The sequence below is a fragment of the Hakea prostrata genome, unplaced genomic scaffold, assembly GCF_041222555.1.
Source record: "Hakea prostrata isolate BN-2017 unplaced genomic scaffold, UWA_Hpros_2 contig_89, whole genome shotgun sequence".
In the NCBI taxonomy this organism is placed as follows: domain Eukaryota; kingdom Viridiplantae; phylum Streptophyta; class Magnoliopsida; order Proteales; family Proteaceae; genus Hakea; species Hakea prostrata.
The window spans coordinates 30,955-175,133 of NW_028291208.1; the positions used below are offsets into that span (position 1 = coordinate 30,955).

Below are 144,179 nucleotides of genomic sequence, written 5' to 3' on the forward strand. Positions count from 1 at the left end.
GAGTGAATGGAGATTCACTCACAACTATAGACATTGAAGAAGAGGTGTTTGCAAGAATATAAACCATCTTCATAATCAAAAAGATGAGAAGCAATCAATAGAAAAGTAGATCAATGAGTAATATGAGATATTACAATACATTAATGAAGATTAATCGCCGAAAAGCTTGAGGATTTGCAAAGGATCTTCCACAACTCGAAGGAATAGGCTTGAGAGAGGCTTCCCACGTTCTCCAAAGGCTTTAGAAACAAGTGTGGCTAAAAACCATATAATCTCATTAAATAAAGCATCAAAACCCTAAAATCAGAAATTCACAATTAAACGCCACTGTGATTGTGGGTCGATTGGCCCAGTCGACCCAAGCAGTCGACCCAGGCTGACAACAAACCCAGATCAAGGATTTGAAGCACCAAACCTCAAGATTTTCAATGGGACTTCTCCCAACTCATCAAGCAACTCACCTAGCATAGAGGGATCCCTTCAAACCATGTCCAACTAGGCTTCAAGTCCATCAACCAAGCACTTCTTCTCCAAGGTGCAGTTTCTTCTTTAACTCATACAAGGTTTCCAAGTATGGAACTCAATCATCAATCTCCATGGGTTCTGGGTCAAACACGATGTCCTCCATTGAGATGGTCCATAATTGTCTTCTACCTTCACTTCGGGTCTTTGGACCTACAAACAAATAGGTTTCCGGGTTAGGGTTAGGGTTAGGGTTGGATTTCACAGAGAGAGAGAGAGAGAGAGAGAGAGAGAGAGAGAGAGAGAGAGAGAGAGAGAGAGAGAGAGAGAGAGAGAGTCGCCTTTCAGAAAACTCACGTATGCGTAATTCAATCAATTACAGTAATGCGGTGGTCACCAAAATATTTAATCCTATATTTTTTAACCGCACAAAAGTGAATTTCCAAATTTTCTATTGGGCATATTATTATTAATAATTAATAAATGCCAACATGACCTAAATCCGCCCTTCGAGTTAAAAAAACCAAACCAAGTTCAAAACAAGTTTAGACCAATTCTGAGGCAACTAGATTATTTTATTTTTTTGGTAAAGCTGAAAGGATTTTACTAACAGCACTAAGGGATTTTTTGGTATCAATTCACATTCTCATTTTCTAACATTTTTTATTTTTTCAATGTATTTGATATCTATTTTAAATTCTAATTTATTTAAAGGAATAGAAAGATCTCAAAAATCCATAATAGACTTTGTGTCTTGATTATGAGTCCAAAACTCAATCTATTCGTCTTTACACAAGTCATTTAAAATTCAAAATACAAATAGAGAATATGATAGTAAATATACATTCTTCTTATAAAACCTCATTGTTTTCTCTTTTTCCTCGCTCTCAAACACTAGTGGTTTGTTCTTGAATATTGATTTTCATTTTTATTATTTTTAATTAATTTTTCATTTTAACATATCAAATTTATTTTCTGTTTCGTAATTTATTGCAGACAAAAGTTACCAAATCTTTTTAGTCAAAAATGAATTATACGCAAAATGGGGAGTGAGAATTGATTTGATACAAAGAATGCCCCAAGTATTGTCCATTCACAAACTTCTTTTGACCTGTCAGTGGTCACCGGTTTCATAATTAGTTCTGGTCAAATCTATTTGATGACAACTTATTCTTTTCATTTGATTAGTTCAAACCTGGTGGCATACCCTTATTTTATTTTATTGCTTTGGAATTAATTACATTTATTTATTCAAATAAAATTATTTAAGTTTGCGAATCGAAAAATAGTATTTCAAAATGTTCTAACGTGACGGAGACTAAGTAACCCTTCCTCTTATAAGAAGTCCACCCTCCAACCAGCTCATTGAAGATCATCAGTCTTTAGCAGTTATGGTGATCAAACGTCAAGCATTATCTTCTTTGCTCTCCCTCTTTGTTTTCATCCTTGCCCTTCCAACAAGTTCTCTTGCTGGAGGAATTGCAATCTACTGGGGTCAGAATGGAAATGAAGGCACCTTGAATCAAACCTGTGCAACTGGGAACTATTCCTATGTCAACTTATCCTTTCTCATCAAATTTGGTGGCGGCCAGACGCCGGTTCTCAATCTCGCCGGCCACTGTGATCCACCTTCCGGTGGCTGCACTACTCTGAGCAGTCAAATCAAATATTGCCAAAGTTTAGGCCTGAAGGTGATGCTCTCCATTGGAGGTGGTGTTGGAAACTACACTCTAACCTCCAAACATGATGCCAAGAATGTTTCAAACTACTTATGGAACAACTATCTTGGTGGTAACTCTTCATCGCGACCTCTAGGTGATGCGGTTCTCGACGGCATTGATTTCGATATCGAGATGGGATCAACAAATTACTGGGGTTATCTGGCGAAATACCTCTTCAAACACAATAAGCCCTGCAAGAAAGTTTACTTGACAGCAGCACCTCAATGTCCTTTTCCTGACAAGTATCTTGGCAGTGCTCTTAATTCAAGTCTTTTTGATTATGTTTGGGTTCAGTTCTATAACAATCCTCAATGTGAATACACTACTGGTAATGTCACAAACATTTTGAATTCATGGAAGGTATGGACGACCAAGGTTCCAGCCAGGAAGTTCTTCTTAGGGCTACCGGCCTCTCCTGACGCAGCAGGTAGTGGATACATCCCTGCAAGTGTGTTAACTTCTGAAATCCTCCCAGTGATCAAGACTTCCTTCAATTATGGAGGTGTGATGCTCTGGTCCAGATATTATGATCTTCTAAGTGGATATAGTTCTTCTATTAAAAGCTTTGTATAAACTGTTAATTATCCGTCACTTTTTCTGATTCTGCTGCCTTTGTGCACGTGTTTGCTTATTAATAAACTAATCTCGTTTCAGTAGTCACATTCCAGTATCTCCTTCGATCCCCTCTGAATGATCGACAACCCATAAAAGGATCAATTAGAAGTTTGACAACTGTTCTTCTAGCCGAGAATACATTTTATTGAAGGAAGCAGCTGCACAAGATTTACTACCAACTTACGATTTGATTGATATCACGACACTAGAGTCATGGGGTTTTGATTTAATTTTACCACTTGAGAATTCGAATCAATCTTCGTGGGTGTAATCCTTCCACCAATCTTGAGATCCTGAGGATTTGACTCAATCCTGCCAGCATGAATTCACTTAGCTTTTCCAACAATAATTGACTCTTTTTTGTATAACCTTGTAATTGGAAAATGATGTAATTAAAATGAGAGAGAGAGAGAGAGAGAGAGAGAGTACTTAATTGGCGGAATTTGATAATGTTTTTGCTGACTTTTTGTCTAAGGGAGGTTCTACTCTCTCTTTAGTGCGGTCCTGGTGGGCTATTCCACATTTGTTCATGGTTGATGGGTTGATACGTCTTTGCTTGTTTCTAGGCCTCTTGGCCTTAACTCTTTCATATGATTAAAGTTTTCATATAAAAAAAAATTGGTGATATTCCCAAAAAACTAGATACCCCCCTCCCCATAATTCAACCACCCATGTTTGGTCATATTCAATATCCAGTCAATTAATTACCTACAGATACAACAACAAAATGATATGTTTTGGATCTGTTACGGGAGATACTCACGTACAATTGATCGGGTCGGATCCTTGTTCAGAACATACACCCAGCTTAGACACTCTACTATGTGGTCAGGACACATCCCGATCACACCAGACGAATACATAATGATCAATTTATGCACAGGCAAAGAAGGTAATGACAACATAAGCGGCATGTCTATCCCCAAAGACAACTAGGCAGGCCTGTAATCGGGATCTTGTCGGGTCTAAGTAAGGTAACTCATGCACTACTTAACGAGGACTCACCCCTTAGGTAAGGCACAAGCACTTTCTAGTGAATCCCTGAGCAGCACTCGCTTGGGACCTTAATCTGATCCCCAACTGACTTAGCCATCGGAGGCGATTGCTCAGCATTCTAGCCGACTTGCATCTAACCTCTTTTGCAGGTTTCACCATCTTCTTACTCGAGCGATAGTTAGGGAGTTAATCCAACTAGGTCGGGATCAAGATTAGATCCAAGACGCAATAGTCTTTGGCGCTTGTCGTGGGAACCTGAAAAACAAGCCATGACAAGACGAACAAAAAATACCGAACGAGCTACCCGACAAAATACTGCAACTGGGGATAAAAACCTAGATGCTCGAAACCTCCAGGACGATGGACGGCAACAGTCCCCCTGGGAGGCTGATCGAGATGACACACGGGTTGTGCCAAACCCTTTCAGGGAAGGTACGTTAGTAGAGCCCCAGGGACCTACTACAATCGCAGATTTGAACGAGATCCAGAAAGGCATGCTCAAAGTTACAAGGGGTATTGCGAGGGCTGGTATAAACAGGTAGGAATCGAACAGGGGCCTCCACCCAACACCCAGGCCCCCAGGTAGGGGCGGGCTACCTGAGTAGCAAAGAGTACCCGGCCGCTAGGTGCTAACAAGAATGCTGATGGGGCTAACAGTCGACAGGAGACATGACCCAGGACCCAGGCAAATAAAAGACCCAAAGACGAAACTAGAGTCAACGCCTTCAATCAGCTCTCAAGACCTAGACAAACCCAAGATCTCCCCCAAATAAGTCGCCTGGTCAAAAATGACCAAGAAGCAGATAGTCTGTCACATCCACCCAGCCGGTACCATATCTAGCATATCCGAGTGTGTGATCCACAGCCCCAAAGATCAATATTGAAGTCAACTTCCCACATTTACAATAATATAATCAAGAACAAGACTAAATCAATGTTAACTACATTAAGTGAAAGATCAAGGTAAGCAAGAGAATATACAATATAATCGAGTACCAGAAAATGATACCAATAGAATAATCAAATGTAGAGTATAGCGGAAAAATCACTCTACAGTAACAGCGGAAAAGTATACTGAAAGTAAAAAGAAGATTACAATCGATTTCCAAAATGGAAAGAAAGAAGTAAACTAATCTAAACAAATGTTTCCTCAAATCTGAAAATAGTATGTCTATAAGAAAAAGAGATGATGTCCCATCGTTGGCACACAAGCGCTAGAGTCGGACTTGTGAAATCCCACCTAACCCTAACCTGGACACCCTATTTGTTTTGGTTGAAGAAGAGCTCAATTGTTGTTTGACCTTGAAGTTGGACCTTGAGTGTTGTTATCTTTTGAAGGTCCTAGGAAGTCAGGTCAGACCTCTCCCTTAGTGTAGATCTGAAGTCCCGAAGTGAAGGAGGAAGACTTTGTGGGCCATCTCATTTGAAGACATGATGTTTGACCCAAAACCCATGGAGTTTGATGATGGAGTTCCCTACTTGGAAACCTTATCTGATTTGGAGTTGGACTGCATCCTAGTGTTGAAGAGCTTGGTTGATGGACTTGAGGCCTAGTTGGACATGTTTTGGAAGGTCTCTCAATGCTAGGTGAGTTGCTTGTTGAGTTGGGAGAAGTCCCTTTGAAAATTTTGAGGTTTAGAGCTTGAAATCCTTGAGTTTGGGCTTCCTTGTCGCCTGGGTCGACTAGCTGGGTCGATTGGGCCAAGCTACCCCAACCAGGTTACCCAATGACAGGGGCTTATGTGTAATTTCCGGATTCATAGGGTTTTTGAAGCTCTATTTATTAGAATTTCGTGGTGATTAGCCCCATTATGTTTCTAGGCCTCTGGAGAACGTGGGAAGAACCTTATAACCTCCTCTTCGAAGACAAGGAAGATCCCCAGCATCCGTTAGAGTTTATCCGTCGAATCTTCTTCTTCAAGGTTAGTAATTGATTTATTTCTCTCTAGATCTACTCTCTCTTCTATTTCTTCTAATTGTTTTGATTGTGAGGAAGGTATTACATTACTGTAATGGCCTATTCTTTGATCCTCATAGTCTTAGAGTGAATGGGGATTCACTTTATGTTTCCTTGAAGCCATATGGTGAGTTTCATATATTTTGAAATTCCATGAGACCATGAGTTACTCTCTCTTTGTCTTCTATCTACCTTTGTGATTGTGAGGAAGGTCTCATGACATTGCTTTTGACCTCTCCTTATATCCCCATAATTTTTGGGTGATTCACTTTTCCCTTTTCCTTTTCCCCTTTGTGAATCTACTTTGGGTTTATTATTTTGAAGGAAATTTTAGGGTAACCTTCAAGAAGGGGTATCCATTCAAAGACCTTGTTTTCTTTTTCTTGTTTGACCCTTCCCAATGCCAATTCTTGATTTTGAAATAATATTCTTTCCTTCCTAGAGTGAAACTCCTTTCTCTCTAGTCTTCCTGTGAGATACACACACTCTCTTTGGTAAAACCCTAATTGTTATGGTTCGATTGGAATTCCATTGACCTTTTTTGATGCTTAGACCTTCATAGATAGTCTTAGTATGTTTCTGGGAAACTCCCCTTCAAATTTCGGAGTAATCGGACTTCAAACGAAGAAGTTATGACAGATTTAGGGTTTTTTGTTCCGTACTGTTCACTAGGTCGACTGCCTGGGTCGACTGGGCCAGGCTGCCCAGCCAATCGACCCACAGAGTTAGTGACCTCAATTTTGCTTTGTTTTGCTTCCATTTCGTCTCCGACCATTAGGGTTTGTTCCTTATGTTCAATACATGTTTGTTTAGGGTTATTTTGATGATCTTGGACTTTCCCATTGATGTCTTTCTCGAAGTTTACGAAGTTGAATTCAAGGTGAGTACTCCACTCACAATATGCATATTTACATACCTTGTTATGATATGGTTCAAATGCATGAGTTAGCTACTGTTGTTTTACTTTCTTTACATTATATTACTTTTATAACTACAGTAGCATGTTCATATTGAGATTTATATATTAGAATTGATTATGGAGTAATATGAATGTGATTTGGACTATGATGTGAATGTGAATGTGAATGTGATATATATGGAATCATGATATGATGTGAATGCTTAGGTTGTAGTTGTAGAATGGGGAATGTCCTCTTGGCATTTCTGTTTTTGGACACTAGTGGAGGTGGTATGGGACGCTTTCCTATGGTGCCCTTTGGCGCTTTCCCTGACTACTGATTGACATACCTAGGGCATGTCTAGAAGTGTTTGGCTAGGAAACCCTTGTCATATCTGACCCTATCGGAAGGGGAATTGAGACCGAGTGACTCGTGGCAATAGTGGGGATTTGTGGGGGCTCAAGACCGGTAAACAACCCGTGAGAGGACATGAATCACATTGTGGGGGCCATTCATTGGTAGGGTTGCATGTGGTAGACTTGGGCTCATGGGCGCTCAAGACTGGTAGCCAACCCTGAGAGGACATGAGAGCTTCCCGTTTACTATGTGTGGATGACCAATAGGGTTAAGAGTCTACGTAGCCGGGAAGGAGACGGTGACTCTAGTGGAAAGGTATTGAAAAGGATTGCAGGAAGCAAGGAATGGACGTATCTAACCCTGAGTAGATGTGACTCAGTAGATGACTTGCATTGGGCTAATATTAAACATGTACACGCGCTACTCAAACCAATGGTGATGTGAGAGAGTGTTGACCTAAACCCCAGCCAAGGTATGTCCGGGAAGGTTTCAGGACCCAATTACCAAACAGAGAACCCAAGATGCCGGGAAGGATGAGGGAGAGTGATTTGAGATCCACCCAAAGGAGTATGGTGCTATGACTTAAAGCGTGTCTAACAATAGAGACCAGCATACATATATATAGGGTTAGAAGAATACTTGCATTTATTGTTTCATATCATTGCATTTATGATTGCCTTGGATTGTGTGTGAAGATGTTTATTATGATTGTACAACTTGCTAAGTTCTTTTTGAGCTTACCCTTCGGGGGACATGTTTTTAGATGCTTTTGCAGGATCCGAAGAGAACCCGTGCTACGGTACGGAGGACATTTCCTTAATTGGTGCATCTACGGAAATCAATGAAGAATGTCATGACCAATGTTGTGCCCAACACACAGGTTTGGACTACATTGAAAGCTCCTACTGATGGCAGCCGGCAGCATCTTGTTTTGCCAATGGGATCGTGAGCTAAAAGCTGACCCGAAGTTACAAGAGCACAACTTTGCAGTGAAGAAGATGAAGACTAAAGAAGAAGGGAAGCCGACAAAAGATTTTGACTAGTTTACCTTGTTCTTCTACACTTATATTTTAATTGTGATAGCTTTAGACTTTGCTTAGGTTTTCAATCTACCTTCCACGTTTGTTAGTCGGGTATATTTCCGCTATACTCTACAGTTATCTTTTGATTAGTACCTTGTTATCCACACTCTGATGTTATTTTGTGATCCTTCTGAGATCCTTTCTTGACTTTCATTATTAAATTACTTGAATACAATGATTTGTTCTTGCTTTTGATTATGTTATTGTGCTAAGTGGATATGATCATTCTTAAACTTGATCTTCGGGGCTGTGGATCACACCTCCGGGTATTCCAGATAGGGTACCGGCTGGAGGGATGTGACAGGACTAATCCTGATAAGCTCTAGCTTTGTATTGGTAGTCTTCATCGTCGTAGTCACTGTGAAATCCAGCCCTAACCTTGACCGAGAAACCCTGTTGTTTGTAGGTTCAAAGACCTGAAGTGAAGGAAGAAGTCAACTATGGGCCATCTCAGTGGAAGACATGGTGTTTGACCCAAAACCCATGGAAGTTGATGATGGTGTTCCATACTTGGAAGCTTTGGTAGATTTGGAAATGAAACTACACCTTGATGAAGATGAGCTTAGTTGATGGACCTAAAGCCTAGTTGGACATAATTTGAAGGCATTCCTCTATACTAGGTAAGTCATATGTTGAGTTGGGAGAAGCCCATTGGATTTGGTATAGGTTTGGACCTTGATGTCCGTAGTTTGGCCTTGCTGTCATGCTTGGTCGACTGGGCAGGTCGACCAGCCAATCAACCAACATGGACAAAATCTGAGAAGATCCTCTGTTTAGGTCTTTTGGTGCTTTATATATTAGAACTACATGTTTCTTAGCCTCTTTTGCTTCTAAAACCCCTAGAGAATGTGGAGAACCGCTCTCAAAGCCTCTCTTGGTGTTGTGGAAGATCTACCAGCAAGTTTTCAAGCTTTCATCTATTGTTCCTCAATTAAGGTAAGTAATCTCTCATACTTGTTATTGAATTTACTCTTGCCATGATCTAAAACTTGTACTGTGATTATGAAGAAGCTATTGTATCCTTGCAAACACCTCTTCTACAGTCTCCAAGGTTGGGAATGAATCTCCATTCATTCCAATGATCTTCATACTTGATTTTAACCATGATTCTTATGTTTTCTTCATGAAGCCATGATCATTCCTTTGATTTGATTTCTCTAGCATGTTAGATCTGTTTTCATGTTAGATTCATGAATGATCTACTGTTGATATTCATCTAGAATGAATCCTTGTTTTCTCCTTTGAATCCATGGTTGTTTTTCATTGAAAACCATGTTCTGATCAAATAGAAACTCATGATTTTGATCATTGTTTGGTGTCTAATCTATGCTAGTTAGACTTAGATTACTGTTCCTAATGTTCCTTTGAATTTTGGGAGTGTTTTGAATCCCGGAAGATGAGTTTTGGATCAAAATTTGAATTCTGCTGCGTACTGTTCATCTGGTCGATTGCTTGGTCGATTGGACCAAGCTACCATCCAATCGACCAAGGCTGACAGCTTTGGTTTTCTTCGTCCATATTGATCTGTTTGACTTCTAATCTTCTAGGTCTTTTTCCTAATGATGTATTTATGCTTGTTTAGGGTTTATTTGCCAACTTTGGAACCATTCCCTTTGATCTCCAAATTTTCATAGAAGCTAATTAAGGTAAGGATGGTTGTTTTCATAATAACCTAGATTGCATGATCTTAGTTTCTAATTTGGGAATTTCATGAAAATACTGTTGTTCTTATAGTTTCTTATCATGATGCTACTGCTGTAAGTATCTTAAGTATAGTAGGATCTTAATCATGTATTTCTCATATTGCTTTAATCATGTATGGATACTTATTCATGCGATGTTACTTATTCATCTGATCATGTTCTATGTATCTTACTATATGATGGAATATCAATTGCATATGTTATGACTAAATTGGGATTGTGATTGATTAGGTATGATTTGGGATTGGGGAATGTCCTTTTGACGTTTCTATCATTGGACATCAGTGGGAATGGTATGGGACATTTCCTATAGTGCCCTTTGACGCTTTCCCGAATTATTAGTTGTCATACCTAGGACTTGTTTAGCGGTGTTTGGCTAGGATGTCCCTATTATATCAGACCCGATTCGGAAGGGTATTGAGACCGAGTAACCCATGGCAGCAATGTGGGTTTGTGGGTGCTCAAGACCGGTAACCAACCCGTGAGAGGACATGGATCACATTGTGGGGGTCATTCATTGGTAGGGTCGCAATTAGTAGACTTGGGCTCATGGGCACTTGAGACCGGTGAGTTATATCTGTGAGAGGACATCGGAGCTTCCCATCTATTATTTGTGGATGACCAATAGGGTTGATGAGTCTGTAGTCCAAGTTGGTTGTAGCATAGGATATGCTGACTCTAGTGAGAAGGATACCGGAAAGGATCCCGAGAGGGGAGGAATGGAAGTATCTAACTTTAAGTTGATATAACTAAGTAGATGACTTGCATTGGGCTAGGCTTGACCTTGACATCCGCCAGTACTCATACCAAACGGTGGCGTGAGAGAGCGGTAACCTAAACCCTAGCCATGGAATGTCCGAGAGGGATGCAGGACCCATTACCAACCGGAGAACCCAAGATACCGAGATGGTTGAGGGAGAGTTATTTGGACCTTACTCAGAGGAGTATGGTGCTATGAATTAAAGCATGTCTGCCAATAGAGACCAGCATACATAGAGTTAGATTCATACATGCATTGTCTATCTTATTTCGCTTTGCATCATGTTATGTTGTGTTATCATGTTTTACTAAGTTGCTATGGGATAACTTGCCTTACTAAGATCTTTTGAACTCACTCATTTTTGCAAATATCTTTGTTAGACTATCTTGCAGGTACTAACGAATATGTCGGCTAGTACTAAGAAGCACAAGCCGATGATGATGCATACTACTCCCAAGGTGCTAGCTGTTATAAAGATTACCGTGAAGATTCCTTGTGTGATCATGTTGCATACCAAGATTTGCCCTGTCTTGGAGTGGAAGCGGCCGTGTTTGATTTCTGAAGTCTATATTTATGAAGACGTTCTTTAGTAGTCAGAAGAGACCTTAGTTTAGTTGATAGAACAATCTTCCTCTTTCTTTTAGCTTTTGTTTCCCTGATGTAATAGCTTAGTTTTGACTTTCGATCTACTATTCCGCTGTAGTTGTAGAGTGACTTTTCCGCACACTCTACATTTTGATTATTATATTGGTATCATTCCTTCCGCACTTTGATTATGTTGTTCGTCTCTTGAATCTTATCTTGATATTTTGATAATGTATTATAACGTTGATTATGTCTTGTTCATGATTATATTATTGTAAATGTGGGAGGATGATTTCCTCGATACCTTGATCTTGGGGCTGTGGATCACACACTTGGGTATGCCAGGTAGGGTACCGGCTGGGTGGATGTGATAGTCACCGTAGCCAGTACCTTGGGTACCATATGAGTCATCCGCTTGGGCTTCATAGTACTGGCCCTCATAGTCATCTGTTCCTGCAGATAAGTCTAACAAAGATGTTGCAAAAAGGAGTGAGTTCAAAAGAACTCAGCAAGGGAATTTATTCCACAATAACACAATAAAGCATGATAGCAAAACATAAAGGATACAAGATGATATGAAACAAATATGAATGTATGATTTTAACTCTATGTATGCTTGTCTCTATTGGCAGACATACTTTAAATCATAGCACCACACTCCTCTGGGTAGATCTTAAATCACTCTCCCTCAACCATCTCGGTATCTTGGGTTATCTCATGGTAATTGGGTCCTACATCCCTCTCGGATATTCCATGGCTGGGGTTTAAGTCATCGCTCTCTCACATCACCATTGGTCATAGTATTGGCACATGTCAAGGTTAAACTTAGCCCAATGCAAGTCCTCTACTTAGTTATATCAACTCAAATTTAGATAATTCCATTCCTCGCCTCTTACGATCCTTTCTAGTATCCTTCTCACTAGAGTCAGCGTATCCTATGGCTACAACCAACTTGGACTACGAACTCATCAACCCTATTGGTCATCCACAAATAGTAAACGAGAAGCTCTCATGTCCTCTCACGGGTTGGTTATCGGTCTTGAGCGCCCATGAGCCCAAGTCTACTACTGCAACCCTACCAATGAATGGCCCCCACAATGTGATTCATGTCCTCTCACGGGTTGGTTCCAGGTCTTGAGCGCCCATAAATCTCCATCCCCATTGCTGCCACGGGTTACTTGGTCTCAATTCCCTTCAGAACCGGGTCTGATATAATTAGGTAATCCTAGCCAAACATTGCTAAACAACCCGGTATATTAACCAATAATTAGGGAAAGAGTCAAGGGGCAACATAGGAAAGCATCCCATATCACTTCCACTGATGTCCAAAGACAAAAATGTCAAAAGGACATTCCCCATTCCCCAATTATACTTAAGCAATCACATTCCCAAATTAGTCATTCACATGAACAACTGACAACACAATACATAGGGAAATAATCATTCATACATGATAAAATTAATAAAAGAATTACATGAACAAGACCTACTGTACTTATAGCAGTAATAAAATTTAAATAGAATTATAAGAATGGTAGTAAGCTCATGCAAATCCGAATCATAAACAAGTAATCATGCATTTTAGGTTATTAGAGAATCAACCATCCTTACCTTAATTAACTTCGAAGAATTTCGGAGGAACAAAGAGGATAGGTCCAAGGTTAGCAAATAAACCCTAAACAAACATAGTTCAATCATTAGGAACAAACTTACAAAGATTAGAAGTCAAACGAATCAAGACAAACAAGAAAAACAGCTACTGTCAACTTGGGCTGATTGGCTCGGTCTATTGGGCAATCGACCCAGTGAACAATAACGGAACGAAACTTGAATTTTGATCCGAAACTCAACTTCCAGGATTCAAAACACTCCAAAATTTGAAGGGAAACTCTAAAACAGTAGTCTAAGACTATCTAGCATAGTTTAGACATCAACATTGATCAAAAGGATAGAATTCTAAATAAATCAAAAACTAGGTTTTCAGAGAAAACAGTCCGTGAATTCTACCGAGAGGCTAGAGAGAATGAGAATTCACTCTAGAAGAATAATAACAGTAGATCATAGTTAGAAACTAACATAGAAATGAATCTAGCATACTTTAGAAATCAAAAACATTGAAAGATCATACATTGATGAAGATCTCACCCTAAATTCAGGTTAGGTGGATCATAGAAGCATTGGAGTGAATGGAGATTCACTCAAAACAACAGAGATTGAAAAAGAGATGTTTGCAAGGATACAAAACCATCTTCACAATCACAGAGATGAAAGTGAATCAATTAGAATAATAGATCAATAGAATAGTAAGAGTGATTAGTACCTTAATGAAGAATGAATGCCAAAGAACTTGAGAATTTGCAAAGGATCTTCCACAACTAGAAAGAATAGGCTTGAGAGATGCTTCCCACATTCTCCAGAGGCTTTAGAAACAAGTGTGGCTGAAAACCACCTGTTGTGAAAAAGTACAATGCAAGTGTACACTGTCGTAACAAGTAATATAATGATAAAAGATCGATCCCTCGAAGACTATAGATTAAGTACCAAAGTAATTATACCAATTTTATTTGAACAAATAATAAGGAAGATAATTATTCTAGACTATATTGCAAATTGAAAGTTAAATTGAGATTATTAATTGCTAAAGACCTAGGGGTCAGATTTCACCATAACTAAGCATTCCCACCCTTTTCTCCCTCTTTATAATTTGAGAAATATTTTACTGATTGATAGTCGAGATTCCCTTTCCTATCTATTAGTCTCTCTCGAGTACTAATAGAAATTCCCTCAATTGCTAACCCACATATTTCTATGTGGGTTACAACAACTGAGAAATCATTAAATTCTGTGGATTCCCATGTAACAACTACACAAACCATGTAAGTATATCTCTATCCTACATGTAATTCATGACTTTTACTCCAATGAACTAGACACATAAATCCCCTCTCAGATCATTATGATTAACAAATCGATTGATTAGTGGCCAATTAATCAAAAGCATGAAGAATAGAAGTAAAAACTCAATCAAGGGAAACAATATTCAAAATTATATTGATGAAGTCAAGAGTGGGAGTTCAAAGATAGGCTACATCTGATCCCTAGAAAAACTAAATTAGTTCATACTAGAAACTAAAAACATTACAGAGGAGTTCAAGAACATTGGAAGAAGATGAAGAAAAACTTATTCCCAAGCTTCAGATCTCCAAAGCCATCCAACGTCTTCTGGTTCAACCTCCACGCTCTTCCAAAGCTCCCAAAAACGTCATCTCCCTCTTCCTTGGCTTTGCTATCCTTTTATAGATTAATTAAACTCAGAGTTTGAATCAAACTCAGAGTTCTTATCTGACTTAACCAAGGATTGTTTTGATGTATAAATCGGACTAATTTAGAGTTCTCCAATGCATAATCCCACCGTTGGATTTGAAGACCAAGACGTCGTGAAGCTCTCCTCCAAAAATCAGCTCGATCGGACACCATATGACCATCCGATGAAGATCTTGATCAAAACTGGACAGAGACACTCAAAATTGGGATTCTTCTATCCTTCTTATTTGAATTGGATTCTTCTTCCTCTTTTCCCTTCTTTGATCAAATCCTAAATAGGACATAAAACGTAGAAGCATGCAAGGACTCATTCTCTTTATGTTTTTGACTTGAGGTAGGACTCTTGCAATGATACCAAGATTTGATTGATAATTTCCTACATGTAAAAGTAATAAATCTTTATTAGAATTTGTTAGGAAATATATAAAATCACCAAAATTATAGAAATTAAAGGAAAGGGTGCAACATATTCATTTTCATATCATATTAGGGTAAATTGATATAAAACAATTGTAAATAAATGGAAATATAGTTAATTAATCATATAAAATAATATGCATGAAATCAACTTATCACCCAGTCCCATTAAATAGAGCATCAAAAACCTTAAAATCAGAAATTTCACGAATAAGCCCCTATGACTGTGGGTCGATTGGCCGAGTCGACCTAGGCTAACAGCAAGCCCAAGTCAGGCAATTGGAGCTCCAAACCTCAAAATTTTCAATGGGGTTTCTCCCAACTCAACAAGCAACTCACCTAGCCTTGAGGGATCCCTTCAAACCATGTCCAACTAGGCTTTAAGTCCATTAACAAGGCTCTTCTTCTTCAAGGTGCAGTTTCTTCTCCAACTCTGACAAGGTTTCCAAGTATGAGACTCCATCATCAATCTCCATGGGTTCTGGGTCAAACACCATGTCTTCCATTGAGATGGCCCACAATTGCCTTCTTCCTTCACTTCGGGTCTTCAGACCTACAAACAAATGGGTTTCCGGGTTAGGGTTAGGGATGGATTTCACATAGTCACCCTCAAAGATCCCTATCTAGAATATCGGTGCCTCGATACAATTAGTCTGGGCAAGTACCATGTCGTCCGGGAGGATTCAATTGGGACAAAATTGACTACAAAGGAGGGTAGCTGTGAAATCCAGCATGAACCCTAACCTGGAAATCCATTTGTTTGTAGGTCTGAAGACCCGCAGTGAAGGTAAAAGGAAATTGGGGGCCATCTTAGTGGAAGACATGGTGTTTGACTCAAAACCCATGGAGATTGATAATGGAGTTCCCTACTTGGAAACCTTGTCTGATTTGGGGAAGAAACTGCATCTTGGTGTCGAAGAGCTTCGTTGATGGACTTGATGTGAAATCCAGCCCAAACCCTAACCTAGACACCCTATTTGTTTTGGATGAAGTAGTGCTTGTTTGATGTTTGACCTTGAAGTTGGACCTTGAGTACAGTGTGGATATCTTTGGAAGGTCCTAGGAAATCAAGTCAAACCTCTCCCTTAGTGTAGATTCAAAGATCCGAAGTAAAGGAAGAAGTCATTGTGGGCCATCTCAGTTGAAGACATGGTGTTTGACCCAAAACCCATGGAGACTGATGATGGAGTTGCCTATTTGGAAGCTTTTCTATTTTGGAGATGAACTGCACCTTGGTGTTGAAGAGCTCGGTTGATGGACTTGAAGCCTAGTTGGACATGGTCTGAAGGTACCCCCTCTATGCTAGGTAAGTTGCTTGTTGAGTTGGGAGAAGCCCCCATCGAAAATTTTGAGGTTTAGAGCTTGAAATCCCTATTTCTGGGGCTTGTTGTCAGCCTTGGTCGATTGGGCCAGTAGACCAAGCAACCAGCCCAGCAATCGACCCAAGAGGACAAAATCTGTGTAATATCTTCTTTTTTTTAGGTTTTTTGATGCTCTATATAGTAGGACTACGTGATTTTCAGCCACTCTTGTTTCTAAAACCTCTGGAGAACGTGAGAAGCCTCTCTAAAGCCCTCTCTTGGTGTTGTGGAAAGCCCACCATTGTTGCTTATTGTTTTGATTGTGAGGAAGGTATTACACTACTATAATGACCCAACCTCTGATCTCCTTTGTCTTAGAGTGAAACCTCATTCACTCTATGCTTTCCCTGAAGCTATATGGCTGAAAAGATGACATAACCTTCCTTCACCCTCATACCTCATAAAATCCTAAGATCGGGACTCTATTGGCCGACCATGTAGTAGGACACCCTCGAGTAAGTCCACAAGTGTGAACAATGTCAGAAGCACGCCATTGTCTTGAGAGGACCTGCCGTGCCATTCTCCCCGATCTTATGCCCAACCCCTTTTGTTATGTGGGAGATGGACTTAGTCGGGAAATTGCCCAAAGCTACAGGGGTTCGGGAATATCTTGTCATAGCTATTGACTACTTTATAGAGTGGGTCGAAGCAGAACCTTTGGCCTCCATCACAGAGAAGCAAGTGGAGAAATTTTTCGAAGAAAAGGTCATCTACTGGTTCGGAATACCTCAAATCTTGGTGACCAACAATGGCAAACAATTCAAAGGCTCTGGGTTCTGGGCATTCTGTCAAAGGTACCATATTGAACACCGATACTCCTCGGTAGCATACCCACAAAGTAATGGGCAGGTAGAAGTTACGAACTGAACATTATTGGACAGGATAAGGAAGTGGTTGGAAGACAGCCAGGCCATGTGGGTAGAGGAGCTCCCGAGCATCTTGTGGTCATACCGAACGACCATCTAGACTCCCAGGGGCGAAACACCATTCTGCCTGACTTACGGAACAGAAGCCTTGGCCCCGATCGAGGACTTGGTCAGGTCAGTGAGGTATCAAACCTATGCGGAGGAAGAAAATGAACAAGGACTCATGACCAACCTTGATTTCTTACAACAAATTCATGAAATGGCTAACTACAGGAATCAACGATACCAAAAAAGAGTGACACAGTATTACAACTCCCAGGTAAAGACCCGAAGATATAGGTCAAGAGCCCTTGTGCTACGAAGGACCGGGGCTTCAGACCCGAGGAACCAAGGGAAACTGAGCCCAACTTAGGAAGGGACCTATATTGTTGACAAAGAAATGAAGCCAAGAGCATATCGCCTAAAGGAACCCGAAACAAGAAAGTCGATCTATCGATTGTGGAACTCCACCAATTTGAGGAAATTATACCAATAATTGCAAGTTTTGCATTCAAGAATAAAAACACTTTGTCCCGACCAAAAGTCTCGATCAAACTCCCGTTTCACATCTTTTGCACCTATCTTGAGGACTTAACGTACCTTAATGTACAATGTTCCAGGTCAACTCCCATTCACATCTTTTTCCACCTTTCTTGAGGACTTAAAGTACCTTAACGTGCAATATCCCGGTCACATCTTTTTCCACCTTTCTTGAGGACTTAAAGTACCTTAACGTACAATATCCCGGTCACATCTTTTTGCACCTCTCTTGAGGACTTAACGTACCTTAATGTACAATGTACCGAGTAATATCCCGGTCACCCGGTCACATCTTTTTGCACCTGTTGAGGACTTAACGTACCTTAATGTACAATGTCCTAGGTATTATCCCGGTCACATCCTTTTGCACCTCTCTTGAGGACCTAACATACTTTAATATAAAATGCCTCGGGAGTAATTCCAATCACAAATAACCATTTATAAGGTAGGGCCACATATTTTGGACAATCAACTACTAAGCCACAAGAACCGGATGATTGATCAGGACACGGCCAATATATTCATAACAAAGGAGTCCCAAATATGCTCAATTAGAACACGACGCTCGGGACTGCATGTTATATGTGAATATTTTTAATCAAGTACAAACACAATTGAAGATCGAAGTAAATTCCATTCATAAAAAGTGATTGGGATTGCATCTTTTTGAATCCATAACATGTGTCCAACTACAAAAGTCTGGGACATAAATACAAGTCCTAAGTAAGGTACAAAAATTTACACAGTGAAAAATATACTGAAGATATCACACGCATCCTGTAATTGATATATTGAAGCATCTTCGACATTGACATTGTTCCTCAGCTCTGATGCTCCTGGGACTTCTTCAAGGTTGGTTCGGGCAAGATGCTGGCTCTGTAGATTGATCAACCAGGGGTCGGCATAGAAAGGGGCAGTAGTATTAAGGACAATATTGCCCAGAGTCCCATCATCTTCAATCTGAAGCTCAAGAGTGGTGCGGGTTCTGGCTCTTCTTCGGGGTGAGGATAATCTATGAAGTCCACAAGGTCTGGATCCTCCACCACTGGTAACTCGGGAAGTCCCTTGGGGCAGGGCATCTAAAGTTCATCAAACACCAATGGATAAAGAACCGAATGTAGCTTCTCCATGTTCGGGAAGGTGGTCTATTGCAAAGCAAGCTTGAATGCCTAATCCCTTCCCTTCTTGAAAGCAACAACTCAGAGGGCTATCTTCAGGTTTTCGAACTAAGGAGTGTCAAAATACTCCTCCAATACCTTTTTCCTCACCTCGTCAGGAGTACCCCCGATAGAAGAATCATCTTTCAAATCCTCGACTGTCTTCCTCATCTGCTCTTTTTTTCCCACACCTCATCCAGGAAGGTGTTAGCCTTACCTAGCTCCAACGAGACTTTCCTGAGTTTCTTCCAGAGAGATTTGGCTTTTTCCTTGTACTTACCTCAAATCACCTTGAGTTTAGACTTCTGCTTCCGCAGAGATGCCACCTCCTCCCAAACCACCTTGAGCTCCTGCTTGGCCTGATGAGAACTATGGTTGGCCTGCTGACAGAGCGCCTGGAGAGTTTCAACTCTTCCGATCAGTGACGAGCCCGATCCACCACCTTGGCAAAGCAATGGGCTGCCCCTTGGCGAAGTACTTGAGAAAACAACAAGACAAGATTACAAAAAATGCAAGTGTGGAAAAAGCTCAGGACGGAAGGGGCACAAAATATACCTGTAGGCATCCGGGAAGAGTACTTCATCCCAAGAATCCTTTTGATTGAACGAGAGAGTCGACTTCTCAATCCAGTGCTGAGAAATGGCAAGATTTGCAAAAACTGAGTCCCGATCAATCAAGTCCCATTGCGAGACGAAAGCACTTGAGGACCTGATAAGAGGCTCGGTCTCCGAAATCCTCACCCTCTAGGTCGGGACCACCCGGGAAGAATCCTCTATCAGGACACTACCCCTCTCGGGGGCGCGGGAGCAACCCTCTTCTTAGGACTTTCTAGAGGGGGCTTGACAGCAGCGGCGGCAACAGGGGCAGGAGCAGACCTCGGTTTAGGCAGAGGCTTCCTAGCCCAAGCTAAGGACATGGCCCCATGATGAGCACATTTATGTGTGAAATCTTAGGGCATAAAGCATGCATTTCACACACTTAGAGTGGAGCTACCTTGGGTTTTATGTTGTTTTTGCAGATTTTATGAATTTTTAGGACTTAAGCGAATATCTGGAGTTTTGGGTATTAAACATGCGATTTTTACATGTCAAGAGGTCCGTTCAAATTCTCAAGTGCGAAAGTGGGCCTGATTTGGAGCATGATGGGCTAGAGATGCAATTATGGCCAACTCTAGAATATCTTGTAAAATTAGATTAGGATTTTTATTTTATTTTTCTTTATTGTAATTGAGAATTGTATGGGGCCCACAAGTAGTCAAAGACTAGGATTTTCTATTTTTTTTAGAAGATTTTATTTATTTTTTCAATAATCTTCTCTCCCCCTTCCATTCCCGCTTCTATCTACCCCTCCATATTCTTAATTTAGGATTTAAATTTCAGCATTCATTATTGTTCTCCCTTCCCCCTGGGTTCTTGATCAAAGATGCCTACAATCGTGCCTCTCTTTGGTTAAAGTTTCCCTTTTGCTTTTATTGATTTGTTTATTGCTTTGTTATTTACTTTATATTATTTCCTTTCTGCAATTTCTTTTTCTCTAATATCCTTTCTCCCGATCGGTGGACTGTAAACTACGGCAAAGGGTCCACGGTCAAAGTCCTTATTATTATACTCCCCTTCCCTCGATCCAGAGCTGACACTCGGATCACTTCTCTTTTATTTTTATTGTTTGCATTATTTTTCCTGTCTTTTATTTATGCGTTGGTAATGTTTGCTTTATTTTTCGTCTTAATTCGATTGCGTTAGATGTATGGATTAAGATCATTGGTTTAGTTTAATTAATTAGTTAGCAAAATTGAATCATTCCACTATCGCATTATTATTATGAAGTTGAATTATGGGTGGCATATCTCCCTGAGATCGACCCGTCAGCTATACGATCTTGTGCGCTTGCGGTTATTTTATTTTGCAAACAAGTTTTTGGCGCCGTTGCAGGGGAGGTATTTGTACATCTTATTTTTCTCATTCTTAGGTAAATCGAAGTGTTTATTTTATTTTATTTTTTATTTTTTTTAAGTTTCACAGATATTACTCTTAACCAAGAGTAGAAACAAAAACGTATAGTAGTCCCCACTCTACTGCAGAATCCCTAGGATTCTATTGTAGGTGGTTCCGAAGACTATACGGATTCCCTGGCTGTCAAACCTATACAACGCTCAACTATACGACAACCTTACGGCTTTGGAATCATTGTTTCAATCTTTGTGGTGGGGAAATCCATTACTTCCCTGTTTGTTTTTGTTTTATTATTTTCTTTTCTTTTCTTCTTTAGTTACTTTATTATTAAAATATAAAATATAAAAAAATAAAAATAAAAATAAAAACTCCCTCATTTGTTCAATATGTTTAGTCTTGTTTAATAGGGAAACAATCACAAATTGAGGAAGAAATCAACATGCTTGAGGAGTCTTTGGATTTTCCTAGTGATTTGATTACCAACTTTGAAATTGATTTTGATCATGAATTTGAAGAATGTATGGATATGTTGGATAATGATAGTGAAATCTTCTTTTTTGAAGTCTCAAGTTTTCACATACTTTTGAAGCCTATTAAACCCCCATCCATCTCCATCTCCATTTCCAAACCCTCAATAATTGAACCCCCAAGCTAGAATTGGAAGAGTTTCCATCTACATTAAAGTATGCTTTTTTGGGACAAGATAATTCTATTCATATTATTGTTGTCTCTGATTTAACTTCTGACCAAGCAAAAGAGTTGATCACACTGTTGAATGATAATAGAGAAGCATTGAGTTGGTCTATCACTACTATCAAAGGTCTAAGTTCTTCCATTGTACAACATCATATTCATTTTATAAAGGATGCCAAACATTTTAGAAAGCCTCAACGTATGATGAGTATTTTCTCTGACATTGTGAAGGTTTTTCTTGACGTCTTTAGGGATGACTTTTCTATTCATGGTTTTTCTTATTTGGAGTGTCTTCCCCATAAAACATTGATATTGAAGATAAGACTAAAGCTTCCCATGATAAGCACATCTTGACTGAAAGGTATACCCCTCATTTGTCTCCCTTGTTTATCTTTTCATGCATGCATTGAGGACATTGCATTACTTAAGTGTGGGGGGGGGGGGGGGGAGTACCTTCTTTGTAAATTTTAACTTTGGCTTTTGGTTAGTGTACATACTCTTTCAATTGTTATGATGTATGAAATGAGAGTGATTTTGGTACCCATCGTGAACACATAAAAACCCTGTTGAGAGGAAGGTAACTTGTATGTATGTTGAGATGAGAATTTCCTTAGAAAAATAAGAGGCCCTTAACTTGAGGCGTTGGACCATCTATGGGTTTTGTGGGTCCTTGTTTCTTTGGCTAGGAGTTGAGATCAATTCTTTTGTATGGCATGACAAAAGTTCAAAAAGAAATGGGAAAAAAAAAAAAAAAAGTAGAAAGTAAAAGTTGAATTCCTTGGAACTAGACAGGGCACTCCGACTTAGGAATCGAGGTGACTTGATTGAAACTCTTAGGAATGAGATTATTGAAAAGAACTCTTGTATTACTGTCTATGTGGGCATATGCAAAGCAAAGCTACAAAGTAACTTGGGTTTCTGATGTTTGCTCCACCATGTCATTCAAGGCAACCGTAGTGGAGTAAAGTAGAGTTCACTACTCAAAAGAAAGAAGAAGAAGAAAAAATAAATAAATAAATGCAAGTATCATCAATGCCTTGGTAAAAATGTTTGGTCAAAAATACTTCAAAACCTTAGTCCTTGGTCCTCTTACTCTATTAGTGGTTTTGCTTAAAGGAGAGGTGTACTTGAAAGATATAAGGTGGGTCTTTGATTGAGATATATGCTTAGTCTCAAGAATCAATATGGGGTAATAAAGTTCAAGTGTGGTGGATCTTAAAACAATGGTGAGGAAAGTTGTCATAGCTATTGACTCTATATAAGTACTTACCAATTGTTAGAGTTGAAATTTGCAATGTTTTATTGTGAGCTGAATTGGAATTTTGGATGTATATTCTCTGCAAACATTCACGAGACAAAACTAATTCTCTAGGGGTAATCTAGTGGTTTAAAGGCTTGCTGCACATGCTAAGTGTAATCGTGATTCCTACGAAAATGAGTTAGGATTTTATTTTGTTGCATTAGTTTCTTATCTTCAATTTGTATTTTTCTTTTATTCTTGCTTGAGGACAAGCTTAGTCTAAGTGTGGGGGAATCTGATGATCACATTTATGTGTGAAATCTTAGGGTATAAAACATGCATTTTACACACTTAGAGTGGAGCTACCTTGGGTTTTATGTTGTTTTTGCAGATTTTATGAATTTTTAGGACTTAAGCGAATATCTGGAATTTTGGGTATTAAACATGCGATTTTTACATGTCAAGAGGTCCGTTCAAATTCTCAAGTGCGAAAGTGGGCCTGATTTGGAGCATGATGGGCTAGAGATGCAATTATGGGCCAACTCCATAATATCTTGTAAAATTAGATTAAGATTTTTTTTATTTATTATTATTTTTTAATATTGTAATTGAGAATTGTATGGGGCTCACAAGTAGTCAAAGACTAGGATTTTCTAATTTTTTTTAGAAGATTTTATTTTGTTAGATTTTATTTATTTCTCTAATTAGTTTTTTCTCTCTCTCCCCACTTTCTATTTTATTTACTTTCTTATTTCCTTAATAACCAACCCACTTATATTTTTGTTAACAAAATATATTTTTTTATTTTTTATTATTTTCTTTCTCTTTCCTTTTCCCACTTTGTCTCCACGTTAACTTCAAAATCAAAGTATTTTTAATTTAATTTCTCCACCTTCTCTCCACTTTCCCTCTTCACGTGTTACTATTTTTATTTTTTCTCCACACATTTTCTCTCTCTTCTCTCTCTCTCTCTCTCTCTCTCTCTCTCTTTCTCTCTTTTTATTTCTAACGAATTTTGCTCTTTCTTTATTTCTTTTTCTTTTTCTATTTTATTCTTATTATTATTATTATTAGTATTATTATGTATTATTATTTTATTTCCTTGTTTGTAAGTTATTCTCCTTGTCCTATAAATATTACCTCCCTCTTAGGTCTAGACACTTTATTTTTTCTTTAGTTTATTTTAGTCTTGCACCTTCTATACTCTTTGTCTTGCTTTAGGTTTTCTCTAGTTCTTTGATTATTTTGTGGGTTCTAGTTTTTTAGATTGAATGTTTAGGAATATTGAAGTTGTGTAATTTATTTTATGCAAGTGTATTTCCTTTAGTTTTATCAATGCAATTTCAAGTTCAAGTTCAAATTCAAGTTTCAAGCTTTAGGATACGCTTTCTCTCTTGGGTCTAGCAATTGCAGATCTAGATTATTCTAGATCTGGTTGTTAGGGTTGGTTGAGATTCGAATTGTTTATTCAAGTTTTGTTTGGAAGATGCAAGTAAGTAAAATTCTTCAATAATCTTCTCTCCCCCCTCCATTCCTACTTCTATCTACCCATCCATATTCTTAATTTAGGATTTAAATTTCAGCATTTATTATTGTTCTCCCTTCCCCCTGGATCCTTGATCAAAGATGCCTACAGTCGTGCCTCTCTTTGGTTAAAGTTTTCCTTTTCCTTTTATTGCTTTGTTTATTGCTTTGTTATTTACTTTCTATTATTTCCTTTCTGCAATTTCTTTTTCTCTAATATCTCTTCTCCCGATCGGTGGACTGTAAGCTACGGCAAAGGGTCCACGGTCAAAGTCATTATTATTATACTCCCCTTCCCTCGATCCAGAGCTGACACTCGGATCACTTCCCTTTTATTTTTATTGTTCACATTATTTTTCCTGTCTTTTATTTATGCGTTGGTTATGTTTGCTTTATTTTTCGTCTTAATTCGATTGCATTAGATGTATGGATTAGGATCATTGGTTTAGTTTAACTAATTAGTTATAAAATTGAAGCATTCCACTCTCGCATTACTATTAAGAAGTTGAATTATAGGTGGCATATCTCCCTGAGATCAACCCATTAGCTATACGATATTGTGTGCTTGCGGTTATTTTATTTTGCAAACACCCCACTAGTAGCAACCGTCAATACATTAAGAGGAACTCTTTTAGGCACTGCAAGAAAAAAGACACTCGGGTCAGAGGCAGGAATACAAAGAAGCAAGAAAAAATACGTGCGAGGGGCTCACCTGGGGCAAAACCCGACAGCTGTAGAATGGGCACGTACTCCATGGAATATCCATGGAATATCCATGGATGGCACACGAGTCCCCTTCTACTCGGTTGATCTCTCGGATGATATCTGCCTCCTCGGGACTGAGATCAAACGGGGCATTCAATATGTCGAGCTCCTCCCTTGTCCTGTCCTGGAAATCAGTGATGAAAGGCTCGGGAGAAGTAGGACGAAAAAATAGATAAAATTCCCTCCACTTTTTGGTGGTGGATGGGAGAGAATCCTACTGGACAAAATTTCCTTGGAACTTAAGAGCTAAAGATGGTCTCTTGGCCAAGTAATACCAACCCTGCTGAGAATGGGAGCGAAGCATGAAGAAGCAGTGGAACAAACAAAAGGTCGAGACAACTGCTAGATTATAACAAAAGCCACAAAACCCTATGATGTTGCACTAGCTGTTCAGGCTAAGATTAGCCAGGCTAAGGGAGAAGTGATCCAAGATTTCTAAAAATAGAGGATGAAGGGGGAGACACATTCCCCCGATAAATGCGTCATAATATAGAAGAAAAAAAAAACCTCGGGGGATTATCAGGCCGGTCATCTTTACTTGGGAGACGAACCTCATACCCCTTGGGAATATGGAAATAGATGGAGTAAGGGAGCACGTGTAGAAATCAGGTCCCGAGGTCCCCTGCACATAGTCCACATGCCAAGGTGTGCGTGGCTAAGCTTGAGCTCGTGCCAAGGCATTAGCACTTAACTCTTTTTTGTTAGGTTTGGGAGGAAAAGGACCACGAGACCCACTCGGACGTTCAAATGGAGGGCAAGGAATAGAGACCTTGGCTCAGGAAGAAGGACCAGCCTAGGAAGAAGATGAAGGTCTCAAGTGAGAAGAAGTATCCGATGGACCAGCACAAGAAAAATGACCACTGTGAAAAAAAGTGGAAGGAGAAGCAGACTTGTCCTCGGGATCAGAAGCATCCCAAGAAACCACACTATGGTTCTCTTCATTCGGGATAAAAGAAGGACCCGCTTGATCAACCGACCTAGCAAAGGAACACACTAACCCGATGATCTCCTCAAATTCTCTCGGGTCATTGTCAACGAGACTATAACCGGGGGATCGATCGAACATATCCTCTAAGGACTGTTCGTGCAAATCTTTCAAACGATCTCCCTTGAGGTTGACAGCTCCCATTTGGTCACTGGCGTAGCCCTCTCAGGCAGGACAAACCTTATTCTTCGGGTTCTTTGGTATCTCAAAATTAAATCTACGGTCACGACCCAAACCACGTCTCTTAGTGTCACATCCACCCAGCCGGTACCCTATTTGGCATACTCAAGTGTGTGATCCACAGCCCCAAAGATTAGTATTGAGGAAATAAACCTCCCACATTTACAATAATATAATCAAGAATAACACTAAATCAATGTTAAACTACATTAAGTGAAAGATAAATACAAGATTCGAAAGAATAAATAATATAATATAATCAGAGTGCGGAAAAAGAATTATACCAATAGAATAATCAAATGTAGAGTGTAGCAGAAAATCACTCTACAGTAATAACGGAATGTAGATCGAAACTAAAAAGAAAGATTACAACCGATTCCCAAAACAAGAGGAATATAAGAGAAGTAATCAAAAACTAAACTAATGTTTCTTCAAGTCTATAGAGAACACTCCTAAAAGTAAAGGTTTGTGTATCTAGATAACGTTGTACTAGCACATGAGTACGACTAATTCGGATACAATACTTCGTCTCCATGATATTCTTCACCGTCATAGTCATCGTAGCCAGTACCTGGGTGTAGTGTGAGTAATCCGGGGCAAACTCATATGCTGCTCCGTCATAGTCGTCAACACATGCAGGTAGATCTAATAAAGATGTTTACAAAAAGGAGTGAGTTCAAAAGAACTCAACAAGGCAGTTCATTCTATAATAACACAATAAAGCATGATAGTAGAACATAAAGGATGCAAGATGATATGAAATAGACATGCATGTATCATTCTAACTCTATGTATGTTGGTCTCTAGTGGCAGACATGCTTTATGTCATAGCACCATACTCCTCTGGGTAGGTCACAAATCACTCTCCCTCAACCAGCTTGGCATCTTGGGTTCTCCGGTGGTAATTGGGTTCTGCATCCCTCTTGGACATTCCTTGGTTGGGGTTTAGGTCACTGCTCTCTTACATCACCATTGGTCTGAGTATTGGCGCATGTCAAGGTTAAACTTAGCCCAATGCAAGTCTTCTAATTAGTTATATCAACTCAGAGTTAGATACTTCCATTCCTTGCCTCTCACGATCCTTTTCGGTATCCTTCTCACTAGAGTCAGTGTATCCTATGGCTACAACCAACTCGGACTACGGACATCAACCCTATTGGTCATCCACAAATAGTAAATGGGAAGCTCTCATGGGTTGGTTACTGTTCATGAGCGCCCACAAACCCCCATTGCTGCCATGGATTACTCGATCTCAATACCCTTCTGAACCGGGTTTGATATAACAGGGATATCCTAGCCAAACACTAGGTATGTCAACCAATAATCCGGGAAAGAGTCAAGGGGCATCATCGAAAAGCGTCACATACCACTTCCATAGATGTCCAAAGATAGAAATATCAAAAGGACATTCCCCATTCCCAAATTATACTTAAGCAATCACATTCCCAAATCAGTCATTCACATACACAACTGATAATTCAATACATAGAAAAATAACCAATCATACATGATCAAATTAATTAGAGAATTACATGAACAAGACCTATTGTAATTACAGTACTTACAGCAGTAATATAATTATAAAGAAATTATAAGAACAACAGTAATATCATGCTATCTGAATCATAAACAAGAATTCATGCATTTTAGGTTATTAGAGAATCAACTATCCTTACCTTAATGAACTTCGAAGAATTCCGGAGGAACAAAGACGATAGGTCCAAGGTTAACAAATAAACCCTAAACAAGCATAGCTCAATCATTAGGAACAAACCCTCGAAGATTCGAAATCAAACAGATCAAGAAAGACCAAGAAAACAGCTACTGTCAGCTTGGGTTGATTGGCTGGGTCGACTGGACCCGATTGGTCCGTCGACCCAATGAACAGTACGGAGCAGAAATCTAAATTTTGATCCGAAACTCATCTTCTAGGATTCAAAACACTCCTAAAATTCAAAAGAACCTCCAAAATAGTAATCTAAGATTAACTATCATGGATTATACATCAACATTTATCAAAATAATGTAATTCTAAATCAATCAAAAACTAGGTGTTTAGAGAAAACAATCCGTGAATTCTACGGAGAGGCTAGAGAGAATGAGTATTTACTCTAGAAGAATAACAATAGTAGATCGTAGTTAGAAAATAACCTAAGAATGAATCTAACATGCTTTAGAAATAAAAAACAATAGCAATGATCACACATCAATGAAGATTTCGTAAAATCTCTTCTTAAAATCAATTGTGTAGATCATAGAAGCATTGGATGTTGGAATTTATTAATATAATTAATAAATTAAATGCCCAAGAGAAAATTGGGAAACTCAAAATTAGGGCGGTTACAGAATATAGGTTATATATTTGTAACCACTGCATCACTTGAAAGGACACGATAGAAAGAGCGATTCATTCGTACGAGAGTTTTTCCAGAAAAGAGGCAGCTCCATCTCTCTCTCCCTTTCTCCAAGAAACGCAGGAAGGAGAAACTCATTGGAGGTTTCCTTCCTTTGCTTTAGATCACTTATCCATCATTTCTTCCACACGACATTTGGGTTGTGGAAATTATTCCCTATCCTAGTGATTCCAAACACCCCGGTAGAGCTTTGGTGGTGGAACGAGAACGTGGATCCAGATTTACTTCTGCTGCATATACTTCATATTTGGGAAAGTGAATCCAGGTAAGGATCTTTAACCTATCATATAGATTTGAATATATATGGAGTATTACGAACATTGGCATCAGAGTCTATGGTTCCCACGACTCTATTGTTCCTCCCCATTGTTTTTAATTTCATTGTATGGATCTAATGGGAGGATCAAGGGTTTAATATGAAACCCATGGGAGAATTGATAGGGTTTTTGGAAACCCTTATTTTTTGTTCGGATCCGAGTGGGAGATCCTTAAGTATTTCTCTAATGAAGTTTTGCATGAATTCATAATCCAAGATAATTTTTTTGTTTAAGATTAATTTATGTATTTTTTCATGCGTTTTTGGATGATTTTTTGGGAGAAAAAAAAAGTGTTTACCGTTTTTGTTTGAAAAATTTTCATTCAAGAAAAAATCAGAAAAACGCTGTTTTTTGGTCACTGTGGACCAGATGGATGACCGTCTAGTCAGACGGTCGTTTGTCTATTGGTCTGACAGAACACAGTGACCCAGACGGATTTTCCATCTGGGAGACGGTCGACCGTCTGGTTGAAGAAATCCAGACGGATTCCAAGACTGAGAGCCGTCTCAGAATCCGTCTGACTTTTTGTCCAGTTTTGAATGTGTTTCTATTTAGTGGACATCAATGGCTCACAATCTATGTGATGTTTGAGCATTGAGGGCCCCTAGTGGGAGCTAATGAGGTAGAAGTGTTCTGTGTGAACCACCTCATAGCATTAACATGATTGCATGTTTTATTTTATTAAAACTGTTTTTAATTATGGGTCTATCAATCATGTTTCTTGCACATAATGAAACTAGTTGATATGGAGAGTTTATGATCAGACCGGGTTCATACCTGGTCCAACCTTCGACCCTGGTCGAGAGGGAGAAAACCGAATCGCTCCCGAACGAACCGGATCCAGAAGATGGCTTGCCAAAGAAGATAGATTATTCGGCCGCAAGCGTGCCCTAATCTTACTTATGGATTAGGGTAATCACCCTGATGACAGCAGACTCAAACTGACGGCTGCGGATAATCATTATCAAAGGGATAACTATCGCATAACCTAACGGTTATCTCAGGAGTCCTCTACTAGCCCAAACTAGTAGAAGTTTATCGTTCAACGGATCTTACTAATGAGATCCAACGACTACCCGAAGAAGGCTCGAGTGCATCCAACGAAGGAGATTCGAAGGTACACTCTATATAAACCTCACTACGATACAAGGTGAGGGACGGATCAATCGATCAAGGAGAATACTATCTGAGACTCAGGTTCAGATCCATACTGATAGACCTAAACTATCAGCGTCCTGCTATCTAGATCACCTTTCCCGTTTCTTCATTCATTAGCTCTGTGCTTCTAGCAGAGCCGTTTGTGATTAAGTTCATCAACTGACTTAGCCTTCGGAGGTGGACTCCCGACCCCAGCGGTCGGGCCACATCTGACGCTTTTGTTTTGCAGGACACTACGTGGAGATCCAAGGGCTGAGCAGATTTTGGACGCATCATTTGGCGCCGTCTGTGGGAAAGACTTGAGAAAGCCATGGTGACTAGATCAGTAGCCGCAGCAGCCACTGCACAACGCAATTCCGGTGTTCGAGATACCCGGGGTGAATAATCCAGATATTCCCCGGAAAGCCAAAATCCTATCGAAGTGGATAAAGGCCGGGGAGGACGTAATCCTTCTGATACAATCCAAGATCAATTGGATCAGGTAAAGATTCAACTCTTGGAGGTGAGCCAAACACTCCGCTTGCTCACCAGACAAGTGGTTTTACCACAAGAACCTGATCAACACGATTCGGGGAGACGTGCATTACCACGTGACCAAAGAATGGCTGAAGACCGGAATGTTGATCAGAATTTTCGTGAAGGAGACCGAGGACTTCGGAGGATTGATGATCAACTAAGGCGAGGCGATCGGTTTGATAGACCGCAAGAGAGTACAACCGATTCAAATACAAGGTTGGATTCTGGGGTAAGAACTCACTCACCCACTGTCAGAAGAACCGTTCGTGATGATTGAGCAGTTCGTGATGAGAGAAACGTTCGTGAAGGACGGGCTGTTCGTGATGAACGAGTGGCACGTGATGATCATGTTAATCGAGGTCGTGATCGTATTGCAGAAGACCATCCGACCCAGATTGGTCAAGAATTGGCCAACATCAATGAGAAGTTAGGGCAATTGGCTAAGGGAAGAATAATTGAGGATATTTACTCAGTCATTCGGAAGACTCCTTTTGCTGAGCCAATCGCGGGATATTGGTTTCCCCATAACTTCCGTTTGCCTACCTTCTCAACATTCGATGGCTCCGGAGATCCAACAGCTCATATTGGCTATTACCAACGAGACCATGGCGTTTTGAGTAATTTCGATGAAATTTTATGCGGGTTTTTGGTTCATCTCTAACTGGAGCGGCACAAAAGTGGTTTTCTAACCTTCCCTCGTGAAGGATCGTAAACTTTGACGAATTGGCACGCCAATTCATAGGGCGATTTCAGAGTGGGATATAGGTCAAGAAAACGGAAGAAACCTTGTTTACTGTCAAACAGGGAAAGAACGAATCGATCAGAGAGTTTCTGAAAAGATTCAACAAAGTGACGATGGAGATAGAAAACTTGGATGAACAGGTAGCTAGAATCGCTCTATTCACAGGACTCACAAATCGGAAACTCCTGGAGTTATTACTACATGATATACCCACGACTTATGTTGAGTTGGTACAGAGATGCCAGAAGCAGGCTGAAGTCATGGAAATTCTAGATGCGCGCCAAGGAGATAATAAAGTCTCCAATAAGGAACAAAAGGCTCCTGAGTAGAAGCAGAAGCCAAAGAAGAATGTTCGTGATCGGGTTGGAAGATCCCAACCTTGGCGCCAAAGATCCCCCGGCAGAAGTGAGTACACTCCATTGAATGCTCCTCGGGCCGATATTCTGAATATCCTCAAAAGAAAAAATATTTTGAAGTGGCCGCCTAAAATTCTTTTAAAACCCGGAGAGCAGCAGGATCGGGAAAAGTATTGCCGATTCCACAAGGACTATGGTCATTACACTAATGACTGTCGTCATCTGAAGGCAGATATTGAGAGATTGATATCTCAAGGACATCTGTCCAGTTTTGTTAGCAGAAGAAGGGAGGAGCCACGCGGGCCACGTGCGGCTGCCCCTAAAAGGAATCGTTCGGTTAGTTCAGAACGATCAAGGGAGGCCCCGAAGTCCAAAAAAGGCAAGGAGGTGATTGAAGCTGCTACTCGGTCACTGATCCTTACCATCTTCGGGGGTCCAGAGCCCGAATCATTCCGGAGTTTAAAAACCAAATCCAAATTTGTTGGAGCCGGAGAGGCGCAGAAGCGGAAGAAGTTGAATGGTGAAGATTCTATCACCTTTAGCGAAGAAGACGAGAGAGATGTTTGTTTACCTCATGATGATGCTATAGTCATCAAGGTAGAGATTGCACGGCGGGAAGTGCATAGAGTATTAATTGATACAGGGTCTGCAGCTGACCTAATTTCTTACGAAGTGTATCAAAAATTGAAGGTGGATCAAGATTTGATGAAACCTTCATCAACACACCTATATGGCTTTGCAGGGTCATCTGCAATGGCGGAAGGATCGGTTCAGTTGGATCTTTCCATTGGAAGTTTTCCCAAAGAAACAACTGTCCGAATCAACTTTCTGGTGGTTCGAGAACTACCAGCCTATAATATGATTTTTGGGCGACCATCTTTATCCAAGATAGGTGCTATTGTTTCGACAAAGCACCTGAAGATAAAATTCCCGACTGATATGGGAATCGGTCAAGTCTCCTCTGACCAAAAGATCTCTCGGCAGTGTTATGTTGCCTATTTAAAAGACAAGGAGGGTCCGAAGAAGGTTATTGCCCTCCCCATAGAAGTTCGAGATGATCGGGAAGAGACGAGAGATGCAAAGGCCCGAACCGGTGGAGAAAGCTGGAGCAAATCCAGTTGTGTACCGAGGATGCGAAAAAGATTACTTATGTCGGGTCCGAGCAATTTGGAAGAGTTTAAAGATGAATTGAAGTTATTCCTTCAACAGAATAAAGATGTATTCGCATGGTCTGCTGAGGATATGCCTGGGATCGATCGGGCCATTGCAGAGCACAAACTCTGGATAGACCCTAAGGCGAAACCAGTGATACAGAAAAGAAGAAATTTCTCTATTGAAAAGTATGTTGCCGTTCGGAATGAAGTTGAAAAACTTAAGAATTCTGGTTTCATAGAACCAATCGAGTGCCCAACTTGGTTGGCCAACGTGGTGATGGTGAAAAAAGCGAATGGGAAGTGGAGGATGTGTACAGACTACACGGATCTAAACAAAGCTTGCCCAAAAGATTGTTACCCGTTGCCTCGGATTGACCTCTTGATAGATGCTACTGCAGGATATGAAACTTTAAGTTTCATGGATGCCTACTCGGGGTATAATCAGATCCTTATGAATAAGGAGGATGAGAAATATACGGCTTTTATGACTGATCGTGAAAGCTATTATTACAAGGTCATGCCTTTTGGCTTGAAGAATGCAGGAGCAACATATCAGAGGGCCGTCAACAAGATTTTCAAAGAGCTGATAGGAAAGAACGTTGAAGCATATGTTGACGACATGCTTTGGTGAAAAGCTTTACAAAAGCAAATCACATTGCAGATTTAATCGAGGTTTTCTCGATCGAGGAAACATCAAATGAAGTTGAACCCCGAAAAATGTGCCTTTGGAGTCTCCTCGGGCAAATTCTTGGGTTTCATGGTATCACAGAGGGGAATTGAGGCAAATCCTGCCAAAATACAAGCTCGATTGATATGGAGGCTCCCAAAACCGTTCGGGATGTACAATGTTTGACGAGGGAGAGTTCGTTGCCTTAAATCGATTTATCTCCAAGTCCGGAGAAAAATGTTTGCCTTTCTTCAAGGCACTTAAAGACCTGAAGGGCAGTAAGGAAGCAAAGTGGACTGAAGAGTGCCAGAAAGCTTTTGAGGAATTAAAAGAAGCAGTTGGACAACCACCGATCTTGTCCAGGCCAAAGAAGGGGGAAATATTACAGCTATATCTAGCGACATCCCTTTCCGCGATCGGTGCAAGTACTTGTTCGGGAGAAAGATAAGAAACAGTGGCCGATTTACTATGTAAGCCACGTGTTGCTGGATGCGGAGACGAGATATTCGCAGATTGAGAAGCGAGGCTCGGCTCTCATGATGGCCGCTAGGAAGCTAAGGCCATATTTTCGGGCTCATCCAATTGAGGTATTTACAACTTTTCCTCTTAGTAAAGTTCTTAACAAACCTGATTTGTGCGGAAGGATGGTATCCTGGTCGGTTGAGCTAAGTGAGTTCCAAGTGAGCTTTAAGCCCAGGACTGCAATCAAGGCTCGGGCATTAGCCGACTTTGTAGTAGAAACTACCGCACCAAAGTGGAACCCACCATTGAAGATCCCATTATACCAACCACTTGGGAGGTATATGTCGATGGTTCGAGTAATAAAGATGGAGCAGGCGCTGGAATTCTATTAAAAAGTCCGGCAGATTCATTATTCGATATGCTTTGAGATTCGCATTTGATGCGAGTAATAACGAAGCGGAGTACGAGGCCCTAATAGCGGGACTTCGGTTGTCAAAGGCATTAGCTATTGCAGATGTTACTATTTATAGTGACTCTCGGCTTATAGTCAACCAAGTCCAGGGGGAGTATGGCATTAAAGAACCACGCTTGCAAAAATATCGGGAGATAGTGCGGGCATTTCGGAACCAATTTCGGAATTTGAAGATATCTCGGATTTCGAGGAATGAAAATTCAGTGGCGGATGAGCTATCCCGACTAGCCAATGCCAAGGAAAAGAATCTAGACCCTTCGGTCTACATTGAAGAGGTAACTTTTCCAAGTTATCATGAGAAAGAAATTTCTTATATTGAAGCGAACGTTCTTTGGATGGATCCAATAATTGAATATCTAAGAGATGACAAGTTACACGAGGATCCAGTAGAAGCAAGGTTGATCAAGATTCGATCAGCTAGATTTGTCATTCGGAATGGGAGACTATATAAAAGATCTTATGCTGGACCCCTTATGAGATGTATAGGCCCCGAAGGAGCAAACTCAGCTTTGGCTGAGGTTCATGAAGGAAATTGTGGCGCTCACATGGGTGGCAGAGCCCTGGCCCACAAAATTCTAAGACTGGGGTTATATTGGCCTAAGATCCAAGAAGCTGCTATGGACTACGTTCGTCGATGTAGTAACTGTCAAATTCATGCTACAAAGATCGGGCGCCCGGCGGAGACTATGACTTCAATTCTAAATCCCATTCCCTTTGCAATGTGGGGAATTGATATCATGGGCAAATTCACCAAGGCATCGGGCGGACGGGAATATCTGATAGTAGCAATTGATTACTTCACAAAATGGGTAGAAGCCAGTGCACTGGCGACAATTACTGAGAAAAAAGTAGAGAAATTTGTGCTTGAATCAATCATATATCGCTTTGGGATTCCAAAGATAATTGTCACTGACCATGGTACTCAGTTCGACTGTCCACAATTTGAGCAATTCTGTGGAACATATCTGATCGAGCATTGTATGTCCTCAGTGGCATACCCCCAAAGTAATGGCCAGGTAGAGGTTACTAACCGAACGCTACTGGAAGGAATAAAGAGAAGATTCGAAGCTGACAAAGCTTATTGGGTCGAAGAACTATATAATGTACTGTGGGCTTATAGAACTACGGTTCGAACACCTACAGGAGAAACTCCATTCAGGTTGGCATATGGATCCGAAGCATTGGCACCAGTGGAGATAATGGCAGGGACGTTGCGGGATCGTGAGTTCGAGGAAAAAGCAAATGAACAAGGACTGCTTGATAGTCTTGATTTGTTGGATGAAGTTCGGGCAAAGGCAATAGCACGAACTCAACATTATCAAAGAAGGATAGCGTCTCATTATAATACTCGAGTGAAGAATCGTCGGTACTTAGCCGGAGATTTGGTGTTGAGAAACACCCTAGCTTCCGACCCGCGTCACCAAAGAAAGTTGGACCCTTCCCGGGAAGGACCTTATATGGTTGTGAAACCGGTCGGTTCGAGGAGCTTACAAGCTGAAGAACATTGATTCCCAGAAAGAATTGGATCGTTCGTGGAATGCTAGGCATCTCAAAAAGTTTTATCCTTGAAGATGACTTCAATTTTGTTCGCGATGTAATCATTTTCAACTCAATCAATGCAATTTTTGGTTTTCAACAAACTATCTTTTGATTGGGGGGCATCATACACCACATTCAAGAACACATTCAAGAACAAGATCCAACTATAAGGCATCGGATGAAAATTCGTGTGGGTCCTTCAACACTTCAACACTTATGGAAAATCTTTCGAACTTTCTTAAGTCGGGGCATCGGATGAAAATCCGAGTGAGTTCCTTTTGCAAGGCGTCGGTTTAATACCCGAGTAAGTTCCTTCGAGACTTATTGAATTTTTGAATTATCCTTAAGTATAAGGCATCGGTTTAAAACCCGAGTGAGTTCCTTCTCAGACTTATTGTATTTCTCCGGAAATCCTTAAGTATAAGGCATCGGTTTAAAACCCGAGTGAGTTCCTTCTCAGACTTATTGTATTTCTCCGGAAATCCTTAAGTGTAGGCATTGTTTCAGACAACTAAGACCTAATGCAACGACGATTCAAGTGGCTAGCAAAGTTCAAGATAAAGTAATTTCTTATTTCTTCGGAAGATCCAAAGAAGCCAGTATCAAAACAATCACAAGAGCTGGATATAATCTCTGATCAAAGAAGAAAGTCATTACAGTGTGTTGTTAACAAGTTATACAAGATCGACGCGACTTTGCTAGAACAAACATATGAGTCAACCATTGGTGAGGAAAAGAAGAAATGAGGATTACAAAAATATTCTAATATTCAGAAAATCCTCTGCAATTTCATACTCTTTGCCCAACTTGTCCAGGAGAAGAATGGTCCTCGACCAAACTCGCATTCGGCACAAGCTCGTCATAATTGACTTCTTCCAGCGGAGAATAAACAGGAGAATCTTCTAGATATTGCATAATATCTGGATCGGAAGGTGGAGGATCAATCTTATCCTTGGTCCAGTCGGGAGGAGAAATACCCAGTTTGGTAAATACTTCAGGATGGCAAACAACACTGTAGGGAGTCGTATCAAAATGAGGATCTTTCCTTAATATTGATTCCCATACTTCGTTCTCACCATCCCGGTACGCCTGCAAATTATAAGCATTCAGCATATCAACAAAAGGCTTACTATGTAAATACTTGAAGACGCAGGCTCTGCGAACATCAGTTGGAAGGGATTCGGGCAAAGGAACGACGGCTTGCCTTTCGGGTAATGTTTCAGATCCTTTAGCTCCTGACTTTCCAACTGTCCGTTCCAGTCGCCGGATCTTCTCCCTGGCATCATCCAAATCTGACCGAAGACGACCAATCATCGAATTCTTTTCTCCCCGCCACCTCCCAAGCTAGATTCCGAAGGCGAGCAATCTCAACATCTTTAGCTTCAGAGATTCCCTGAAGCCTAGAAACTTCATTGCTCAACCTATTGAGTCTAGTAACTGCTTCCACTTGGTTGTGGAAGTTACCAGCAAGACTCCTGCAAACAACTTTCGAGTTAGCGAGGAGCAGAAAAGTAATTTTTCAAAATTAGAGGAAAATGAAGAAAGACTTACATCACCAGTGACTTCGTAAAGACTTCATCTGGAAGTTTGGAAAGAACTGCGCTCTCAGAAGTCATTCGAGCAGCAGTACACCATTCCAACGCTTTGTCAAACTCGTTTGACACTAATTCGAGCGAAGGATGAGAAGGATGAGCTACATCAAGAGAATGACGAACTACACCAAGAGAAGGATGAGCTTCATCACTTGTCATCCGACGACGCTTCCTGGTAGCAAAATCCTCCAACTCAGAAGGAGAGGAGGAGGATGCCAAACAAGCACTGGAGTTAGAAATAGGAGCAGCACCTGCTGGGGCCACACCTTCATCAGACGCCAACATAGTTGCCTCGGATGCCCGAAGAGTCTCCTTCGGGGGGTGCACCGACGGGGCTCACCAACGAGCTCACCAGCGGGATTGCCGCCGGGACCATCGGCAACGGAGTGATCAAGATCTTCCTGGGAAAGACGAGCGGTCACTTCGGGCAAAGGAGGCGCAGTGGTCGGCATCAACGAAACTGCGGGAATCGACTTGAAGATTCACCGCCGATCGCCTTACGCTTGGAGGATTCACTAGCTGAAACCACCGCACCGGCCCCAATCACCACCGACGGAACGCTATTCTTGCGAGATTTTGCTCTGATAAAGTCTGGGTTGATCTTGGGAGCCACTATACAAAAAAAAAAAAAAAAAAAAAAAAAAAGAGCAGCCGTATCAGTACAGAAATAAACGACAGCAACAATGGGGAAACCCTAGTTTTCTAAAGCATCTGACAGACCAACAAACTAAACCCCAAGTATAACTACTGTGCAGTTTACTTTGGGGGGAAAAGGGGAAGGAGATGAGAAATCTAAAACTCACTTGTTCGGTAAATGGATAGAGCCGTCGTCGAAGTACGAGGAATACGGAGGCAGGCCGAAGGACGAAAGGTTGCTTTGGCACTTTAGCAAATCTATCTTGCAGAAGTCAGGTTAGATGGAGAGTACCCACGAAGGCTTTAAATAGCCTCAGGTATAAGACGATGGTTGAAGGCTAAGGACAACCGACGACCCAGATGAAACGACGGTTCGAAATCCGCAAAAAGCAAGATCAACGGTCGAAGGGATGCCACATGGGAACATGTGGAAGCGAGCACCTGGTGCAGAGAAACCTCCAATCGTCGCACTGCCATTAAAATAATGGAGGTATTTCCGATTCATTGGAAACGATGAATGGTACACAAAAGCAGGAAAACGTTTGAATTTTGCAGAAGGGAAACGTGCGGACTTTGCAATAAATGAAGTGGTGGGGAAGATTAACGCATCTTCCCGAAACGCATCTTCACAATATTTCTACAAGATCATTATTCGGCGAGGAATGAAGAGTTAAGTGATAAGTTTTATCATTAATACTTTGATATTCAAGGCAATACTTCGGCAAGAGATGAGGAAATTCTGAGGCCAACATGAATAAAGAAATGTCTTTTCATTAAAATGAGGGTACATCTTTACAAAGGAACAACACCCTAAGCCTTTTCTTCATTGTTGCCCGAGGGACCCTGGTCGGGAGGACTTTTCTCAGGATCCTGAGAAGAGCCTTCCTCAAGAACGTCATCGGCTGAATCCTCTACAGCAACAACTTGAGACTCGGCTTGTGATTTCTCCTCTGGAAGTGCCGGCTCATCATCTAGATATGCCTCATATTGAGGGTCAGCTGGAAAAGGATCATCTACTCCCTGGGCCCAGTCTGGGAGATCCATACCAACTTTCCCGAAGACCTCCGGGTGGCATACCTCACGAAAAGGAGCAGTGTCGAAGTCAGGGATCGTTCCAAGGATCTGCTCCCAAACGTCGTTCTGCCCCATGCGGTAAGCCTGAATGTTGTAGAAACCTAGCAATTCGGAGAAAGGTACGCTGTCCAGGTATTTCCGGATGCACTCCTTCCGAAGGTTTGGCTTGATATGCTCAGGCTTGCTAGGGATTGCCAACTTCAGATGTTCTTCGAGATCCCTACTCTTAATTTCAAGGCGGTCACCAAACAACGTGGCAGCTGCCTTTTGCTTCCTGGCCTCGCGCTCGGCAGCAGAGACACGAATTCTTGAAGCTTCAAGGGCTTCCTTGAGGGAGGTCACTTCTTCCTCATGCTTTTTCTTCAGCTCTATAGTAGCTGCAGTCAGCTGGTCTATTTCAGAATTGGCCTTGGCCAATTTCTCTTCACAAGTTTGCAGCAAGGAGCTGGTGCGACCAACACGGCTCAATGCTTCCATGTGTTGATAAAAGCTCAACACAGCATTCCTGGGAAGATGGAAGATATCAGAAGAAGTCATAAGAAATTATGAAAACATAAATAAGCAAGAAGACCGTTACCTTGTAGATTGACTCACAAGGGAGGTGTCATCCAGGGCTTCAAACTCCTGGCGATCAGAAGGAGCAAGACTGAGAGAGCTCCACTCTGCAGCTTTCTCAGGATCCCGAGTGACCCTGTCGGTCATCTTCAGGGTCCACTGGGGGAGGAAGACTTCCTCACCATCCGTCGAAGCTTTGGATTTTTTGTTGGAGGGAGCATCAATTATGTCATGCCTCCTCTTGGTTCGGACGGAGGAGGAAACGGTGGCCCTCTCCACCATTGGTTTCTTCCCTTTACCCGAAACATCAGCTACATGCCTGATATTCCTGATACCCCTGTAAGAGGGGTCGGGAGAGGGAAGAGAAGCCTCTTGATCTGCATTCAAGACCCTGGGCGATCGTTGTTCGGCTGTCACAACGGCTCTAGCGGCCTTCACCCGCAGGTTTTCGGGGTTCGTTGCGGGAGGCATTGCAAAGAAGAAGGACAAGAATCAGAATTCAAGACATATCACTTCGATCAAATCAAAGGATGATGGTTAGAAGCTCACAATGAGCCAAGCCCAAGATCTTGAAGGATGGAGTTATACTCCATTTCATATCCATGTATCTCTTGATACCACGGAATGGATTTGATCTTCAAGATGGCCGCCTCGTCTTCTTTGGATAAGGGAAGGCCCCGGTTACTTTCGGACGAAGAAGTAAACCTCCTCCAGGTGGTCGGGAAGTTAAGATCTGATGGAGGCGCTCGACAGAAAAAATATCGTTCGCGCCATCTTTTGTGGTTAGAAGGGCAAGTTCCTTTGGCGAGGATGCTGCCCCTCCAATCAAGTTCAGCCCTATTGCGTTTGGAAAGAAAGACCCATCCGGGAGGATGGGAGATAGAAAGAACATGAAAATGTACAAAAAGAGAAAGAGATGGCGTGATGCCAAGCTCAAAACACAAACCCAAGAAACCGACGATGAGACGCCAGCTATTGGGGAGGAGCATTCCGGGACAAATGTTCCAGTGATTCGAAACTGCGGAAAATAAAGGATTAAAAAAGGGAAAGCGAATCCCGCTTTCCAGTGTATCTATGTACAGAGAAAATTCACCCGAAAGGGATGAATCAACCCTCTCATCAGGGTGGGGAGCCCTAACCTGATATGAGGAAGGAAGGTCAAAATCTTGAACAGCGGAAAGAAGAGTTTCCCCATTATAAATGGAGGGAACAGAGCCAGGCCCACTATTGGACCCGGAGGTTTGAGGTTGCCTAGAGGAATCAACGATCTTGGAAGATCCAGACTCGACAAGGACGGGGAGAAGTTTCGGTTTTTCTTTCAAAACCTTTTTGAGAAACTTCAGCGAACTCCTGCCGAGGACGGTTAGGGTTTTGTTATCACTATCCGATTGTTCGGGAGCGGGGAGAAGCAAAAGCATCATTGCTATCACCAACATGGGGTACTAAAGAAGCCCTATCGTCCGCCATTACTTGTTTCGATAAACTACAAAAAGAAAAGATCAAGTAAACTTACCGATTCAGGTGAGACGGAAGCTTGAGAGCGGGAAGGCGCGAAGCGACGACAAAGGTTCAAATTCCAGACGGGAAGAATGAAACCTACGAAGACAACGAACCGCTTTTAAAACTCCCGCACGAGTGTTCGGGAATCTGAACGATCGAGATTGATTCAAAATCAACGATCAAGATTGAAAGACGTTTTGAAAGTTTGAACTCACGAATCCGAAATAGGCGTTCGGAAACCGTCGCTTGGATGACGTGAGCCACGACAAATCAACTGCAACGGAGACATGTGGCCTTACACTCACAACGCTCGAGGAAAAGTGACCACCGCATTAAATGTGATATGACATTTAATGAAGCACGCAGAGATCATCACCTGACGACGAACCCAGTTAAAAACCAAGCCCTCGGGATCGACCGAACGCTTGGTCTGGGGGGCTCGTGATATGGAGAGTTTATGATCAGACCGGGTTCATACCTGGTCCAACCTTCGACCCCGGTCGAGAGGGAGAAAACCGAATCGCTCCCGAACGAACCGGATCCAGAAGATGGCTTGCCAAAGAAGATAGATTATTCGGCCGCAAGCGTGCCCTAATCTTACTTATGGATTAGGGTAATCACCCTGATGACAGCAGACTCAAACTGACGGCTGCGGATAATCATTATCAAAGGGATAACTATCGCATAACCTAACGGTTATCTCAGGAGTCCTCTACTAGCCCAAACTAGTAGAAGTTTATCGTTCAACGGATCTTACTAATGAGATCCAACGACTACCCGAAGAAGGCTCGAGTGCATCCAACGAAGGAGATTCGAAGGTACACTCTATATAAACCTCACTACTATACAAGGTGAGGGACGGATCAATCGATCAAGGAGAATACTATTTGAGACTCAGGTTCAGATCCATACTGATAGACCTAAACTATTAGCGTCCTGCTATCTAGATCACCTTTCCCATTTCTTCATTCATTAGCTCTGTGCTTCTAGCAGAGCCGTTTGTGATTAAGTTCATCAACTGACTTAGCCTTCGGAGGTGGACTCCCGACCCCAGCGGTCGGGCCACATCTGACGCTTTTGTTTTGCAGGACACTACGTGGAGATCCAAGGGCTGAGCAGATTTTGGACGCATCACTAGTATATAAGTCTATGTGGGTTTGCATGAGAATTTGATGGAATGTTTGTTAGCATCTCTTTTGGTTTAAATGCTTATCATGGGTTGACTATGCTAGTGTGATTTGCTATTACTTGTGTTGTGTTTTATGCTAGAATAGTTGAACTCATCCTTGTATGTAATGTCTCTAGAATAAATGGCTGCTACAAAGAGCATAGTTGCTGACCTTACTAAAGGAGATAAGCTGAATGAGAGGAACTATGACCTTTGGCACTGAAAGGTGCAATATTTCATGGAAGAGCATTATATACTGGAAACCATAAACCAGACCATGAACCCCCCTGAGGAAGGTACCACTGCACAGCATCACAGGGACCTTGAGACATACAATGCTTGGAAGAGAAAAGACCAGGTAGCTAGGATTACAATCCTGAGCTCCATGAGGGATGACTTGATGCTTCGTTTTGAGAAGCATAGGACTGCAAAGTCTTTGTGGGAGGTTGTGAAGTTCCAATACAGAGGGACTTCCACCACAAGAGGCTGTCAGCTCGGACTCACCTTTGACGGTTATAAGATGCGCCAGGGTCACACCATGAGGCAGCATATAACCATCATGTCTAACATGATTAGTGAGTTGAGCGCATGTGGGCGCCAAAAGACTGATGAGGAGCAAGTCTCCGCAGTCATCAGGTCATTGCCAAAGACTTGGGAGCATATGAAGATCTTCTTGACTCATGTTGATGAAGTAAAGACTTTGATCAAGCTGCCAAGCACCTTGAGCTAGATGAGTATTTGATGTTGGCCGATGCCCCTCAAACTGAAGTATTTGCTGCTGAAGCTAGCACTAGTAAGAATACAGACTTCATGTGCAAGAGAGATTAAGCTCAACCTCAGCGGTCCAAGCAAAGTAACCAGGGTGGGAACAAAAACAAGAGTGGCCCCAAGCGTTCAAAGGGGACTAGTGCTGACAAGAAGAAATCATCTCTGATTTGCTTCAAGTGCCGAAAGCCTGGTCATTTTGCTCATAATTGCACTGAGCAAGAGGTATGTACTGTGTGTTATACCTCATCTTGTTATGTAACAAGTTCTACTATGCTTGTTGAACTAAATCCTTTGTAGATTGTTGATTCAGGTGCGACAGAACACATAACAAGGGAACGCTCGAGCTTCGTGGAATACCGTCGTATTCCAAGAGGAAGCAGGAGAATAATGATGGGGAACAACTCAAGTGTGGAGGTTCATGGCATAGGCACATGCAGATTAGTTTTGCAAGGTGGCCGGACGCTGTTACTCCATGATGTGTTGTATGCTCCAGACATTTGGCGGAATCTTGTTTTTGTTATTCATCTTTTGAGACATGGTTTTGGAGTTGTATTTGAAAACAATTCTTTGGTGTATCTAGGTGATACAATTTATGGTTGTGGTTTCCTTAATAATGGTTTTATTGTATTTGATACAATTGATAATTTATCTAATCCTAGTAATGCTTTTGTTTGCCAAAATACTGTGTGTATTGATTCTAATTTGTGGCATGCTAGACTAGGACATATTGGCTTAGATATGATGAACAGGTTAGCAAGAGAAGATCTCTTAGGCCAAGGTTCACTATCTGATTTGCCAACCTGTGAGTCATGTCTAGCAAAAAAAGCAACTAGAAAACCATTTAAAAAGGCTTTGAAAGCCTCTCTTCCTTTAGAACTTATCCATTCATATGTGTGTGGACCCATGAATGTGCATACTCGAAAAGACAGGCTTATTTCATCACATTCATAGATGACTATACACGGTATGGTCACATTTATTTAATTTCTCATAAGTCAGAAGCTCTAGAATGTTTTAAGAAATTCATGAGCTTAGTTGAGAATCAGTTAGATAAAAGGATTAAAACTCTTAGAACGGATAGAGGTAGAGAGTATCTCTCCGATATGTTCAAAGGGTTGTGTGATGAAAAGGGGATATCTAGACAACTTACTATTCCAAGGATTCCACAGCAAAATGAGGTTGCTGAGAGGAGGAATAGAACCTTGTTAGACATGGTGAGATCCATGATGGCGCAGGCAAATCTACCCATCTCTTATTGGGGAGATGCTTTGCTGACTGCTGCCTATATCCTCAACGGAGATCCAACCAAATCGACTCCTTCCACACCATATGAGTTGTGGACTGGAAGGAAGCCAGATTTGAGTTACTTGCGCGCATGGGGATGTGTAGAATATGTTCACTTTACTTCTCACCAATAGGGAAAGCTTGGACCCAGAGGAAGAAAGTGTATCTTTGTGAGATATTTTGAACCCTCAAAGGGCCATGTCCTCATTTGACTAGATGAGAGTGAGAGGAGAATATAACTTAAGTTTAGGGATGCAACATTCTTGGAGAATGATTTTCCATCTCTTTCAGGAGTTAACAAAGAATCATCGGAATTCTTTGAGATACAAGATAGTGGTCTTGTCACTCTAGGGATTCAGATTCTGGATAATGAACATGGGGTTCATCCAAAAGATTCTAGTGGGAGTGGGAGTGCAGATGTGATAGCTACCTCAGAGGGTGAGCAATCTGACATGCACTTGCGCTGTAGTGGGCGCGAGGCTAGTTCCTCGTCGACGTTTCGACATAGAGGATGAAGCCTACATGGTAACTCTTGAAGAGATCGACTGTGAGATGACTTCAGTCAATGAGCATGAACCGAAGAGCGTGTAGGAAGCTCTTGCGGGGTCAAGCTCAAAGGAATGGTTGAAAGCAATAGAGGAAGAGTTGGAGTCGATGAAAGTTAACCATGTCTGGGACTTGGTTGACTTGCTGCCGGGCCGAAAGGCAATTGGGAACAAGTGGGTTCTCAAGATCAAGAGAAAGGCGGATGGATCTATTGAGAGATTCAAGGCTTGTTTAGTGGCTAAGGGCTACACCCAATGAGAAGGCGTTGATTATGATGAAAAATTTTCCCCTGTGGTTAGGTTTGCCTAAATCCGCCTCATACTAGCCATTGTTGCTCAGTTGGACTTGGAGCTTTATCAGATGGATGTAAAAACTGCTTTTCTCAATGGAGAACTTGAGGAAGAGATCTATATGGATCAACCTTAAGGCTTTGAAGCTAATGGACTTGAGCACAAAGTGTGCAAGCTTAAGAAGTTCATATATGGCTTAAAGCAAGCATCTAGACAGTGGAATGTGCGCTTCCACCAAGCTATGATGGAAAATGTGTTTTCCATGCTTGAGGAAGACCACTGTGTTTACACCAAGAGATCCGATGGTAATTATATCATTCTGACACTGTATGTAGATGACATACTTATGGCTAGCAATAGCAAGCAGCTATTGGAAACCATTAAGAAATGATTGTCCTCCTTGTTTGATATGAAGGACATGGGTGAAGCAAGCTATGTGCTTGGTGTCAAGATTGTCAGAAAAAGGCAAAAGAGATTACTGTGTTTATCTCAAGAGACCTATATTGACAATGTCTTGACAAGACACCAGATGCACAACTGCAAACCAATTGATACTCCAGTGGAGAAGGGTTTGCATTTAAGCCTTGATATGGGTCCTAAGACTCCAGAGGAGAAAACCAAGATGGAAAGAATTCTATATTCTAGTGCAGTGGGTAGCCTTATGTACGCTATGATGTGTACTAGGCCGGATATTTGTTATGCAGTGGGTTTGGTTAGTCGGTACCAATCAAACCCAGACATAGAGCACTGGAAAGCAGTCAAGAGGATATTGAGATATCTCAGAGGAACGAGTAACTACATGCTGTGTTACCAAGGATCGGATTTGCGGTTGGTTGGCAATAGCGATGCCGACTGGGCTGGAGACATTGATGAGCGCAAATCAACCTCTGGATATGCTTTCTTGCTGAATGGCGGGGCCATTTCTTGGTGTAGCAAGAAGCAGGCTTGTATATCCCTCTCGACCATGGAAGTAGAGTATCTGGTATGCTCAGCTATAGTTCAAGAGGCTGTTTGGTTGAGGAGATTCCTTCGCCATACTGAAATTGTGATGACATCCAAAGAGGCTGCCCTTTTCTACTGTGATAGTACGGCAACTCTTAGCTATGTCAAGGACCCCAAGTATCATGGGAAGACCAAACATATACAGTTGAGATATCACTTTGTTAGAGACATTACATCAAGGAAGAAAGTTGTACTTAAGCTCATATCTACTAGTCAGATGGTAGCTGACCCTCTTACCAAACCTATAGCTAAGAATGTTTTTATTTCTCATGTAAAATCCTTGGGCTTGCATAGATTGTGACTTACTTTTCTACTGAGACTTTCTTATTATTGAGTAATATGAGTTCATTCCAGCATTTATTTTATTCATTTTCTGTGTAATTGTGTTACTTCTAGCATAAAACAAAGATATGTCAATAGGCAAGAGAATGGCTCACTCACACGAGCATTTCGCCTCTGGCGCCTTGGAGGTGAGCAGAGATGAGACGGATTGTGAATGGCTTTGTGTACGTCAATTCATAATCATGATGTCGCCTAGATTTGGAATCAAGATGAGTTTCTCTATTGTGAAGAAAATCAACATGAATGTTCCCACTATTCATGTTGCCTATAGGAGCCAAGTGCGAGTACTTTATGTGGCGCTAGGGTGGTGACAATAAAGAAACTCGAGTTAGGCGCAAGAGGTTGTGACTAGACTAAGATCTGTATGGTGTTGAGATGGACATACGTTCTATTGTATATAGAATGCTCCACCATAGCACATATATCATACTATGTGTGCTTAGCGATCATTGGAAATGAGAGGATGGATCCCTGCTCCTCTCATTGTGTGAGTCCTAGACCTTATGGTCCATTAGTGTTCTTAGCGACTTTTGACGACATCATGAAACGAAGGGTTTATGTGGCTACTTTGGGGTGACCTATGGTCATGATTGATTCGACCTAAAGGGGCACTACCGGGAAAGGAGTCAATCCTAAGTGTAGTGATGGTCTGGGGCAAAAGGTAAGGTTTGATTCAATTGCACTCTAAAAGTGTTTGCTGGCGCCAACTGTATGTGTTACAGTAGTGAACATTTGAAGGACAAGAAGGTGAACAACCTTTAGTCTGGTGAGTTTGAATAAACCTAGGACACTGTGGTATACTAATACTTATTTGATTTATTTCTTTGAGTGATGTGCCATTCTGACCTTCTGGGAAGGTTTCTAGTTTGGGGCTCACGCGTGCAGGTATATCACCAGTCGCACAACCCATTTTTCCAGTATGACTTATGGATGTTAGTGTTTGGCACACAGGTGGTTTATGTATCTGGGATACATAGCGAAGAGATCAATATATATGTATATCTGGGATATACATGTGTGTCTGGGACACATTGAGAGAATAACACTTGCCCTTGTGCAAGTGGGAGATATTGAAATTTATTAATATAATTAATAAATTAAATGCCCAAGGGCAAATCTGGAAACTCACAATTATGGAGATTACAGAATATAGGTTATATATTTGTAACCACCGCATCACTTGAAAGGACACGAGAGAAAGAGTGATTCATTCGTACGAGAGTTTTTCTAGAAAAGAGGCGGCTCCATCTCTCTCTCCCTTTCTCCAAGAAACGCAGGAAGGAGAAACTCATGGAGGTTTCCTTCCTTTGCTTTAGATCACTCATCCATCCTTTTTTCCACACGGCATTTGGGTTGTGGAAATTATTCCCTATCCTAGTGATTGTGGAATCACCCCGGTAGAGCTTTGGTGGTGGAACGAGAACGTGGATCCAGATTTACTTCCGCTGCATATACTTCATATTTGGGAAAGCGAATCCAGGTAAGGATCTTTCCCCTATCATATAGATTTGAATATATATGGAGTATTTGTAATATCCAGCCCTATTCTAACCCTGACCTTAGCCCGGATCCACTATTGTATTTAGGTCCGAAGACCGAAGCGGTGGTAGAAGAGACTTATGGACCATTCTGATTGATGATCATGATTCGGAGACCGAGCCCATGGACATTGACGATGATACCCCTTGCTTAAATGCTTTGTCAGTGTTTAAGGAAAGTCTGCACATCAGAGAAGATTAATCTAGTTGATGTACCTAATGACCTCCTGTGCACAATCCGAAGGTATTCCCCTAAACTAGACTTCTTGATTGAATTGTAGAAGAAAACCTCACTCAAATTGATCTTGTATAGCCTTTCAAAACCCTACTTGAAGTTGCTGAACTAAACCTGTTTTTTTCTGCTGAGAAACATTTTGGTCGATACCATCGACCAAAGTTTCCCAGTCTTCCAAGTTAATGATTCCATGGACTATTCCCATTCTATTTATTATAACCTCGAGCCTTGAGCCCTATTGCAATCATTTTCTCACCTGAAAACGTGGGGGAAGCTTCCCAAAGCAACTCCTTGGCTAATGTGAATGGCACTTCACCAAAAATTCATTGTTTATCATTGATTCTTGTCTACATCTTCCACACCAAGGTATGAATCACCATTCCACTCTCTATCCTACCATTTTCTATTCTTTTCTATTCCTATCTTGCCGATGAGACATTGGAGATGGTGCTGCAACCTTGCAACCACCACTCCAAGTGTCTACACATGATTAACCTATGATCTTCATAACCATCCATTGATGCTATGCCTCCATCTCATGCCTAGCATATGTATCCTTAATTTTTCTATTAACATCATGCCATTTTGTACCAAACTGAGTTGTAGGGTATGCTATGTTCATGTTTATCACTACTATATGATTCCAATCGAATTTCTATTAGTTCCCCTAGCTATTACATGCCATTTCCATGTCAATGCAATCAATTCCAACTCATGCCATGATGTTTGTCACTTGAACTTGTTAGCTCAATTTGGGGCTTTTTGTTTGGACCATTGGATTGAGTAAATTTCTTGACTTATAGTGTCACATCCCGCCCAAATACACCCAGCCTATACCCTATCTGGGTTACCCGGGGGAGTGATCCATAGCCCAAAAGATCAAGTTTAGGAACAATCATATCCATTTAGCACAATAACATAATCAAAAGCAAAAACAAATCATTGTATTCTAATAAGTTAACAATAAAAGTCAAGAAAGGATCACAGAAGGATCACTAAAGAATATCAGAGTGCGGAATAACAAGATACCAAATCAAAAGACAACTATAGAGTATAGCGGAAATATACCCCACAACATATGCGGAAGGTAGATCGAAATCTAAAGCAAGCTCTAAGCTAATACAAGTAAAATAAAGTCTAGAAGAAACAAGAGAATCTAATCCACATCTTCAGTCGGCTCTTCTTCTTCTTCAGTCTTCATCCTCTTCACTTTAGGGTCATGCTCTTGAAGCTTCAGATCAGCATCTAGCGCACGATCCCATCGGCGAATAAGACGATGCCGGCTGCCTTCAATGGGAGTCGTCAGTGCAGCCCAAATCCGAGTGTTGGCTGCCTCACTGTTCATAACCTTGTCCAAGGACATCCGGAGCTGTACCATGTAAGGAAAGGCTCTCCGTGCTGGTGCACGGGTTCTCTTTCGTACCTGCAATGTCATCTAAAAACAAGTCCCCTGAAAGGTAAGCTCAAAAGAACTTAGCAAGTAATCCGAACACAATAAGCATCTTCACATGCATTCACAAACAAACATATATGAAATGATATGAAACAATATATAAGCATCTTCACATGCATTCACAAACAAACATATATGAAATGATATGAAACAATATATGCAAATATGCTTCTAACTCTATATATGTATGCTGGTCTCTATTGGCAGACATGCTTTAAGTCATAGCACCATACTTCTTTGGGTAGGTCTCATCTCACAACGCCAGTTGGCAAAAGGTCCTTCATCCATCTTGGACAATCCATGGCTGGGGGTTAAGTCACCGCTCTCTCACATAACCATTTGGTCTAAGTATTGGCGCATGTCAAGGTAAAGCCTAGCCCAATGCAAGTCTTCTACTTAGTCATATAAACTCAGATCCAGATACGTCCAATCCTCGCCCCTGGCGATCCTTTCCGGTATCCTTCACACTAGAGTCAGCATAGTCCCAGACTACGGACTCATCAACCCTATAGGTCATCCACATATAGTAAACGGGAAGCTCTCATGTCCTCTCACGGGTTGGTTACCGGTCTTAAGCGCCCATGAGCCCAAGTCTATCCATATGCAACCCTACCCATAAATGGCCCCCACAATGTGATTCATGTCCCCTCACGGGTTGGTTACCGGTCTTGAGCGCCCATGAATCCCCATTGCTACCACGGGTCGTTCGGTCTCAATACCCTTTCGAATTGGGTCTGATATAACAGGGAATATCCTAACCAAACACTGCTAGACAAGTCCTAGGTATGACAACCAATAATCCGGGAAAGTGTCAAAGGGCAACATTGGAAATATCCCATACTATTCCCAATGATGTCCAAGGACAGAAATATCAAAAGGACATTCCCAAATCCCAAATCATACCTAAACAATCACAATCATAATTCAGTCATATGATCCACGATAGATATCTCATCAAATAGAAGAGTATAATAAGACAAGATTCAATGAATAAGAAACATACATGAATAAGTATTCATTCATGATCAAGTACATAAAGTAAATAAGGAAATAAGATCCTACTGTACTTACAGCATTCATATCATAATGGAAACTAACATAACAGTAGCTTAATCATGCATTCATGTCATAATACATAAAGACATGTAAATAGGCATATTGTGAGTTGGAATACTCACCTCGTAATCCGAACTTATAGTCTTCAAATAAGAAATCAGAGAACAGATCCAAAATCACCTAAACAAGCTTGACAAAACATGTATAGGTCATAAGAAGTGATTCCAAAAGATTGGAGTCGAAACGGATGAAAAACAGAGTTGCTGTCACTGCGGGTTGATTGGCTGGGTTGAGTGCTCTAGTCGACCCAGGCAATCTGCCCAAGAGCAAATCCAAAAATAAAAAGAGAATCTTGATCCGAAACCTATGCTACACAAACCGGAATGCGACGAAACTTGGAGGGAATGTCTAACACAGTAGTCTAAGATTAAAAAGCATAATTTAGACATCAAACCACCATTAAAACCATTACTTACTAATTTAGAATCATAGTTTCTATTTTGGAAAACAAGACTTTCTAATTTGGAAAACAACATGGTTTTCATTGAAAACAAGCTATGAATGAAAGAGATGAACTAGAGATGATGAGACCTCATTCTAGTATATGAACACAGTAAATCAAGAGTAAGAATGATCATAGAGATGCATCTAATATGCTAGAAGAAATCAAAATAAGAACATGATCATAGTTTAAGAAGAAATCATGAAAATCATGTAGAGAATGAATATGAAATCATAGCTTATAGAATGAGAAGAGATTGTAGAAGATATGATTGCAGAGATGCAATATCTTCCTCATAATCTTAGATCAGAGAAGAGAATGATCCTAGTAAGAATGAATCAATAGCATAATAGATTGAATACTAACCTTTGATTGAAGAACAAGAGAGAGAAAGCTTGAGAGTTGAATGTAGATCTTCTTCCACACCAAAGGAGGCTTGGAGATGAATTTCCTTCGTTCTCTAGGTGTTTTGGAGGCTAGGGATACTAAAAACACGAAGTTATGAGGTATATATAGCAATAAAGACCTAACAGAAGATTCTGCTCGAATTCTGTTTGCTTGGGTCGAGTGGGTGGGTAGCATGGCCTAGTCGACCCAGGCACTCGACCCCGGCTGACAGCATAGCCTAAAACAGGGATTTGAGAGCCTTTCTCTTATCGGAATCAAACGGAATTTTAAACACAAAAACTATAACTTACCTAGCATAGGAAAATGGCTTTAAATCATATCTAACCATGCTCTAAGGTCATCAACCAATCTTCTCTTCATCAAGGTGCATTCTCTTTTCTAAATCAACCAAGCTCTTCAAGTAGGGAATTCCATCATCAATTTTCTATGGGTTTTCGAATCTACACTAAGGGAGAGGTCCGACTTGACTTCCTAGGACCTTCTAAACATATCAACACCATACTCAAGGTCCAACTTCAAGGTCAATCATCAAACAACTTCTTCTTCATCCACAACAAATAGGGTGTCTAATTTAGGTTTTGGGCTGGATTTCACATAAAGTGTCCTACTACTGTTGTTAAGCATTCCTCCAAGTTTCAGATTGATCCGAACACCGGAAAACCAATTTCGGATGAAAACCCCCAAAATCCACTATTCTGTCCTGAAGAAAATTTTGGTCGATCCTTTTGGTCGATACCATCGACCAAAGTTGTTGCTGACAGCAACCTTGGCCAGTTTTGATCCAATTAGCATCCGATCTTCCAAATTTCTTCTCTAACTTATTATTGATGTTTGTTTAGGGTCTTAACAATTCTTTTGGACTATTTCTTGGTATTCTCAATTCATCATCAATTCAACCCAAGGTAAGGATGGTTATCTCCATAAACATATAGATCATCAACTTATGATTTATGTTCTTATTTATGAATAGAATCTCTTGATTACTTTTAATCTTTATAAGACTGTTATATATGTGTTAGAACAGTAGTATTGAAATCTTTATACTCTTGTCATGTTACATTACTATTCTAGTTTACTTATGTCTATGATGATTCATTTCAATATCATGATTTAACTTTTATGATAAGATGTATTGGATGAATGAAAGATGATGAACTTGAATATGTGATTGCCTACGTATAACTTGGGATTGGGGAGTGTTCTATTGACACTTCTGTCCTTAGGCATCGGAGGGAATAGTATGGGATGTTCTCCGATGGTGCCTATCGACACTCTCCCGGGTTATTGGATGACATACATAGGACTGTCTAGTTGGGTGGCTAGGTTTATCCTTGTCGTGTCAGACCCGAATCGGAAGGGCATTGAGACCTAACGACTCGTGGTAGTGTATGGTTGGATGGGAGCTCTAGGCCGGTAACCAATCCGGTAGGGGACATAAACCATGCTACGGATACCCGAGAGGGGCCATTTATTGGTAGGGTTGCAAATAGCTAGACTTGGGCTCACAGGCGCTAAAGACCGGTAACCAACCCGTGAGAGGACGTGAGAGCTTCCCGTTTACTATTTGTGGATGACCAATAGGGTTGATGAGTCCGTAATCCGGGATTACGCCGACTCTAGTGTGAAGGATACCGGAAAGGATCGCCGGGGGCGAGGAATGGACGTATCTAGATCTGACTTGACCGACTAAGTAGATGACTTGCATTGGGCTAGGCTTTACTGTGATATGCGCCAGTACTTATACCAAATGGTGATGTGAGAGAGCGGTGACCGATCCCCTTACCATGGTTTTTGAGATGACTTTACCGATATTCCCCTGGTAGACCCAAGATATCTTGTATGATTGAGGGGGAGTGACTGACAACCCAGAAAAGTATGGTGCTATGACTTAAAGCATGTCTACTCTTTTTTTTTTTGGTAACCAAGCATGTCTACTCTAGAGACTAGTATTTATAGAGTTAGAATCATATTTGCATCATATGTTCCATATCACTTTGCATTATGTTATGCTCTATATGTGTATGATTTCTAATTATGGAATAACTACCTTGCTGAGTTCTTCGAACTCATTCCTTTTGTACAAATGTTTTTAGATTATCCTACAGGTACCAAAGATTATGATGGCACCCCCTTCGAGACGGACTATGATTCCACATACTACCCTTCGGGTAGTGGCATCTGTGAAGATCCGAGTGTTGGTGCCGATGAGGATTACTATTCGCACCAGGGTTAGCCCCACGGTTGTGCGGGAGCGGCAGAGCTGGGTTTTCTTCATCCGTACCATTGAGGAGACTATTATTAGAGTAGAAGAAACCCTAGCTTAGTGCCCCATTCCCTGGTGTATTTATGAAGTATTTGGACCTGTAATTAACTTGTTTGGATTTATCTTTTAGATACTTGGACATGTAACTAACTTTATCACACTTCTTTTCCGCTGCTTTGAGAGGGTGGTTATCACACATCTCACCTTTATGATTATCTTCATACTTTGATATTATCTGTTTTCCGCACTCTGATTTATTTAATCTTACCGTATTCATGATACTTAGTATTAGTTGTTTTTACCTTGATTATTATTGTTCATGATTATGTCATTGTGTATGTGGGAGGCATGGACCTACGAATCTTGATCCTTGGACTGTGGATCACATTCCCGGGTATTCCAGATGGGGTACCGGTTGGGTGGATGTGACTGATTGGTATCAGAGCTCAAGATCAAGTGGAACTCCGACCACAAAAACGATGACGGAACATTCCGAGTCACAGACCCAAAAGTGACTCAAGTGCTCTTAGATGTGAATAATAGATAACCTGGATTAGAAACCAAAATATTGAAGCATAATTTGATTCATGAATAAGACACAATAATATAAACAAAATAATTGAACTTCATTAATCTCATAGGAGAATTTTACAAGTCTGAAAAAGAAATACATCCAAGATAGCATAAAAGAAAATTCCTAGTACTGTCTATATAGGTGATTGACTCTGGCGATCTATCTGATCCCTCCTAGATCTGAACTCCTCCTCCAGTCGTGCAAACCTCTCACCAAGGGTGCACATGTGTAATTCCATCCTCTCCTGTCGAGCCTCGATCCTCTCAAGTATAGAGTAAATCGATGACTAATGAGAAGCCACATCTGGAGCCTCAAAAGTCGTGTGAGATGGACCTCCGACCTCAGTGAATCATGGAGTGGGAACCTCCTCATGTCTCGGAGCCTCATCATGACCCTGATCATCATGACCCCGATCATCATCCTCACCATGCTCATCATCGTCGTCACCATCATCACCATCATCATCATCATCAGTACTATCATCCTCTGAGTCATCATCTCCTGATGCATCATCGATGTCATCCTCATCCTCTGATCTGATGGCATCATGGAGCCCCATCTTCCTGATCAACCATGAGCCGATGTTCTCACCTAAGTCTCGACCCTGAATGATTGGTGTATGCTCCAAGTCCACATCAAAGTGCTTAAAAATACGAGTCAAGAGTCGATCGAAAGCCAAGTTCCTATCCCCAGGAAACTCAATCCGATCAATCATAACATTCTACATGATGTATGCTAAATCGATCTGCACTCCAGTATACATGCTATAGATAACCAGTGCCTCCATCGCCGACACCTTGCTATGGTGCCTAGCCTTCGGAAGGATGTTTCGCCCGATGATGCGAGTGATAACCCGAGCTGAAGGACGCATCGCGGTACCACACCGGGGCATATAGCAGTTAATGTCATCCCATAGAGTCATGCATACCTCGTATACCTCGTAGGGAAGAAGAACCTCAGTGATGTCTGTACCGGCGGGAACCCACCAACGGGAATCTCTTACAATCGGGACATCTAAGATGCAAGCCAATGTCCTAGTAGTGAAACTGATCTCCCGCCTCCGACCATAGAATCCATGACAATCCTAGAACCATCCCGTGGATCATCCTCTATACAGTAAGTCAGGTTACTATAGAAGTACTTGACAAGATCTGGATAGACTGGTTGTGCCGTGGTGTATAAGTGAAGCCAATCCATAGCCTCCAATCTCTCTCGAATGCAAAACACCTCTAAATCATCCACATCAACCAACCGCCCATGCTCGATCGGAATATCATGGAAATAGTACTCATATAAAAACTCAGCCGTAGGAGTAGTAAAATGCTCCTCATTCGTAACCTCCGACTGGGGAACAAGTCCTCAACCTCTATCCACCCATCGCCCTCCTCTAGGCATAGTGAATCTGTTGAAACAAAGAAAGAGACTCATTTGGATTAGTCCCAGTGTATAATTATTAGATGAAGGGCATTTTCGTAAATTTTCGGAAATTTCGATCTTGGTGAAATTTTTGATTTGATTATTCTAACATATGCATAAGACCTATACAAACATGCTAGAATACTTCATTTGGTGAAAATCCATCTTTTTGGCATATTCAAAGTGAAAATTCAGCAAGTAGGAGAGAGAAAATCCCTCTTTTGGCTTGCATTTGTGATTTTTGAAAAATTGGAATTTGACCGAATGGAGAGTGGGAACACCTCCCCCATAGTAAATCAGTATTGTAGAAATTTATTTCATGTTAAAATTTATTTTGGTTTGAAAATGAGACAAGTTTTTGTAAAGTTGGGTTTTTGTGAAATGAATAGTGTTTTGGTAACCAAAATGAATGCAATCTTGTGTTTGGAGCTTAGACTTACTTGAAAAATTATGGAAACATGTTCCTAATCACTTACATGCATGATTCTAACCATTAGCAACAAGTATTATTCAGTTTTAATGAAGAACACATCAATGGTGAATGAAATTTTCAAGAAAAGAGAAAGAGAAGGAGAACCTACTTGTGTTGATGATCAAGAGAAACTTTCAAGAATGGTTGAAGCCTTGAATCAAGTCCTAGCACCTTTGAAAACCCTAGAAAATCGTTTTCCCTAGAGCCAAACTCGAAATGGTTGAGTCAGAAATGAAAATGAAATGAGAAGTGGACCCTTTAAATCTGATTTTTTTGCGCAGATTTATTTTGGTCGATCCTTTTGGTCGATGCCATCGACCAAGAAACATCGACCAAAGTTGGTTAGTTTTCTGCCCTGGGCTGTTTTGGGGAATTTTTGATTTTTGACTTAACTCCTTTGGATTTTGAGCAATATTGATTTATTTGATTGCTATATTGATGATTCTAACCATGATTTGGTTATCCTATTCGTTTATCAAGTTGTCTTTGTCAAATTTGAAATTTTGGTATCCTTATCTTTGATTCTTGCAGAATGGTCTTACTTAGAAATTGTTTCATCCGATCCGGCAGCAACTGAAACGAGGAAACCTCTGCTGGGGGTTCCGATCAGCAGACACAGGAAGATAGCCACACCACGAATGGCATCCCTGGTGCCCCCGATATCGGAAGCTTTAGAGATATCGCCAGCGTCATGACCAACATGATGCAACAGCAGGCTGCCCAATTTAATCAAAAGATGACTGGTTTTGCTACCCTTCACAATGAGAACCGTGCCAGAGTTGGAACTTCTAAAGCCGCAGCCCCTCTTGTGGAAAGATTCATCGGGACACCCCACACCCGTTTGATGGAAAGTTTCTTAAAGTTACAAGTACCTTCTTTTACTAGAGTAAGAAAGGACACCCTCTTTCCGAACAAGTGGCTTCGAGAATTGGAGAAGGCCTTTAGACATTTGCAATGTTCTGATGCTCAGGAAGTGTTGTTTGCTAAGCAGAAGCTTCAACAAGAAGCTGATGCATGGTGGGCTTCCACTAGGCCTATCCTTGAGACCTTGAATGCTGGTGTTGTCACCTGGGAGAAGTTTAAAGAAGCTTTTTGCAAAAACTACTTTCCAGAAGCTGTAAAGGATGCAAAGGAGGCTGAGTTCATGGCCTTAGTATAGGGTACCTTGTCTGTGCTTGAGTATCAGCAAAAATTTGAAGAACTTTTCTTCTTCGCCCCCGAATCTATTAAGTCTGATGAAGCCAAGGCGAAAAAGTTTTTCAAGGGTTTGCGACCTTCTATCAAGGCATATCTCACTGTCTTGCCTCTTGAAGGATATGCTCAGGTGGTCCAAAACTCGAAGAAGCTTGAAGAAAATGAGAAAGAAAATGCTCGAGTTCAGAGACCTTGGCAACCTAGACCTCCTGGCTTTGTAGACCGCATTGATCGGCGTTTTGCTAGACCTGCTCCCACCTTTCAGCCGAGAAATTTTGGCCAGAATCCTAATTCTCTTCCTGTGAGCTATCATGGTCAGTCCAGTGGTGTCAGACCTCAGGGAGCTACTTATCCTCCTAGACCTGGGATGGTGAATCCTAGGCCAGCATATCAGAGACCTCCCCCTGCGGTAGCTCCTATTGGACCGAAAGACTCCACTTGCTTCCTCTGCAAGCAAGCAGGCCATTATGCTCGTTTCTGCCCCAAGAAGTCAATGCAACCTCAAGCTCCTGTCGTGAAGAGTACTCCTGCTACTACTTCTGCCCCTCCCTCTGGCAGAGTGTTGAGCATATCTGGTGCCGAGCAAGATCCCTGTCATGATGTTGTCATAGGTACTCTGTTAGTTGCTTCTCTTCCCGCATTTGTATTATTTGATACGGGTGCATCACACTCATTCATATCATCTACTTTTGCCTTGAAGACTAACTTGACACCTCAATGTTTATCTAGTTATTTGTCTATTTGAACCCTTGTTGGGTCTGCTGTTAAACTAGATAAAGTGTTAGAAGATTGTTCTGTTTTGATTTGTGGAAGGAATCTGAAGGCAAATCTTTTATTGTTTGACATGAGAGATTTTGATGTAATCTTGGGAATCGACTGGTTGACTTTCTACAATGCCGTGATCTTATGCTCCTCAAAGAAGATCCAGTTCCGTGTAGAAGAGAATTCAGTTTTCGAATTTCAAGGAGAGAAGGGAAGATTTAGCAAGAAGACCTTGTCCACTCTAATGCAAGTCCATGCCTTAGTGGAAAGTTCTTCGTCTAGAAGCAAGGTCAAAGAGAAGAAGAGACTTGAAGAAGTCAGAGTTGCTAGTGAGTTTGCTGATGTTTTTCAGGATGACTTGTCAAGTTTGCCTCCTGATAGGGAAGTTGAGTTCTCTATAGACTTAATTCCTGGAGCGGCTCCTGTATCCAAGGCCCCTTACAGAATGGCACCTACCGAACTCGAAGAGTTGCAAACTCAATTAAATGAACTCTTAGAGAGAGGTTTCGTGTAGCCAAGTGTATCACCTTGGGGAGCTCCGGTCTTATTTGTAAAGAAGAAGGATGGTAGTATGTGTTTGTGCATTGACTACCGGGAATTGAACAAGCTGACAATCAAGAATAGATACCCACTGCCTCGGATTGATGATCTGTTTGATTAGTTGAAAGGTGCAGCTGTCTTCTCAAAGATTGATTTGAGATCGGGATATCATCAGTTGAAAGTGAAGTCAAGTGACATCTTTAAGACAGCGTTCAGAACAAGGTATGGACATTATGAATTTAAAGTGAGGCCTTTTGGCTTAACTAATGCCCCTGCCGTGTTCATGGACCTCACGAACCGAGTACTTCACGATGTGCTCGATAAGTTTGTAATCGTTTTCATTGATGACATCTTGATTTACTCAAAGAATGAAGAAGAGCATGTGGAGCACCTGAACTTCACATTGCAAAGGTTGAGAGAAAAGAAACTCTATGCTAAGTTTAGCAAGTGTGACTTTTGGCTCTCAAGTGTAGTATTTCTTGGCCATGTTGTTTCAGCCGAGGGTATTCGTGTTGACCCAGAGAAAGTTCAAACTGTTACTGATTGGGAAACACCCAAGACCGTGACTGAGATAAGAAGTTTCCTTGGATTGGCAGGATACTACCGGAGATTTATTGAAAACTTTTCTAGGTTGGCTGCCCCTATGAACTAGAAAAGAAGAGAAGTTTGTTTGGACCGATTCTTGTGAGAAGAATTTCGAAGAGCTGAAAGTTAGATTTACAAGCGCTCCAGTTTTGACTATACCTGATAATTCCGGTGGATTGACAGTCTACACTGATGCTTCTAAAATCGGTTTGGGTTGCGTGTTGATGCAACACGGTAAGGTAGTGGCTTATGCCTCTCGAAAACTAAAGGATTATGAGCGGAACTGCCCCACTCATGACTTAGAGCTTGCAGCTGTTGTATTTGCTTTGAAAATTTGGAGACACTATCTATACGGTGAGAAAATCGCCATCTTTACAGATCATAAAAGTTTGAAATACTTCTTCACCCAGAAGGAGTTGAATATGAGACAAAGAAGATGGTTGGAATTGGTCTCTGACTATGATTGTGACATCCAGTACCACCCGGGTAAAGCAAATGTAGTGGCGGATGCTCTTATTAGAAAGAGTCAAAGAAAAGAATTGGATTTAAATGCTTTGAGTCGGCCTTTGTTGTCCTTGATAGAAAGATTTGGTTTGGAAGTGGTCCCTAAGGGTTCGGATTGTCTTCTTTATGCCATGACTGCAAGATCCTCCCTTAGAGATAAAATTGTTGCTTTGCAAAGTTTTGATCTAGAGTTGAAAGAAAAGATTGATAAAATTGCCTTGAATTCAGAAATGGACCCTGCTTTTTGTACATCTATGGATGGTACCTTATTGTTTAGAGGTAGACTCTGTGTGCCTGCTGTTGATGAAATCAAGAAGGAAATATTGAAAGAAGCACACCAGTCCATCTTTACAGTACACCCTGGAAGTACCAAAATGTACAAGGACTTAAGGGAACATTTTTGGTGGAACGGTTTGAAGCGGACATTGAAGACTTTGTTGCCAGGTGTGAGACTTGTCAACGTGTGAAAGCTGTTCGTCAACCCCCATCTGGATTACTTCAGCCCCTTCCTATTCCTAGTTGGAAGTGGGAAGATATCTCAATGGACTTTGTGACTAGCTTGCCTCGGATGAGTAAGGGAAATGACACTGTGTGGGTGATTGTTGATAGGTTGACCAAATCAGCCCATTTTATTCCTATGAAGATCACTTACACCTTGGATAAGCTAGCTAGACTTTATGTGGACAATGTAGTTTGTCTACACGTAGTGCCGGTGAGTATTGTTTCTGACCGTGATCCTAGGTTCACCTCAAGGTTGGAAATGCGTGTGAGACTTGTCAACGGTGAAAGCGCGTCAACCCCCATCCGGATTACTTCAGCCCCTTCCTATTCCTAGTTGGAAGTGGGAAGATATCTCAATGGACTTTGTGACTAGCTTGCCTCGGATGAGTAAGGGAAATGACCCGTGTGGGTGATTGTTGATAGGTTGACCAAATCAGCCCATTTTATTCCTATGAAGATCACTTACACCTTGGATAAGCTAGCTAGACTTTATGTGGACAATGTAGTTTGTCTACACGTAGTGCCGGTGAGTATTGTTTCTGACCGTGATCCTAGGTTCACCTCAAGGTTTTGGAATGGTTTGCAGAAAGCCTTGGGAACCCAATTGAATCTGAGTACAGCTCATCACCCACAGTCTGATGGACAATCTGAGCGGACAATTCATATACTAGAAGACATGCTTAGATCTTGTGTGGTTGACATGGGTGGAAATTGGGATGAACACTTAGCCTTAGTTGAGTTTGCCTATAACAACAGTTATCAAGCAACAATAGGCATGGCTCCGTTTAAGGCTTTGTATGGTAACACTTGTAGAACGCCTTTGTATTGGACTGAGACTGGTGAAAGAAAAGTCTTAGGTCCAGAGATGATAGAATCTACAAGTGTTATGGTTGACATGATTAGGGAAAGGATCAAGTCTGCTCAATCTAGACAGAAATCTTATGCCGACAAGAGAAGAACCAACGTAGAATTTCCAATCGGAGAGAAAGTTTTCCTCAAAGTATCACCTATGAAAGGGGTGACGAGATTCAATGTGAAAGGAAAGCTTAGCCCCTGCTTCATTGGACCTTTTGAGATTTTGGAAAGGGTTGGACCTGTAGCATACCGCTTGGCCTTGCCTCCATCTCTTGCTGGAGTTCACAATGTGTTCCATGTTTTGATGCTTCGAATGTACATAAAGAACCTAGAGCACATACTACAGCAAGCACCCAAAGGACTTAGTGCCGATCTTTCTTACGATGAAGGACCAGCCGAGATCCTAGATAGAAAGGACAAGCAGTTGCGGAATCGCACCATCCCTTCGAGACGGACTATGATTCCACATACTACCCTTCGGGTAGTGGCATTTGTGAAGATCCGAGTGTTGGTGCCGATGAGGATTACTATTCGCACCAGGGTTAGCCCCACGGTTGTGCGGGAGCGGCAGAGCTGGGTTTTCTTCATCCGTACCATTGAGGAGACTATTATTAGAGTAGAAGAAACCCTAGCTTAGTGCCCCATTTCCCTGGTGTATTTATGGAGTATTTGGACCTTTAATTAACTTGTTTGGATTTATCTTTTAGATACTTGGACATGTAACTAACTTTATCACACTTCTTTTCCACTGCTCTGAGAAGGTGGTTATCACACCTTCTCTCACCTTTATGATTGTTCATACTTTGATATTCTCTGTTTTCCGCACTCTGATTTATTTAATCTTACCTTATTCATGATACTTAGTATTAGTTGTTTTTACCTTGATTATTATTGTTCATGATTATGTCATTGGGTATGTGGGAGGCATGGACCTACGAATCTTGATCCTTGGACTGTGGATCACATTCCCGGGTATTCCAGATGGGGTACCGGCTGGGTGGATGTGACAGTATTACCAACAGGAGTGAACGGAGATTCACTCACAACTATAGAGATTGAAGAAGAGGTGTTTGCAAGAATACATAACCATCTTCATAATCATAGAGATGAGAAGAAATCAAAAGAGAGTATATCAATGAATAGAATGCGTGATTACAATACCTTATATGAAGAATGATCGCCGAAAGACTTGAGAATTCGAAAAGGATCTTCAACAATACCAAAGGGAGGGCTTGAGAGAGGTTTTCCACGTTCTCCAGAGGCTTTAGAATCAAGTGTGGCTGAAAACCACGTAGTCCCATTAAATAGAGCATCAAAACCTAAAATCAGAAATTCACAATTAAGCCATTGTGACTGTGGGTCGATTGGTTCGGTCGACTGGCCCAATCGACCCAAGCAGTCAACCCAAGCTAACAGCAAGCCCAAATTAGGTAATTGAAGCACCAAACCTCAATATTTTCAATGAGGCTTCTCCCAACTCAACAAGCAACTCACCTAGCATTGAGGGATCCCTTCAAACCATGTCCAACTAGGCCTCAAGTCCAATCAACCAAGCTCTTCATCTTCAAGGTGCAGTTTCTTCTCCAAGTATGGAACTCCATGGGTTATGGATCAAACACTATGTCTTCTATTGAGATGGCCCATAATTGCCTTCTACCTTCACTTCGGGTGTTCGGACCTGCAAACAAATGGGTTTCCGGGTTAAGGTTAGGGCTGGATTTCACACTTAGACATGATTGAGAATGAACTTACTAATCGGGAAGATATGAGGAAAACTGAAGGCAAAGATTGATCAGGAGCCTGGTCGAGAGCGATGAAAGCGATGTGTTCTTGCGGATGATAATGGAAGGGGGTATTTATAACTCCAGAAGAAGTGGAAACAATCTCAATTGGATGACCAAGAAGCCACATGATCAACGATCTAGATTGCAAAACATTTGAGCTTCCCAAAAGAGTCATTGTGGCCAATTGCCTTGTTAGACGATGTAGTGACCCCAGACTCGGGCTAGCACCTGGGAAAGCTCAATGATCATATATTCAACAAATTAGATTGGGAGTGATATCGGGACATGTCACACTAATCTACATCCTGATAAAGCTACCTCGTCTGATGATGTCTGTCACATCCACCCAGCCGGTACCCTACCCGGCATACCCAAGTGTGTGATCCATAGCCCCAAAGAACAAGTATCGAGGAAATCATCCTCCTACATATACAATAACATAATCATGAACAGAATATAATCAATGTGTAATAATATAAACAACAGATCCAAATAAGGAAAGAAAATGACAATATAATCAGAGTGCAAAAAATGATACCAAATATGTATATAATCAAAAAGGAGTAGAGTGAGGTGAAATCCCACTCCACAATTACAGCGGAATGTAGCTCATAAGTCAAAAGAAAAATTACAATTGTTCTCAAAGGAAAGTAAGGAAATGAAAATCAAACTAAACTAAAGAGTCTTCCACTTTATAAAGAACATCCTTATAAGTATAAACTTCATATATCAGGCACGGTCGCTTCCACTCCACAGTCGGGCTAATCATGGTACGTAACATGATCACACAAGGAATCATCACTGAGATCTTCGTAACTGCCAACACCTTGCGTGAAGTATGCTTCCATAGCTTGCGCTTCTTACATTGGCCGTCATAATACTCAGTACTTGTAGAATAATCTAACAAAAGATATTTGCACAAAAAGGAGTGAGTTCAAAAGAACTCTGCAAGGGAAGTTAATCCACAACAACATAAATAACATGATTGCAGAACATAGCATGATGTAATGTGATATGAAACAGACAATGTATGTATGATTCTAACTCTATGTATGCTGGTCTCTATAGGCAAACATGCTTTAAGTCATAGCACCATACTTCTTTGGGTAAGTCTCATTCACTCATCCTCGGTTGGCAAAGGGTCCTTCATCCCTCTCGGAGAATCCATGGCTGGGGTATAGGTCACCGCTCTCTCACTTCACCATTTGGTCTAAGTATTGGCGCATGTCAAGGTAAAACCTAGCTAAATGCAAGTCATCTACTTAGTCATATCCACTCAAATCCAGATACGTCCATTCCTCCCCTCTCGGGATCCTTTCCGGTATCCTTCACACTAGAGTCAGCATAGTCCCGGATTACGGACTCATCAACCCTATTGGTCATGTACAAATATAGACGGGAAGCTCTCATGTCCTCTCATGGATTGGTTACCGGTCTTGAACGCCCATGAGCCCAAGTCCACTATTTGCAACCCTACCAATAAATGCTCCCCACGATGTGATTCATGTCCTCTCACGGATTGGTTACCGGTCTTAAGCGCCCATAAATCCCCATTGCTACCACGGGTCGTTCGGTCTCAATACCCTTCCGAATCAGGTCTGATATAATAGGGACATCCTAGCCAAACACTGCTAGACAAGCTCTAGGTATGAAAACCAATAATTTGGGAAAGTGTCAAAGGGCACCATCGAAAATATCCCATATTATTCCTACTGATGTCCAAGGACAGAAATGTCAAAAAGACACTTCTTAATCCCAAATCATACCTATTCAATCATATTCTCAAATCAGTCATAACATACACAACCGATATCTCATCATATAGAAAGATACACATTAACATGATCAATTGCATATGTAACTGACAAGAATAAGTATTCATAATCAAAAGAATACATGAACATGATACTACTGTAGTTAAAGTACTTGCATCAGTAATATAATAAGAAAAAAATACATTTATGGTAGTGAATCTAAGAGAATCCCAAAATAGAAACTAAGATTCACGCAATCTACATAATTATGGAAATAATTGTCCTTACCTTAAATAGCTTTGATGAATATCCAAAGATCAAAGGGAGTGTAACATCCAGCCCAAACCTGGCCCGGACACCCTATTTATTTTGGGATAAAGAAAGACTGGTTCAATGTTAGACCTTAAAATTTGGACTTTAATTTCAATATTATTATCTTTGGAAACCTTAGGAAGCCATGTCAGACCTTTCCCTTAGAGTAGATCTGCAATGTCTGGCCTTATCCTAACCTTGACCCGGCCCGGGACCTGTTATGTTTATAGGTCCGAAGACCCAAAGTGGGGGAAAATATACTTGTGGACCCTTTTGGTTGATGATTTGGTGTCGGAGCCCAAGCCCTTGGACATTGACGATGATGCCCCTCACTTGAGAGCATTGTCAGTGTTAGTTTTGAATCTGCGCACCGAAGAGGGGTAAATTAGTTGAAATATCAAATGAAATCCTGTGCTCAATCCTATTATATTTCCCAAAAATAAACTTCTTAATGGACTTTTAGGAGAAAACCCCACTCCATTTGACCCCATATAGCCCTCCAAATCCCTGTCTGAAGTTGCTGAACAATGTCTGACAAATCCTGCTTGCGCATCGAAGAAGGTGAGCTTAGTTGGTGGACCTAATGATCTCCCATGCTAGATCCAAAAGTATTTCTGGAAACTAGACTTCTTGATTGAGTTGTAGGAGAAAACCTCACTCAATTTGACCTTGTATAGGCCTCCGAATCCCTGTTCGAAGTTGCTGAACTATTTCTGGATTTTCTGCTGAAACCTGTTACCTGTTTTGGTCGATCCTTTTGGTCGATGCCATCAACCAAAACCAACGACCATAGTTACCCAGAATCGAGAAAAAAGATGCTTTTTGGATATTCCTTCATCTATTTATGTGAAACCTCGAACCTAGAACGATATTTCAATCATTTCAACACCTGAGAACGTGGGAAAGCTCCTCTAAGGCTCCTCCTTGGCTTGGGTGATGATCTTCTACAAAAATCATTGTCTCTCTTCTCTAATCTCTTCTCCAAGGTATGTAATTTCTCACTCTCTCTCTAATCTACTTCTACCTCATCTTGTTCTTGCTACTGAGTTCGTGAAGAAGGTGCTGCAACCTTGCAACCACCTCTTCTACAAGCTCTTTTGCTTTGATTAAACCTCTCTTCACCCATTCCATGCTATGATTCTCATACATGATGTTCTTGCTTTCTTATTTTGATTTTTCTCTTCTTTACAACATGAATTCATCTCTTAATCTGATTTTCTCTTTCAATTAGGTCTGATTATATGTTAGTATGTATCTCTAATCTACTGCCCATCATTCCCTTAATTGAATTCCTAAGTTCTTTTGCAATTGCAATCGATTTCATTAATGAACATGATTCTTGCAAGTTTGAACCTAAGGCTTCAAATTGGGGGTTTTCAATTTGACCATTGGATCATGTTGATTCTTGCTACATAGTCTCCTGCTACTGTTCCTAACCTATTCCCAACTAATTCTGTTGATTCTTGCTACATAGGACCTCAATTTGGGGGTTTTCATTTGGACCATTGGATTGTGATAATACTTGCTAGGTAGTGTTCTTACATTTTTACTAATCATCCCTCCAAGTTTTGGATCGATCCGAACCCTGGAAGACCCATTTCGGACCAGAATTCCCAAAATCCTCTATTCTGTCCCGAAGACAATTTTGGTCAATCCTTTTGGTCGATACCATCGACCAAGACCATCGACCAAACTTGTTGCTGACAGCAACCTTGGCAAGTTTTGATCCAATTGACATCCAATCTTCCCGATTCCTTCTCTAACTTATTATTGATGTTTGTTTAGGGCCTTAACAATTATTTTGGATTATTTCTTGGTACTCTCAATTCATCATCAATTCAACCCAAGGTAAGGATGGTTATCTCCATAAACATATAAGTCATCAAATATTGAATTGTGTTTTATTTAAAGAATGAAATATCTTGATTTTCTTTCAATCATTATGAACTGTTACATATGTGTTAGAACAGTAGCATTTAAAATCTTTATACTCTTGTTGTGTTACTTTATCATTTTGATTTGCTTATGTTTATAATGATTCGTTTCAATATCGTGATTTGATTTCTATTATGGATATGCATTGGATGCATGAGAAATGATGAGATTGGATATGTGATTGCTTACGTATGACTTGGGATTGGGGGGTGTCCTACTGACACTTCTGTCCTTGGGCACCGGAGGGAATAGTATTGGATGTTCTCCGAAGGTGCCTATCGACTCTTTCCCGGGTTATTGGATGACATACATAGGGCTGTCTAGTTGGGTGGCTAGGTTTATCCTTGTCGTGTCAGACCCGAATCGGAAGGGCATTGAGACCGAACAACCCGTGGTAGTGTATGGTTGGATGGGCGCTCTAGGCCGGTAACCAATCCGGTAGGGGACATAAACCATGCTACGAATACCTGAAAGGGGCCATTTATTGGTAGAGTTGCATATGGATAGACTTGGGCTCACGGGCGCTCAAGACCGGTAACCAATCCGTGAGAGGACGTGAGAGCTTCCCGTTTACTATATGTGGATGACCAACAGGGTTGATGAGTCCGAAATCCGGGATTTTGCTGACTCTAGTGTGAAGGATACCGGAAAGGATCGCCGGGGGCGAGGAATGAACGTATCTGAATCTGACTTGACCGACTGAGTAGATGACTTGCATTGGGCTAGGCTTTACTGTGATATGCGCCAGTACTTGACCAAATGGTGATGTCAGAGAGCGGTGACCGGTTCCCCTTACCACGGCTTTTTTGATGACTTTACCGATCTTCCCCGGGCATTCCCAAGATGTGGAAATGGGAGAGTGACTGACGACCCAGAGAAGTATGGTGCTATGACTTAAAGCATGTCTACCTTAGAGACCAGCATTCTTAGAGTTAGAACCATACTGGCATCATGTGTTCCATACCATATTGCATCATGTTATGGCTTGTATCATATGGTTTATATTTTATGGAATGACTACCTTGCTGAGTTCTTTCGAACTCACTCCTTTTTGCAACATATTTTGTTAGACTTTTCTGCAGGTACTACCACTGTTGACTGTGGTAGTCAACCCTCTAGAGGTCGAGTTGAAGACTTGTATCATACTGGTGGCGATGAACCAGTTGATAAAGACGAGTAGACCGAGATCGGGACTTGTTTGTAGCAGTTCAGTTTTATATTTGTGTGTTAGGGATGGGATGTCGCCTCATTCCCTTTTTAACCTTTTTATTTGAATTGTCAGGACTATAGCTTAGTTGTTTCACTTGTTATTTGGTGAATCGGTTGTAACCTTTACTTTTAGTCGTTTCATCTTCCGCTAATATTATAGGATGGGTTTCCTCCCTCCTTTTCACACTTGATTGTTTATACTAATGAAATCCTTTCCGCACTCTGATGTTATTTGTGAATCCTTCTGAGGTAATTTCTTGACTTTTATTATTAAATTATTTGGATACAAGGAATTGTTCTTGCTTTTGATTATATTATTGTGCTAAGTGACTGTGATCGTTCCTAAACTTGATCGGCGGGACTGTAATTCACTCCCCGGGTAATCCAGATAGGGTATCCCCTTGGTGGATTTAGGGCGGGATGTGACAGATGGTATCAAAGCCCAAGTTTTCGAACAATCATAACCACAGAACACAATAATGAAGCATCCTTGAGTCATAGATCCAGAAGTGACTCAAAATTTCTTAGAATGGAATAATAGAAAACTTGGATTAGAAACTTAAATAAATGAAGCATAATACATACTGGTTGAATAATACACAACAATTAAAAATTTATGACTTGTAATTGGGTTGTAGTCATGGTTAGAGTTAAGTTGTCAGTTTTAAGTATTGTGTTTGTGTTGTGAGTCGTGAGTTGGGTCTTGAGTTGGAAGTTGTCTTCGTGAGTCGTCCTTGCCAGTGAGTCTCAGTTGTGAGTCAGGTTGTCGTCGTATGTCGTCATGAGTCTGAGTTGAGTTGTCGTCATGTGTTGTCGTATGAGTCTGAGTCGAGAGTCGTCATTGGGAGTAATGGTCGTGAGTGGTCGTCATGAGTTATAAGTCATAACTAAACATTAACAATTTCTAATGCAATAAAAGAAATGCATAATGTACAATAACATAAGTGAAACAAATTGAATTTCATTAATCATATAGGAGATTTTTACAAGTCTGAAAAAGAAATACATCCGAGAAAGCATAAATGAAAATCCCTAGTACTATCTATCTAGGTAATCGAATCCGGTGATCTGTCTGGTCCCTCCTAAATCTGAACTCCTTCTCTAGTCATGCAAACCTCTCTCCCAAGGTATACATATAGGACTGCATCCTCTCCTGTCGAGCTTTTATCCTCTTAAGTGTGGAAGAAATCAATAACTGATGAGAAGCCACACCTGAAGTCTCAAAAGTTGTGTGAGATGGACCTCCGATCTCAGTGAAGCGTGGTGTAGGAATCTCCTCGTGTCTCGAACACTCATCTTGACCATGATCTCCATCTCCATGACCTTCATCTCCCTGATTATCAATATCATCCTCATCCCAAGCTGGAACTCCCTCATGATTATCATCATCACTATCTTAATGCTCATCACCAACAGCATCACCATCATCATTCTCATCCTACTCATCACCATCATCCTCTATGTCATTCATCCTTGACAATATCACCCTCATCCTCTGACCTAGCTTGCGTCGCGAAGCCTCTGTGATGTCTATGCCAACTAGAATCTACTAGCGGAAATCCCGTACATACGAAACGTCCAGAATGCGGGCTAGTACTTTGGTAGTGAAGCCAATCCATAGCCTCCAATCTCTCTCGAATACGAAACACCTCTAAATCATCCACATCAACCAACCGCCCATGTTCGATCGGAATATCATGGAAATAATGCTCGTGTAGAAACTCCGCCATAGGAGTAGTGAAATGCTCCTCGTCTATGACCTCAGCCCAGGGAACAAGTCCTCTACCCCTATCCACCCATCGCCCTCCTCTAGGCATGGTGAATCTGTTGAAACAAAGAAAGGAATTCATTTGAATTAGTCCCAGTGTGTGATTGTTAGATGAAGGGCATTTTCGTAAATTTTCAGAAAATTTCGTTTTTGGTAAAATTTTGATTTAATTATTCTAACATATGCATAAGACCTGTACAAACATGCTAGAATACTTTGTTTGGTGAAAATTCATCTTTTTGACATCTTCAAGGTGAAAATTCAGCAAGTAGGAGAGAGAAAATCCCTCTTTTGGCTTGCATTTGTGATTTTTGAAAAATTGGAATTTGACCGAATGGAGAGTGGGAACACCTCCCCTATAGTGAATCAGTATTGTAGAAATTTATTTCATGCTAAAATTTATTTTTGTTTGAAGATCAGACAAGTTTTTGTAAAGTTGGGTTTTTATGAAATGAATAGTGATTTGATAACCAAAATGAGTGTAATCTTGTGTTTGAAGCTCAGTCTTGCTTCAAAATTTATGGAAGCATGTTTCTAATCACCTACATGCATGATTCTAACCATTAGCAACAAGTTTTATTCAGTTTTAATGAAAAACACATCAATGGTGAAGTTTTCAAGAAAAGAGAAGTGGGCCCTTTAAATCTGATTTTTTTTTTGCACAGATTTTTTTTTTTTTGGTCGATCCTTTTGGTCAATGCCATCGACCAAAGTGCATCGACCAAGAAAGTGAAAATTTGCTGCTTTGGCCAGTTTTGAGAAAATTTGATTTTTATTACTTTGTTTGGTTTTTTTTGATGACTTGTACAGTTGAAAGCAAGTATGTTTGTGATTTTGAAAGTGTGATCTTTGAATTTGGACATTGTTCCTATAAGCATTGTTTTGATTTACAGTTACATGTGCCTTGTATGAATACCACAGGCATCGTCCCGATTTATTCTTCACTTATGCATTACGTACACATCATATGTGTTGCTTGATTTAATCCTTACTGATTCACTGCATAAAGGCCATATGCATTATTTTGATTTATTCTTGCTATATTAATCTGCCTAGTCTGTATGAAATACCTGTGAGTAGTGTTTGAATTCCTCTTGACTATTTAAGAACTCAGCCAAGGGTCCATGCTTTTTTACCTATTGGACCTATTTCTCGTTGTACTTTCCTTTCCCTTGGTAAAGATTTGGTGGAACAATCACACCCCTGAAGAAATTTCCTCATCGTATTGGAAGTCCAAGTATGCTTTCAATTTCGAGAACGAAATTATTTTAAGGGGGGAGAATGTGAAATCCCGCCTAATCCTAACCTTGCTATTGTGACAAATCCATACCTACCATATACATTGTTCAATTTATCTCTGTCGTATGAGTTGCCTAGTTTCATTTGGTAGAAGTTTACCCCGAAGCTGATCTATTTTCCTTACGATTTCTTCTTGTGCCTTCTATTCCCTTTGATAGGGGGCTGGTCCTAAGTCATTCCCATGATTGATTTTCTATACATGCTATTGTATAGAGGATCTCCATGCACTCTATAATGATCCTTATACCCCTGTTGTTGTAGAGTGGACCTCCATACACCTTATAACATTGTGAACTCTCCACATGATGATTTCTAGGAGAAATCAAGTGTGATCTTCATGATTTGTTATTCCTTCTAATTGTTTCAAGACTTCAAGCTTTTCATCTCTTGTTTTCAATCGAAGGTTAGTAATCTCTCATGTGTTGTATTGATCTAATTTTACTATGTTTTATTCTTTGTGATTGAGACTATGAAGAAGATGTTGCATCCTTGCAACCATCTCTCTACAATCTCTTTTCATTTTTTTAGGTTTTATGATCTTCATATTGATCTTCACCATGATCCTTATGAAATCTTCATAAAGCCATGATGGTACTTTACTCTTATTATGTTTTATTCCTTGTGATTGAGACTATGAAGAAGATGCTGCATCCTTGCAACCATCTCTCTACAATCTCCTTTCATTTTAAGGTTTTATGATCTTCATATTGATCTTCACCATGATCCTTGTGAAATCTTCATGAAGCCATGATCATACTTCCGATTTGATTTCAAAGCATATTAGATTTATTCCTTGTTTTTCTTACAAAAGATTTATTGTTAATTGTTTTCCGAAGATTTTGGGAAAAGAAAAGTCAAGATAAGAGCGAAGTACCACCATCTCCTTAGAAGCCTAGTACTCTCCCAATTTCGAGGACGAAATTATTTTAAGGGTGGGAGAATGTAACATCCAGCCCAAACCTGGCCCGGACACCCTATTTATTTTGGGATAAAGAAAGACTGGTTCAATGTTAGACCTTAAAATTTGGACTTTAATTTCAATATTATTATCTTTGGAAACCTTAGGAAGCCATGTCAGACCTTTCCCTTAGGGTAGATCTGCAATGTCTGACCTTATCCTAACCTTGACCCTGCCCGGGACCTGTTATGTTTATAGGTCCGAAGACCCAAAGTGGGGGAAAATATACTTGTGGACCCTTTTGGTTGATGATTTGGTGTCGGAGCCCAAGCCCTTGGACATTGACGATGATGCCCCTCACTTGAGAGCATTGTCAGTGTTAGTTTTGAATCTGCGCACCGAAGAGGGGTGAATTAGTTGAAATATCAAATGAACTCCTGTGCTCAATCCTATTATATTTCCCAAAAATAAACTTCTTAATGGACTTGTAGGAGAAAATCCCACTCCATTTGACCCCATATAGCCCTCCAAATCCCTTTCTGAAGTTGCTGAACTATGTCTGACAAATCCTGCTTGTGCATCGAAGAAGGTGAGCTTATTTGGTGGACCTAATGACCTCCCATGATTAATCCAAAAGTATTTCTAGAAACTAGACTTCTTGATTGAGTTGTAGGAGAAAACCTCACTCAATTTGACCTTGTATAGGCCTCCGAATCCCTGTTCGAAGTTGCTAAACTATTTCTGGATTTTCTGCTGAAACTGTTACCTGTTTTGGTCGATCCTTTTGGTCGATGCCATCAACCAAAACCAACGACCATAGTTACCCAGAATCGAGAAAAATATGCTTTTTGGATATTCCTTCATCTATTTATGTGAAACCTCGAACCTAGAACGATATTTCACTCATTTAAACACCTGAGAATGTGGGAAATCTCCTCTTAGGCTCCTCCTTGGCTTGGGTGATGATCTTCTACAAAAATCATTGTCTCTCTTCTCTAATCTCTTCTCCAAGGTATGTAATCTCTCACTCTCTCTCTAATCTACTTCTACCTCATCTTGTTCTTGCTACTGAGTTCGTGAAGAAGGTGCTGCAACCTTGCAACCACCTCTTCTACAAGCTCTTTTGCTTTGATTAAACCTCTCTTCACCCTTTCCATGCTATGATTCTCATACATGATGCTCTTGCTTTCTTATTTTGATTTTTCTCTTCTTTACAACATGAATTCATCTCTTAATCTGATTTTCTCTTTCAATTAGGTCTGATTATATGTTAGTATGTATCTCTAATCTACTACCCATCATTCCCTTAATTGAATTCCTAAGTTCTTTTGCAATTGCAATCGATTTCATTAATGAACATGATTCTTGCAAGTTTGAACCTAAGGCTTCAAATTGGGGGTTTTCAATTTGACCATTGGATCATGTTGATTCTTACTACATAGTCTCCTGCTACTGTTCCTAACCTATTCCCCAACTAATTCTCTAGCTTCCCTTTCAATTTCATCAATTTCTCATGAATGCTAGGATTCTTGTCTTTAGAACATAAGACCTCAATTTGGGGGTTTTCATTTGGACCATTGGATTGTGATAATACTTGCTAGGTAGTGTTCTTACATTTTTATTAATCACCCCTCCAAGTTTCGGATCGATCCGAACCCCGGAAGACCCATTTCGGACCAAAATTCCCAAAATCCTCTATTCTGTCCCAAAGACAATTTTGGTTGATTCTTTTGGTCGATACCATCGACCAAGACCATCGACCAAACTTGTTGCTGACAGCAACCTTGGCCAGTTTTGATCCAATTGACATCCAATCTTCCCGATTCCTTCTCTAACTTATTATTGATGTTTGTTTAGGGCCTTAACAATTATTTTGGACTATTTCTTGGTACTCTCAATTCATCATCAATTCAACCCAAGGTAAGGATGGTTATCTCCATAAACATATAAGTCATCAAATATTGAATTGTGTTTTATTTAAAGAATGAAATCTCTTGATTTTCTTTCAATCATTATGAAACTGTTACATATGTGTTAGAACAGTAGCATTTAAAATCTTTATACTCTTATTGTGTTACTTTATCATTTTGATTTGCTTATGTTTATAATGATTCATTTCAATATCGTGATTTGATTACTATTATGGATATGCATTGGATGCATGAGAAATGATGAGATTGGATATGTGATTGCTTACGTATGACTTGGGATTGGGGGGTGTCCTATTGACACTTCTGTCCTTGGGCACCGGAGGGAATAGTATGGGATGTTCTCCGAAGGTGCCTATCGTCTCTTTCCCGGGTTATTGGATGACATACATAGGGCTGTCTAGTTGGGTGGCTAGGTTTATCCTTGTCGTGTCAGACCCGAATCGGAAGGGCATTGAGACCGAACAACCCGTGGTAGTGTATGGTTGGATGGGCGCTCTAGGCCGGTAACCAATCCGGTAGGGGACATAAACCATGCTACGGATACCTAAAAGGGGCCATTTATTGGTAGAGTTGCATATGGATAAACTTGGGCTCACGGGCGCTCAAGACCGGTAACCAATCCGTGAGAGGACGTGAGAGCTTCCCGTTTACTATATGTGGATGACCAATAGGGTTGATGAGTCCGAAATCCGGGATTTTGCTGACTCTAGTGTGAAGGATACCGGAAAGGATCGCCGGGGGCGTGGAATGGACGTATCTGAATCTGACTTGACCGACTTAGTAGATGACTTGCATTGGGCTAGGCTTTACTGTGACATGCGCCAGTACTTGACCAAATGGTGATGTCAGAGAGCGGTGACCGATTCCCCTTACCACGGCTTTTTTGATGACTTTACCGATCTTCCCCGGGCATTCCCAAGATATGGAAATGGGAGAGTGACTGACGACCCAGAGAAGTACGGTGCTATGACTTAAAGCATGTCTACCTTAGAGACCAACATTCATAGAGTTAGAACCATACTTGCATCATGTGTTCCATACCATATTGCATCATGTTATGCCTTGTATCATATGGTTTATATTTTATGGAGTGACTACCTTGCTGAGTTCTTTCGAACTCACTCTTTTTTGCAACATATTTTGTTAGACTTTTCTGCAGGTACTACCACATTTGACTGTGGCAGTCAACTCTCTGGAGGCCGAGTTGAAGACTTGTATCATACTGGTGGCGATGAACCAGTTGATAAAGACGAGTAGACCGAGATCGGGACTTGTTTGTAGCAGTTCCGTTTTATGTTTGTGTGTTAGGGATGGGATGTCGCCTCATTCCCTTTTTAACCTTTTTATTTGAATTGTCGGGACTATAGCTTAGTTGTTTCACTTGTTATTTGGTGAATCGGTTGTAACCTTTACTTTTAGTCGTTTCATCTTCCGCTAATATTATAGGATGGTTTCCTCCCTCCTTTTCACACTTGATTGTTTATACTAATAAAATCCTTTCCGCACTCTGATGTTATTTGTGAATCCTTCTGAGGTACTTTCTTGACTTTTATTATTATATTATTTGGATACAAGGAATTGTTCTTGCTTTTGATTATATTATTGTGCTAAGTGACTATGATCGTTCCTAAACTTGATCGGCGGGACTGTAATTCACTCCCCGGGTAATCCAGATAGGGTATCCCCTTGGTGGATTTAGGGCGGGATGTGATAGGGAGTGGTTCCAAACTTAGCTAATAAACCCTAAACAATCATAGATACATCATTAGGAAAGAGGCCTAAAAGATTGAAGATCAAACGAATAAAATCGGTGAAGAACATAGTTATTGTCTTGCTTGGTCGATTGGGTGGTAGCTTGGTCCAGTCGATTAAGCAATCAACCACTTGAAATAGTACGAAACAGAATTGTGGTTTTTTATCCGAAACTCCATCTACAAGATCTGAAACACTACGAAACTTGGAGAAAACCTCTAGAACAATAATCTAACACTAAAATAGCTTAGATTAGACACTAACAACGATCAAAAACACTACTTACTAATTTGGAAACATGACTTTATAATTTGTTAAAGTTCATAGTTTTCGATGAAAACATGCTATGAATTCAAAGGAAAAACTAGAGATGATAGGATCTCATTCTAGTAGAAGATAAGCAAGAGATCATACATGAAACCATCATGCAAAACAGATCTAACATGCTAAGAAATCAAATCGAAAGCATAATCATGGTTTCATGAAGATTTCATAATGATCATGGCGAAGATCAATATGAAGATCATAAAACCTTAAGAATGAAAAGAGATTGTAGAAGAGATGGTTGCAAGGATGCATCATCTCCTTCATAGTCTTAATCACTAAGAATAAAACATAGTAAGAGTAGATCTATACAACAAAAGAGAGATTACTAACCTTTGATTGAAAAATAGGAGATGAGAAGCTTGAAGTCTTGCAAAGTTCTTCACAAACACCAAGGAGAGACTTTGAGAGAGTCTTCCCACGTTCTTTGAGGGTTTTAGAAACAAAGGAGGCTAAGAAACTCGTACTTCTATTATATAAAGCACCAACAGACCTAAACAGAAGATCTTGGCAAATTTTGACCCTGGTGGTTGATTGGTTGGTCGATTGGCCCAATCGACCACCCAGTCGACCAAGCTAGTCAGCAAGGCCAAGATAGAGAATTGAAGGTCCAAATCAAGTCCAAACCTAATGAGCTTCTCCCAACATATCATATAACTTACCTAGTATAGAGAAATGCCTCCGAATAATGTCTAACTATACTTCAAGTCCATGAACTAGACTCATCTTCAACAAGGTGCAGTTTCCTTTCCAGTTCTGAACAAGCTTCCAAGTATGGAACACCATCATCAATTTCCATGAGTTATGGGTCAAACACCATGCCTTCCATTGAGATGGCCCATAGTTGTCTTCTTCCTTTACATCGGGTCTTCGGACCTACAAACAATAGGGTTTTGGGTCAAGGTTAGGGCTGGATTTCACAATATCAATCATCGCACAGGCTAGGGCTAGTGTTATGGGAGATACACATGTACAAATGAGTGGGTCGGGTCCTTGCTTGGAACATACACCCGGCTAGACACTCGACTATATGGTCGGGACACATCCCGATCACACCAGACGAATACGGAATGATCAATTTACACACAGACAAAGAAGGTAATGACAATGTAATCGACAAGTCTATCCCAGAGACAACTAGGCAGGCTCGTAATCGGGATCTTGTCGGGTCTTGGCTCTGAGTAAGGTAACTCATACACTGTTTAACGAGGACTCACCCCTTGGGTAAGACATGAACACTTTCTAGTGAATCCCTGAGCAGCACTTGCTTGGGACCTTGATCTAATCCCCTACTAACTTAGCTATCGGAGGTTGTTCCTCAGCATTCTAGTCGGCTCGCATCTAACCTCTTTTGCAGGTTTCACCATTTTGCAGGTTTCATATATATATATGATGCATCCAAAATCTGCTCAGCCCTTAGATCTCCTTAGAATGACCGGCAAAACGAAAGCGTCAAATGTGGCCCGACCTTTGGGGTCGGGAGTCCACCTCCAAAGGCTAAGTCAGTCGATGAACTTAATCATAAACGGCTCTGCTAGAAGCACAGAGCTAAGGAATGAATAACTGGAATACAATTTAGATCATAAGCATTTGAGTGTTTACGTCCAAATGTGTGTGTATGGATCTAGATCTCGATCTCTTACCTCGTAGGTAAGTGATGTTTATATAGAGTATACCTTCGAATCTTCTTTGTTGGATGTATTTGATCCTTCTTCGGATAGTCGTTGGATCCTAATAGTTAGATCCGTTGAGCGATAGACTTCTACTAGTTTGAACTAGTAGAGGATTCCTAGGATAACCTTGCGGTTATTTGATGATTATCCCTTCAATAGTGATAAGTGACAGCCGCCAATTTGTGTCTGCCATCATTAGGGTAATTAACCTAATCCATAAGTCGGATTAGGGCGTGCTTGTGGCTGATTTAGTTTTCTTCCTCAACAAGCTATCTCCTGGACCCGGCTCTCTCCGAAGCGAGTCGACTCTCTTTGCCCCGACTGGAGTCGAAGGTCAAACCAAGCATGAACCAGGTTCGATCATATTTTCTCCACATCTTGAGCCCCCCAGACCAAGCGTTCTGTTGATCCCGAGGGCTTGGTTTTTAACTGGGTTCTTCGTCAAGTAATGGTTTTTGCATAACCCACTAAATGTCATGTCATATTTAATGCGGTGGTCACTTTTTCCTCGAGCATTGTGAGGGCAATGCCACGCGTCCTTTTGCAATCGAACCATCGTGGCTCACATAACCCAAGCGACGGTTGAACGCCTGTTTTGGATTCATGAGTTCAAACTTTCAAAACGTCTTCAGATCTTGATAGTCGATGCTGAATTAATCTCGATTGTTCACGTCTTCGAACACTCGTGCGGGTGCTTAAAAGCGGTTCGTTGTCTTCGTAGGTTTCATTCTTCTTGTCTTGGAATTTTGAAACCTCGTCATCTCCTTCGCGCCTTCTCGTTCTCGAGCTTTTTGCCTCATTGAATTAGTAAGTTTACTGATCCCTTTGCAAAGTTAACTTTCTGTCTCTAGGTTTTTCTTTTTCTTTTTCTTTTTGCACCGTAGTGAGACTTTAGTAATGGAGGACAGTAGAGTTTCTTCCGAAGCTTCCCTTGTGCCCAGCGCCAGTAAGAGTGATAATGGTAACGAGGCCTTTGTTTCCCTTCCCTCCGAGCAGTCGGACAGTGATAATAAAACCCTAACTGCTCTCTGGCGTGATTTCGCAGAAGTTAACCAGAAGAGATTAGAAGGGAAGCTGAAACTTCTTCTGCTCTTCCTGAGTCTGGACCATCCAAGACTCCTAGGGTGACCGCAGGCAGAGTCTTCTGGGCAGTCAAAACAAACTTCCAAATCTAGTGATAGACCTGATTCTGTTGCCTCCTCGTATAAGGAGGAAACTCTTCTTTTGGCCATCCAGGGTTTTGATTTTCCTTCCTCTTACCATCCTAGGGCTCCCAACCCTGATGAGAGGGTTGATTAGATCCTTCCGGGAGAATTTTCCCTAATATAGATGCACTGGAAAGTGGGGTTCGCTTTCCTTTCTTCAATCCTCTGTTCGCAGCCATCCTGAATCACAAGGACATTTGCCCTGGAATGTTCCTTCCCAATAGCTGGCGTCTCATCGTCGGCTTCTTGGGTTTGTGCTTTGAGCTTGGCATTACGCCTTCTCTTGCTCTTTTTGTGCATTTTCATCTTCTTTCTATCTCCCATCCTCCCGGTTGGGTTGTGCTTTCCAAGCGCAATAAGACTGAGCTTAACTGGAGGGGCAGCATTCTTGCTAAAGGAACTTGCCCTTCCAATCACAAAGGATGGCGCACGCGATATTTTTTCTGTCGAGTGCCTCAATCAGATCTCAACTTCCTGACTGTCTGGAAACAATATACTTCATACTCTAAGGGTAACCGGGTCCTTCCCTTATCCAAAGAAGACAAAACGACCGTCATGAAGATCAAATCAATTCCATGGTATCAAGAGATACATGGATATGAGATGGAATACAACTCAATCCTCCAGTACTGGGGACTGGCTCATCTTGAGCTTTTTAAGCATCATCTTTCAATTTTCTAAGAATGATATGTCTTTTTGCAATCCTGATTTTTGTCCTTCTTTGCAGTGCCACCAAGAATGAAACCTGAAAATCTTCGGGCAAAGGCTACCAGGGCCGTTGTGATAGCTGAGCAACGGTCGCCTTGAGCCTTGACTGCTTAACAAGTAGTTTCTGTTCCCTCTCCCGACCCTTCCTACAAGGGTATTAGGAACTTAAAGCCAGTGGTTGATGCTTCAGGAAAAGGGAAAAAACCAATGGTGGGAGAGTCTGATGTCCCCTCTGCCGCTCGAACTAAAAGGAAGCACGATACAGTTGATGCTTCCGCCCCGAAAAAATCCAAAAGGAATAAAGATTGTGAGGAGATCTTCATGCCTCAGTGGACACTGACGCAGATTGATAGGGCAACACAAGACCCTGAGAAGGCTGCGGAATGGAGTTCTCTTGGTCTTCTGCCTGCCGATCGTTAGGCCTTTGAAGCCCTGGAAGAAGATGCTCTCGTTCGTCAGTCCACCAGGTACCGTCTTTCTTGATTTTTCATCAATTGCTTTTCATAATCTCTTATGAGTTCTTTTGATAATCTCCTCGTCCCCAGGAATGTTGTGTTGAGCTTTTACCAACACATGGAAGCATTGAGCCGAGTTGGCCGCAATGGCTCCTTGCTGCAGACCTGTGAAGAGAATTTGGCGAAGGCCAATTCTGAAATAGACAGGCTGAAGACAGCAGCCGAAGAGCTGAAGGTGAAGCACAATGAGGAGATGAATTCCTTGAAAAAGGATCTTCACTCTTCAGTCGTCCGTGTCGTTGCTGCCGAACGCGAGGCTAGGAAACAGAAGAAAGCTGCTACGTTGTTCGGTGAGAGTCTTGAGCTTAAAACCATAGAGAACGAACATATACTGATGATGGTAGTTCCTAGCAAGCCCGAACATATTAAACCAGAGCTTCGAAGGGACTGCGTTCGGAAATATCTAAACAACGTTCCTTTCTCTAACCTACTGGGCGCCTTCAACCTTCAAGCTTACCGTGTGGGGCAGAATGATGTTTGGGAAAAGATCCTCGAATCTAACCCTTCCTTTGACACAACTCCTTTTCGTGAGGTGTGTCACAAAGAGATCTTTGGGAAGCTTAAGTTGGCCCTCCCTGACTAGGCTTTGGGAGAGGATGATCCTTTTCCAGCTGACCCGAATTATGAGGAATATCTTGCCGATTCACTGCCCCTTCCAAATGAAACTTCATGCCTGTCGTGAAAAAGGATCCTGAGAAAGACGATCCTGAGAGAGACTCCTCAGTCGATAATGAGGAAGGGTCCTAGGGAGTCACCTTATTTATTTTTTTTTTTAAAGCTTGATCCTCGACAATTAATGAAAAGAGAACTTTTCCAATGATTGCCTTAATATTTCCTTTTCTTATATCCAAAAGCTTGTTTTGGAAATAAAATATAAATGATATAAATTATCACTTAACTTCTTGAATCTTGACGAGGGATGACCTTTGGGATATCATGAAGAGGTGTTCGGGAGAGATGTTTCAGCTTCCAGCTTTTGTATATTCTCAACTGCTCCTTCATTTATTACGAAGTCCAAATGTTGCCCTACTTTTGTGTACCACTTACTTCTCCCAACGAGTTGGAAATATAAATATTATTTATGTGATGGCGCAACGGTTGGAGGTATTCTCGTACCAGGTGCATATTTCCACGTGGCTTTCCTTTGACCGTCGATCTTGCTTTTTGAAGAACTCGAAGCATTTCTTCGATCCGGTCCTTTGGTTGCCTTTGGCTCTCAACCATTGCTTCACTCCCTAAGGCTATTTAAGTTCCTCAAGGGTACTCTTCGTTTATCCTGCTATCTGCAAGTTAGATCTGCATAACAACATTTTGTCTTCCTGCACTGCATTCGTACTTTTTGTATTCCAACAATATTTTCGATCAACATCTGAACAAGTAAGCTTTTACTTTGCCTATGTCACGAATCTCCTCTCCTTCTCCCTGAGTGAACTTCACAGTAGTAACACTTGGGGTTCACTTAATGGGTATTTGAGAACTAGGGTTTTCCCCTTTTTTGCATGTTATTGGATTTTCGTATTGATACTACCTTTTCAGTACTTGCAGTGCCTCCCAGAATCGATCTGAGCTTTATTAGGGCGAATTCCTGCAAGAAGAAAGTCCTAGAACCGAAACAGGTTGCTGCCAGTGAGGTGATTGCATCTGGTGAATCTTCTAAGCGTAAGGAGACTACTGCTGGTGAATCTTCAGATCAGATTCCCCCAGTTTCTACTGATGCTCCTCCTATGCTCCCTCAACCTGAAGAGATCGTTCGGTCTTCCCAGGAAGATCTTGATCCCTTCATCGCTGCCTGTGCTGCTGATGCCCCTGCGGGAGAAACCATTCGGGATTCTCTGAAGGAGACCCTTCGGACATCTGGGGCAACTATGTTGGCATCTGATGAAGGTACGGTCCCAGCAGGTGCTGCTTCTATTTCCACCAGGAAGCGCCGTCGGTTGGCAGATGATGTAGCTCATCCTTCTCTACAGCTCATCCTTCTCGTTCACCGAAAAAGTCTGAATTAGTGTGAAACGAGTTTGACAAGGCGCTGGAGTGGTGCACTGCTGCTCGAATGCCTAGCCAGAGCAGAGTTCTTTCCAAACTTCCAGACGAGGACTTTATGAAGTCATTGGTAATGTAAGTTTTTCTTCGTTATCTTTTGATTCTGAAGATTATTCTTTTGCTCCTGACTAACTCAGAAGTTGTTGCAGGAGTCTCACTGGCAACTTCCACAACCAAGTGGAAGCAACCTTTAGACTCAGTAAACTGAGTGATGAAGTTTCCAGGCTTCGGGAAGACTCCAAAGCCAAAGATGTTGAAATTGCTCACCTTAGGAAATTAGCTTGGGAGGTTGCAGGAGAGAAGAATTCTGTGATTGAGCATCTCGGTTCAGATTTGGATGATGCCAGGGAGAAGATCCGGCGGCTGGAACGAGAAGCAGGAAAGTCAGGGGCTAAAGGATCTAAAGCGTTACCCCAAAGGCAAGCTTTCATTCCCTTTGCCCGAATCCCTTCCATTGACGTTCGCAGAGCTTGCATCTTCAAGTATTTGCACAGTAAGCCCTTTGTTGACATGCTGAATGCTTATAACTTGCAGGCATACCGGGATGGCGAAAACGAAGTATGGGAATCGATATTAAGGAAAGATCCTCATTTCAACACGGCTCCCTACAGCGCTAGCTGTCATCCTGAAGTGTTTGCAAAGCTGGGCCTTCCTCCTCCTGAATGGTCCGAGGGTATGAAAGATCCTCTACCTCCAGATCCGGATATCATGCATTGCCTCGACGATTCCCCTCCTTATGCTCCTCTCCAAGGATTCAATTATGAAGAGCTTGCCTTGAATGCAAGTTTGATCAATGATCAGACTTCTTCTGGTCAAGCTGGATAAAGAGTATGGAATTGTAGAGGATTTTGATAACATGCTTTTTCCCGACTCTGTTCTTCTTCTTCCTGAATTTGTGTTGCTTCCTGACTCTATATTACTTATGGCAAAGTTCTTTCAATTTTGAGACTTCTTGATGATGTCTTTCTCATTTGACCGAGTGAAGATTGTACCCCCAACACTTGTTTATATATATATGCTGGTTGTAAAGGTTGGCCTCTTCTGGTCGTTTTAAGAAATAAAGAATTGAACTTCATCTTTGAACTTTGCTAGTCATTTGAGTCATTGTTGCAGTAGGTCTTATAATGCGTTTACTTAGAGATTTCCGGAGAAATTCAATAAGTCTAAGAAAGAACTCACTCGGGTTTTAAACCGATGCCTTTACTTAGAGACATTCCGGAAAGATTCAATAAGTCTAATAAGGAACTTACTCGGGTGTTAAACCGATGCCTTGTAGAAGGAACTCACTCGGGTTTTAAACTGATGCCTTGACTTAAGAAACTCCGAAAAAATACAATAAGCACGAGAAGGAAACTCACTCAGATTTTCATCCGATGCCTTGTGGTTGGATCTATTCTTGAGTGTGGTGTATGATGCCCCCCAATCAAAAGATAATTGTTGAAAACCAATAATTGCATTGATTGAGTTGAAATTTTTTACATCATGAACGAAATTGATAATCCTCAAGGATAATATTTTTTCAAATGTCTGGCATTCCACGAATGATCCAACTCTTTCTAGGTTGTCATGTTCTTCAGCTTGTAAGCTCCCGAATTGACTGGTTTTATAACCATATATGGTCCTTCCCAAGAAGGGTCCAATTTTCTTTAATGGCGTGGATCTAAAGCTAAGGTATTTCTCAATACCAAATCTCCCGCTAAGTACTGACGATTCTTCACTCGGGTATTATAATGTGACGCTATCCTTCGTTGATAATGTTGAGTTCGTGCTATTTCTTTTGCCCGAACTTCATCCAATAAATCAAGACTATCAAGTAGTCCTTGGTCGTTCGCTTTTTCTTCGAACTCCCTGTCCTGCAATGTTCCCGCCATTACTTCCACAGGTGCCAATGCTTCGGATCCATAAGCCAAATTGAAAGGAGTTTCTCCTGTGGGTGTTCGAACTGTAGTTCGGTAGGCCCACAGTCCATAAGGCTTTGTAAGCCTCAAGTCTTCTCTTTATTCCCTCAAGTAGCGTTCGGTTAGTAACCTCTACTTGTCCATTGCTTTGTGGGTATGCCACTGATGACATACGATGCTCGATCATGTAAGTTCCACAAAACTGCTCGAATTGTGGACAGTCAAATTGGGTACCATGATCAGTAACGATTATCCTCGGCATCCCAAAGCGATATATGATTGACTCAAGTATAAACTTCTCCACCATTCTTTCAGTGATTGTTGCCAGGGCGTTGGCTCAACCCATTTAGTGAAATAGTCAATTGCTACTATCAGATGTTCTCTTTTGCCTGAAGCCTTGGTGAATTTACCCATGATATCGATTCCCCACATCGCAAAAGGGATGGGATCTAGAATTGACGTCATGGTTTCCGCTGGGCGTTTGGATACTGTAGCATGAACTTGACAATTGCCACACCGACGAACATATTCCATAGCAGCTTGTTGGATCTTAGGCCAATATAACCCAAGTCTCAGGATTTTGTGTGCCAGGGCACCCATGTGAGCGCCACAAATCCCTTCATGTACCTCGGCCAAAGCCGACTCCGCTCCTTCAGGACCTAAACATCTCAGAAGGGGTCCAGAATAAGATCTTCTGTACAACCTTCCATTTTGCATAATGAACCTTGTGGATCGTACTCTGACTAATCTTGCCTCTTTTGGATCCTCTGGTAATTTATCATCTCTCAAATATTCCACTATTGGATCCATCCAGCAATGCTCTGCTTCAATGTAAGAAATTTCTTTCACGTGATAACTCGGAAATGTTATCTCTTCAATGTAGACCGAAGGGTCTAAATTTTTCTCTTTGGCATTGGCTAATCGAGATAGCTCATCTGCCACTGTGTTTTCTGTCCTAGAATCTGACATACTTTCAAATTCCTGAATTCTTTTTAAATGCTTGCACAATCTCTCGATATTTCTGCAAGCGAGGTTCTTTAATACCATACTCACCCTGAACTTGATTGACAATAAGCTGAGAGACACTATAAATAGTTACATCTGCTACTGCCAATGCTTTTGACAATCTGAGTCCAGCTATCAGGGCTTCATATTCTGCTTCATTATTGCTAGCTTCGAATGCAAATCTCAAGGCATATCGAATGATAAATCTTGCTGCACTCTTCAAAAGAATTCCAGCCCCTGCTCCGTCTTTATTACTTGAACCATCCATGTGTACTTCCCAAACGGTTGGTATAGTGGGTTCTTCAACAATGTTATCCATTGACGCAGTAGTTTCTACTACAAAATCAGCTAGTGCCTGGGCTTTGATTGCCGTTCTAGGCTTAAAGCTTACTTGGAACTCACTGAGTTCAACCGACCAGGCTACCATCCTTCCAGACAAATCAGGTTTACGAAGAACTTTACTAAGAGGGAAAGTTGTAAATACCTCTATTGACTGAGCCTGAAAGTATGGTCGTAGCTTCCTAGCTGCTGTCATGAGAGCTGAGCCTGCTTCTCGATCTGAGAATACCGTGTCTCCGCATCAAGTAACACATGGCTGACATAATAAATAGGCCATTGCCTTTTATCCTTTTCCCGAACGAGTTCCGCACTGACTGCCGAAAGGGATGCTGCTAAATATAGCTGTAAGACTTCTCCCCTTTCGGGTCGGGATAAAAGCGGTGGTCTTCCTGGTGTTCCCTTTAACTCTTCGAAAGCTTTCTGGCATTCTTCAGTCCAATTCGCTGCCTTGCTGCCCCTCAAATCTTTAAGTGCCTTAAAAAATGGTAGACACCTTTTTCCAGATTTTGAGATGAAATGGTTCAGAGCAGCTATTCTCCCCGTCAAGCATTGCACATCCCGAACAGTTTTTGGGGCTTCCATATCAATTAAAGCTTGTATTTTGGCTGGATTAGCCTCAATACCTCTCTGTGATACCATGAAGCCCAAGAATTTGCCTGAAGATACTCCAAAGGCGCATTTCTCCGGATTCAGCTTCATTTGATATTTTCACAGTACTGAGAATACTTCTGTTAAATCTACAATATGCTTTGCCCTTACAATGCTTTTTACTAGCATATCGTCAACATAAGCCTCGACATTTTTCCCGATTAGGTCTTTGAATATCTTGTTGACGGCCCTTTGATATGTAGCTCCTACATTTTTTCAGGCAAAACGGCATGACTTTATATTAAAAGCTTCCACGATCGGTCATGAAAGCCGTAAACTTTTCATCCTCCTTATTCATGAGGATTTGATTATACCCTAAGTAGGCATCCATGAAACTCAAAGTTTCATACCCTACAGTTGCATCTATCAAGAGGTCAATCCTGGGCAACGGATAACAGTCTTTAGGACAAGCCTTATTGAGGTCTGTGTAATCTGTACACATCCTCCACTTCCCATTTGCCTTCTTGACCATTACCACGTTCGCTAACCAGGTTGGGCATTCAATCGGTTCAATGAAACCAGAACTCTTCAGTTTTTCAACTTCGCCCCGAATGACCTCGTACTTTTCTATGGAGAAATTTCTCCTTTTTTGGATAACTGGTTTCACCTTTGGATCTATCCAGAGTTTATGCTCTGCAACATTCCGATCGATCCCTGGCATGTCTTCAGCAGACCATGCGAATACGTCACTATTTTGTTGAAGAAAAGACTTCAACTCTCCTTTGAACTCTTCCAGCTGCTCGGATCCGATATAAGTAATCCTTTCTGTATTATCAGTAAACAATTGGATTTGCTCCAGCCTTTCTACCGGCTCGGGCCTTTGCATTTCTGCTTCTTCCCGATCATCTCGTACTTCGATTGGTAGGGCAGTCACCTTCCTTTGGCCCTCCTTGTCCTTCAAATAGGCCACATAGCATTGCCTAGAGATCCTCTGGTCAGATGAAACTTGACCAATTCCCATCATTGTTGAGAATTTTATCTTCAGATGCTTCGGAGAAACAATAGCACCTAGCTTGGACAAAGATGGCCACCTGAGGATGACGTTGTAGGCTGGAAGTTCCCGCCTAGAGATCCACTGGTCAGATGAAACTTGACCAATTCCCATCTTTGTTGGGAATTTTATCTTCAGATGCTTCGGAGAAACAATAGCACCTAGCTTGGACAATGATGGCCACCTGAGGATGACGTTGTAGGCTGGAAGTTCCCGAACCACCAAAAAATTTATTCGGACGGTAGCTTCCTTGGGAAAACTCCCAATCGATAGGTCCAACTGGACAGATCCCTCTGCTATTGCAGACAATCCTGCAAAGCCATATAAATGGGTGGATGATGGCTCCATCAAGTCTTCATCCACCTTAAGCTTTTGATATACCTCATAAGATATTAGGTCTGCAGCAAACCCTGTATCAACTAAAACTCTGTGTACTTCTTGGTGCGCGATCTCTACCTTGATGACTATGTCATCATCATGAGGTAAACAAACGCCTCCTTCATCTTCTTTGCCAAAGGTGATAGAATCCTCACCATTTGGCCTCTTACGCTTCTGCGTTTCTCTGGTTCCAACAAATTTAGATTTTGTTTTCAACCTCTGGAGTGATTCGGGTTCAGGGCCTCCGAATATTGTAAGGATCGGTGACTGAGTAGCATCAATCACCTCCTTACCTTTTTTAGACCTCGGAGCCGCCTTTGGTTGTTCTAAACTAACCGAACGGTCCCTTTTGGGGCAAGCCTCACGTGGCTCCTCTCTTCTCTTATTAACAAAATTGGACAAATGTCCCTGAGATATTAATCTCTCAATATCTGCCTTCAAATGATGACAATCATTGGTATAATGACCTTAATCCTTGTGGAAACGACAATATTTTTCTCGATCCTGTTGCTCACCAGGTTTTAAAGGAATCTTTGGAGGCCACTTCAAAATATTTTGCTTCTTAATGGTATTCAAAATGTCAGCCCGAGGAGTATTTAATGGAGTATACTCACTTTTACCGGGAGATCTCTGCCGCCATGCCTGAGGCTTTCCAACTCAATCACGAACATTCTGCTTTGGCTTCTATTTGTTCTCAGGAGCCTTTTGTTCTTTGGTGGAGGATTTATTGTCCCCCTGGCGCGCATCTAAGATTTCCGTGACTTCCGCCTGCTTTTGGCATCTCTGTACCCACTCAGCATAAGTTGTAGGCATATCTTGAAGTAATAACTCCAAGAGTCTTCGGTTAGTGAGTCCAGTGAACAAAGCAATTTTAGCTACTTGCTCATCTAGATTCTCTATCTCCATTATAACTCTATTGAATCTTTTCAGATATTCTTGGATCGATTCGCTCTTCCCTTGTCTTATAGTAAACAAGGTTTCCTCAGTCCTTTTTATCTGGATTCCACTCTGGAATCGCCCTATGAATATGCGTGCCAACTCATCGAAGTTTACGATCTTTCCTGATGGGAGGTTCGAGAACCATTTTGTGCCGCCCCGGTTAAAGATGAACCAAAAACCCTGCAGAGAATTTCATCAAAATTACCTACAACTGCCATAGTCTGCTGATAATAACCGATGTGGGCCGTAGGATCCCCAGAGCCATCAAATGTGGAAAAAGTTGGCAAACGGAAATTGTGAGGAAACTGGTATCCTGCAATTAGCTCGGCAAATGGAGTCTTTCGAATGACTGAATAGATATCATCAGTTATCCTTCCTCTAGCTAATTGTCCTAGCTTCAGATTAATATTGGCCAATTCCTGACCAATATGTGTTGAATGATCTTCTGCAATACGATCATGACCTTGAACAAAACGATCCTCACGAACTACTTGATCATCACGAACAGCCCGATCATCACTAACAGCTCGATCATCATGGACAACTCGGTCATCACGAACAGCTCGATCATCCCGAATAGCTCGTCTAACAGTTGGCGAGTGAGTTCTCACTCCTGTAACCAACCTCATATTCGAATCGGTTGTACTTCCTTGCGGTCTGTCAAACGGATCATCCCGCCTAGGAAGATCGTCGACTCTCCTAGGCACTCGGTCACCTTCACGAAAGTTCTGACCGATATTCTGATCTTCAATCAATCTCTAATCCCGTGGCAATACATGCCTCCCTGCATCGCGATGATCAGGTTCTTGTGGTAATACCACTCATCTGGTTAGCACACGGAGTGCTTGACTTACTTCCAAAAGTTAAACTTTCAATTGATCAAATTGATTTTGGAGTGTCTCTGGAGGATTGTGTCCCCCTTGACCGCCATCTACTTCAAGAGGTGGTACACTTCCCTGAGGAATATCTGGATTGTTTACTCCAAGGATTTGGACACCAGTATTGCGTTGTGCAGTGGCTGCGGCTGCTGCTGCTGATCTAGTCACCATAGCTTTCTGAATCAATTCCCACAGATGGCGCCAAATGATGCATCCAAAATCTGCTCAACCCTTAGATCTCCTTAGAATGACCTGCAAAACGAAAGCGTCAGATGTGGCCCGATCGCTAGGGGTCGGGAGTCCACCTCCGAAGGCTAAGTCAGTCAATGAACTTAATCATAAACGGCTTTGCTAGAAGCACAGAGCTAAGGAATGAATAACTGGAATACAATTTAGATCATAAGCATCTGAGTTACGTCCAAATGTGTGTGTATGGATCTGGATCTCGATCTCTTACCTCGTAGGTAAGTGATGTTTATATAGAGTGTACCTTCGAATCTTCTTCGTTGGATGTATTTGAGCCTTCTTCGGATAGTCGTTGGATCCTAACAGTTAGATCCGTTGAGCGATAGACTTCTACTAGTTTGAACTAGTAGAGGACTCCTAGGATAACCTCGCGGTTATTTGATGATTATCCCTTCAATAGTGATAAGTGACAGCCGCCAATTTGTGTCTGCCATCATTAAGGTATTTAACCTAATCCATAAGTCAGATTAGGGCGTGCTTGTGGCTGATTTAGTTTTCTTCCTCAGCAAGCTATCTCCTGGACCCGGCTCTCTCGAAGCGAGTTGACTCTCTTTGCCCCGACCGGAGTCGAAGGTCAAACCAAGCATGAACCAGGTTGGATCATATTTTCTCCACATCAATATATATATATATATATATATATATAAAGAAAATAATCATGTATTCAATTAATTTTATGCCTCTAATGATCTTTTTCCTTTTGGGTAATTTTGGTTTGAATTCCATGAGATTTGACTTAAAGTCTTTTTTTTTTATTTTTTATTTTTGGTTGCCAACCCCGGTTTCTAAGGCTTTGCCCTGACTAATCCAGTGTTCGACCCAGGTCGCACACCTGGCTGTGGTGGGTGAGTCTCCCAGCGGGGATTTTTTGCATCCACAAGGTTTCGATACCGGAACATTGCTTAAGCGGACCAACTGCTTACCATAACAAATGACATTTTGTATTTGGCTCTATACGTAGTATTTGAAAAGACCTTTTAAAGTCACACCGCTAATGATGAAATGGATTCCGTTAGTTTAGATATTTTTATGATCTAAATACCCTTAACCTCACAAATATGTAAAAACTATTAAGGTTACCCTCCACACTCTTTATACATGTTTGGAAGTATCCCAATCTTGGGCACTTGAGTCAGACTTAGCGAAGTTGGCATATTCACCAAGATGCCAATGAGTTATCCACGTAATCTTCCAAACCATTCTCCCAACTGGACTCTTTCTCCTCATTGAGGCTTCTTTGTTTCAACTTGAAGGTGTGAAGCAAATTCATGGGTCCTTCTCTATAATATCATTTTACTAAGAAATTACGTATACCACCCCTTTAATTTTTAGACTACTACATTCACGCCCTTGGAGATTTATTATATTACATTTACACCCCTATGTATCATATTATATATCAAACACATGGACACCATTAGAATAATGGGTTTAAGTGATGAATTAGCATCTATTTTATTTTTTAAATTCCCAAACTGCCTTTCTTCACCCTCAAAATTGTGTTGACTTTCAGGCGAAAAAGGGAAGAAAAAAAAAAAAAAAGAAAAAAAAAAAAAAAAAAAAAAAAGAAAAGAAAAGAAAGAAGAAGTATAGGTGAAGAGCAACAATGATTGAGTTTCAAGTATATACTTTTGAACTTTCTTCTATAAGAAGATTCAACAAGGGTAAATATGTCTTCAATTCTAAAATTATCCATGTTTGGCAGAAGAGACTTTTAGGAGTGTAAATATAATTAATTACAAACCTTAGGAGTATACATGTAACTTGCGATTTTAAAATTAATGTCTTTAGATTTGGGAAAACCAATGTAGGAATCTAAAACAGCCCCAACATTCAATATCAAAAGGGTCCTGAAATGAATCATTCAAAAGTTGAGTATATAACTAAAGATTGAGAACTTTACCGACAATAGTATAAGGAAAAGGTGACAAATGCACGATTGCTCTACAAATCCTAGACCATCGGGTTCATTAACATTAGATGGATCACCATCGATTTGTGTTGGAACAGCCATATAATGGGATAAAGTGTAAGACTAGGTATATGATAATGTTATGGACATTCTCATATGGTCCAAAGAACCGGCTCTTGGGGCCAACCCTTGGTAGTGGCCTGGGCTTAAGTTCTTCCCCGATTATTGTCCCATCAAAGACCCCCCATCCAAGAAGTAATGTAAAGGTCCATATCGGTCACCAATCCTTGATTTGACAAGAGGGATCCACGTGGCAAGACCGTATTAAAAGAGCTCAATGTTTTTGCTAGCTCAGTGCCCCTGCTGTGAATGTCAGAATCCATATACACTCTAGGGCATCCTCGAGCCTTGGGGTAACATCTTGCTCAAACACTTCTTCATGGGCCTCGGTTACTTTGGCAGAAAGCCACGACAGGTGTGTTCCTCTCTGACGGAACCCCCTGGTGGCCAAGACGACTCCCCTATTTGTGCATCGAGTCCTCAAACTACAAAAGCCATCTCCACCCTCCATCTCACGACATGAGCATCAATAGGCAAAGGACATGCCATCTCTGTAGGTATGAATCAATTATATAACCCATCACCAAGCTGGAATGGGGTAAGGCTCTACACACTCCAGCCACCACTTTCTTTAGCTTTCTAAACCCTTAAAGAGCATGATCTTCATCATCTCTTTGGGTTTTCACTCCTCAATGGAGTCTTTGAGTTGCTGGCCTAGACTAACTCGATCGTCGGAGGTGGCTTCCCATCCTCAGAGGCGGCCCACTTTCACTTTGTTTTGGTCTCAAGAGCAAGGGCTGGATCAAGAGTGAACCATGGAGCTAAGATCATATTTCTTGCACTAACATTTGGCGCCGTCTATGGGAAATGTCAACAGAAAGTCAGTTGCTTTTCCTTTGCTTGATGCAAACTATGAGGACAAAGAGAGCTAGAAGGTCGTTGATTCCCAGATCTGAGGCTAACCTGATGGCTGACGAGCCAAATGAGATTCCCAGATCTGAAGTTCAATGTAAACTATTCATGGCTTTTCTTCTTGTAGCATCATCCCCAAATTTACTTCGTTTAGAGGTTGTGGAGGCGCGTGCGGTGTATGCTGATCATCCAAAGTCGTCTCCTTATGAAAAGCTTCTTAAAAAGTCAAAAAAAAAAAAAAAAAAGAGAGCTACCATAGCCCTTCGCTCCCTCAGTCACAAAACTTTATAGACCACCGGAGCCCGGAGGTTGATCGTGGAAGGAGTTCCCACCCACATATTATGTGATGAATGCTCTCGCCTGACATCTCCATATATGTACGGAGGACACCCTTAGCAACAGATGAGGAGGACTCGGCTCGTTGGGCAAACTGGTGTTATCAGTTTCAAATGCTCTCCCTTGGGTGTAACCACCCAAGTCCGTCTAGCTCTTGGTAGTTGCATCTCTCTGACTCCATGGGGTGGACCTCGGCGGCTTCTAATGGCACCCTCACTCATATCTCCACTATTGGTTTTTTATCTTCAAAGCCAGGAGAGGAGTCGATAGGCTGCAGGAGCCAAGCTTCGAGGAAAAGAAATCTTCAGCAATCTTATGAATGTTTTTTTCGCCAAGTTCTTGCGAGCTTGCATATAAAAACCTCTCCTAGAGAGACAAAAGATGTTACCAATGCATCTTACGAACTTGCGAGTCACAGTCACCCAAGCGTGGGATAGCGACCGTTGAGGAATGCATGCAGCATCCATAAAAGCTCCACTCCCAGGCCACTAAGACAAATGAAGCGGATGATATGTGTTGTAGGTGCCAGTGAGCCCTTTCTTATACGACACGCTTCAGTCAAATGACCTAGTTCCCAAGGAAGGGGGCTCGAGGATGTCAATATCCTTCATAAGGAAGCAATTGTATCTGAGAAAAGGTTAGTTAAGTCGTGGGGCAATTAAAGTTCTGGTTGGTGCCGGGTTGTTAACAGAGGTCGCATCCCCGGATGTTTTCCCGTTGCTACGAACCAACCAAGAAATGTCACCATCAAATGCAACCTTGATACACGGCTTTCCGAGAAGTTCCATTCCCTTGAGTGGAAACACTACCTAATTAGGCCGGAGGAACCTTCATCCAACAAGTATCTTCGCCCACTATGTCTTGGAAGTGTATAACTTGTCAGCTTGCAACATCCCTTGGGATTACCCGGCTATTGGGACAGTTGGAGATTTTATCTCTCTCCTTCATGTGATGTTTTCCAACTGCCAAGAGCATTGGAGTCTGCAGTGTCACATCCACCCAGCCGGTACCCCATTTGGAATACCCGGGATGTGATCCACAGTCCAAGGATCAATGATCTGAGGTCCATGCCTCCCACATACACGCTAACACAATCATAAACAGTAATAATCAATGGTAAAAACAACTAATATCAAGTATCATGAATAAGACAAGATTAACTAAATCAGAGTGCGGAATATAGATAATAAATAAGGTATGATCAAAATCATAAAGGGTGAGAAGGTATGGTGGTCACCCTCTCAGAGCAGCGGAAAAGTATTAAATCAAGTTAGTTACATATCCAAGTATCACCGGAATAATTCAAAACAAGTTAATTACAAAATCTAAGGTTCCACAAATACACCAGGGGAATGGGGCACTATGCTAGGGTTTCTTCTATACTAATGGTAGTCTCCTCAACAGTACGGATGAAGTAAACCCAGCGCTCCCGCTCCCGCACAACTGTGGGGCTAACCCTGGTGCGAATAATAATCCTCCTCGGCTCCAATATACGAATCCTCACCGACGCCACTACCCGGAGGGTAGTATGTGGAATCATAGTCCGCCTCATAGGAGGTGCCATCGTAATCTTCGGTACCTGGAATGTAATCTAAAACATTTGCACAAAAGGAATGAGTTCGAAGAACTCAGCAAGGAAGTTATTCCATAATTAGAAATCATACACATTCAGCTCATATAATAATGCAATGTGATATGGAACATATGATGCAGATATGAGCCTAACTCTATGAATGCTGGTCTCTAAGTTAGACATGCTTTAAGTCATAGCACCGTACTTCTGCGGGTCGTCGTCGGTCACTCTCCCATTTCCATATCTTGGGAATGCCCGGGGAAGATCGGCAAAGTCATCAAAAACCATGGTAAGGGGAATCGGTCACCGCTTTCTCACATCACCATTTGGTCAAGTACTGGCGCATGTCACAGTAAAGCCTAGCCCAATGCAAGTCATCTACTCAGTCGGTCAAGTCAGATTCAGATACGTCCATTCCTCGCCCCCGACGATCCTTTCCGGTATCCTTCACACTAGAGTTAGCGAAATCTCGGATTTCGGACTCATCAACCCTATTGGTCATCCACATATAGTAAACGGGAAGCTCTCACATCCTCTCACGGATTGGTTACCGGTCTTGAGCGCCCGTGAGCCCAAGTCTATCCATATGCAACTCTACCAATAAATGGCCCCTTTCAGGTATCCGTAGCATGGTTTATGTCCCCTACCGGATTGGCTACCGGCCTAGAGCGCCCATCCAACCATACACTACCACGGGTTGTTCGGTCTCAATGCCCTTCCGATTCGGGTCTGACACGACAAGGATGAACCTAGCCACACAACTAGACACTCCTATGTATGTCATCCAATAACTCGGGAAAGTGTCGATAGGCACCATCGGAGCAATTACACATCAAATCTCATCATTTCTCATGCATCCAATGCATATTCATAATAGTACTCAAATCATGATATTGAAACGAATCATTATAAACATAAGCAAATCAAAATGATAGAGTAACACAACAAATGTATAAAGATTTAAATGTTATTGTTCTAACACATATGTATCAGTATCATAATGATTGAAAGAAATTTAGGGATTTCATTCTTTGAATAAAGCATAGTTCAATATTTGATGACTTATATGTTTATGGATATAACCATCCTTACCTTGGATGAGTTGATGATGAATTGAGAATACCAAGAATAGTCCAATAGAAGTGTTAAGGCCCTAAACAAACATCAATAATAAGTTAGAAAAGAAGTCGGGAAGATCGGATGTCATTTGAGTCAAATCGACCAAGGTTGTTTTGTCAAGCAACAACTTTGGTCGATGGTTTTGGTCGATGGTATCGACCAAAATGATCGACCAAAATAATCCTCGGGAGAATAGTGGATTTTGGGGATTTTGGTCCGAAATGAGTCTTCTGGTGTTCGGATCAATCTGAAACTTGGAGGCATACTTAACAACAGTAGTAGGACACTATAAATCAAGGAATTAACCCAATCCAATGGTCTAATTAAAAAGCCCCAATTTGAGCTATCAAGTTCAAGTGATAAACATCATGGCATGAGTTGGAATTGATTGCATTGATGAGGAATAGCATGCAATAGCTAGAGGAACTAATAGAAATTCGATTGGAATCATATGGCAATGTTAAACATGAACATAATACACTTTATAGCTCAGTTTGATATCAAATGGTATGATGTTAATAGGTAAATCATGGAATACATATGCTAGGCATGAGATATAAGCATTAGCATCAATGAATGGCTAAGGGAATCATGGATTGAGCATGAGTAGGCACTTGGAGTGGTGGTTGCAAGGTTGCAGCACCATTCCAAATGTCCCATCAGCAAGATGACAATAGAAAAGAGTAGAAAATGGTAGGGTAGAGAGTGGAATGAAAAGTCATACCTTAGTGTAGAAGATGAAGGCAAGAATCAATGATAAACTAAGTGTCTTTGATGAGATACCCTTCACACTAACCAAGGAGCTACTTTGGGAAGCTCTCCCCACGTTCCCATGTGAGAAAAATGATTGCAAAAGGCTCAAGGCTCGAGGTCATATTAAATAGAAAAGGAATATTCCATGGAATCATTAACTTGGCAGACTGGGACATTTTGGTCGATGGTCCTTGGTCGATGGTATCGACCAAAATGATCGACCAAAATGTTTTCATCAGAAAACTCAGGTTTAGAACAGCAACTTCAAGTAGGGATTTGAAAGGCTATACAAGGTCAAATTGAGTGAGGTTTTCTTCCACAACTTAATCAAGAAGTCTAGTTTCGGGGAATACCTTCGGATTGTGCACAGGAGGTCATTTGGTACATCAACCATATTAATCTTCTCCGATGTGCAAACTTTCCTTAAACACTGATAATGCATTTAAGCAAGAGGTATCATTGTCAATGTCCATGGGCTCGGTCTCCAAATCATGATCATCAATCAGGATGGTCCATAAATCACTTCTTCCACCGCTTCGGGTCCTTGGACCTGAATACAACAGTGGATCCGGGTCAGGGTCAAGGTTAGAATAGGGCTGGATATTACATGCAGGGCTGATCTAGTACAGCCTAGGACTTGTCGCTTAAGCATGCTCAACTACTCCACTTGCAGAGGTCACTCTCATGGTCGGTGATCATGACAATAAAAATGAGAGCCTGGCTCAATGAGGAGAACTGGTTGATGAAAAGTATCTGCAGCTCCATAGAGAAGTATCTACAGCTTCGCAGAGAAGTATCTGCAGCTCCGCAGAGAAGTTTCTGCAGTTTCGCAGAAAAGTATCTGCAGCTTCGTAGAAAAGTCTTTACAGCTCTGCAAAGAAATATCTGCAGCTTCACAGAGAAATATCTACAGCTCCACAGAAAAGTATTTGTAGCTCCACAGAGAAGTATCTGCAGCTTCGCAGAAAAGTCTTTCCAGCTCCACAGAGAAGTATCTGCAGCCTCGCAAAGAAGCAACTTTGTAGCTCTGCTGAAAGGCTTCTTCGCGCCCCAGCATGTTCTTGCCCTCAAAACTTTGAGCGTCGACAAGATATTCTTCATAACGAGATTTGTCATGAAGACTAGGGGGCTAACATCGTTATTATGGTTCAAATCAACAAGCCAGATCTTTTAATTTCTTGGCAACTTCAAAAGAGGCTATGGCTTGCCAACGTAAAAATGAAAATATTTGCTAAAGACGAGGCTGTGTTACTGTCACATCCTCCCAGCCGGTACCCTAACTGGCATACCCGAGAGTGTGATCCACAGCCCTAAAGATCAAGTTTAGGAACGATCATATCCATTTCGCACAATAACATAATCAAAAGCAAGAACAGATCATAATATTCAAGTAATTTATAATAAAAGTCAAGAAAGGATCTCAGAATGATCACTAAGAATATCAGTGCGGAAAACAAGATACCAAACCAAAAGACAACTGTAGAGTACAGCGGAAATATACTCCACAACATATGCGAAAGGTAGATCGAAATCTAAGTAAACCTCTAAGCTAATACATGTAAGGTAAAAGATAAGTCTAAAAGAAACAAGAGAAATCTAATCCACATCTTCAGTCGGCTCTTCTTCATCTTCAGTCTTCATCTTCTTCACCTTGCCCTTCCTTATATGGACCCTCATCATATTTCAAACCTGTAGAGAAGTCTAACAAAAGATATGGTACAAAAGGAGTGAGTTTCGAAAGAAACCCAGTAAGGCAGTTAAATCCATAATAACATAAATGGCAGGATTTCAGAACAAACATAAATGCAATATGGTATGAGACAAACAATGAATGTATGAATCTAACTCTACATATGCTGGTCTCTATTGGCAGACATGCTTTAAGTCATAGCACCGTACTTCTTTAGGAAGGTCTCAATCACTCATCATCAGTTGGTAATGGGTCCGACATCCCTCGGGACATTCCATGGCTGGGGGTATAGGTCACCACTCTCTCACATCACCATTGGTCTAAGTACCGACGCATGTCAGGGTAAAGCCTAGCCAAATGCAAGTCTTCTACTTAGTTACATCAAGTCAGATCCAGATACGTCCATTCCTTGTCCCTGACGATCCTTTCCGGTATCCTTCACACTAGAGTCCTCATAGTCCCTGACTACGGACTCATCAACCCTATTGGTCATCCACATATGGTAAACGGGAAGCTCTCACGTCCCCTCACGGGTTGGTTACCGGTCTTGAGCGCCCGTGAGCCCAAGTCTATCCATATGCAACCCTACCAATAAATGGCCCCCACAGTGTGATTCCTGTCCTCTCACGGGTTGGTTACCGGTCTTGAGCGCCCATGAATCCCCATTGCTACCATGGGTCGTTCGGTCTCAATACCCCTCCGATTAGGGTCTGACATAAAGGGACATCCTAGCCCAACACTACTAGACAGTCCTAGATATGTCATCCAACAATTTAGGAAGGTGTCCAGAGGGCATCTCCGGAAACATCCCATAATATTCCCGTAGTAGTCCAAGGACAAAAGTGTCAAAAGGACACCTCTCCTTTCCAAACCATACTTAAGCACACACATGCATCAATTCATATCATCACATATATGGTAACTTCATATATGGAAAGAAATCAATAATTACAATCAACTTGTATATAACTGGTAAGTAAATCATACATGAGTCAATTCAATATAAATAAGTAATGCTACTGATATCAAGACAGTACCACAGTAGTATAACATTATAAGAATCTAATTAAAGAAATAACTTAACAAGATTCAAATATAGAAACTAAGATATGCAATTTATGTTGTTAAAGAAGTAACCATCCTTACCTTTTATAACTTGCAAAGGAATCCTAAGAAATCAAGTAAGATCTTGACAAACTTGAGAAGAAGGTCCTAAACAAGTGTATACAACATATTAGGAAAGATCCCTAACAGAAAAGATACCAAAACATCCAAAACAGACCAATTCTGGAGTTGCTATACTCATTGGTCGATTGGATTGGTCTACCGTCTCAGTCGACCAATGAGTCGACCAATAGAGACAGTGGCCTTCAAAATCAGAGTTTGTAGAATAAAGAACCGAATTTGGTGGTTCAAAAGGGTACCAAAAAAGGGGGAAACTACTATGAAAGTATCCTAGTATATAGAGGACTTCAAAACACTAATCAAATCAAGTCTTCAAGTTACAAATTAGGAAACAAAAGTTACCATAATTAGATCAATCATGGTTCTTGAAGAATTCATAGTAACAATCATGGACAAGAATGATAGGATGATGGATCATTGATTGTGATAAAGAAATCATGAAAAGCATGCATAGATCTTCAAGATAAATAGATCTAAGATTGAAGAACATGAATCTAAATAAGGAAACAAAACTTACCATAAATGTATTAGTCATGGTTTTTGAAGAAAGCATGGTATGATCAAGAAGAAAGAACTAGAGATTGATACGTTACAATTCTTGTAAAGAAAACACAGCGATTGACTACTAATATGATCAATAAAACAGATCTAAGAAGATCAGAATTTGAATCAAAAGATGAACGAAGACAAGATCATGATTTAGATCATGATTCCTTCAAAAGCTTGCAATGATCATGATTAAGATCATTGCATTAGCCATTAATCCTTAGGAAGATCATGAGGGATGAGTAGAGAGATGTTTGCAACAGAGAATGCAGCATCTTCTCTACTGTCTCAGCCCAAAAAGGAAAGAAAAATAGAGATGGAGAAGAAGAAGAGAGTGTAGACATACCTTTGATGCAAGAGGAAGAAGATTACTTGAGTTCTTGCGAGGGATCAACCAAGGATGCAAGGAAATTGATTAGAATGGAGTTCTAACTCGTTCGAGAGGCTTAGGAGGCAGAGGAGACGAACTAATCCTGAGATTGGACTTAAATGGAGCAAGAAAGACCTAAATCTAGAAAACAGATCTCATTGGTCGATTGGATTGGTCTACTGGCCCAATCGACCAATCAGTCGACCAATGGAGACAGCAAGGTACAGATTGCACTATTTTGGTCATAACTTCTTCGTTTGAAGTCCGATTGATCCAAAATTCGAAAAGGAACTTCACACAAACATACTAAGACTATCTAGCATGAATTGGGCATCATCCATGGTCCAAAAATCAGTACTTTATAATTTGGAACACGAGTTTCTAAATTGGAAACAACATGGTTTTCATAGCAAACTCACCATGGATTCAAGGGAAGAATTAGCGAGAACAAGGCTTCACTCAAATGGAATATCAAGAACATATCAGAGGCAAGAATAACTAAATAGAAAATCAAAAGAATACTAATCCTAGAATGAGAGGAATCAAAAATAGAAACTTACTAGAATGCTTATATCAATGGTCAACATAGAAGGCTAAAATGGCTAGAAAGAAAGAGGAATTGACTCAAAGAGATGAAATACATTAGAACAGTAGTAAGGCTAAGATCAAACATGTTAAACATTAATTTGAAAAGAAGCTACAATAGAATGGTCATGCTGTCCAAAATTCAATCAAAATCAGTGAAGAATTGAGGAGATTCACCATGTGGTTTCAAGGAATGAATAAAGTGATTTGGGGTTCACTCTAAGACATAAAGAGATTAGAGAATAGGTAGCTATAGTAGTGTAACACCTTCTCCATAATCAAAACATCAAGATAGAACAGTAAGAAGAAGAAAAGAGAGAAGAAGGAGACAAAACACTGAAATCAAGGTCCAACTTCAAGGTGTAACATTAAACTAACCTTTCTTCACCCAAAATAGATAGGGTGTCCTGGCTAGGTTTGGGCTGGATTTCACAGTTACAAATATGCCCAACCTAGAATGGGCCTAACAGATCTCATGAATGAAAAGCCCCAGGAGGGGCGTGGGTGTCACATCCCGCCCTAAATCCACCAAGGGGATACCCTATCTGGATTACCCGAGGAGTGAATTACAATCCCGCCGATCAAGTTTAGGAACGATTATAGTCACTAGCACAATAATATAATCAAAAGCAAGAACAATTCCTTGTATCCAAATAATTTAATAATAAAAGTCGAGAAAGTACCTCAGAAGGATTCACAAATAACATCAGAGTGCAGAAAGGATTTCATTAGTATAAACAATCAAGTGTGAAAAGGAGGGAGGAAACCCATCCTATAATATTAGCGGAAGATGAAACGACTAAAAGTAAAGGTTACAACCGATTCACCAAATAACAAGTGAAACAACTAAGCTATAGTCCCGACAATTCAAATAAAAGGTTAAAAAGGGAATGAGGCGACATCCCATCCCTAACACACAAATATAAAACTAAACTGCTACAAACAAGTCCCGATCTTGGTCTACTCGTCTTTATCAACTGGTTCATCGCCACCAGTATGATACAAGTCTTCAACTAGGCCTCCAGAGGATTGACTGCCACAGTCAACAGTGGTAGTACCTGTAAAATAGTCTAACAAAATATGTTGCAAAAAGGAGTGAGTTCAAAAGAACTCAGCAAGGTAGTCATTCCATAAAATATAAACCATATGATGCAAGCCATAATGTGATGCAATATGATATGGAACACATGATGCAAGTATGGTTCTAACTCTATGAATGTTGGTCTCTAAGGTAGACATGCTTTAAGTCATAGCACCATACTTCTTTGGGTCGTCTGTCACTCTTTCATTCCATATCTTGGGAATGCCAGGGGAATATCGGTAAAGTCATCTCAAAAACCATGGTAAGGGGATCGGTCACCGCTCTCTCACATCACCATTTGGTATAAGTATTGGCGCATGTCACAATAAAGCCTAGCCCAGTGCAAGTCATCTACTCAGTCATATCATCTCAGATCCAGATACGTCCATTCCTCGCCCCCGGCGATCCTTTCCGGTATCCTTCACACTAGAGTTAGCGAAATCCCGGATTACGGACTCATCAACCCTATTGATCATCCAGAAATAGTAAACGGGAAGCTCTCACGTCCTCTCACGGGTTGGTTACCGGTCTTGAATGCTCGTGAGCCCAAGTCTATCCATTTGCAACCCTACCAATAAATGGCTCCCACAATGAGATTCATGACCTCTCACGGGTTGGTTACCGGTCTTGAGTGCCCACAAATCCCCACTGCTACCACGGGTCGTTCGGTCTCAATGCCCTTCCGATTCGGGTCTGATACAACAGGGACATCTTAGCCAAACAACTAGACAGTCCTATGTATATCATCCAATAACCCGGGAAAGAGTTGATAGGCACCTTCGGAGAACATCCCATACTATTCCCTCCGGTACCCAAGGACAGAAGCGTCAATAGGACACTCCCCAATCCCAAGTTATACGTAGGCAATCACATATTCAAGTTCATCACTTCTCATGAATCCAATACATCTTCATAATACAAGTTAAATCATGATATTGAAATGAATCATCATAGACATAAGTAAACAAGAATAGTAATGTACCATGACAAGAGTATAAAGATTTCAATACTACTGTTCTAACACATATATAACAGTCTTATAAAGATTAAAAGTAATCAAGAGATTATTTTCATAAATAAGAACATGAATCATAAGTTGATGATCTATATGTTTATGGAGATAACCATCCTTACCTTAGGTTGAGTTGATGATGAATTGAGAATACCAAGAATTAGTCCAAAAGAATTGTTAAGACCCTAAACAAACATCAATAATAAGTTAGAGAAGAAGTCGGGAAGATTGGATGTCAATTGGATCAAAACTGGCCAAGGTTGCTATCAGCAACAACTTTGGTTGATGGTCCTTGGTCGATGGTATCGACCAAAAGGATCGACCAAAATTCTCTTCGGGACAGAATAGTGGATTTTGGGGGTTTTCATCCGAAATTGGTTTTCCGATGTTCGGATCAATCTGAAACTTGGAGGAATGCTTAACAACAGTAGTAGGACACTATAAGTCAAGAAATTAACCCAATCCAATGGTCCAAACAAAAAGCCCCAAATTGAGCTAACAAGTTCAAGTGACAAACATCATGGCATGAGTTGGAATTGATTGCATTGACAAGGAAATGGCATGTAATAGCTAGGGGAACTAATAGAAATTCGATTGGAATCATATAGTAGTGCTAAACATGAACATAACATACCATACAACTTAGTTTGGTACAAAATGGCATGATGTTAAAAGAAAAATCAAGAAATACATATGCTAGGCATGAGATGGAGGCATAGCATCAATGAATGGCTAAGAAATCATGGATTGAGCATAAGTAGACACTTGGAGTGGTGGTTGCAAGGTTGCAGCACCATCTCCAATGTCTCATCAGCAAGATAGGAATAGAAAATAATAGAAAATGATAGGATAGAGAGTGGAATGGTGATTCATACCTTGGTGTTGAAGATGTAGACAAGAATCAATGATAAACAAGGAGTTCTTGGTGGAGTACCCTTCACATTAGCCAAGGAGTTGCTTTGGGAAGCTCCCCCCACGTTTTCAGGTGAGAAAATGATTCAATAGGGCTCAAGGCTCGAGGTTATAATAAATAGAATGGGAATATTCCATGGAATCATTAACTTGGCTGACTGGGGAACTTTGGTCGATGGTCCTTGGTCGATGGTATCGACCAAAATGTTTCTCAGCAGAAAAACAGGTTTAGTTCAGCAACTTCAAGTAGGGTTTTGAAAGGCTATACAAGGTCAATTTGAGTGAGGTTCTCTTCTACAATTCAATCAAGAAGTCTAGTTTTGGGGAATACCTTCAAATTTAGCACAGGAGTTTATTAGGTACTTCAACTAGATTAATCTTCTCCGATGCGCAGACTTTCCTTAAACACTGATAATGTATTAAAACCAGGGGTATCATCGTCAATGCCCATGGGTTCGGGTCAAACACCATGTCTTCAACCTAAAGGGTCCACAATTCTCATTTCCCCCTGATGCGTCCAAAATCTGCTCAGCCCTTAGATCTCCATGTGATGTCCTGCAAAACGAAAGCGTCAGATGTGGCCCGACCGCTGGGTCGGGAGTCCACCTCCGAAGGCTAAGTCAGTTGATGAACTTAATCACAAACGGCTCTGCTAGAAGCGCAGAGCTAAGGAATGAAGAACTGGGAAAGGTGATCTAGATAGCAGATTGTTGATAGTTTAGGTCTATCAGTATGTATCTGAACCTGAGTCTCAGATAGTATTCTTTTCGATCCCCTCACCTTGTATGGTAGTGAGGTTTATATAGAGTGTACCTTCGAATCTCCTTCGTTGGATGCACTTGAGCCTTCTTCGGGTAGTCGTTGGATCTTATCAGTTAGATCCGTTGAGCAATAGACTTCTACTAGTTTGGGCTAGTAGAGGACTCCTGAGATAACCTTTAGGTTATGCGATGATTATCCCTTCGATAATGATTATCCGCAGCCGTCAATTCGATTCTGCCATCATTAGGGTGATTACCCTAATCCATAAGTAGGATTAGGGCACGCTTGCATCCGAATAAGCTTTCTTCTTCAGCAAGCCATCTTCCGGATCCGGTTCGCTCGGGAGCGAGTCGGATCTCTCCGTCTCGACCGGGGTCGAGGGTCGGACCAGGTATGAACCCGGTCTGATCATAATCTCTCCATATCAAGAGCCCCCCAGACCAAGCGTTCGGTTGATCCCGAGGGCTTGGTTTTTAACTGGGTTCGTCGTCAGGTGATAATCTCTGCGTGCTTCATTAAATGTCATATCACATTTAATGCGGTGGTCACTTTTCCTCGAGCGTTGTGAGTGTAAGGCCACATATCTCCTTGCAGTTGATTTGTCGTGGCTCACGTCATCCAAGCAACGGTTTCTGAACGCCTATTTCGGATTCATGAGTTCAAACTTTCAAAACGTCTTTCAATCTTGATCGCTGATTTTGAATCAATTTCGATCGTTCAGATTCCCAAACATTCGTGCGGGAGTTTTAAAAGCGGTTCGTTGTCTTCGTAGGTTTCATTCTTCCTGTCTGGAATTTTAACCTTTGTTGTCTGCTTCACGCCTTCCTGCTCTCAAGCTTCCGCCTCACTGAATCAGTAAGTTTACTAGTCTTTTTCTTTTTGTAGTTTACTGAAACAAGTAATGGCGGACGATAGGGCTTCTCCGGTACCCAGTGTTGGTAATAGCAGTGAGGCTTTTGCTTCTCCTGCTCCCGAACAGTCGGATAGTGATAACAAAACCCTAACTGTCCTCTGGCGGTAGTTCGCTGAAGTTTCTCAAAAAGGTTTTGAAAGAAAAATCGAAACTTCTCCTGTCCTTCTCGAGTCTGGATCTTCCAAGATTGTCGAGTCTTCTAGGCAGCCTCAAACTTTCGGGTCCGATGGTGGACTTGGCTCTGTTCCCTCCATTTACGATGAGGAAACCCTTCTTTCAGCTGTCCAAGATTTTGATTTTCCTTCCTCATATCAGGTTAGGGCTCCCCAGCCTGATGAGAGGGTTGATTCATCCCTTTCGGGTGAATTTTCTCTGTATATAGATGCACTGGAAAGCGGGGTTCGCTTTCCCTTTTTTAATCCTTTGTTCTCCGCAGTTCTGAATCATTGGAACATTTGTCCCGGAATGCTCCTCCCCAATAGCTGGTGTCTTATCGTCGGCTTCTTGGGTTTGTGTTTTGAACTTGGCATTACGCCATCTCTTTCTCTCTTTGTACATTTTCATGTTCTTTCTATCTCCCATCCTCCCGGATGGGTTTTTCTATCCAAACGCAATAAGACTGAACTTGATTGGAGGGGCAGCATCCTTGTCAAAGGAACTTGCCCTTCTAACCACAAAAGATGGTGCGAACGATACTTTTTCTGTCGAGCGCCTCCATCAAATCTTAACTTCCCGACCACCTGGAGGAGGTGCACTTCTTCTTCCGAGAATAACCGAGGCCTTCCCTTATCCAGAGAAGACGAGGCGGCCATTAGGAAGATCAAATCCATTCCGTGGTATCAAGAGATACATGGACTTGAAGTGGAGTATAACTCCATCCTTCAGTATTGGGGCTTGGCTCATTGTGAGCTTCTAACCACCATCCTTTAATTTGACTGAAGTGATATGTTTTTAATTCTGACTCTTGTCCTTCTTCTTTGCAGTGCCTCCAAGAATGAACTTTGAAAGCCTGCGGGTGAAGGCCACTAGGGCCGTTGTGACAGCTGAGCAACGATCGCCCAGAGCCTTGACTGTAGACCAAGAGGCTTCTCTTCCCTCTCCCGACCCCTCTTATAGGGGTATCAGGAATATCAGGCCTGTGGTTGATGCTTTGGGTAAAGGGAAGAAACCGATGGTGGAGAGGTCTAATGTCTCTTCCTCTGCCCGAACCAAGAGGAGGCATGACACAATTGATGCTCCCTCCAATAAAAAATCCAAAGCTTCAACGGATGGTGAGGAGGTCTTCACCCCCTAGTGGACCCTGAAGCTGACCGACAGGGTGACTCGGGATCCTGAGAAAGCTGCAGAATGGAGCTCCCTCAGTCTTGCTCCTTCTGATCGCCAGGAATTTGAAGCCCTGGATGACACCTCCCTTGTTAGTCAATCTACAAGGTACCGGTTTTCTTGCTTAGTTATTTTTTCATAATTCCTTATGACTTCTTCTGATATTTTCCGCCTTCCTAGGAATGCTGTGTTGAGCTTTTATCAACACATGGAAGCATTGAGCCGGGTTGGTCGCGCCAGCTCCTTGCTGCAAACCTGTGAAGAGAATTTGGCGAAAGCCAATTCTGAAATAGACCAGCTGACTGCAGCTGCCGTGGAGCTGCAGAAAAAGCATGAGGAAGAAGTGATCTCCCTCAAGGAGGCCCTCAAAGCGTCGAAGGTTCGTGCCTCTGCTGTCGAGCGCGAGGCTAGGAAGCAAAAAGCAGCTGCCACGTTGTTTGGTGACAGGCTTGAATTCAAAAGTAGGGAGCTTGAAGAACATCTGAAGTTGGCGATCCCTAGCAAGCCCGAGCATATAAAGCCAGAGCTTCGGAAGGAGTGTGTTTGGAAATACTTGAACAGCGTACCTTTTTCCGAGCTGCTAGGTATCTACAACCTTCAAGCTTATCGCCTGGGGCAGAACGACGTTTGGGAGCGAATCCTCGGATCAATCCCTGCCTTCGACACTGCTCCTTTTCGTGAGGTGTGCCACAAAGAGGTCTTCGGGAAAGTTGGTATGGATCTCCCGGACTGGGCTCAGGAAGAAGATGATCCTTTTCAAGCTGACCCTCAATATGAGGCATACCTGGCTGACGAGCCGGCACTTCCAGAGGAGAAATCACAAGGCGAGTCTCAAGTTGCTGCTGTAGAGGACTCAGCCGATGCCATTCTTGAGGAAGGCTCTTCTCATGATACTGAGAAAAGTCCTCCCGACCAGGGTCCCTCGGGCAACAATGAAGAAAAGGATTAGGGAGTTATCTTTTTGTACAGATTTACCCTCTATTTAATGAATAGACATTTCTTTCTCATGTTGGCCTTTATATTTCCCCGTCTCCTGCCGAAATCTTGCCTTGAACATCAAAGTATTAATGATAAAACTCATCACTTAACTTTACATTCCTCGCCGAATAATAATCTTGTAGAAATATTGTGAAGATGCGTTTCGGGAAGATGCATTAGTCTTCCCCACTACTTCATTTATTGCAAAGTCCGCACGTTTCCCTTCTTCGAAGTTCAAACGTTTTCCTGCTTTTGTATACCATTCACTATTTCCAATGAATCGGAAATACATCCATTATTTTAATGGCGGTGCGACGATTGGAGGTATCTCTGCATCAGGTGCTCGCTTCCACATGTTTTCATGTGGCATCCCTCCGACCGTTGATCTTGCTTTCTGCGGATTTCGAAGCGTCATTTTGATCTAGGTCGTCGGTTGTCCTTAGCCTTCAATCGTCATCTTAATACCTGAGGCTATTTAAAGCCTTCGTGGGTACTCTCCATCTATCCTAACTTCTGCAAGTTAGATTTGCTAAAGTGCTAAAGCGACCTTTCGTCCTTCAGCCTGCTTCCGTATTCCTCGTACTCCAACAACAGCTCTATCAACTTCTGAACAAGTGAGTTTTTTGATTACTCATCTCTTTCCCCACTTCCTGTGAAATCCAGCCCAAACCTAGCCAGGACACCCTATCTATTTTGGGTGAAGAAAGGTTAGTTTAATGTTACATCTTGAAGTTGGACCTTGATTTCAGTGTTCTATCTCCTTCTTCTCTCTTTTCTTCTTCTTACTGTTCTATCTTGATGCTTTGATTGTGGAGAAGGTGTTAAACTACTGTAACTACCTATTCTCTAATCTCCTAATGTCTCAGAGTGAACCCCCAATCACTTTATTCGTTCCTTGAAACCACATGGTGAATCTCCTCAATTCTTCACTGATTTTGGTTCAGTTTTGGACAACATGATCATTCTACTGTAGCTTCTTTTCTCATTAATGTTTAACATGTTTGATCTTAGCCTTTACTGCTGTTCCAATGTGTTTCATCTCCTTGAATCAATTCCCCTTTATTTCTAGCCATTTTAGCCTTCTATGTTGACCATTGATACAAGCATTCTAGTAAGTTTCTATTTTTGATTCCTCTCATTCTAGGATTAGTATTCTTTTGATTTTCTATTTATTTATTCTTGCCTCTGATATGTTCTTGATATTCCATTAGAGAGAAGCCTTGTTCTCTCTAATTCTTCCCTTGAATCCATGGTGAGTTTGCTATGAGAACCATGTTGTTTCCAATTTAGAAACTCATCTTCCCAAGTAATAAAGTACTGATTTTTGGACCATGGATGATTCCCAATTCATGCTAGATAGTCTTATTATGTTTTTTTGAAGTTCCCTTTCGAATTTCGGATCAATCGGACTTCAAACGAAGAAGTTATGACCAAAACAGTGCAATTTGTACCTTGCTGTCTCCATTGATCGATTGATTGGTCGACTGGGCCAGTAGACCAATCCAATCGACCAATGAGATCTGTTTTCCAGATTTAGGTCTTTCTTGCTCTATTTAAGTCCAATCTCAGGATTAGTTCGTCTCCTCTGCCTCCTAAGCCTCTGGAACGAGTTAGAACTCCATTCTAATCAATTTCCTTGCATCCTTGGTTGATCCCTCGCAAGAACTCAAGTAATCTTCTTCCTCTTGCATCAAAGGTATGTCTACACTCTCTTCTTCTTCTCCATCTCTATTTTTCTTTCCTTTTTGGGCTGACACAGTAGAGAAGATGCTGCATTCTCTGTTGCAAACATCTCTCTACTCATCCCTCATGATCTTCCTAAGGATTAATGGCTAATGCGATGATCTTAACCATGATCATTGCAAGCTTTTGAAGGAATCATGATCTAAATCATGATCTTGTCTTTGTTCATCTTTTGATTCAAATTCTGATCTTCTTAGATCTGTTTTATTGATCATATTAGTAGTTAATTGCTGTGTTTTCTTTACAAGAGTTGTAACCTGTCAATCTTTAGTTCTTTCTTCTTGATCATACCATGCTTTCTTCAAAAACCATAACTGATACATTTATGGTAAGTTTTGTTTCCTTATTTAGATTCATGTTCTTCAGTCTTAGATCTATTTTTCTTGAAGATCTATGCATGCTTTTCATGATTTCTTTATCACAATCAATGATCCATCATCCTATCGTTCTTGTCCATGATTGTTACTATGAATTCTTCAAGAACCATGATTAATCTAATTATGGTAACTTTTGTTTCCTAATTTGTAACTTGAAGACTTGATTTGATTAGTGTTTTGAAGTCCTCTATATACTAGGATACTTTCATAGTAGTTTCCCCCTTGTTTGGTACCCTTCTGAACCACCAAATTCGGTTCTTTATTCTTAAAACTCAGATTTTGTAGGCCACTGTCTCTGTTGGTCGACTGATTGGTCGACTGAGACAGATGAGACCAATCCAATCGACCAATGAGTACAGCAACTCCAGATTTGGTCTGTTTTGGATGTTTTGATATCTTTTCTTTTAGGGATCTTTCCTAATATGTTGTATACACTTGTTTAGGACCTTCTTCTCAAGTTTGTCAAGATCTTACATGAATTCTTAAGATTCCTTTGCAAGTTATAAAAGGTAAGGATGGTTACTTCTATAATAGCATAGAGTGTGTGATTTTAGTTTCTATATTAGAATCTTTTGGATTTGTTACCATAATTAGATTCTTTTATGAATATATTACTGCTATATTTACTTCAATTACAGTAGCATTATTTACTTGCTTTCTTTAGTTTATGAAAGTCTTTATTTGTCAACTGTATATGAGATGAATCTTATTATGGTATATTTTATATATACTGTAAATGTGTATGATATGATTGATTTGTGATTGTGATTGATTAAGTATGGTTCGGGAAGGAGAGGTGTCCTTTTGACACTTCTGTCCTTGGACATTGAAGGGAATAGTATGGGATGTTCTCCGAAGATGCCCATTGACACCTTCCTGAATTATTGGTTTTCATACCTAGGGCTGTCTAGTAGTGTTTGGCTAGGATATCCCATTATGTCAGACCCTAATCGGAGGGGTATTGAGACCGAACGACCCGTGGTAGCAATGGGGATTCATGGGCGCTCAAGACCGGTAACCAACCCATGAGGGGACGTGAGAGCTTCCCGTTTACCATATGTGGATGACCAATAGGGTTGATGAGTCCGTAGTCAGGGACTATGAGGACTCTAGTGTGAAGGATACCGGAAAGGATCGCCAGGGGCGAGGAATGGACGTATCTGGATCTGACTTGATATAACTAAGTAGAAGACTTGCATTTGGCTAGGCTTTACCCTGACATGCGCCAGTACTTAGACCAATGGTGATGTGAGAGAGCGGTGACCTATACCCCCAGCCATGGAATGTCTCGAGGGATGCCGGACCTACTACCAAAAGGCGTTGTGTGATGAGACCTTCCCAAAGAAGTATGGTGCTATGACTTAAAGCATGTCTGCCAATAGAGACCAGCATACATAGAGTTAGATTCATGCATTCATTGTTTGTCTCATACCACATTGCATTTATGTTTGTTTTGAAATCCTGCCATTTATGTTATTATGGATTTAACTGCCTTACTGGGTTTCTTTCGAAACTCACTCCTTTTGTACCATATCTGTTGTTAGACTTCTCTGTAGGTTTGAAATATGATGACGGTCCATATAAGGAAGGGCAAGGTGAAGAAGATGAAGACTGAAGATGAAGAAGAGCAGGCTGAAGATGTGGATTAGATTTCTCTTGTTTCTTCTAGACTTATCTTTTACTTTACTTGTATTAGCTTAGAGCTTTACTTAGATTTCGATCTACCTTCCGCATATGTTTGTGGAGTATATTTCCGCTATACTCTACAGTTGTCTTTTGATTTGGTATCATGTTTTCGCACTCTGATATTCTTAGTGATTCTTTTGAGATCTTTTCTTGAATTTTATTATTAACTTATTAGAATACAATGATTCGTTCTTGCTTTTGATTTGTTATTGTGCTAAATGGATATGATCGTTCCTAAACTTGATCTTTTGGGCTGTGGATCACACTCTCGGGTATGCCAGTTAGGGTACCTGCTGGCAGGATGTGACACTTCCCACCTAAGTAAACTGCACAGTAGTTATACTTGGGGTTTAGTTTTTTGGTTTTGTCAGAAGTGATAGAAAACTAGGGTTTCCCCCTTGTTGTTGTCGTTTGTTTCTGTACTGATACGGCTTGTTTCTTTGCATAGTGGCTCCCAAGATCAACCCGAACTTTATCAGAGCAAAATCTTGCAAGAAAATCGTTCCGTCGGTGGTGGTTGGAGCCAGTGCGGTGGTTTCAGCTAGTGAATCCTCCAAGCGTAAGGTGACTGCTGCCGGTGAATCTTCAAGTCAGATTCCCGCAGTTTCTATTTATGCCGTCCCTGCGCCTCCTTTGCCCGAAGTGATCGCTCGTCTTTCCCAGGAAGATCTTGATCACTCCGTTGCCGATGGTGCTGCCGGCGCCCCTACTGGTGAGCCTATTGGTGCACCCCCGAAGGAGACTCTTCGGGCATCTGAGGCAACTATGTTGGCGTCTGATGAAGGTGTGGTCCCAGCAGGTGCTGCTCCTATTTCCAACTCCAGTGCTTGTTTGGCATCCTCCTCCTCTCCTTCCGAGTTGGAGGATTTTGCCACTAGGAAGCGCCGTCGGGTGACAAGTGATGCAGCTCATCCTTCTCTTGGTGTAGCTCATCCTTCGCCTGAATTAGTGTCAAACGAGTTTGACAGAGCGTTGGAATGGTGTCTTGCTGCTCGAATGACTTCGAGAGCGCAGTTCTTTCCAAACTTTCATATGAAGTCTTTAAGAAGTCACTGGTGATGTAAGTCTTTCTTCATTATCTTCTGATTCTGAAAAATTACTCTTCTGCTCCTTTTTAACTCGGAAGTTGTTTGCAGGAGTCTTGCTGGTAACTTCCACAACCAAGTGGAAGCAGTTTCTAGGCTCAGTAGGTTGAGCAATGAAGTTTCCAGGCTTCGGGAAATCTCCGAAGCTAAAGATGTTGAGATTGCTAGCCTTCGGAATCTAGCTTGGGAGGTGGCAGGAGAAAAAAATTCGATGATTGGTCGTCTTCAGTCGGATTTGGATGATGCCAGGGAGAAGATCCGGCGACGGAGCGAACAGTTGGAAAGTCGGGAGCCAAAGGATCTGAAACGTTACCCGAAAGGCAAGCTGTCGTTCCTTTGCCCGAATCCCTTCCAACTAATGTTCGCAGAGCTGCTCGTCTTCAAGTATTTACACAAGTAAGCCCTTTGTTGATATGCTAAATGCTTATAACTTGCGGGCGCATCGGGATGGTGAGAACGAAGTATGGGAATCAATATTAAGGAAGGATCCTCATTTTGATACGACTCCCTACAGTGTTGTTTGCCATCCTGAAGTATTTACCGACTTGGGTATTCCTCCTCCCGACTGGACCAAGGATAAGATTGATTTTCCACCTTCCGATCCAGATATTATGCAATATCTGGAAGATTCTCCTGTTTATTCTCCCCTGGATGAAGTCAATTATGACGAGCTTGTACTGAATGCGAGTTTGGTCGAGGACCATACTTCTCCTGAACAAGCTGGACAAAGAGTATGAAATTGCGGAGGATTTTATGCATACCGAAATATTTTTGTAATCCTCATTTCTTCTCTTCTTTTCCTTGAATCCCCACCAATGGTTGACTCATATGTTTGTTCTAGCAAAGTCGCGTTGATCTTGTAAAACTTCTCAACAGTCACCTATGATGACTTTCTTTTTTGACCGAAGATTGTATCCAGCTGTTGTAATTGTTTTGATACTGGCCTCTTTGGATCTTTTGAAGAAATAAGAAATTAACTTTATCTTGAACTTTGCTAGCCACTTGAATCGCTGTTGCATTAGGTCTTAGTTGTTTGAAACAATGCCTTTACTTAAGGATTTCCGGAGAAATACAATAAGTCTGAGAAGGAACTCACTCGGGTTTCAAACCGATGCCTTTACTTAAGGATTTCCGGAGAAATAAAATAAGTCTGAGAAGGAACTCACTCGGGTTTTAAACCGATGCCTTTACTTAAGGATTTCCGGAGAAATACAATAAGTCTGAGAAGGAACTCACTCGGGTTTTAAACCGATGCCTTTACTTAAGGATAATTCAAAAATTCAATAAGTCTCGAAGGAACTCACTCGGGTTTCAAACCGACGCCTTACAAAAGGAACTCACTCGGATTTTCATCCGATGCCTCGACTTAAGAAAGTTCAAAAAATTTCCATAAGTGTTGAAGGACCCACACGAATTTTCATCCGATGCCTTATAGTTGGATCTTGTTCTTGAATGTGGTGTATGATGCCCCCCAATCAAAAGATAGTTTGTTGAAAGCCAAAAATTGCATTGATTGAGTTGAAAATGATTACATCGCGAACAAAATTGAAATCATCCTCAAGGATAAAACTTTTTGAGATGCCTAGCATTCCACGAACGATCCAACTCTTCTCGGGTATTGATGTTCTTCAGCCTGTAAGCTCCTGAACCGACCGGTTTCACAACCATATAAGGTCCTTCCCAGGAAGGGTCCAATTTTCTTTGGTGACGCGGGTCGGAAGCTATGGTGTTTCTCAACACCAAATCTCCGGCTAAGTACCGACGATTCTTCACTCGAGTATTATAATGAGACGCTATCCTTCTTTGATAATGTTGAGTTCGTGCTATTGCCTTTGCCCGAACTTCGTCCAACAAATCAAGACTATCAAGCAGTCCTTGTTCATTTGCTTTTTCCTCGAACTCACGATCCCGTAATGTCCCCGCCATTATCTCCACTGGTGCCAATGCTTCGGATCCATATGCCAACCTGAATGGAGTTTCTCCTGTGGGTGTTCGAACCGTAGTTCTATAAGCCCACAGTACATTATGAAGTTCTTCGACCCAAGAAGCTTTGTCAGCTTCGAATCTTCTCTTTATTCCTTCCAGTAGCGTTCGGTTAGTAACCTCTACCTGTCCATTGCTTTGGGGGTATGCCATTGAGGACATACGATGCTCGATCATATATGTTCAACAGAATTGCTCAAATTGTGGACAATCGAACCGAGTACCATGGTCGGTGACAATAATCTTTGGAATCCCAAAGCGATATATGATTGATTCAAGCACAAATTTCTCCACTTTTTCTCAATAATTGCCGCCGGTGTAATCGGCTTCTACCCATTTTGTGAAGTAATCAATTGCTACTATCGGGATATTCCCGTCCGCCCGATGCCTTGGTGAATTTGCCCATGATATCAATTCCCCACATTGCAAAGGGAATGGGATTTAGAATTGAAGTCATAGTTTCCGCCGGGCGCTTCGATACTGTAGCATGAATTTGACAGTTACCACAACGACGAACGTAGTCCATAGCAGCCTCTTGGACCTTAGGCCAATATGACCCAAGTCTCAGAATTTTGTGAGCCAGGGCTCGGCCACCCATGTGAGCTCCACAAATTCCTTCATGAACCTCAGCCAAAGCTGATTTTGCTCCTTCGGGGCCTATACATCTCATAAGGGGTCCAGCATAAGATCTTTTGTATAGTCTCCCATTTCGAATGACAAATCTAGCTGATTGAATCTTGATCAACCTTGCCTCTACCGGATCCTCGGGTAATTTGTCATCCCTTAGATACTCGATTATTGGATCCATCCAAAGAACGTTCGCTTCAATATAAGAAATTTCTTTCTCACGATAACTTGGAAAAGTTATCTCTTCAATGTAGACCGAAGGGTCTAAATTCTTTTCCTTGGCATTGGCTAGTCGGGATAGCTCACCTGCGACTGAATTTTCATTCCTCGAAATCTGAGATATCTTCAAATTCCGAAATTGGTTTTGAAATGCCTGCACTATCTCTTGATATTTTCTGCAAGCGTGGTTCTTTAATACCATACTCCCCCTGGACTTGGTTGACTATAAGTTGAGAGTCACTATAAATAGTAACATCTGCAATAGATAATGCTTTTAACAACCGAAGTCCCGCTATCGAGCCTCATATTCTCGCTTCGTTATTACTTGCGTCAAATGCGAATCTCAAAGCATATCGAATAATAAATCCTGCTGGACTTTTTAATAGAATTCCAGCTCCTGCTCCATCTTTATTACTCGAACCATCCACATATACCTCCCAAGTGGTTGGTATAATGGGATCCTCAATGGTGGGTTCCACTGGTGCAGTAGTTTCTACTACAAAGTCGGCTAATGCCTGAGCCTTGATTGCAGTTCTGGGCTTAAAACTCACTTGGAACTCGCTTAGTTCAACCGACCAGGACACCATCCTTCCAGACAAATCAGGTTTGTTAAGAACTTTACTAAGAGGAAAAGTTGTAAATACCTCAATTGGATGAGCCTGAAAATATGGCCTTAGCTTCCCTGGCAGCCATCATGAGAGCCAGAGCCTCGCTTCTCAATCGTGAATATCTTGTCTCCGCATCTAGCAACACGTGGCTTACATAGTAAATCGGCCATTGTTTTTTATCTTTTCCGGAACAAGTCTGCTCGCACCGACCGCCGAAAGGGACGTCGCTAGATATAGCTGTAATATTTCCCCCTTCTCTGGTCTGGATAGGATCGGTGGTTGTCCAAGTGCTTCTTTTAATTCCTCAAAAGCTTTCTGGCACTCTTTAGTCCACTTTGCTTACTTAAAGTTTCATATCCTGCAGTCGCATCTATCAAGAGGTCAATCCGAGGCAACGGGTAGCAATCTTTTGGGCAAGCTTTGTTAAGATCTGTGTAGTCTGTACACATCCTCCACTTCCCATTCGCCTTTTTTTACCATTACCACGTTGGCCAACCAAGTTGGGCACTCAATTGGTTCTATGAAACCAGAATTCTTAAGTTTTTCAACTTCGCTTCGAACGGCTTCATACTTTTCAATGGAGAAATTTCTTCTTTTCGTATCCTTTGGTTTCGCCTTAGGGTCTATCCGAGTTTGTGCTCTGCAATGGCCCGATCGATTCCCCGGCATGTCCTTAGCGACCATGCGAATACATCTTTATTCCGTTGAAGAAATAACTTCAACTCATCTTTAAACTCTTCCAGCTGTTCAGACCCGATATAAGTAATCTTTTTCTCATCCTCGGTACACAGTTGGATTTGCTCCAGCTTCTCCACTGGTTCGGGTCTTTGCATCTCTGTCTCTTCCCGATCATCTCGAACTTCTATAGGCAGGGCAGTTACCTTCCTTGGGCCCTCCTTGTCTTTTAAATAGGCAACATAACACTGCCGAGAGATCTTCTGGTTAGAGGAGACTTGACCAATTCCCATATCAGTCGGGAATTTTATCTTCAGGTGCTTTGTCGAAACAATAGCACCTATCTTGGATAAAGATGGTCGCCCGAGGATCATATTATAAGCTGGCAGTTCCCGAACCACCAAAAAATTGATTCGGACAGTTGTTTCCTTAAGAAAACTTCCAATGGATAAATCCAACTGGACCGATCCTTCCGCCACTGCAGATGACCCTGCAAAGCCATATAGATGTGTGGATGAAGGTTTCATCAAGTCCTGATCCACCTTCAATTTTTGATACACTTCGTAGGAAATTAGGTCAGCTGCAGACCCTGTATCAATCAAAACTCTACGCACTTCCCGTCGTGCAATCTCTACCTTGATGACTATAGCATCATCCTGAGGTAAACAAACATCTCTTTCATCTTCCTCGCTAAAGGTGATAGAATCTTCACCATTCAGCTTCTTCCGCTTCTGCGTCTCTCCGGTTCCAACAAATTTGGATTTTGTTTTCAGACTTCGGAGTGATTCGGGCTCTGGTCCCCCGAAGATGGTAAGGATCGGTGACCGAGTAGCTTCAATCACCTCCTTGTCTTTCTTAGACTTCGGGGCCTCCCTTGATCGTTCTGAACTAACCGAACGATCCCTTTTTGGAGCAGCCGCACGTGGCTCACGTGGCTCCTCCCTCCTTCTGCTAACGAAACTGGACAGATGTCCCTGAGATATCAATCTCTCAATATCTGCCTTTAGATGACGACAGTCATTAGTATAATGACCATAGTCCTTGTGGAATCGGTAATACTTTTCCCGATCCTGCTGCTCTCCGGGTTTCAAAAGAATTTTAGGCGGCCACTTTAAAATATTTTATCTTTTGAGGATATTCAAAATATCAGCCCGAGGAGCATTTAATGGAGTGTACTCACTTTTACCGGGGGACCTTTGGCGCCAAGGCTAGGATTTTCCAACCCGATCGCGAACATTTTTCTTTGGCTTCTGCTTCTGCTCAAGAGCCTTTTGTTCCTTATTGGAGACTTTATTATCCCCTTGGCGTGCATCTAGAATCTCCATGACTTCAGCCTGCTTCTGGCATCTCTGTACCAACTCAGCATAAGTCGCAGGCATATCCTGTAGTAATAACTCCAGGAGTTTTCGATTAGTGAGTCCCGTGAATAGAGCAGTTATGGCTACTTGTTCATCCAAATTTTCTATCTCCATCGTCACTTTGTTGAATCTTTTCAGAAACTCTCTGATTGATTCGTTCTTTCCTTGTTTGACAGTAAGCAAGGTTTCTTCCGTTTTCTTGACTTGTATTCCACTCTGGAATCGCCCTATGAATTGGCGCGCCAATTCGTCAAAGTTTACGATCCTTCCAGAGGGGAGGTTCGAAAACCACTTTTGTCTTGCTCCGATTAGAGATGAACCAAAAACCGCATAAAATTTCATCGAATTACCAAATCGCCATGGTCTGTTGGTAATAGCCGATGTGAGCTGTTGGATCTCCGGAGCCATCAAATGTTGAGAAGCTAAGCAAACGGAAGTTATGGGGAAACCGATATCCCGCAATTGGCTCGGCAAAGGGAGTTTTCCGAATGACTGAGTAAATATCCTCAGTTATTCTTCCCTTAGCCAACTGCCCTAATTTCTCATTGATGTTGGCCAATTCCTGACCAATCTGGTCGGGTGATCTTCAACAATATGATCACGACCTCGATTAACACGATCATCCCGTGCTACTCGATCATCACGAACAGCCCGTCTTTCCCGAGCATTCCTCTCGTCGCGAACTGCTCGATCATCACGAACGGTTCTTCTAATAGTGGGTGAGTGAGTTCTTACCCCTGTATCCAACCTTTTGTTTGAATCAGTTGTACTCTCTTGCGGTCTGTCGAACCGATCGTCTCGCCTTGGTTGATCATTGATCCTCCTAAGTCCTCGGTCTCCTTCACGGAAATTCTGATCGATATTCCGGTCTTCAGCCAATCTCTGGTCACGTGGCAATGCACGTTTCCCTGAATCGCGCTGATCAGGCTCTTGTGGTAAAACCACTCGTCTGGTGAGCATGCGGAGTGCTTGGCTCACCTCCAAGAGTTGAATCTTTACCTGATCCAATTGATCTTGGAATGTATCAGGAGGAGGATTACGTCCTCCCTGGCCACCATCTACCTCGATAGGATTTTGGCTTTCCTGGGGAATATCTGGATTATTCACTCCAGGGATCTGAACACCGGAATTGCGTTGTGCAGCGGCTGCTGATCTAGTCACCATGGCTTTTCAAGTTGTTTCCCACAGACGGCGCCAATTGATGCGTCCAAAATCTGCTCAGCCCTTAGATCTCCACGTGATGTCCTGCAAAACGAAAGCGTCAGATGTGGCCCAACCGCTGGGGTCGGGAGTCCACCTCCGAAGGCTAAGTCAGTTGATGAACTTAATCACAAACGGCTCTGCTAGAAGCGCAGAGCTAAGGAATGAAGAACTGGGAAGGTGATCTAGATAGCAGATCGCTAATAGTTTAGGTCTATCAGTATGTATCTGAACCTGAGTCTCAGATAGTATTCTTTTCGATCCCCTCACCTTGTATGGTAGTGAGGTTTATATAGAGTGTACCTTCGAATCTCCTTCGTTGGATGCACTTGAGCCTTCTTCGGGTAGTCGTTGGATCTTATCAGTTAGATCCATTGAGCAATAGACTTCTACTAGTTTGGGCTAGTAGAGGACTCCTGAGATAACCTTTAGGTTATGCGATGATTATCCCTTCGATAATGATTATCCACAGCCGTCAATTCGAGTCTGCCATCATTAGGGTGATTACCCTAATCCATAAGTAGGATTAGGGCACGCTTGCAGCCGAATAAGCTTTCTTCTTCAGCAAGCCATCTTCCGGATCCGGTTCGCTCGGGAGCGAGTCGGATCTCTCCGTCTCGACCGGGGTCGAGTGTCGGATCAGGTATGAACTCGGTTTGATCATAATCTCTCCATATCACCCCCACTTCGGGTTTTCGGACCTACAAACATAACAGGTCCCAGGCCGGGTCAAGGTTAGGATAAGGCCAGACATTATAGATCTACCCTAAGGGAAAGGTTTGACATGGCTTCCTAAGGTTTTCAAAGATAATAATATTGAAATTAAAGTCCAACTTTTAAGGTCTAACATTAAACAAGTCTTTCTTTATCCCAAAATAAATAGGGTGTCTGGGCTAGGTTTGGGCTGGATGTTACAGTGGGAGTCACATATCTAGGCCCGCAAGGGCTAAAAGGTAGACTTCTATTCATTGTCGACGGCATTACAAAAAGTTCATGAAAAGAGATTTCCAAAAAAAATCCCGCAAGAAACAATTCTCAAAAAAAAAAAATAAATAAAAAGGGTGTCTACCGGTTAACTTTCAAACATCTTCAAGGACGGTCACTATAACAGTGTCGTCTAGATTGACTTGTTGGAGAGGGACTGGCTCAGATTGCTTTTCAGAGTCTTTGGCTTTGAAAGTAGGACCTGAGGAGCTTAGCTGAGGCTGTGTGGCACTTTCTGGAGAAGGATGCATCCAGCCGAATATTGGAATCTTTAGACGCCTGCAAGAATCTGCATTAAAAAGAGAATATTTGCAGACTTCCTTCAACATGTCTTCTGGGAGCTTCTCGGTAATCAGCTTACAAGAATGGTCAAGACTATGCTTGAAGCCTGGCACTGCAGCATCTGCTAGCTCCCTCCGATACTCCTCTGAGTTTTTAAAATCTGCCACAACTTCTTTTCCCCCATCCTTCAGTCTTCTGACCAGCCTCGTGATTTCGGCTTGAGGAACAAGGTTCTGATTCTCATTGTTTGAAAGCTTGGTCATCAGGGCTTCTTTCTCTTTCTGGAAAGTGGCTAGAAGACTCTCCAGTTCCTAGTCTCGAATGTGCAGCTTAAATCTCTCTGATTCGATGGAAAGGTTCTCTCCAACCAATTGCTGACTAACCTTATCCGCCGCTTCCTTCTCCTTCCCTGCCTTGTCTCTCTACTTCATGCACTGAGCATTGCTGCTGATCAGTTGTTGGACTCACTCTTTAACACTGTTAAGTTGCTTCAGGAGCACATCCCTTTCTTCGACAACGATAGTATATTCGGATTTCAGAGCAGCGTTTTTGTGTTGAAGATCTGTTGAGTTCTTCATCTGAGACAACACTTCGGAGGACAGAAATTTGCTCCAATGAATGATGCCTTCGGTCAGGAAAGCATTCTCATAAACATTCCTGGAAGGTGAAAAGGAAAATATATATGAAAGAAATTTCATGAGAAAGAAGGAAAGCCAAACTGAAATCGCAAAAGGAGCCTTACTCGGCTAATCAGGAAGATAATGTGTGTGGAGGATGGTTGTCAGCTGTTACTTTGTCATCCAGAGCCACGCCATGTTCCAGCCACTCCCTCATTTTGGCAGGATGGTCAGAAAGACCTCCCTCTGCCAAAATCTGCCACCGAGGAATCCAGGTGGCATTGGGCGGCTCAACAGGGTTCTCAAAAGCTTGGGCTTTACTAGTGTATCGCAAACATGACACGCCTTGTGGCATGGAGGAAGACCTTAGCACTCTGGTGGGTGGTTGGGATCCATGGGCTCCAGGAGCCTTTGGAACAACACGATGCAAAGGGGTTGGAATTGCTGATTGGGCTGCTACAGGTGCAGCATGAAAAGAAGAATCATCAAAAACTTGTGGATCAGAAAAGCGAGATGTAGGGGTCCTATGCCCAGGAAGGACTTTGCGGGTTCTGGAAGGGGTGTCTTGAAAGACCTTTTCTATACTTGCTGTTCCCGGAGAAGATTGTGTCGGGATGCTGGGTGGGTCACTTTTTGGACCTTCCCCAGAATCACTAGTCTTCATTCTTTTTTCCTTACCTATCGTCCGGGGAGGTGACGACAGTTGCTTATGACTCTTATCTTTGCTTGCTCTCTGTTGGGAAGGGATCTTGGGGGGACAATCCTCACTTGAAACTTCGATAGGGTCCTACTCTTCCCTTGTGGCTGGTAGACCAGTTTCCTTCTTTACTTCTTGAAGAACCTCTTCCAAGGTCTTTAGTTCTGAGTCGGTGGGAATTTTCGATACTGATCAGACCTTTGAAAGCTTAGAGGAATTCTCAGGAATCCCTAAGTAGAGGCTTCGGTTACGACCGAGTAAAATTTTTCAATACTTCGGTTCCGACCGACTAAAATGAAAAATTCTAAGGAATTTTACAGAAGAAGACTTCGGTTAGAAACCCGAACAAGACCTCCGAACACCAAGAAATTGGAAGGATTAAAGGATAATTTTTTATTTATTTAACGACCAGAAGGGGCCAACCTTTACAAAATTAAGAGTATTCCTTTTAAAGGATACATGTGAAACAACAGTTGTCAAGACCAGTTTCTTCATTCGGTCAAAGCGGTAAATTCTGAGTATCATCATCGGTGATTGCAAAGAGTTCTGTAAGCTTCCATTTGGCGAAGAGAGTCAGGAAGAAAAACCAAAGCAAGATCCCTTGTCCTCGGCGATTGTGAAGAGTTCCATAAGCTCCCACCTACAAAAGGTCGGGAGGAACGATGCAATTCCATACCCTTCGTCTAGCTTTTCCTGGGAGGACTGCGAAGAGTTCCGTAAGCTTCCCCCAAATAAAAGCAAGAAGAATGAAGAACGACGAACTCTAGGTTTCATCCTCTTTGCCCTTTTTGACCGATGTGGAAGCCTGATTCTTAGCCAACTTGACGTTCGGGACAAGCTCTTCATAGATCACTTCCCTGAAGGCAAGTCCATCACGTCTTTAGCCCAGTCGGGAGGAGGGAGTTGTAGCTTTTCAAATACTTTGGGATGACAATATATTTGGTTAGGAGCCGTATCAAAGTTTGGATCCCTCTTCAAGATCGACTTCCAAACCTCATTCTAGCCATCTCGGTAAGCCTGCATATTATAGATATTCAATATATCATCTGTCACATCCACCCAGCCAGTACCCTACCAGGCATACCCGGGTATGTGATCCACAGTCCCAAGGATCAAGTATCGAGCAACCATGCCTCCCACATATGCGATAACACAATCATGAATAATAATAATTAAGGTTAAATCATATAATAAATGACATCAAGAATAAGATACGATCAAATAATTAGAGTATGGAATAAAATGATACCAAATGTATAATCAAAAGGAAGGAAGTGAGCAGAATTCACTTCTTCAGTGGCAGCAGAAAGTAGATCAATCAAAGTTAAGTTACAGATCCAACATCTAAAAGAGTATATCAATGAAGGTTATAATTACAGATCCAGGTTCCAAAATGACAACATAAGGCCTAAGCTAAGGTCTCCTCGGTTTTATACAATATATCCTCATATGTAAAATCCGGCCTTATCCTAACCCTGACCCGGCCCGGATTTTATACTGTTGCAGGTCCGAAGACCCGAAGTGGTGGTAGAAGAGACCTGTGGGCCCTCTTAGTTGATGATTCGATGCTAGAAGCAGAGCCTATGGACATTGACGATGATGCCCCTTACTTGAGCACATTGTCGGTTTTGAGTGAGAATCTGCGCATCAACGAAGATTGAATTATTTGAAGACCTTCCCGGAATCTCATGATCAATCCGAAGGTATTTTCTGAAACAAGACTTGTTGATTGACTTGTAGGAGAAAACCCCACTCGATTTGACCCTGTATAGCCCTCCGAATCCTCTCTTGAAGTTGCTGTCATATCTTGGTCGAGTGCTTGATCGACTGACAGTCGACCAGCTAGTCGACCAAGAGTCATGAAATCCGAATATTCATGAAATCTCTTCCCATTTTGCCCCTACCTTCTTGGAACTCGGGAATGAGGACCTAACCTAATCATTGGCACTCCAGAGCTCAAGGTTGGACACTCTCTTGGGCTATTCTTTGAAGTTTGGGAAAATCTTGACTCTAATCATTGGTGTATGTGTTAATCATCAATCCAAGGTATGATTCTTTCTATCCTCTTCTAATCTATTCATTTCCCTATCATTTGATAATCTTGAGACCATGGCTGAAGTGCTGCAATCTTGCAAACACTCAACCATGAGTTTCCCCTCTTCAATTCCTTAAACATCTTCACTCATGATATGCTATGATTCAATTAAGATTAATTTCACTTCATCACTTTGATTCTATTCAATCTAGCCTAATTGATTCAAATCTGATATGTAATTGCATGATAAGCTTAGAATATATTGAAATTAAGACTCTAACTCAATTCTTATCCTTTATTTGATTGATTCCTACCATCCTTTACAATTTCTATAAATTCCATTTTGATTCTTGAGGATTACCATATAGAACCTAATATTTCGAATTGGGAATTTTGATTGAACCGTTGGATCTTCATGAAAATTGGTGTGCAATATCCTTTTACTGTTATAAACATGCCCTCCAAATTTCATGTCAATCGGAGCAGTGGAAGGGCAGCTTCTAATCACATTTCTTTTGCTGCCCAGAAGTTAACAAGTCTTGGTCGACTGACAGTCGACCAAGCCAGTCAACCAAGAGTTGTTAAAGCCCTGTTTTCAGCCGATTTGATCCGTTTGAACCCCGATTTAAATGTTTTCTTCTCTGATGTTGCTTGTATGTTATCTAGGGTGTCAACACTGACTTTGGAACCATTCTTTGTGATCCTTGAATTTAATTACAACTTGATTAAGGTAAGGACAGTCGTTAACTTAAGTATGTTAATTACATCAACATGCTTACATTATGGGAAGTTAATGATTATGTTAATATGAGTATTCCTTTACCATACATGACTGTTAAATGTTTCTTATCAGTAATACAATGTCATATATTATTTAGAACATCATGTTCAATTATGCTTTATGAATTTAAATATGATCAATCATGTTATGATATACATTGTTTATATGATGAATTATTGATTCAAGTATGATATGATGAGATTGAGCTTGTGATTGATTACGTATGACTTGGATTGGGAGGTGTCCTTTCGACACTTCTGTCCTTGGGCATCGGAGGGAATAGTATGGGATGTTCTCCGATGGTGCCTATCGACACTTTCCCGGGTCATTGGGTGACATATATAGGGTTGTCTAGGTGTATGGTTAGGATATTTTCCTTGTTGTATCAGACCCGAATCGGAAGGGTATTGAGACCGAACGACCCGTGGTAGAATATGAGCGAGAGTACTCAAGACCGGTATCCACTCCGTGAGAGGGCTTGAACTATATTGCAGATACCCGAAAGGGGCCATTTATTGGTAGGGTTGCATATGGATAGACCTGGGCTCACGGGCGCTCAAGACCGGTAACCAATCCATGAGAGGACGTGAGAGCTTCCCGTTTACTATATGTGGACGACCAATAGGGTTGGTGAGTCCGGTGAGTAATATCCGTGACTCTAGTGTGAAGGATACCGGAAAGGATCGCTAGGGGCGAGGAATGGACGTATCTGGATCTGACATGATATGACTGAGTAGATGACTTGCATTGGGCTAGGCTTTACTGTGACATGTGCCTGTACTTATACCAAACGGTGATGTGAGAGAGCGGTGACTGATTCCCCAACCATGGTTTATGAGATGACCTTACCAAACTTCCCCGGGCAGACCCAAGATATCTTATGATTGAGGGGGTGTGATTGACGACCCAAAGGAGTATGGTGCTACGACTTAAAGCATGTCTACCTTAGAGACCAGCATACTTAATATAGAATCATATTTCATTTTGCCTCAAATCATATTGCATCATATGTGAATTGTATCGAATGGACTGTGTATTATGAAATGACTTGCCTTGCTGAGTTCTTTTGAACTCATTCCTTTTTGTGCAATTTGTTAGATTGTCCGCAGGGTACTGACGATCTTGATGGCGCGTCCTACGACTAGAGCTATGATCCCGCATACTACCCTGTGGGCGATGGCTACTATGAGAGTCAGGATTGCGGTGCAGAGGAGGATTATAGTTCATTCCAGGGTTAGCCCCACTCTTGTGAGGGAGCGGCCACGTTGGGTTCACTTCATCCATACCTACGAGGAAGTCTTCATTAGGATAGAAGAAACCTATGTGTAGGCCCCATTTCCCTGGATGACTGTAATCATTGGGATCTTCTCTCTCCAGTTTTTATGGATTTATTTATGATACTGTCTGTAACTAAACTTGATTTACTACTGCTTCCGCTATTTGTGAAGGAGTGACTTCTGATCACTCCTTCTCTTTGAGATGTTATCACTTTGAAGTTGATACTTAAATGTTTCCGCACTCTGATTATCTATCTTGTCTTATTCTTTTGATCTATCTATTTGTGAAATCCAGCCCAAACCTATCCAGGTCACCCTATCTGTTTTGGGTAAAGAAGGGTTAGTTTAAATGTTGACTTTAAAGTTGGACCGTGATTTCAGTTTTGTTTAATGTTGACTTTGAAGTTTGACCGTGATTTCAATTTTACTATCCTTGAAAATCTTAGGAAGCCATGTCAGACCTTTCTCTTAGGGTTGATCCAATGTCCCAAAGTGAGGGATGATGTCTTTTGGGCCATCTCAGTAGAAGATATGGTGTTTGACCCAAAACCCATGGATATTGATGATGGTGTTTCCTTATGGAAACTTTAATTGATTTGGTGTTGAACTACTCATTGGTGAAGAACTTAGTTGATGGACCTAAAGCTTAGTTGGACCTGGTTTGAAGACATCCCTCCATACTAGGTAAGTAGTATGATGCATTGAAAGAAGCCCATCCAAAAATATTGAAGTTAGGCCCATTAAATCCCTATTTTTGAACAAGTTGTCCAAGCAGTGGCATTTTGGTAATTTTCTGTTTTTAAGGTTTTTTTAAAAGCTTTATTCTTTTAATTTCGTGGTAAACATTCCCACTAAGTTTCTAACTCTCTATGGAACGTGGAAAGGACCTTAGAACTTCCTCTTTGGCAACCAATCAATCAACAGGGTCAGTTTGGTCAGTTTGGTGAAATCCTAGTAATTCTTGGACTCTGTGTGCTATTTAAAGAGGGGGAACTCCATGTTTTTCAATCCCAATCTGTTCTAAACCTTTGGAGAACGTGGAAAGAGCCCTAGATCCTCTCCTTCGAAGCCAAGAAAGACCCTCAAACATCTGTTTAGATTTCTACATCGGTTTCTCTTCTAAAAGGTTAGTATTCAATTCGTTTCTTCTTTAATTCATTCTTTCTTCTCTACTTCTGATATTCTGATTATGAGAAGGGTATTACACTGCTGTAATGACCTCTTCTCTAATTCTTTAGCCCTAGAGTGAATTCCCCAATTCACTCTATTTTCTTGAAGCCATATGGCAATGATTCTTGAATTTGATTCCACCAACAATCTTGATGATACTTTCCCTGAATTTTCTACCTATCTTTATGATTGTGGGGAATTTCTCATACTATTACCATGACCTTCCCTTGTGTCCTCATGATTGAGGAGTTGATCCTTGTTTTCCTTGGACCAATTGGCAACCCTTCTATTTTCTATTAATTCATTGGATCCTCCCCAAGACTTTCTTTATTATGATTTATTTATCTTTATTCCCTAGGGTGAATCTTTATTCTCCCAGGTCTTCCCATGGGATATTAGGATTTCTTTCCTTTGAATTTATTTACATTCTTTCCTCTCATTGGTAGACCCTTCCTAATTCCATTCTTGATTTTGAAATATTAATGAGATGTTCCTTTATCTATCTTGGGTTGTTTTTGTAAGAGTTAATTATGGGTAACTCTCATGGGAGGTAACCAACTCTTATGAGAGGTAACCATATCTGAGACCCTAATGTTCTTTTATCTGTTGGAAACTTCCCAACACCTTTTCAGATTGTGCATTCTTTGTTTCTCTTTCCCTAGGGTGAATCTTGATTACCCCTAGCCTTTCCATGAGAGCCATCAGTTTTGTTCTGAATCTGCGCACCGAAGAGGGGTGAATTGTTGAAATACCTAATGAACTCCTGTGCTCAATCCGATTATATTTTCCGAAACTAGACTTCTTAATGGACTTCCAGGAGAAAACCCCACTCGATTTGATCCCATATAACCTTCCAAATCCCTGTCCGAATTTGCTGAACTATGTCTGTCAAATCCTGCTTGCGCATCAAAGAAGATGAGCTTATTTGGTGGACCTAATGAACTCCAATTCTTGATCTGAAAGTATTTATAGAAACTAAACTCCTTGATTGACTCGTAGAAGAAAACCTCACTCAATTTGACCCTGTATAGCCCTCCGAATCCCTGTTTGAACCTTGCTATCCTGATTGGTCGATTCATTGGTCGATTGGACCAACAGACCAATCAATCGACCAATGGTGTCTGAATTTACCAATTTGGTTCTTTCTCTTCTATTTAAGTCTAATCTTGGGAATACTCCGCCTCCTATGCCTCCTAAGCCTCTGGAATGAGTTAGAACCCTAATCTAATCAATTCCCTTGCATTCCTTGGTGATCTCTCACAAGACTTGAAGTAATCTTCTTCCTCTCGCATCAAAGGTATGTCTACTCTCTTTTCTTTCTTCTCCATCTCTGATTTTCTTTCTTTAATCTGTTCTTGGCTGAAATCAGGAAAAAGATGATGCACTCTTGCAACCATCCACTCCATGATCTCATCTTGTTCCTTGAGATCTATGATCATCATCATGATCTCAACCCCAGCCAGTTGAATTCTTGAAACCCTAACCTTTGAAACCCTAACCTTGTGTGGTCATCCAGAGAACCTTTGGTAACCTCCCATGTGAGGGTAACCTCTTGGGTAAAAGTTATGTGAACCTAAACTTTATCATTGAATGATTCTTCTTGTTATTTTTGACTAACAATTTACTTCCCTTCATCCGGTGCTCTCAACCTTTTCATGGGAGCCAAAAAAGGGTGAAACCCTAACCTCTTGGATCAAACCAAGAACCTTTTGTTTGATCTTGTTAACATCCAATTAATGTGTTTTCCTTACTAGAATTGTAACCTATCATTCTCTAATTCTTTATCCTTGATCACACTATATTTTCTTCATGATCCATGTTTAACCTAATTAGGATTTCTAAATTATTCTTTCTTCATTCTTGTTCTTGATTGAGATCAGGAAAAAGATGATGCATCCTTGCAACCATCTATTCCATGATCTCATTCTATTCTTTGAGATCTATGATCATCATCATGATCTTAACCCTAGCCAATAGATTCTTGAAACCTTAACCCTAACCCTTGTATGATCTTTCTGAAAACCTTTTGGTAACCTCCCATGTGAGGGAAACCTCATGGGCAATGTTTCTATTAACCTAAACTAGATTTCCTATGATTTCTTGTTATTATCTTGATAACAATCATTCCCTCTCTTTCCGTGATCATAACCTTTTTATGGGAACCATAAGGTTGAAACCCTAGTTTCTTGGGTCAAATCAAGAACCCATATTTTTACCATGACTTGATGATTTTATCTTCCTATATGATTCTAATACATCCTAGGAAGTTCCCCTTCGAATTTCGGATCAATCCGACTTCAAACGAAGAAGTTATGGCCAAAACAGTTTTCATTATCCCGTACTGACTCGATTGGTCGACTGATTGGTCGACTGGGTCAGTAGACCAATCAATCGACCAATGAAGACAGTAGCTTCAACTTTCACTCGATTTGATTCGTTTTCTCTCTGATCTTTTAGGTATCTTTCCTAATGTTGTATCTATGCTTGTTAGGGGTTTATTTGCCATGTTTGGTGTCTCTCTCTTTGATCTTTGGATTATCTTCGGCGATAATCAAGGTAAGGACAGTTGATTCCTTAACTACATAGATTGCTTGTTCTCTGGTTTCTACTTTATGGAACTATGAGATTACTTACTGTTATTATAATTTAATTCTGATCTCCTATTGTGGGAACAGTAGCACTTGTTTATATCATTTTTTTTCATTATTTATGTTATATGAATTACTTATTACTGTTTAATCCGATGTTGCTTTTACATTCTCTTTTATATGATGAACTACTAGTTGTGTATGTCATGACTGATCTGAGAATGTGTTTGCTTAAGTTTGGTTTGGGATTGGGAAGTTTCCTTTTGACACTTCTGTCCTTGGACATTATCGGAAATAGTATGGGATGTTTCCGGGGATGCCCATCGACGCTTTCCCGAATCAATGGTTGTCATACCTAGGGATGTCTAGCAGTGTTTGGCTAGGATATACCCCTATTATATCAGACCCAATTCGGAAGGGTATTGAGACCAAACGACCCGTGGCAGCAATGGGGATTCACGGGCGCTCAAGACCGGTGAAATGATCCGTGAGAGGACGGGAATCACATTGTGGGGGCCATTTATTGGAGGGTTGCATATGGCTAGACTTGGGCTCATGGGCGCTCAAGACCGGTGAAATGATCCGTTAGGGGACATGAGAGCTTCCCGTTTACCATATGTGGATAACCAATAGGGTTGATGAGTCCGGTGAGTAATATCCGTGACTATAGTGGAAAGGATACCAGAAAGGATCGCCCGGGGTGAGGAATGGAAGTATCTGGACCTGAGTTGATGTAACTGAGTAGATGACTTGCATTGGGCTAGGTTTTTCCCTGACATGCACCAGTACTTATGCCAAATGGTTGTGAGAGAGTGTGTTGACTTAACCCCCTACCATGGTTTGTCCGAGAGGGATGCAGGACCCATTACCAACCTGCTGCCCAAGATACCTTAAATGGTTGAGGGAACCCAAGATATCTTATATGGTTGAGGGTGTGAGCGGACCTTCCCAAAGAAGTACGGTGCTATGACTTAAAGCATGTCTGCCATAGAGACCAGCATACATAGAGTTTAGATGCATACATACATTACTTGTTTCATATTGCATTGCATCTTGTTATGGTTTGCTTCCATGTTATTTATGTTGTTATGGATTAACTTGCCTTACTGAGTTTCTTTTGAAACTCATTCCTTTTTTCGTACAATCTGTTGTTAGACTTCTCTACAGGTTCGAATTTCTTTGACGGTACGTATGAGGAAGCGCAAGGTGAAGAAGATGAAGACTGAAGGAGAAGAAGAGTTGACTGAAAATGTGGAATAGTTTTCTCTACATTCTTCTAGACTTATCTTTCACTTTACTTGTATTAGCTTAGAGCTTTACTTAGATTTCAATCTACCTTCCGCATGTGTTTGTAGGGTATATTTCCGCTATACTCTACAGTTGTCTTTTGATTTGGTATCTTGTTATTCCGCACTCTGATATTCTCTAGTGATCCTTCTGAGATCCTTCCTTGACTTTTATTATAAATTACTTGAACATTATGATTTGTTCTTGCTTTTGATTATGTTATTGTGCGAAATGGATATGATCGTTCCTAAACTTGATCTTTTGGGCTGTGGATCACACTCTCGGGTATGCCAGTTAGGGTACCGGCTGGGAGGATGTGACACTATTAGTTCTTTATACAATTATTATATTGTTCATGATTATGTTATCGTGTATGTGGGAGGCATGGCCTCTCGATCTGGATCTTCGGGCTGTGGATCACATCCCGGGTATGCCAGATAGGATACCGGCTGGGTGGATATGACATCATAGGTGTACACAAAGGAAACTAAGCAGGGCTTTTCCCACACCAGAGTCGGGCTAATCTTGGTACGGAGGATAACCACCCTTGGTATCTTCACCGTAACCTTCGTAATGGCCAAGACCTTTAGTGTAGTATGAGGGATCCTGGTCCGCCTCGAGGTATGAGCCATCAGCTTCTTCGGTACCTATAGAGAAATCTAACAAAACAATTGCACAAAAAGGAATGAGTTCGAGAGAACTCAGCAAGGTAGTTTTTCCATAATACATAAACTATATGATACAAATCATAACATGATGCAAAATGATATGAAACACATGATGCAAGTATGATTTAAACTCTACATATGCTAGTCTCTATAGTAGACATGCTTTAAGTCATAGCACCATACTTCTTTAGGTAAGTCTCAATCACTCAATCACCGGTTGGTAATGGGTCCTACATCCCTCGGGAGAAATCCATGGCTAGGGTTTAAGTCACCGGTCTCTCACATCACCATTGGTCTTAGTAGTGGCGCATGTTAAGGTGATGCCTAACCCAATGCAAGTCATCTACTTACTCATATCATGTCAGATCCAGATACATCCATCCTCCCATCCCGGGATCCTTTTCGGTATCCTTCACACTAGAGTCACGGATATTACTCACCGGACTCACCAACCCTATTGGTCATCCACAAATAGTAGACGGGAAGCTCTCACGTCCTCTCATGGATATAACCCATCGATCTCGAGCACCCATGAGCCCAAGTCTAGCTATTTGCAACCCTACCAATAAATGGCCCCTTTCGGGTATCCGTAGTATGATTTATGTCCTCTCACGGGGTGGTTACCGGTCCTGAACGCCCATCAAACCATACTACTACCACGGGTCGTTCGGTCTCAATGCCCTTCCGATTCGGGTCTGATACAACGGGGATGTCCTAGCCAACACATTTAGACAAGTCCTATGCATGTCATCCAATGATTCAGGAAAGCATCGATGGGCATCTTCGGAGAACATCCCATACTATTCCCTCCGATGTCCAAGGAACGAAATGTCAAAAGGACATTCCCCAATCCCAAATTATACTTATCCAATCACATTCTCAATTCATCATATCATACATACATGATACATCATCATATTGAAAGATACATCATATCATCACATGATCAAGTGTATAAGTAAATAAGAAGAATGAATAGACATGATAAACAAAGTAAATAAACATGGTGCTACTGTCATAAGGTAACTACAGTAGTCATATGATGTCTAAATACAACTAATAAGCTGAGCCTACTAAGTTGCCAACATCAGTGTAATAATCACATAGTCTATGTCATATGGGTATAACCGTCCTTACCTTAAGTCACGATGATAATAATCCAAAGGTCACAAAAGAATGATCCAAGTAAGGTATTAAGACCCTAGACAAACATAAATGAAAGATTAGAAAAGAAATCGGGAAAATCGAAGGTTGAACGAATCAAATCGGCGAAGTACACAATTCAGCAACTGCTTGGTTGACTGACTTGGTCGACTGACCCAGTCGACCAAGCATTCGACCAAGTGAACAGTGTCGGGGCTAAATAGTGCTTTTTGGCCCGAAATCGATCTTCCGGGGCTCAGATCGATCCGAAACTTGGTGGGATTCATTGTAACAGTATAAGAACACTATTAATCAAGTAATTAACACAATCTAATGGTCTAATTGGAAATCCCCAAATTGAAACCCTATGTTTTAAATACAAGAAGCATAGCATGAATTGAAATCAATTGAAATTGCAATGGAAATGAAGGAATTAGCTAGGGGAATTGATAAGAATTGGATTAGAATCATATGCTAGCATAGAACATAGACATAGCACACTTAATACCTCAGTTTAGGACAAGAATGCATGAAGTTAAGAAGAGAATCATAGCAATGCATATGCAAGAATTGAAATGAGAGCATAGCGTCAATAGAAATGGAATAAGATCATAGATTAGCTAAGAGTGAACACTTGGAGTGATGGTTGCAAGGTTGCAGCATCAACTCCAAGGTTGCAACAACAATAAAAGAAAAGAAAAGAGTAGAATAGAGAGTGAGAGTGATGAATCATACCTTGTAGGTGTTAATGGAGACAAGAATCAATGATTGGCAATGATTTGAATGGAATAATCTTCACCACTACCAAGGAGGTACTTTGGGAAGCTCTCCCCACATTCTCAGATAGTTAGGAATGTGAAATAGGGTTCAAAACATGAGAAGCACTTAAATAGAGAAGGGAATATCCAAAAAGCATCTTTTTCTCGGATTTGGGCAACCTTTGGTTGACTAGCTTGGGCCAGTCAACCAAGCATGGACAATATGCTTGATCAAGGGAAAAGAAAGGCTAGATTGATCCGAATTGAGTTGGGTTTTCTCCTACAAGTCAATAAACAAGTCTAGAGTAGAAAAATACCTTTGAAACAAGACCAGAAGCGCATCGAGCACTTCAACTAAGTTTCCCTTCTTCTAGGTGTAGTTTCTCACTGAACACTGACAATGCATCCAAGTAAGGGGCATCATTGTCAATGTCCATGGCTCCGAATCATACACCAAGTCTTCAACTACGAGGGCCCACAAGTCTCGTCTTCCACCACTCTGGGTCTTCGGACCTACAAACATCAAGGGATCTAGGTCAGGGTCAGGGTTAGGGTTAGGATAGGGCTGGGTTTCACATCATCAAAAGGCTTATTGTGCAAATATTTGAAGACGTAAGCCCTCCGAACTTTGTTGGGAATATGTTTGGGTTTAGAAGGAATTGCCTGCCTTTGAAGTTCGATGATCTTCGCTCTAAATTCCTTCAGCTCTCCCGAGAGCTTGCCAACTTCCCGCTCTAAGCTACGGATGCTCCCCTTAACAACATCCAGGGCCGAGGAAAGCTACCCGATCTCGGTATTCTTCACTTTGGCCACATCTCAGAGCCTGTCCCAAAGGCGTTCAATCTCAACATCTTTTGCTTTGGCTTCCTCCCAAAGCTTGGAAAGATCGGAATGTAATCTCCCGATTTGAAAGGCTGACTCCACTTGTTTGTGGAAATTATCAGTAGTAATCCTACAACATTACAAGAGTTATTCGGAAATTAAAGACATTCCAGAGAGAAAGGAGATGAAAAGACAGACTCACATTACTAATGAGTTCACGAAGGCTTCATCGGGAATAGCATTGAAGGCTCTGCTTTCTGTGGGCATCTGAGCAAAGTACACCATTCCAACGCCTTTTCAAAGTTATCCATCACAAAGTCAAACCTCTTCAACGACCAAGAAGGCCTGTACACTTCATCATCGGAACGAGGACATTTTCTCCTAGAAGCAACGCCCTCGGCCTCCTGGAAAATCTACTGATTCTCCTTCATCGGGGTAGGCACAAGAGGTGTAGGGTCTTCCACGGCTAAGGGGGATTTGGCCGAAGATGCTGAGGCTTCGGGTAGCGCCTCAGGGATCGGGATATCAGAAGAGGGAACCACACTTTCCTCTTCGGACCGAATGATCCTTTTCTCAGCCGAAGTAACCTTCTTGGTGGCCTTGGCCCGAACGGCGTCAGGGTTATACCTTGGAGGCACTAAAAAGAAAGAACAAGCATTCTCTTCAAGATATAAGATTTAACACCCTAGAATCTACAAGGCAATCAGAAGGGAAATCAAAAGGAAGATTCAAGTCTCCTCCCGAAAACACTCATGAGAGACTCTTTGACGTCAGAAGAAGAGATTCCGATGACAAGATAGTGATTCTAGAGCCTGCTACCTCATGTAACGAAGTGACAAAACCAATGTCTTGGAGTTTCTCAGAGGGAAGAAATCAAAAAGTCATAACAAAAGAACAAGAAGAAGGAAAAACTTACTTGTTCAGAGTCCTTCTACAAATCTCCAGCCAGAAATGTGATAGAAAAGTGAGTTGCGAAGAACTCTCAGACTTCAAGCACTGCTGCGTTCACAAAGGACATAAACAAGGTTCGAAGTCCAGCAAAGGGGTTTAAATAACCTCAGGAAGTAGTGCGAAGAGGCGTGACTCAGTCAAATCAAGGGCCAAGGAAGAGTGACGGTTCGAATACCAATCATTGAATCCAAGATCAACAGCTAGAAATCAATAACTCTTCGGATTTGACGTGAGAGAGTTAGAGCTGTCACAAGCGTCTACGTGGAACTTTAAACGCCAGTTACGAAGGAGTGCAGCTCGAGAAACGAACCGTCACCCAAGTGCAAAAAATGGGAAGGGACTTTCTAATTTCTTGGGAAGGTTATCCCAGAAATAAATACGAGAAAACGTTTGGTTTTCTCCAGAAGAATTGTGACGAAGCATCGGTTTGCACCATGTGAGACTTCCGAAGGACAAAGCATTGGCTTGTCCCGAACGATAGTTTCAGTCAAGATTTGGCAAGGCTCCGAAGGAAACATAGGCAATACCCAACTGAATCATTGAAGAATAAGGCATTCACATTCAGGATATTCCCAAAAGGGAATCCCATGAATAAACTATGGCTATAAGTACGAAATTCTAAAGACAAGGAATTAAGGTCTTTCCATTAATTCATGAAGCGGCCATAGGGGGCCCCCAACCCTTACACACACACACAAAAAAAAAAAAAAAAAAAAAAAAACAAAGACTTTCACTTTGGTGCAGGTTCATGAACTGGCGTGGTTGAAGGATCTAAGGCCGAAGCTTGCTCCCGAGGGTTCTGATTTTCACCGACCGCTTCAGTATCGGGAAGGGGTGAAGAGTCACTGAGATATAAATCAATATCCGGATCAGCCGGATAAGGATCATCATCTTCCCGAGCCCACTCGGGAGGAGGCATTCGAAGCTTCTCAAACACTTCAGAGTGACAAACCGCCTGGAAGGGAGTAGTGTGGAAGGAAGGGTTAGTGATGAACACATTTATGTGTGAAATCTTAGGGCATAAAGCATGCATTTTATACACTTAGAGTGGAGTTACCTTGGGTTTTATGTTGTTTTTGCAGATTTTAGGACTTTTCAAGATTTAAGCAAATATTTGGAGTTTTGGGGTTGAATCATGCTATTTTACACGTCAATAAGTCAATTCAAATTCTCAAATGCAAAAATGGGCCTGATCTGGAGCATGATGGGCTAGAGATGTGTGATTATGGGCCAACTCCGAAATATTGAAGAGATAAAGAAGGCAAATTTGATCTACGGTTGAGATTTTAAATCAAATCTACAGAGATATTATTGAGAGAGTCCAAATGGAAAAGAGTCATTGCATACCTCAACATCTTCTTTCCTATCTTGGATTTAATTAAAGAAAGAAAAAGAGGAAAAATAATTATATTCAGAAAGAAAAAGAGGAAAAATCCCGTTTTTGAATGCCTCTGTCCAGTTTTGATCAAACCCTTCATCGAATGGTCATCCGATGTCCGATCGTGCTGATTTTTGGAGAAGAGCTTCAAGACTACTTAAACCTCAAATCCAACGGTGGAATAATGCATCTGATCTCTCTAAGTTGGTGTGATTAGTACGTCAAAACCATAATTGGCTGAGTCAGATAGAAACCCTGAGTTTTATTCAAATTCAGCCGTCCTTCATATCTCATTTAAACTCTATAAAAGGAGAGCATACTCCATCAAAGGAGAACATGTTCTAGAGCTTAGTAGAAGCATTCTTTCTTCACTCTTCAGTTTATTTAGGTTTTCTCTAGTTTTCTTTGCTTGCATTAGTGAGATTTAAATTTCTAGATTCAATGTTTAGGTTTAATCTTTTTATGTAATGCAATTCAAGTTCAAGCTTCAAGTTCAAGTTTCAATTTTTTAAGATTCGTTTTTCTGGGTCTAGCAATTGCAGATTTATATCATTCTAGATCTAGATCTGGTTGTTAGGGTTGGTTGAGATTCGAATCGTTTGTTCAATTCGCAAGTAAGTAACCTTTTTTATTAATCTTCTCTCCTCCCTCCAATCCCGCTTCTATCTTTCCCTCCATATTCTTAATTTAGGATTTCCTTTCAGCATTATTTATTGTTCTCCCTTCTCCTGGATCCTTGATCAGAGATGCCTACAGTCGTGCCTCTCTTTGGTTAAGGCTTCCTTTTCCTTTTCCTTTTATTGCTTTGTTATTTACTTTCTCCCTATTCATTCATCATCTCGGACCACATAACCGGAGCAAGCCTATAGTCGTGCCTCTGCTTCTTGTGACGGGTGGTGTTGCATCTGCATTTTAGCTATGAACTAAATTTTACTGACTGCTTTAACATACTAACTGGTTTTACTTTTTTTTCCTTTTTATTTTTATTGTTCGCATTTTTTTTTCTTGTCTTTTATTTATGCATTGATTGTGTTTAATTATTTTTCGTTTCAATTCAATTGCATTAGACGTATAGATTAGGATCGTTTAGTTTAGTTAATTAGTTAACCAAAATTGAATCATTCCACTCTCGCATTACTATTAAGAAGTTGAATTATAAGTGGCATATCTCCTTAAGATCGACCCGTTAGCTACATGATACCGTGCGCTTGCGGTTACTTTTAAAATTTCACAGACAAGTTTTTGGCGCCATTGCCGGGGAGGTATTAGTCCACTTTATTTTCTAATTCTTAGGTAAATCGAAGTATTTAAAAAAAAAATTCAAAGATATTACTCTTAACTTGAGTAGAAACAAAAACATATAGTAGTCCCCACCTACTGCAGAATCCCCAGGATTCGATTGTAGGTGGCTCCGAAGACTATACGGATTCCCTTGTTGTCAAACCTATACAGCGCTCAGCTATACGGCAACCTTATAGCTTTGGAATCATTGTTTCAATCTTTGTGGTGGGAAATTCACTGCTTTCCCTTCATTTTTGTTATTTTCTTTTCTTTTATTCTTTAGTTACTTTATTTATTTAAAATATATATATCTCATTCTTTCATAAAAGCCATTAATTGCATTATGTGGTTAGTGCATGTGTGTCTGGACTCGTGATTCTACAAATAGAATTGTCCGAGTGTCTAACTTGACCATGGAAGGTCTACCTCAACCACCTCCACCTAAGGGTCTTAGGGATAGATTTTATCCAACCCGATCTGCACAACCTTCATGTATACATTTACCTGAAGTGAGGGGTAATAATTTTGAGCTCAAATCTCATTATCTATCTATGTTACCCCAATTTCATGGGTTACCTGATCAAGATGCATATTTGTTCCTTAGGGTGTTTAAGGAGGTTTGTGTCCTTATGAAGGTACAACAGCTCACTGATGATTATGTAAGATTACGATTCATTACATTTGCATTAAAGGATCAAGCCAAAAAGTGGCTTTATAGCTTACCTAGGGATAGCATTATCACATGGGAACAATTTACTATCCTATTCTTGAAAAATTCTTTCCTTTCTCTAAGACGAATAAAATAAGAAATGATAATCTTCAATTTCGTCAGAAACCCAATGAGTCCTTTGCTAAGGTAATGGAGAGATTTCAAAGCCTTCTCCAAGAATGCCCTCACCATGGTATAGAATTATGGCATTTATGCCAAATAATTTATGAGGATATCGATTACCAAACAAAGCAACTTTTGGAATCTATGTGCCCCATAGGATTTACATCATTCATTGATGATTCCAAAGTTTGGGAATTTCTTTTAGACCTAGCAGATAGAACTAGAGAATGGGAGTCAACCCAAGAATCTGAAAGGACTAGTAGGGGATATTTTGTTGATAGTCAAGTTCATAAGGAAGCACAAATAGATAGTCTTTTGAAAAAATTAGAGACTTTGGTAGTTAAAGTTGCACCACCACCACCTAGTCAAGCACATTTTATTGACAAATCTATTGCTATGTGTGCATGGTGTCAATCTCCTACACATGTAATTGAGAAATGCCCTAGCTATTCTGGAGGCCAACATGAGAATGTCAGTGCGATGTTTCCAAACCCGTACAGTAACTCGTACAATCCTGGATGGAAAAATCATCCTAACTTTTCATGGTCTCAAGGGCAAAACCAAAATGGATTAAGCAATTATTCCATAAAAAATCACTTTGGTGCCCCTCAAAAGCAAAATGCCCGATTTTCTCATAATCCAAATGTTCAGTTCCTTCAAGCCCCAAATTTCCAGAATGCTAATTTAGCTAGGCCTGTCAATCCACCTACCGTGCCTCATATGCCTCACATTGCACAAAATCAATCATCACCTGGTTTCAACAGAGGTAACAATCCAAAGTTTTCTCGTCTCTCTTCCTTAGAGAAGAATATGGAAGTATTTTCTAGCACCTTCATGACTTCTATGCATAATATGGAAAAACAAATTTCCACTCTTGCAAGTGCTTTGTCTGAGCGAGAAAAATGTAAAATGCCTAGCAAACCTGAGTTAAATCCTGGGATTCAGATTCAACAAAGACTACCAAATCAAGTCAACCAAGTTGAATCCTCCCATTCCTTTTTAGCCTCAATTAATTCTTTGTCTACACTGAGAAGTGGGAAATGGTATTTAACAGGTGAGTAACATATTAATGAAAAGAGCAAGATTAATGACCACTGTGATGAGGAGAATGTTCAAGTATCTCCTAATGAGCGTTTGTCTGAGAAACCCATAGAAGTTGAGGATGAGCCAATTACTGTAGCAGTACCTAAGTTTGTTGAACCACTATCTGAAACTCTGGAGTTTAATATGTTCAGGATAGGGAAACAACCACAAATAGAAGAAGAAATCAATATGCTTGAGGAATCTTTGGATTTTCCTAATGATGTGATTACCAACTTTGAGATTGATTTTGATTCTGAATTTCAAGAATGTATGGATATGTTGGATGATGATAGTGACACTTTATTTTTTGAAGTCTTAAATTTTCACACACCTTTGGAGCCTATTGAACCTCTATCCATCTCCATTCCCAAGCCCTCAATAATTGAACCCCCCAAGCTAGAATTGAACGAGTTGCCTTCTAATTTGAAGTATGCTTTATTGGAACAAGATAATACTCTTCCTGTCATTGTTGTCTCTGATTTAACTTCTGACAAAGCAGAAGAGTTGATCACACTGTTGAATGATAATAGAGAAGCATTGGGTTGGTTTGTCACTCATATCAAAGGTCTAAGCTCTTCCATTGAACAACATCATATTCATCTTATGAAAGATGCAAAACCTTCTAGAGAACCTCAACGTATGATGAGAATTTTCTTTAACATTGTGAATGCTTTTCTTGAGATCTTTAGAGATGATTTTTTGATTCATAGTTATTCTTATTTGGAGTGCCTTCCCCATCATACATTGATATTGAAGATAAGACTAAAGCTTCCCATGATAAGCACATCTTGACTGAAAGGTATACCCCTCATTTGTCTTCTTTGTTTAGCATACATGCATTGAGGACATTGCATTACTTAAGTGTGGGGGGGGGGGTATAACTGCGTTGTAGATTTTAACTTTGACTTTTGGTTATTATACATATTCTTTCAATTGCTATGATGTGTGAAATGAGAGTGATTTTGGTACCCATCATGAACACATAAAAACCCTGTTGAGAAGAATGTAACTTGTATATATATGTTGAGATGAGACTTTCCTTAGAAAAATAAAAGGCCCTTAACTTAAGGCGTTGAACCATCTATGAGTTTTGTGGGTCCTTGTTTCTTTGGCTAGAAGTTGAGATCAATTTTGTGTATGGCATGACAAAGAAGAAAAAGAAAAAGAAAAAAAAAAGAGTAGATAGTAAAAGTTGAATTCCTTGGAACTAGACAGGGCACTCCGACTCAGGAATCGAGGTGACTTGATCAAAACTCTTAGGAAGGAGATTATTGAAAAGAACTCTCGCATCACTGTCTATGTGGGCATATGCAAAGCAAAGCTACAAAGTAACTTGGGTTTCTGGTGTCTGCTCCACCATGTCATTCAAACCAACCATAGTGGAGAAATGTAGAGTTCACTACTCAAAAGAAGAAAAAAAGAGAGAAATAAATACAAGTGTCATCAATGCCTTGGTAAAATTGTTTGGTCAAAAATACTTCAAAACCTTAGTCCTTGGTCCCCTTACTTTATGAGTGGTTTTGCTTAAAGGAGAGGTGTACTTGAAAGATATAAGGTGAGTCCTTGATTGAGATATATGCTAAGTCTCAAGAATCAATATGGGGTAATAAAGTTCAAGTGTGAGGGATCTTAAATTAATGGTGAGAAAAATTGTCATAGCTATTGATCCTGTATGAGTACTTACCAATTGTTAGAGTTGGAATTTGCAATGTTTTATTTTGAGCTAAATTGGAATTTTGGATGTATATTCACTGCAAACATCCACGAGACAAAACTCGTCCTCTAGAGGTAACCTAGTGGTTTAAATGCTTTTTGCACACGCTAAGTGTAACCGTGATTCCTACGAAAGTGAGTTAGGATTTATTTTTGTTGCACTAGTTTCTTACCTGCATTTGTATTTTTCTTTAATTTTTACTTGAGGACAAGCTTAGTCTAAGTGTGGGGGAATCTGATGAGCACATTTATGTGTTAAATCTTAGGGCATAAAGCGTGCATTTTATACACTTAGAGTGGAGTTACCTTGGGTTTTATGTTGTTTTTGTAGATTTTAGGACTTTTCAAGATTTAAGCAAATATTTGGAGTTTTGGGGTTGAATCATGCTATTTTACACGTCAATAAGTCCATTCAAATTCTCAAATGCGAAAATGGGCCTGATTTGGAGCATGATGGGCTAGAGATGTGTGATTATGGGCCAACTCCGAAATATTGAAGAGATAAAGAAGGCAAATTTGATCTACGGCTGAGATTTTAAATCAAATCTACAGAGATATTGAGAGAGTCCAAATGGAAAAGAGTCCTTGCATACCTCAATATCTTATTTCCTATCTTGGATTTAATTAAAGAAAGAAAAAGAGGAAAAATAATTATATTCAGAAAGAAAAAGAGGAAAAATCCCGTTTTTGAATGCCTCTGTCCAGTTTTTATCAAACCCTTCATCAAACGGTCATCCGATGTCCGATCGTGCTGATTTTTGGAGGAGAGCTTCATGACTACTTAAACCTCAAATCCAACGGTGGAATTATGCATCTGATCTCTCTAAGTTAGCACGATTAGTACGTCAAAACCCTAATTGGCTGAGTCAAATAGAAACCCTGAGTTTTATTCAAATTCAGCTGTCCTTCATATCTCATGTAAACTCTATAAAAGGAGAGCATACTCCATCAAAGGAGAACATGTTCTAGAGCTTAGTAGAAGCATTTTTTCTTCTCTCTTCAGTTTATTTAGGTTTTCTCTAGTTTTCTTTGCTTGCATTAGTGAGATTTAAATTTCTAGATTCAATGTTTAGGTTTAATCTTTTTATATAATGCAATTCAAGTTCAAACTTCAAGTTCAAGTTTCAATTTTTTTAGATTCGTTTTTCTCTGGGTCTAGCAATTGCAGATTTATATCATTCTAGATCTAGATCTGGTTGTTAGGGTTGGTTGAGATTCGAATCGTTTGTTCAATTCGCAAGTAAGTAACCTTCTTTATTAATCTTCTCTCCTCCCTCCATTCCCGCTTCTATCTACCCTTTCATATTCTTAATTTAGGATTTACTTTCAGCATTATTTATTGTTCTCCCTTCCCCTGAATCCTTGATCAGAGATGCCTACAGTCGTGCCTCTCTTTGGTTAAGGCTTCCTTTTCCTTTTCCTTTTATTGCTATGTTATTTACTTTCTGTTATTTACTTTCTGCCTATTCATTCATCATCTCGGACCACATAACCGGAGCAAGCCTACAGTCGTGCCTCTGCTTTTGGTGCGGGTGGTGTTCCATCTGCATTTTAGCTATGAACTAAATTTTACTGACTGCTTTAACATACTAACTGGTTTTACTTTTTTTTCCTTTTTATTTTTATTGTTCGCATTTTTTTTCTTGTCTTTTATTTATGCATTGATTGTGTTTAATTATTTTTCGTTTCAATTTGATTGCATTAGACGTATAGATTAGGATCGTTTAGTTTAGTTAATTAGTTAACCAAAATTGAATCATTCTACACTCGCATTACTATTAAGAAGTTGAATCATAAGTGGCATATCACCTTGAGATCAACCCGTTAGCTACATGATACCGTGCGCTTGCTGTTACTTTTAAAATTTCACAGACAGTTAGCCAAGAGAATGGCCTTCCACACGTCATTCTGCCCTTCCCGATAAGCTTAAGTGTTGTAGGGGATCATCAAGTTACTGAAAGGAACACTGTTTAGATATTTATGAACGCAGGCTTTCCAAAAATCCTGGGAAAGATGTTCGGGCTTAGAGGGGATGACCATTTTCTAAAGATCTTTTTTTTCTTTGTCCAAGACATCGACTGTCACATCCACCCAGCCGGTACCCTATCTGGCATACCCGGGATGTGATCCACAGCCTCGAAGATCCATAGTTCAGGGACCACATCATCCACATCGACAATAACACAATTATGAACAATCAATATTAAACTAGCAATTGATAATAATAG

At 41.1% G+C, this 144,179-nt stretch overlaps 1 protein-coding gene across 1 annotated transcript; it reads left to right on the plus strand.

Moving 5' to 3' along the window:
- The first annotated feature begins 1,809 nt into the window (after window positions 1-1,809).
- Window positions 1,810-3,120, plus strand: LOC148998940 (hevamine-A-like). The gene has a single exon (XM_089141591.1). It carries the CDS (start codon window positions 1,854-1,856, stop codon window positions 2,754-2,756), a length of 903 nt encoding a protein of 300 aa, XP_088997717.1. The 5' UTR covers window positions 1,810-1,853; the 3' UTR covers window positions 2,757-3,120.
- Window positions 3,121-144,179: the final 141,059 nt, after the last annotated feature.

Excerpts from the sequence above, each read along its gene's own strand:
- LOC148998940 (XM_089141591.1), top strand. The coding sequence starts at position 1,854 with ATGGTGATCAAACGTCAAGCATTATCTTCTTTGCTCTCCCTCTTTGTT.